Source organism: Choloepus didactylus, chromosome 23 (assembly GCF_015220235.1).
Source record: "Choloepus didactylus isolate mChoDid1 chromosome 23, mChoDid1.pri, whole genome shotgun sequence".
NCBI classification, from domain to species: Eukaryota; Metazoa; Chordata; class Mammalia; order Pilosa; family Megalonychidae; genus Choloepus; species Choloepus didactylus.
The window spans coordinates 26,746,684-26,884,275 of NC_051329.1; the positions used below are offsets into that span (position 1 = coordinate 26,746,684).

The window sequence follows — 137,592 nt, forward strand, 5'->3', positions numbered from 1 at the left end:
TAATTCTCCCAGTGGCCCCCCGGGGCCTAAAGAAGCAGCTCAGACTTGGCCCCCAAAGCCCGCCCCTGCCCACCTCTCAGCCTTGGGTCTCTCTGCTCCCTCATGGAGGACGCCAAGCTTTCTCTTGCCTTCAGGCCACCCTCAGGCTGTTCCCGCTGTACCTTCTGCCCGAGACTCTTTCCTCAAGCTTCACCTGGATGACTTTTGTTCATCCAGCCCAACAGGTCTCAGCTTAGACGCCTTCTACCAACTTCCCTCTGACATCTTAGACTAAGAGAGATCTCTCCTCTGAGCTCCCACAGCTCCCTGGGCTTTGGCCATTGCAGCTTTCACAGTGGGCTCTAATGCTGCCCACGGTAGGCCTGGCACAGTCAGCACCCCATGGTGTTTGTGGGGGGGTGTGAAGGGCAGATAACTGGACCTCACCTCCACCTCCCACCCCACTCACCCCCTCAGCCCATCTTCCTTCCACAGAGTCTCAGGGGAATACTTGTTTCTCACCTTTAAAGTCTTAAAGTCTGTTCGAATGTATGTGTGTGTGTGTGTGTTTGTGTGCCTTTTATGTAACAACTTTACTGAGCTGTAATTCACATACCATAAAATTCACCCGTGTAAAATGTACAATTCAGTGATTTTTACTCTATTTGCAGAGTTTTGCGACCATCGCCTCAATCGATTTTAGATCATTTTCATTACCCCAAAAAGAAACACCATACCCATGAGCAGTGACTTCCCACTTCTCCCTAGCCACCCACCACCCCCAGCCCCAGCAACCCTCCATCTGCTCTCTGTCCCTATAGATTTGCCTATTCTAGATATTTCACATAAATGGAATCATACAGCATGGGATCTTTTGTGACTGGCTTGTAAAGGTTAAGTTCATGGGTCTACTTGGCTGGGTTATGGTGTCTGCTTGTTTGGTCCAGCCAGCACTGGCCTGATTGTTACTGTGAGGGTATCTGGTGGATTTAAATCATTAGTTGATTGCATCTATGGCTGATCACATCCATAATAAACTAACAGAAGGCCTTCAGCCATGAGAGAAGTCTCATCCAATCAGTTGAAGGCCTTAAACAGAGAACTGATGATTTTAGCAGTCAGAAAGGAGAATTTCTATCTCTACTTCTGCCAGCCAGCTTCTCCTGGGGAATTCCACAGAAACCTTCATCAGGATTTCCAACTCATGGCCTGCTCTATGGAATTTGGACTTACCAATCCCCATGGTTACATGAGCTAATTTTTATTATAAACCTAATTATATATATAGGTTTATATATAAATATATCTATATTTATATATATACATATCTCCTGTCGGTTTTGTTTCCCTGGAGAACTCTGAGTAATACAGTCTTTGTTCACTTAGCACCATGTTTTGGGTTTATCCGTGCAGTGGCATATATCAGAACTTCATTCCTTTTTATTGCTGAAAACTATTCCATTGTATGGATATAGCATATTGTATTTATCCATTCATCAGTTGATAGACATTTGGGTTGTTTCCACATTTTGGCTATGATGAATAATGCCACTATGAACATTTGTGTACCAGTTTTTGTTTAAACAGGAGATGAGGTGTGAAGAGGGGGGTTTTCTATGCAAGTTTTTTGTTTGTTTTTTTAATTCAGTTTTATTGTGATACATTCATGTATCATAAAATCATCCATGGTGTATAAATCAGCTGCTCATAGTACCACCATATAGCTGTGCATTCATCACCCCAAACTATTTTTGAACATTTTCCTTATACCAGAAAAAGTAAAAAATAAGAGTAAAAAATAAAAGTAAAAAAGAACACCCAAATCATCCCCTGCTTCCCACTTTATTTTTCATTTAGTTTTTGTCCCCATTTTCCTACTCATCCATCCATACACTGGATAAAGGGAGTGCGATCCACAAGGCTTTCACAATCACACCGCCATCCCTTGTAAGCTATATTGCTATACAATCGTCTTCAAGAGTCAAGGCTACTGGGTTACAGTTTGATAGTTTCAGGTATTTACTTCTACCTATTCCAATACATTAAAACCTAAAAAGGGTTATCTATATAGTGCATAAGAATGTCCACCAGAGTGACCTCATGACTCCATTTGGAATCTTTCAGCCACTGAAACTTTATTTTGTTTCATTTCGCATTCCCCTTTTGGTCAAGAAGATGTTCTCAGTCCCATGATGTCGATTCTAGATTTATCCCCGGGAGTCATATCCTGTGTTGTCAGGGAGATTTACACCCCTGGGAGTCAGGTCCCACATAGTGGGGAGGGCAGCGAGATCACCCATAAAGGTGGCTTAGCTAGAGAGAGAGGGCCACATCTGAGCAACAAAGAGGAACTCAGGGGGAGACTCTTAGGCACAGTTATAAGCAGGTTTAGCCTCTCCTTTCCTATGCAAGTTTTTGTGTTTTAATTTCTCTTGAGTATACACCTAGGAGGGGTGAAAATGTTTTTTTAAATTAAAAAGAACATATTTTTAATTACAAAGTTAATACGTTAGAAATTACCAAAGTGACAAATTAGAAACAAGAAAATATAGCCACACCCATAATCCCCACAAACAAAGCTACCCACTGTCCAGCCCTGCGATCATTCTTTGAGCATGTTTACTTCTCATGTGGTTTTGAAAGGGTGGCATTTCACAGAAGCTGTGTTAACCCCAGCCCTTTGCAGGAGGCAGTTTGTATCCAGCACCCTCTGATCCCCCGTGTGCCTATCAGTAAAAAACCACTCTGCAGATTAGAAATAAAACCAGCTTTGACTTCAAAAGAGGAACAGCTCAGTAAAAGAAGAAGGAAGGTTTTTCATCTGCCTTGGGGGAGGGGCATAGATATTCAAGGGGCTGGGAATTAAAAAAATAAAAACGTTAAAAACAAAGGAGGTAAAAACCCCAAACGAAAACCTGGGGAATCATGTTAAGGGGGGTGGTTTACAGGTGATTTCTTTTCCTTTTAAAAATGTTTTTGAATGATATTATATTGTTATTATAATGTTTTATCACAGAAAATGTTCTAAGAAGACTTTGAGAGATTAGTTATGGAAAACAATGATTTTTTTCAAACCCAGAAATTCTTAAGAAAAGTGTGGCCACAAAGGCTTTCTTGCTTCTTTATAGTTTCTTCTAAGAACTGGCTCACTAAGAGAGGCAAAATGAGCAGACAGCTGTAGACCTGGAGAAGTTGTCCCTGTCTCATCTCCAAGAATTGCATTGCTGTGGGAACTTAAAGAAAAAATAGGTAAGAAAAGGCATTAAAGGTTTCTCTCTTCAAAACTATTGTGGAAAAAAAATTGAAATTCTTAACCATTAATAATTACTAAGAAAGATATCAGATTGTACCTAAGCATTCGCTTTCTTAAATATCTTGCTGTGTGCATATCCATTCACAAACTAAATATTCTTTATTACAAAAATAATTATTATAAGCATCCCTTCTTAAACAGTGGTTATAATTCTAATGTTTATGCTCAAGTGTTTCAAAAAGAGTTCCACTGATAACAAAAGGTGCAATTAAATAGAGAAACACAGTTGTCTACTCAGAAACAGTCTAGAGGTGGGCAGAATGCCTGGGACACAAGCTGCCACTTTTCACTCCTGCACCCAGGGCAGATACTGCTAATTGATCACTGCCCTCTTTTGCAGCAATCTGGAGAACGTCTCTCTAGGCCTTTCCATTCTTCAAAAAAGGCAGATTCTAAGAATGGATCAACACTGGCACACAGTGATGAAAAGTCTATTCATTTCCCTGCTGTGCAAAACAACAGCGGCACCTAGTGGCAGAGAGTCCTAATTACTGGCAAAGTACCTAGAAAGATGGCCAGCTCCCTGAGCCAGCTTTGCCAAACCAGACAAAATGACAGTACAGGAATGATTCAGTCTAATCTTGAGTAAATATGGTATCCCTCCTAGAGAAGCACTTTGAATTTAAACATGGATTTTCCTTGCTTTAACCCAAGAGATTGGCCAGTAGGAGCATTTCAGGCAGTGGTTGGTAGTAAAGGGCCTTTAGGAAATTCAAAAACTTCCCCAGTATTCTCTTTGCCGAAGACTGACCCTGCTGTTTGTCCCAGGCCTTGTCTGGATTTCTCACCCCTCCTGCAGACTACATGTAACATGCTTTTGCTTCTACATAGGTGCAATTTCCTGATATGTCAAGGAGCCTTACAGACCTCTTTAACTGCTCGTCCTCGCAGCCTACCCTGTGAGGTAGGTGCTGCTGCCCCCATTCTCCAGCTAAGAAAACTAAGGCTCAGAGAGGGTAAACATCGCCAGGGTCACCTAGTAAGGAAGGCACAGGTGGGATTCCAACCTCCTCCTGGCTAAGCTGCACCTACAGACCCCAGCACCATTAGCCCCATGCCAGGGCTCGTCCCCCAGACTGGCCACCCTTCTTGCCAGAGGATTCCAAGGCAGGACAGCTGTGCTCCTGGGAGCAAGCAGCCCAGAGGGGCCAATGGGCTCCCATCGGGAGGGAAATGGGCACAGTGCAGGATCCCGGAAACCAATTCTCGCTACCAGCTCAAGGGGTTCTGCAGCCAGGGTCTGAACCCCACTCTGCTACTTGCCAGCTGTGTGACTTAATACTCTCCCTGGCCTCCATTTCTGGGCCAAAATCCCTCCTCCTGGGCAGCTGTGATAATAAAGGGCAGTCACATAGATGGCGAACCCCAATGCAGGAGGGAGCCCATCCAGGCTGTCCTTTCTCCCTGCCCCGCTCCCTCCACCCTCCTGCCTGCCCTGTGGCCTCTCATTTGAGTGGCCTGTTCTTTCTGCCTCCCTGTAACTGTCCTCTGCCCACTCTCCCTCCATCTCAAGCTTGGGCTCCTTCTGTGCCATCTCTCCTCCTTTCCTCCATCTCACTCTGTTCCTGGCTCTGTCTTTATTGCTACCTCTGACATTCAACCTCTCTCTCCCTCCCTCCTGTAATACTGTCTGTCTGCCTGTCTCTCATCCTCTATCCCTGTCTCTGTCTTCCCCTTTTCCTCCCTTCCTGGGACCAAGGGAAGACACTGATTTCAGGTTCTTACAGCTCCAGCCTGCCCTGGATGTCTGCGGCTCAAGCCCTAGGGGAGGCACTTCCCTCCAGCCAGGGCCACAGTCTCCCCTACCCACCTCCCTGGGGGACACGGAAGCAGCCTTGGCTTAAGGTGGGTTACGGGCAAATGAGCACTCTGGGCCAGGCCTGCTGAGGACAGGGACTCGGGGTCCTGGGAGAGCACGGAGTGTTCCTGAAGCCACCTCCTTTAGAAAACCACCCCTTCAGCCTCCCAGGGGCTTGGAGCCTCTGGATCCTGGGCTTTCTGCCCACGCAGGGAGGTACAGCTCCTGAATCAGCCCTGCACTTGTGGCTCCACTGCCTGTCTCATCTTTCCTTCCCAGAGGCAGAAATCTACATAGAAACCTCACTTCAGCACACAGGAGCTCTCCTAGGCTGTGGTCAATAGCTGACGGAGCCTGAAATTGTAAAAGGTGACATTTTATACATACAAATACCTGTTATGTATTGAATCCTTAGGGCATAGGGTAATAAGCATAGTATGTGTAACTTTTTTTGGTTTTAATTTTTTTTTCAAATTATGCCAACCCATTCTGTCCAAAAAAAAAAAAATCCTTTCTATCAGTTGGATAAAACACTATCACACTGGGATTTCCATTTGCATTGGTTTTCTTTTGAGTGAGGTTCAATGCCTTTTCAATCTAAGCTGTCTATACATAACTGTTGTCCATTTCTCTTTTACGTCACTAGAGATCAATCTTATTTGATCTCCAATGATCTTTGTTATTGATTTGTAAGAGCTCTTTATATGTGGAAGAAATCAGCCTTTTATCTGACTTATGTGTTACAATTTTTTTTCAAAATCATATCACATTTCAAAAAAAAAGTTTTATGTACTCAAATATATCAAGCTTCTCTTTTATGGCTACTGAGATTTGTGTCTTTCCCAGAAATCTTAGAGAAATTACAAAAAGGACCCAACATCAATGCCTACAAATTATCCATTAGGGGACCAGAAAAATCCACAGATGACTCTGGCATAGAGTGTCGTGAGTGAGGAGGCTCACTGGGCATGTAACCCATCCTTGAAGATGTGAGACACCTTCCTGGAGAAGGGGGCAGGGTGTGATATCTGAACTGAGACTGAGGGGTTAGTGGGTATTGGCAAGCAACATGGACTGGGGGACTGAGAGATACTGGCTATCCCACAGGGTCTGGGGACCAAGCAAGGATGAGCAGGCCAGTGTGTCCAGGATGGGCTGCAGGAGGCTGCTGTGGGGAGAGAGATGCTTTTTCTCAGAGGGTTGCTTGGCTCCTCTTTGGGAAGGTTTTGCAGGACTGGAGGGATTCTAGAGGGGGTGAGAGGCCACTGAGAAGACACATGCACAACCCACAAGGGGGACAGGACAGAGCCAAGGTGCAAGCACATGGAGAGAGGTTCTGGACAACCCTGTAGGGGGGTTGTCCTGCAGTCCAGATACTCAAGAAGCACCCACACCCCACATGTCATGCATCCTCTTAAGATTCCCAGGTCCAAGCCCCAGGCCAGGAATCCACTTCTGCCAGGCCCAGCAGCCCCATCTGCCAAATGGGCCTGCCTGTGCACAATCCAAGGCAGGCATGGCTGGGTGGTGGAAGGGCCTGCCCCCACCTTTGGGGGACTTGGGGGGAGGGGGGGGAAGGCCTGAGTCCATAGGGTGCTGAGGCCCCCTTGAGAGGCCAGAGGAGGCTTGGGGGGTGGTACCAGGCTGGATCCCTGGTCATGTCCCCACAGGATCCTTTTCCCGAGGTGTCCCTCTGTGGCCACCTATCTATCTGTCTCATTCTCTTTTTCTTTTCCTCTGTATCTCTGTCTTTCCATCCATCTCTTTCTCTATCTCAGACTTATGGTCTCCTCTACCTCTGGCTTGTTGTCTCTCTCCCTTTGAGTGCCTCTCTCTCTGTCTGACTCTTTCTCTCTCCCTCCTCCTCTCGTTTTCCTCCCACACTCAGAACCACCTCCCCCCAAGAAGTGGAAACCATTCATCTTGGGGGTGTCAGGCAGGGAACTGGGAAGACTCGGGCTGGCCAGCAGCTCCAAGGTCTCTGCTCTGGCTGACTCCCCTCGCCTGCCCTCGCCTGCCTTTAATTCCTGCCCGATCCCTCACACTGCAGGAACTCATGGCTGCCGTTCCAGATGCGGCCAGCAGGGGGTGGGTTTCCCCTCCCTGGGGCTGGGAGGATGGGACACCTCTTACAGAAAAAGTTCCTCACACTCCGCAGACCTTGTTTGTTCCTAGGTCCCTGGTCACCATGCATCCCCCCACCCCCACCCCAGCCTATAAGTTCCGCTACCAGTGATTTAGGACTTAAAGGAGGAGAAAACCCTATTAACCAACCCCCCAGTGAACAACATTAAACGTATCAGTGCAGTCATTCACACCCTAGTATGAATGAGCTGACAACTTCTCCCTCCACCCTCCAGCTAGCTGGATGCCACCTAATGGGACTCCATTAGTTCTTTCTTACAGCAGGAGTGGTGTGGAAGGAGAAGCAGAGTAAGGAACCCCAGAGAAGGCAGATCAAGGAGAGGTGGGGTGGGTGGGGAAGGATTTGGGGGGAAGTGCCAGAGGAAGGGAAGCACAAATGTTATTAAGGAGAAAGTCTGTCATCTGTCCATCCCTTGGCAGTCATCAGAGCAGTCACAGGAAAGTTCCAAGTCTTTATATCACCCTATTTTCCAGATGGGGAAACTGAGGCCCAGAGTCTAGATCCCAGGGAACCCCAGGTGACCTAACTCCAGTGCAGGTGCCCTGTCCCGCCATGCTTGCTTGTGCCAGGCCACGTCACTGTGTTGTCCCCCACCCCCTCCCCAAAGGGGCAGGACCCCCCTCCTGAGAGGATTCCTGAAGAGGACAGAAAGGCCCACATGGAGCCCTAATTTATGGTTTTTCTGACAGCTTCCTTCCTCCCATCACTCCCTTATAGCTCCACAAGGAAGGAATGAGCTGGGTGAGAAGGGCAGCTCCTTGGAGCATAAATAACTCTGCTGGGCAGCTGCAGGCTCTCTGGGTTCCCCAGTGTCCCCGCCCTGGCCCAGCAGGGTGCCCCCTGCTCTGAAACCAAGGGACAGCAGGGCCAGGCCCCCAGATCAAAGGCGCAGAAAGCGGGCATTGTTCCCCAATCTGGAAGCGCAGGGAAGGCCTGGCCCTCACGCCCTGCCCTTTGTCCAGGCCGGGACTTTGAAGGCCACTGGCATTCACAGGGCCCTTTCCTGTCAGTGTCCAGGAGCTGCCCTGGCCTTCAGGGGCTCCCAAAGGCTTCCACCAGGGGCTCTGGGCACCCCTTGCCCCTCTCAGGCTGCTTCTGCACCTAGAGCCCGAGCTTGGTATCGACACCCGTCAGGCGGGGAGCGAGCTGGTGTATGAACAGGGCTGATATTATGAGGCTCCCCCAAGCCAGGGAGGCTGCCCCGTGGGACATTCAGCCTGGAGAAAGGAAGAGTCAGCTAGAGGAAAGAGGCCCTGGTGCAGCCCAGTGGGAGCTCACAGGGGGAAGAGGCCATGGCCCAGGTTTGTTTGCTATAAGGAGAAAAGCATTTCCTGTTTGGACTAGGCCTGGGTGAACGTGTCAGTGAATCCGCACAGAGAGGGCTGCATTTCTAGGACCCACATTCTGTCCCTGGAGGGGATGTGTGTGTCTGAGTCCACGTCCTTGTGTGGCCTGCACACATGTGGGGTCAACTCTGTGTGTCCACAAGTTTTCTCAGAAAACGGTAAGTTCTGCCTCGTCAGCTCCCAGACCAGACAGAGTCCAAATCTGAGCCAAGCTGTCTCCCACCCTAAAGAAGCCTCCCACCAATGGGCTTGGCCAGAGCGGGGCAGGGTGGCCTGGTGGGTAAGCCCACAGGCCAGCACCCATCACTCAGCAGCTGTGGGAACTGGGGGTACTTCACCCTTGTGCCCCACACCTGGGATAATAAGGCCTGCCTCCCGGGTGGCGAGAAGAGGGAAGGAGACAGGGCCTGGCACGGGGTCAGCGCTCTGGAAACAGAAGCTGCTGCTATTACTGGCAGTTGTGGTCTGGGCCAGGCCCCCAGGGAAGAGAAGTCCCCGTCCGTCCGCAGGGACAGGACCTTAGACCTCCAGCCAGCCAGCCCCTCTCCTTCCCTTACTCGGCAAACATTGAAACCTCAAATGACCAAAACCCAGGTCCCCAAGGGATTTCCTGCCCTCCGCTCTGATCGGGAAAGGGCCGAGGACCAGGACACAGGCTGACATCAATCAGGAAAGTGTGCCCTTAAAAGGGGACTTTGGGCTTTGCCCCTGGACCACCTCCCAGTGACCTGAAGCTTTTACACTTGCCCAGACGCAAGCACTTTTGAGCCAGAAGAGATCTTAAAAAGGTCTGATGGCTTCTCGTTTCTGGCCAAGGAAATGAGGCTCAGAGAGGGGAAGTGACTTGCCCTGGGTCACACAGCTCCTGGTGACTGCTTTGGAATTGACTCCCAGAGGCTGCCCAGGGTCTGGCTGTGATTATAAGCAAAAAAACAGCCCTGACCAAGGGATTCTAGCCTCAGCAGGGACTCTCCGATGTCAAAATGAAATGTTAGCAGCTTTTACTGAGAGGGTCTCTTGCTGGAGAAATTCTGCATTAGCCAAAAGCACCCCAGAGTTTGGTGGTGCTGGTAAAGGAGTCTGTGTGCTATTCATTGTGACAGAATGTCAGACATGTTGCAAACAGACCCCACATCCCTTCAGACACTCGATGCCCATCGGGGGTCACAGACACCCCACAGACTCTCTGAGGCACCCACCCCCCCAGTACAGTAGCCAGTGCCCAGCATTTCTACTTCCTAATCAGTTGTGTCTGCCAAAAAGTGGCTCCTTGGGAGAGCCTCAGGGGGCCCTGGACCCACCTAGGAAAGGCCCCCCAGCAGTGGTGAGTCAGTTAGGACTCTCGCTAGGCCCAAACCAGGGGTAACCAGACAGGCACAATGCTGCATTTCTTGGGGTGTCAAAAGAAGACACAGAGTAGCTCCCAAAAACCATGCCAGGAGGCAAAGTTGCACTGTGGCAATGTTGTTGGAGGAAGTGGGGAGCTCTTGGGGAGGCCAGGAGAGGTGGGGGACAGTGGGTGCCTGGGTATTACTGTGATCTTTCAATCCTATCTACACTTCTGTAAGGACTGTGCAACTGTCCTCCCTAAAGAAAAGAAACTGAGGCTCAGAGAGGGGTAGGACTTGCCCAAGCTCACTCACCTGAGAAATAGCTCAGGCAGGGTTTGAACCAGCTCTCACTCCCCACGCCTCAGGAGATGGGGTGCAGCCTCCTCTATATCACCCTGACCCAGGCCTGGGACCTGATGCTGCCCAAGTAAGCCCAGGAGAGATCAGTCCCCAGGGCCCAGCTGATCCCTCCAGCAGAGAGCCTGACTCAGGACAAAGCCCGGCAGGAGCCGGCCACAGAGCTGGGCAGGTGCACCCAAACCTGGATGAGGGGTCGGGGAGAGGTTAGAGACCATCTTGCCTTGGGGTCTCTGGGACCCCTCTGGTGGGTGGGTCTCATAAACCACACTTGCATCACAGACACAACTCACACATATGCACACAGGCGTCACACACACCCATCACACCTGCACACACACATCATAGGCACTCATCACACAAGCACACACATACGTCACATACACACGTGCATCACATGCACACGCACCCACGCACATCACACACATACTACACACATCACACACCTATCATGCACACACTACACATTTGCATACAGGCTTCTGGGGTTCATGGATCCCCAAGAAGCCTATCCATGTACCCCAGATGCAGAAGCTCCACTCTAAGCCAAACCTTACCATATTACAGATGGGGAAACTGAGGCCCAAACCCACTCACTGTCTGCACTCTTCCCTAACTGTGATTAAGAGCCTATACCCTCTGGAGTTGGGAGATCTGGGTTCAAATCCTGGCTATGCCAACAACTGACAGGGTGGCTTGAGGCAGATGATGTCACCTCTCTATGCCTCGGTTTCTCTATCTGTAAAATGGGGATGAGTAGATCCTGCACTTATTTGGTCAATCTAAGGCCCAGAGACTGGTGTTCTCCCAGAGGGACTGAGTGCAGGGGTCTCAGTTTTCTGCTCTGGAAAATGGGGATAACCGTGCCCACCTTGGGCAGAGTGGTTTGAGGATTAAACCGAGGGGGACCTGAAGCGGAGGCGAAGAGCCCCACACACAGCGCAGGAAGCGTCTGTTGGGTGGGTGGACCCCGCGAGCCTCAGGCGCCGGATCCCGCAGATGTGGCAAGGGGATGAGCCCCCCATGTCATTCCTGCAGGCGTGGCAGGTTCGGGTCCTCCTGCGCCCGGGACGTGGGAGGGCACCCTCGAGGTTACCCCCTGCGCCCCTAAAGGCCAGGCGGCGCAGCGCGTCGGGCGCAGGTGGGCACCTGGCGGGCCTCCTGGAGGGGGCGCCCCGGCCTCCCCCGGGGCTCCTTCCGGCTTGGCAGCGGCGGCGCTGGGGGCGGAGGGCCGCGCCGAGGGGCCGGCCAAGGCCAGAGCGCGCGGCCCCCGCCCCCCGCCAGCCCGGCGTCCGCCTCCTGCCGCCGCGCTGGGAACCGCGATCGGCGCGTCCCGGGCGGCTGGCGGCGCGGGCTGCGGGCCGGCGGGCGGGGACGGCAGGCTGGGGGCAGCGGCGGCGAGGGGGCCGCGGCGGAGGGCGTCGGGCGCAGCATGGGCGGCCCGCGGGCCTGGGCGCTGCTCTGCCTCGGGCTCCTGCTCCCCGGGGACAGCGCCGCGTGGAGCGTCGGGGGAGCTCCGTTCTCCGGACGCAGGTAAGGGCTGGGAGACCCCCCACCCCGCTGCCATGCCAGCTTGGGCTGGGGGGGCAGGGGCTCTGCCCTCCCCCAACCCCCCACCTTCACGATCTCGGTGCAAGCCCGGGATTGGGAAAGGGACCCCTGTCGCCCACCTCGCTGCCAGCCATCCGTGGGGGCAGGGACCCCGAGCGCGCCCTGCTATCTAGCTGAGGCTCCCGGGAGTGCGGGGGGGGGGGGTCCCTTCCACCTTGGGTCGGGAGTGGGCCGCCCCGAGAGCCTCCCCCTACCTCCCCACCCCCGCCGCTTCACCCCCAGAGCAACGAGTGAAGCGCCCCCTCGCCCCCGACTTCCAGTAGATCCGGCTCAACACCCCCTCCATCTGCACATGGGGAAAGCCCGGGACACCCCCAGCCGATCCTCCAGGAAACCGGCTCCCCTTTCCCCAGCTCCTGGCCTTTTTTTAGTACCCTGTTATTTATTCCCTCCGAGGGAAGCACTGGGGTGGAGTCTCACCGCCGGGGCTCAGGGCAGGCCCCCTGGGACCTGGCATTTGGGACAGAAACCTGCGTAAGTGCTCAGTCTTCCTGCCACTCTCCTGGGAGCTGGGAACATTCTCACCTGCTGGCTTGGAGGGGCGTCTCCCCGGACCAGGAGCGTCTTCATTAATCCTTCAAGCCCTGATGGAGTAGGGAGCCCTGTTCCCATTTAATAGATGAGCAAGCTGACACCAGGGCAGGGAATTAACCCAGATCTTCCAGGCTCATGGGCCATTCATAGAAGAGCTGGGATTCAAATCCATGTCTCTCTGGACTTGATGGTAGTGCCTGTCCCACAGCCCTGAGCCTGGCTGCAGCCCCCATCCTGCTGGGGTCCCCTCTCAAGGGTCAGCCGCCCTTGTCCGGGGCGGACAATGTAATGCCCGACTAGGCAGGCCTCTCTGAGCTTTTTCATTCAAAGGCCAGCCCGGCCCCCACCCCCTACAGCCTCAACTCTTTCAGTCTTTTCAGAAAATCCCCCTTCCCAGTGGTCAGAAGCCAGTATCCCCTGCCAGGTGAGCAGGGACAGGTGACATGGGCAGGGCTGGGTGGAAGTGGCCCAGGCAGCAGCAGCCAGAAAAGCAGTTGTTGGAGACAGCCTGTGGTTGGATGGTAAAATGTCGCAGCCACCACCTACAGTGTGCTGATCACAGCCAGTCTGGGCACTTACATTCCCCATCCTTCACCTCCAGAATCTTTCCAGCTGCCATGGGATGCATGTCTTTGTATGGTCCCCATTTCACAGAGAAGGAAGAAGAGGCTCAAAGAGGGGAGATGAACTGCCCAGGGCAGGGACATGAGCCCCAAGATCCCAGATGCTGAGATGATCATCCCTCAAGTCGGAATTCCCAGTGTTGCGGTCCTTGCCCCCCACCAGCATCCAGGGATAGGAGCGGGATGACAGGGCCATGGTGCTCATTGGAGACCATCATTGCCCCATTTGTTCACAGGTGGTTGTCACAGTGACCTGAGCTTCACAAAACCCCCGCGGGCAATAGTGCCCCCATTTTACAGACAAGAAGACTGAAGCCTAGGGAGCAAGAGTGGGACCTGAATCTAGGCCAGCCCGTTTACAGACCCAGTGTCCTTTCTAAAGCATCAGCACCCTTGAAGGACGGAGAGAGGTTGTCAGTTTGGGGGGCCTTGGCCGGGCTTTAGAGAAAGGGTTGCAGGTTGTGGTTAGGAGTTGGGGGCTATGGCCTCGGACAAAGCAGGGTTTCATTCCTGGTTCTGTCACCCACTTCATGTGTGACCCCAGGCAGGTCACTTCATGCCCTGGGCCTCAGTTTCCCTCTCCGTAATTGGAGATGATAATCACCCCATACACACACATTTGGGCCTGTTCTCATGATGGACAGGCTTCCCCGTGGGAAGAGCCAGTTCCGGGCCTGATGTACAGAAGGCCCTCGTCAGTGGTTCCTGCTGTCACCGACATTAAGTGGGGGCAGGGACCCTGAGTCAGAAGAGGCTGGGAGGGTCAGCTGCCGGGGGCCGCAGGAAGGGGTGCTGGCCTCCCTTCACGGCCCCCATTCCAGCATCCTTGGAGACAGCATGTGGATGTCGTGGCCCATCAGCCCTCCCTCCACCCCCAGCCCGGCACCCCAGGCACCCCTTGGCAGCTGAGGGACCAGACACAGAAAAGAAGCTTTGTGCCTGAGGAGGGGGAGTCCCGGGAAGGCATCCAAGGGACCGCCCCCAGCCCCAGGAATGTGGCAAGACCCCCGGAACCAAGGCGCCTGGGGGCCATGCCAGAGCCTTCTTGGCTCTGCCCCCTGCCCCTGCCAGCTCCCCCAGTCCCTGCTGAGGCTGCTGCCTGCCCCTCCGAGAACCCTCCCTGCCTGAATCCCAGTCTCCACACTGTGGCTCTGAAGTTGGAGTGCTCCCAGGGCGGTCTGTCCCAGGCCTCTTATCAGGGAGAACGGAGAACAATGGGATGGGTGGCATCCTCCCCAGCCTCTCTCCAGGGGGCTCAAAACCCAACTCTGTGCCCATCTGGATGACCTGGGCAGGTGGCTTCTCTCAGAGCCTCAGTTTCCCCTCTGTAAAATACAGAACCCAAAAATCGCTGTCTTGCAGTCTCAAGGTACCAGGTGGGTGTCCTCTAAGGGCTGGGTCTGGGCTACGGCCCAGCCGTCCAGGAACAAGAATGAACAATGGCTGTTAGCCCACTGGGCTGAACACTTGGGGTGACCCCTCCCCTGCCGAAGGAGATTCTGCAGCCCCCATCTGCAGATGGATCAGGTGAGGCCCAGAGAGGGTCAGGGCCCTGTCCAAGGTCCCCGAGTCAGAAGCGGCAGAGCCAAGACGGGCACTTCACCTCTGGTGTGGGGCCCTGGCTCTGCCTGCCCCGCCCCCACCCTGCACACCCCCTTTCTTTCCTCTCCTTTTCATAACGGCCCTTGGCCCCTGGCCCGCTTGGCTGCCTCCTGCAATTAGCTCCTATCACTGTTCCGGATCACAGCCCTGGGTCCTGTGGAGACAAAGTCCCCTGGGCCCCTTGTAGCTGGGAGTGGAGGGTGGGTGGGGGGACCCCAATGGGGGTGGCCGGTGCCAGACTGAGCTGGTCTGGCCTGTTTTTTTCCCCCTCCTGGAGGCCTCCAGGAGTCCAGGAGGTGCTGAGTGGGCAGAAGTTGAAGGCCCCCAGAGAAACCCAGCCTCCTCCCCACCCTTGCCCTCACCTGGCCTCACCTGGCTCTTGAGAAGCTCACCACAAACCACACCCTGGGAAAGGAAGACCCCAGAAACAACAGAGACTGAAGCAGGGGGTTCCAGGACTGCACCCAACTCTAGGAACCTCAGGCCCAGGCTTTTCTGCCCAGGGACAGTGGCTGTCTTCAGTCATTCATTCATTCAGCAAACATCCCTGAGCGTCCTCAGGCCAATCCCCACACTGGCTCCAGCCCTGCCTGCATCGTCCCCCCAGCGGCAGTGGGAGAAGGGAAAGCTCAGGGCTGCAGTCGGCAGTTGTGGGGGCCTCTAGAGTGCCCAACCCCGCTTGGACTTATCCTGTGAGAAGGGGGCTGTGGGGCTGGAGCTCCACGCCAGGGGGCAAGGGGCATTGGTGAACCCCAGGGGGAGAGGGAAATGGGTTGACCTTGAACCCAACACAGCCTGAGTGTTCTCTGCTGTCTAAAGGGTCCGACCAGCTGTCTACCAGCTCCATGTCTCCTAAGCTGGGGACTCAAGATTTCCAGGCAGGGACCCACGTGGGGGAGATTTTCATTAAGGAAGAAGGAAATAGTGTTCTCTAGCTCCCTATTGGTAATAAGAAGGGAAGTTTGCTTAATTGTGGAAGTTACAGGCCCATCTGTCCCTACCCAGTCTCCGTCTGCCTCGTCTGTGTGGTCCAGGACCTGGGTGTGTGTGTGTGTGTGTGTGTGTGTGTGAGGGTGTGTGCCTGCGTGGGCATGTGCAGCGAGGAAGGTTGTCTGAGATTATATGCTCTGCTGGATCTGCCTCTCTGACACGAGAGGTCTGTGAGCATGTGTGTGCTGGTGTGTGCATGTGTATACACATGTGAGGGTGCATAGCCCTGTCTGCAGGTGTGGACCCGTGAGTATGGAGGTCATTTCTGTGGCTATATGACCTGCTGCATTTGCCTTGGCCTGTTTGTGTGCATGAGTGTGTGTACACATGTATGTATGGATCCATGTGTGTACACATACATGTGCATGAGAGTGCATGCTCACTGTCATGATGGATGTGTGTGCATTTGCCCCTGCGTGCACAAGTGTTTGTGTGTAAACATGTGCACACTATGCATGCTCATGTGTGTGCACACGGTGCACATTTGTGTGTATGCGTTTACATGTGTGCACACTGTGTGCATGTTTGTGTGTGTTTGCATGTGTGCCTGTTGTATGTGCATGTTAATGTGTGTGCATGTGTGTGCATGCTCATGTGTGTGCATGCTAGGTGTGCATGTTTGGGTATGTCTGTGCACTAACATGCAGTAACCACTCCTTTCCCAGGGGCTCTGCCCAGCCCCATACCCAGAGTTTCCGGCTTTCTCCTCTGCCCAGGCCACGGCTCCTCCCTCCCTCCCTCTCCCCCTCCCTCCCTCCTTCCTTCGCTCACCATGGGTGACAAGGCCAGTCCAGGGAATGTCACACCAGCCCTCTGAACCTGTGCACCAAGTTTTATGCATTTTTCTGCAGAGGAGCCACAACTCACATCAATTTCCCAGAGAAGCTGTTGACTCCCCCTCAAACCAAACCCTGCCAGTTCGGGACCACAGCTCTAAAGACCCAGAAGTACCTAAGGAGTGGGGGCCTTTTTGAAATGTATCTTTATTTCTTTTTTAAAAAATGAAATTTATTTTAAAATTCCCCAAATTTACAAACACTTTGTACTCTCTAAGCAAGAAATGTACCCTCTCCTCCCTTCCCCTGGTAACCTCCAATCTACTTTGTCTCTAGAAATTTGCATTGAATCCTAACCTGCTCGTTATGAGAAAAGTTTCCAGCCCGGGGTTAAGAGCTCAAGCTCTGAGGTTGGGCAGAGCAGACCTGTGCAAGTCATCCTGGACCCCTGAGCCTCAGTTTTACCATCTGTAAAGTGGCCATTGTAAGAAGGTGCGAGAATTCAAACGAGCTAGTGCCTTGATGGCCCAGGGTGCAGCACTGCAAGCAGGACATACGGTGACTGCTGTTAGGGTAGCAGATGGAGCAGACAGAGGGCCACTCCCTACCCCCGGAGGTGACAATTTGGTGTGTGTGCATGATTTTTCCTAGTTTCAGGTGCACATGTGTATAAATAGTTTTTGAGCTTTCTCTCTCTTTTTTAAATAGAAATGCAATTGTTCTCTGTCTGTTGGGCTGTGCTTGCTTTTCTCCTCTTAACCAGGTTTGGTGGATGGTTCTAGAGTCTGCACACGGAGACCCTGGGCTGGGAAACAGCATCCGGTTTCCACGTCTAGCTGTCCTGCCGCTGTTTAGGTTGTTCTCAGTTTTGCACCATTAGTGACAGGGCTGCAGCCAGCAACTGTCACTTCTGCCATTGCATGGCCGGCCGAGGGCTCTGTCTAGCTCCTGCCCCCTCCTTGGGCCAAACCAAACCATCCTTTCTCTCCAACTTTCCCACCACCACGGCACCTCCCTGATGGCTGGGACATTCCGGCAGCTCCCAGTCTTGCATGGGGTCATGGGCCCTGCACTTTTTGCTGGGGCTAGGGAAGGAGGGGCAGTTTCAGGTGACCCTTCCCAGCCTGAGCCCCCCACCCCCACCCTACCAGACTTCATTTCATGGCCTTGAGCCCAGGGTCAGCAGGTTCCCAGGCTAGGGCCCTCCCAGAGGCACCGACCGTGGCTCGAGGAGATGGGGAGGAGATGCACCATCGAGCCAGGGCCCCTGGGTGGGGTCAAAGGTCAGGCTGAGCCATCCACATTCCTGGGTTCGAATCCCGGCTCCCCCACGCACCAGCCCTGTGACATGATCAGTTCTGTCTTCACCTCCCTGAGCCTCAATTTCTACCCCACCATGAAATGGGGGAGCATCTTCCTGCCTTGCTGTGGGAGGATGATATAAATACCCATTGTACACATTGTACACAGCACGTGCTCAATATATGCAGCTGTTGGCAGTGACAGTCAGTTCCCATTGCTTGGAACACTGATCGTGCACCCCATATCACGTTAAGAGGGCGCAAAGAAAAGTGAGGCAGGGCCTCTCTGCCCACCAGCCGGAGGTGGGGGGCAGACACAAATTTAATTCAGCGCGATGCATGTACTGTGCTGCAGGACCCGGGGCGGGGAACCCCCACTCAAACAGGAGTGGAGTTGAGAAAGGACGCAGGGGACAGGGGACAGTGCAGCCGGAGGTGCCAGGTGGAGAACTGGGAGTGGGCCCGGCACGAGCCAAGGCTTGGAGGTGTGAGGTCTTACGGCAGGTATGAAAACAGGAGATCCGGAGGGATGAGGGGGAAGGGGCAAGCAGAGGACCAGCATAGCAAGGCTTCTATCTTGTGACACTCCCTCTGGGAAGGGGCCGAGGGGGCAGGATGGAGAGACCACCGCTGCTGTGCAATGGTGACCGGGACGGATCAGGATGAGGAGAGAGAACCTGGCTGCAGAGATGCGCTGCCCCCATCTTGCCCCCTGCAGCTCATACCCCAAGACCTCTTGGAGCCGCCAGCACGGCTGCCCCAGCTAGGGCCATGGAAGTCACCCTTCAGGCATGCGTGACACCGGGACCCCCGCTGGGGCCCAAAGGACTCTGAGAACTCAGGGGTCTCTCTGCCTGGGGACTCGTGGACCTCCTCATCTGTCATCTGGGGGCCGTGGGCACGGAGCTAGGCATGAAACCTGAGCTTTCTTCTGTTTGGGTTCTGTTTCAGAAACTGGTGCTCGTACGTGGTGACCCGCACCGTCTCGTGCCACGTGCAAAATGGCACCTACCTCCAGCGGGTGCTGCAGAACTGCCCCTGGCCCATGAGCTGCCCAGGGAAGAGGTGAGCGAGGCCGTGGTGGGGAAGGCACCAGGGGACTTCCGGGCGGGCAGAGGCCTGATGTCAGGATTGCCCAGAGAGCGCAGGGCAAGGAGGCAGCGGATCCTGGAGGCCTTGGGTCTGTCCCTACGGGTGCCCAGGGCAGAAGGGGAGGTGAAGGGAGACCCTGCCTGAGCCAGGCCACCGGGCCACTCTTTCAGCTACAGAACTGTGGTGAGACCCACGTACAAGGTGATGTACAAGACGGTGACCGCCCGTGAGTGGAGGTGCTGCCCCGGGCACTCAGGGCTGACTTGCGAGGAAGGTATGACCCCACCCCAGGAACCCCAGTGGGAATTTTACACAGGCCGTGCAGCTCATGTGTGAAGTCCCAGCATCCTGAGCCTGTTCCCCAAAGTTGGAGTAACCCCGTGCTGACATTTTCAGGGCATGTGGCCACAGGCATGCCAAGGAAACGCCATTTGGTTCAGGTGGGTGGCTCAGCAAAGTAGGGGTGGTATACCCATCCCACAGGTGTGAAAACTGAGGCACACAGCTCCCAAGTGGCCGAGTCAGGATTTGAACCACCGACTGCCTCACTTGACTCCCCTGCCCCTTCTCCCCCACAGGTCACCCAGTGTACACAGTGTGTGTCCAGGCAGGGGGCAGCATGCCTTCTCTGCCCATTCACCTCTGCGTGCAGGTCGAGGTGGTGGGGGGCCGAGCACCCAGTGGGGTACAGAGGAGTCCCCCCACTGGGATCTGGCCCTGTGGTCATCCTGAAAGCCCCGGCCTCGTGGACACATGCTCATCTGCTGAGTGGTCCAGGCCGCTCCCAACCCCGCTGCCTGGCTGAGGGGCGGTTTTTCAGGCACCGAGGGCTGTAACCCCGAGCGTGGTCCTAAAGATGAGGTCCCAGCCAGAGGCACCCCAATAGAAGTAGACGTTCAGGGCCCCAGAGCTTCTCATTCATGGGAATTTCTGACACCGGGCACCACCTGATTCCAGAAACAGAAACGCCAAAGGTGACAATGTGGCCTCTGAATCAAGGGGACACGGCACTAAGCTTCTTGAGAGAGCTGTGCACTCCACCTGCCTGGACCCCACAACAGCCGCAGTTCTCAGATGGGGAGACAGAGGCCTGGAGAGTGGAGTCACGGGCCCAAAGCCACACAGCCGGGAGGGGCAGGACTCACCCCACAGCGGGGAGATGGGTCTGTGGCGGGTTCTGGATGTGGGGTGCAGGAGTCAGTCCCCAGTGGAGTGAGGTAGGAGTGGGGCACTGGAGGGCACGGGGGTCCCCTGGGGAAAAGGCAGCCACACAGGCTGGCGTGGGTGGATGTCAGGCATGGCCAGGAATAGCACCTTCTCCTCCCTGTTGGGGACGGAAGGAGAAGAGAAACCAAGGGAAGGGAGGGAAGGGGGGGAAACAGCCAGGAGGGGCAGGTGCCAAGGTGGCCACAGAGAAGCCGGTGGTGGGGAGGGGGCGAACCCCGGGGTGTGGGGGCCGGGTGGCGGGAGCACGGGCAGGGTCTGCAGAGACAAAGGCCACTCTGTCCCTGGCTCCCCTCCCAAGGGCAGCTCTTCAGGGCCTGTGGGGCCTTGGTGGAGGGGGCGAGGACAGGTAGGGGCAGCACCCGGAATCTTGAGTCCAGCCGCTCGAGGCCGTGTGCCCAGGAGCCAACCCTGACACCTGCCAGCTCCCTCCTGGGGGCTTTTGGGTCTTGGCCCTGGGACGTGGGCATCCTGGGCTGCACGGGCTGAGCTGCATGGCAGCTGTGTGGCCTGGGGCCGGGACTCCCCAGTGCGTTGTGCAAGTAAGTCATTGTCTGGGGAAGGCAGGTTGGGGGGGGGGCCTCGTCTTGTGCCCACTCGGAGGAGGGGCTCTATCGAAAGGGCACCCGGGAGCCTGGGTATCCCCCACCATGGAGCCTCAGTGTCCTCACCTATGAAATGGGCGTGTTGGTAGATTTGGCCTCACAGGGATAAAATGAAGCAGCAAAGCATCCACGTGGGGTGGCCTACAGTGGGAGGACAGGGAGGTGGGGGGGCCTCTTCCCACCAGCAAGAACAGGGGCAAGGGGATGCCCAGGCCTGACTATTCTGGAAAACTCCTCTGTGGGGGCCCAGGCAATGGGGGGCAGGAAGGAAGGGGGATGTTGCTGTCCCATGAGGGACCCCGCCCTTCCTCCTGACAGCTGGGTTCAACTGAGTTCCCCCCAGCTGTTTCCCTTGCCGATGACCACCTTATGGCCTGCCAGGGGTGTGACCTGACCCTGGGGCCGTAGAGCTGCGTCACCAGGGCCAACAGGGCCTGGGAGCCAGCCTGGGGTGAGCCGGAGGAGAAGAGGGAACTTCTGCCATTCCTGGATCTGCCATTCTCTGCTGTGTGACCTGAGCCAAGTCACTTCACCTCTCTGAGCCTCAGCTCTATCTGGAAGTTGCCTGGGATTGAGAAGTGGGGATCTCACCTGGCAAGTAGTAGACAGTCGATAAATGGCTTCCTTTCCGCACCCAGTGCTGGGGACTCTGTAGTGACCTGGCCGGCACCACCCCTTCCTCCTGTCCCCGAGACCCCATTTCTCAATCATTTGCTCCACAATCAGGAGTTGGGTCTCAGAACTTGATGCTCATGAGGCTGGTGGGCCCCAGGTGAAGAATTTCACTGCTCTCAGCCCTGGTTTTCTCATCTGCAGAATGGGCATGTCACTTCTTGGTCTTGTTTGATGTTCACAGCAACCCCACGAGGAGGCAGCTGGAATGGGCCCCATTTTACGGATTAGGAAACTGAGACTTGGAGAGATTAAGGGACAGGCCTGGGGTCATTCAGCACGGGGGGTGGGCCACCCACTCCTGCTAGAAACAATGGGGCAGGAAGGGCAAGGCCTGAATTGCACCCGGGGGCTGGGTGAAGGGGTGGGCAGGAACAGACATGGTGCCAGGGCCACATAAGGAGGTGAGCAGAGCCCAACATTCACCCTCCCGGGGCCTGGCCCTGACACCCGGAGTGCCCCGGGCTGGAGGGCTCTGCCAGCACAGGGCTGGTCTGGCCACGGTGTCACCCTGCCCTGGGGGCTCCCTGCAGATCTCCTGCCTAACAGCCCCATTGTGAGCAGATTGTCCAGATGGTGAAAGCGAGGCTCAGAGAGGGTGTGATTCTCACACAGCATCACACAGCAATACGCTTCATGGTCGGGATCCTCCCCAGGGCCTCTCTGACCTGAGGGCTGTGGCTTCCCCCTGTCCTAAACCCTCCACCGTTATAATGATGAGGGGGGTAAAAGCTGCCACCTTCTTCCACACCCAGCATGGTGGTCACCCATGTGTGTCATCATGCCATGTCATGGAAGGTCCAGAAGGGAAACTGAGGCTGGGATAGGGATGCCTTTCTCAGGGTCAAAGTCTGTGAGCAGAGTAGCTTGAATCCGGAGCTGGCTGAGGACATGGAGGGGGAGCATGTGGAGACATTTGGGGCGCTGTGAAGCTAGTGGAATCTTAGCCCTACCCAGGGAGAAAGGGGCTTTGAAGAGGCAACTGTGTCTGGAGCTCCCTTGCCCTCTTCTCCCGATTGCCTGTGAACTTGGCAGGCCTGGGTTCAAAGACCCCTCCGCCCCCTCTCCCCCTTGATGGAGAACCAGAGAGGAGAAGCAGCTTGTCCAAGGTCACACAGCAGATGAGACTCGAGGTTCCAGCCACGCCCTTCCCCGGCCCCCTGGGGAGATACTTTTCACACACATTTCTCGCCCTCTCGCTTACCGGGTGCCATGTTTTCTGGGGCCAAGTGCGTGCCCGACTTTGCCAATGCACATCCCACGGGGCGAAACGCCGTTTGAATCTGCCCATGCCTGCCACCGTGCCCACTCACACTCCTGTATGGGAGGCTCGGCAGCCCCCCCATGCCCCACTGCCCCGCTCCATCCTCCACCTCCAGCCAGGGCAGCCCCCAATCCACCCTTCCCAGCTGCCCCTGCTCACAGGATCAAGGCCCAGCGTTGTGCCCAAGCCTTACCCGTCCTCCATTTGGCCCTCTGCCCTCGCTGGCCTTCTCCTGGCCTTGAAAATAACTGTCCCCTCTTCCTGTCACCTTCTCGGTGTCCCCACCTGGCTAAGTTGGTCCCCACTCCACTGTCGTTACTCCCATCTCTCCAGTCCTGGCACGGGGCCTGGCATAAAGTGGGTGCTCAAGAAATGAATGAGAACTTCGCATTGCCCCACAGAGGGGGCCAGGTCGGACACAGATGAAGGTATCCCTGAGACCTCAGTCTCCAGAGCTCCCAGCCCCAGCCCTGACCCCAACCTCTGGCTCCAGCCACCACAGCAAATATTTATATTTGCAAAGTAAATTCCCAGCAGGAGTTAGGGTGTGTGTGTGATCGCTGAACTAAACAGACTGGGAAGGGGGGATGGCTTGTGAACAGGAAGTCTCTCCCTTGTCCCCCCTCGCCTGTGGGAGAAAGTCAGCAAGGTGGGACCCAGGGAGAACCCCCCAACTTCTTTCACCCTCATTCCCTGCTTAGGGATCTTGTCCTGGCTGCATGATCCTGGGTGGGCAGCTTCTCTCTGGGCCTCAGTGTCCTCCTCTGTTTCTCAGGGTGTCATGAAGATCAAATGAGGAGGGGCCCATAGGCCTCTTAGTTCAGGCCCAGCACCCAGCGCTGGGCAGAGGGAAGGGAGAGCTGCATATGGGGGCCCAGTGTTAGAAGCTGGAGACAGCTGCTGGCTTCGTGGAGCTCAGGACAGGAGGTCAAGGGGGACTTTAGCATAAGGCAGGAGCCCTGGCCTAGCAGGGAAGGCTTCCTGGAGGAGGTGGCATGGGAGCAGCAGCTGCGGAAATCTGGAGAGGGTGGACAGGGACCTCCCAGGGAGTGGGAAGTGGCCCACACTCAGGCTCCCAGAGCAGAGCTGGGGTTTGTGGTCTTGGGGCCAGCCCAGAGCTCTGGCCTTCAGAGCCCCGCCGGGAATGTGAAATTGGGGCAGGGCGGGGGGGGGTGCATCCCACCAGGCTGGGGCGAGGGGGGCTCTGAGCCCACTGTGGCCTGTTGCAGGGGCCCTTGCCGGTCACCGATGGGAGGGATGTGACAAACTCGTCCAACGTAAGACCTTCCCCCAACCCATGGCTTTTTCCTTACTGTGATTTTGTGGGGTGTGGGGTGTCTCTACAACCTCCTAGATCCTTAAAGTATTTCTGCCCATTTATTAGAACTTGGGGGAATGTTTTTTTGTTTGTTTGTTTGTTTAATTCAGTTTTATTGAGATATTCACATACCATACAATCATCCGTGGTGTACAATCAACTGTTCACATACCATCACATAGTTATGCATTCATCACCCCAATCTATTTTTGAACATTTTCCTTACACCAGAAAGAATCAGAATAAGAATAAAAAATAAAAGTAAAAAAGAACAGCCAAATCATCCCCCGCCTCCCACCCTACCTTCCATTTAATTTTTTTCCCCATTTTTCTACTCATCCATCCATACACTGGATAAAGGGAGTGTGATCCACAAGGTTTTCACAATCACACTGTCACCCCTTGTAAGCTACGTAGTTATACAGTCGTCTTCAAGAGTCAAGGCTACTGGATTGGAGTTTGATAGTTTCAGGTATTTACTTCTAGCTATTCCAGTGCATTAAAACCTAAGAGATGTTATCTATATAGTGCATAAGAGTGTCCACCAGAGTGACCCCTCGACTCCATTTGAAATCTCTCAGCCACTGAAGCTTTATTTTGTTTCATTTCACATCCCCCTTTTGGTCAAGAAGATGTTCTCAATCCCATGATGCCGGGTCCAGATTCATCTCTGGGAGTCATACCCTGTGCTGCCAGGGAGATTTACACCCCTGGGTAGGGGAATGTTTTTAACAGTTTTTGTGAAGCTTGATTCCACAGCCAACATTGTCTTGTCCTTTTGATCCGCTTTGTTATTTCTTTCAACTTTTTCTTTTTAAAATTTTAATTTGCCTTACTTCAAGCCTGGTCAGCAGGCCACGTTTTCATTCGTTTTTCTGGTTCTCTCTGGCTCCCAGTGAAGTGTCCAGAAGCAAATTGGTTAAAAAAGAATTTCCAATCACAAGTTCACAGAGCAATAACTTGGAGACAGCCTTCTCATGATAGTAGAACATTTTTTAGGATAGTCGTGTATGCTGTCTATACAATGCTATGCTTTCCTTTTGTTTGCTAGCTTTCAGTTCCCCAGCGGGGTCTTGTGGGGCTGATGTGAGATGTGGGGTGGCCCAGGAGAAAGGAGACCAGGCCCTACAGTCAGACCGACCTGGGTTCAGTTGCAGGCTCGTGATCTGCTGCATTTTCCTCCAAGGGGAAGTGTGGGGATGAGTGATACTTGCACATCCATTTATCTGAGCCTGGGGGATAGAAGAGAGGCCATACCAAACCACTGTGTGCCTCAGTTTCCCCATCTGTAAAGTGGGGGTGATACCAGCACCCACTCACAGAGCTTTGGGCTGATTAATGAGTTAAGACTCTGTTTGCAAAATGCTTGGAATGTTCCAGGCACAAACTGCTGAGCAAGTGTTAACCTCGTAAGACCATCTGGGCTACATGAGGCACTCAGCCTGGGACATGGCTTACAGTGGACATCCCCTGCCTGGGGACCCCCCCCAGCAATCCCTGTCCCCATCCCAGGCAGCAGCCACTGTCCTGGTGAGATTTACCCCCTGTGCCTGGGCAAGTCAGGGGCTCACGGTGGGGAGTGTGCTGGCGGTGCAGACCCAGCCCATGCAGAGGCCCCGCGGTGGGCCCTGGATCAGGGCTGGCAGCCTCCCCGCTGGGGGCTGGCCAGAGGGGCCCGTCTGGTTTGAGTTCCCAGCGCCTCTCGCTCCCCACACCAACCCACAGCCCTGCTCTGAGCTGCCAGGCCCATGCCTTATTTGGGTCTTGCCTCCCCCAAAACAATACTTCGCAGCCTTAAAAGGCAGGCCCGGGGTGGGTGGGGTGCAGAGGGGGGCAGTTGCCGCTGCTGGCTGCAGAGCCCCTCCAGCTGAGTCCCCCACCCCAGGCTTGGCCCATCCGTCCCTCCAGCTGTGCACCCCAAAGCCAGACTGGCCGGGGCAGCCAGTTCCTCATAGTGGTGGCAGGCAGGGGTGGGTAACCAGCCTCCCTCTGGTTTTCATTTAAAACCAAGGCTCTGGCTCCACTTCAGTCTCTTCTTCCCAAGTGGGGCAGGGAGAGGGTGGACAGTGACAATTGCAGCTGCCATTGATTGCACACCCAGCCGTGCCAGGCCCTGCGTGTGCACGGGGGGCCCTGGGCACACGTGGACACCATCCAGCCTCACCCAGGCCTGGGAGATGGAGGAGACTTCTAACCCCATTTTACAGGAGGGAAAATAGGTCCAGAGAGGACAAGTCACACAGGTCAGTGAGTGGCAGGGCTGGAACCCGACCCTATGCCTTTTAGCTCCGAGTTCTTCACCCAGGTTGTTGGCTGGGGTCGTTGGGGAAGCCCCCAGCCTCACTCAGGGCCCCCACTCCATTGCCAGCCCTCTCCCCAGCCCCATCCATGATCTGCCTTGGTGGTGTCCTGGATAAATTCCCCAACCCTGCTCGGCCTCTGTCTCCCTCTGCAGCGAGGGCAGAGGGACTCCCTTCTGGGGCTGATGAGGGCACGGCTGGCAGAGGCCAGCACGGCTCTTATCCCCCACCCCTGCCCCCCCAGTTGCAGGCTCCTCTGGCCTCATGGAGCCCAGGTGGCCTGGCAGTGCCATGAGGAGGATGGCATTCCAGCCCACGGCCTTCTCAGGTGAGTCCTCGGGGCAGCTGCTTGGGGTCCCCCTGGGCTGGAAGAGGCTTGGAGGGGACACAGCTGTGGGTCCAGCTGTGGTGGGTTAGGACAGTGCTCTGCTTTGCTGCTCCAGGCTGGAAAGAAAACCATGGGGGGTGGTGGTGGTAAAGAAGGGCCCAGAACAGAGTCTAACCTGAGCCCAGGCACCCCAAGAACTGTGACTGCTGGATTCTTGCACACGTGGGTCCAAGCCCCCAGTTTCCTTTTTTTTGTCTCAACCACCCTTTTCTGAGGGCCGCAATGCAGCAAGGCCATTTAAGCCTCCAGCTACCATCCCCCCAGGAGGCGTCATTGGCCCCATTTTTTTTTTTAATTCAATTTTATTGAGATAAATTCACATACCATGCTGTCATACAAAGCATACAATCAGTTGTTCACAGTACCATTATATAGTTGTGCATTCATCACCAAAATTAATTTTTGAACATTTTCATTACCACGCACACAAAAATAATACGAATAGGAAGTAAAGTGAAAAAGAACAATTAAAGTTAAAAAGAACACTGGGTACCTTTTTTTTTCCCCCATTTTTCTACCCATCCATACACTGGACAAAGGGGAGTGTGGTCCTTATGGCTTTCCCAATCACATTGTCACCCCTCATAAGCTACATTTTTGTATAATTGTCTTCAAGATTCAAGGGTTCTGGGTTGTAGTTTGATAGTTTCAGGTATTTACTGCTATCTATTCCAATTCATTAGAACCTGAAAAGGGTTATCTACATTGTGCGTAAGAGTGCCCACCAGAGTGACCTCTCGGCTCCTTTTGGAATCTCTCTGCCACTGAAGCTTATTTCATTTCCTTTCACTTCCCCCTTTTGGTCAAGAAGATGTTCTCCATCCCACGATGCCATGGGCTGGAATTCCACTTTGCCAGGGAATTTACTCCCCTGGGTGTCAGATCCCATGTAGGGGAGAGTGGCCCCATTATAAAAGAAGAGGAAGCTGAGGGTCAGAGAGTCCCCCAGCCAGAAAGGGGCCATGGGGGACTCTGTGCTCGTGAGTACTAGATCCACTTGCTCTGAGCCTCAGTTTCCTCAGGTGTGAAACGGGCTGGAGAGACGAGCCCATCGAGCCCTGGGCACAGTGCCTGGCAGCTAGAAGGCTCTGGAAAAGGCCGGCACTGCTGTTAATAACTCGAGGGTTTAACTGAGGTAGCCAGAGGGCAGATCCGAGGTGGCCCCTCTGAGGCCAGCCCAGCCCAGCCCTCGCCCGCCTGAAGGAAACAAGGCTGGGTCCCCTGCAGGGCAGGGTGCACCCTGAATGGCCCCCTTCCTTCCTCCCCCAAGGGGGCTGAGGGGTTCCAAAAGGGTACCAGGGGCCCCTGACTCAGCCCCGGCCTCCTCCCTCCCCACAGATTGTCTCAATTGCAGCAAAGTGTCAGAGCTGACGGAGCGGCTAAAGGTGCTGGAAGCCAAGGTGAGTGGGCAGCGTCCTCCCCCCAGCTTCCTGCTTCCAGGCCAGGCCGGGCAACAGCCTCCCCACCTCCTTCCTGCGCCCCCCACCCCCTGCCCGCTCAGTGAGCTCCGCACGGACCCTGCAGCAGGCAGCTGCCCCCGACACACAGGCACGGCCCTCTGCTGTTCCCATCCAGCCCTCTGGCCTCTCCCCCTGTGCCCCTCCCCGGGGAATTTGCTCACAGACGGCCCGGTGGTCTCCTCCACAAGGAAGTCAGGCACCTCGCCACCTCCACACCTTTATTCCTCCAGGAAGCCCCCTTGGATGTGCCCTCATTCCCACCCCAGCTAGATACGCATGGGCCCCCCCCTCCAGAACTCCTGGCAGGATCCCCTGGTCACCCCGTAAGCTTTTCCTTTAGCCCCCCTGTAATATTATCTTCCCAGGTTCAGAAGCAAAACAGCTACTTACATCTCAACTTATTTAAAAAAGCTTTTTTAAAAAGGTAAAACCTAAGACACTCTAAATATAGAAACATGAAAAGTTCAGAAACGTGAAAAACCTCCCAGAAAAACCCCTTGCAGCAATGAGCTGTGGGCCCAGGGAGTGGCTGGGAACATTTGAACATGTAAGCATCTTTTCTTCCAAGATGTTCTAAACGTGCACACGAGCATATCCGTTTTGTCTGCATGTCCTTGGCTCTATGAGTCCCTCCTCTGGAAATTTATCTGAAGGGGATTATCCGATGCAAAGATGTTTACCAAAGTGTTAACTCTCAATGGGGAAGTTTAAAAACCAGACTACAGAATGGATGACTGTATGAATTACAGCACATCCTCTCTGTGGAATATTAGGCAGTCCTTAAAAAAAACCATAAAACTCCTTTTTCTAACATGAAACAACATCCCTGGTGTATCAAGTGGAAAAAGCAAGCTTCCAATAGCATGTGCTAGCCCCTGAGTTTTGACACACCCACGTGGGACGTGACCCAGTCAGAGGATTTTCTCTGGACACTCCCCCCCCATCTCCCCCTACTATCCCCTCCACCCCCCACCCCCACCCCAGTCAGAGGCCATTCCAGCCTCTCCCTGATGCTCTGTCGGAAGCTCGGGGGACACCTCTGATCTTGCAGTCTCCCCACCCTGAGCCCACCAGTGAATTTTGGGTGCACTGCTGAGCCTCTATTTCATGTCAGACACCCCGCCGCCCCAAACTTCCCTCCAGATTTAGTGACAGCCCTTCTCGCCATAACCCAGTGTTGCTATCACACACCACCCAAGAGAAGCTTTATATTATCTGTGCAGATGGGCCTGGAAAAGAGCCCCTGTGGCATGGCAAGCACCCTGCGGCTCAGCATTCGACGTTGGGTGGCAGAGGGTTAGTGGGTGCCGGCAATTGTATTCCTTTTGTTGGTGACCACGTGCATGATTTTTCTTCAATGAATATTAGGAACTGTGCAGGTTCAAAAGCACAGTTGCTTCCGATAAAGTTCCGGGTCCCTTCGAGCCCAGGTCTCCACCCTGGGTGGCAGGGAGCTCTGCTGGCTCCATGGGGCCAGGCCAAGGCCTCTGGTGCCCCTGCCGCCGTCCCCACTGGCCTGTCCGTGGTGAGACCCTGGGACCCACCCCATCCCTGTCTCCCTCTTCCTCCACAGGTGGCCGTGCTGACTGTCACGGAGCAGGCAGTGCCCCCGAGCCCCGCTGCCTCCGAAGATCCCACCCCGCTCTGGGGCTCCCCAGCCACCCAGGGCAGCCCTGGAGATGGGGGCCTCCAAGGTAAGGGGTCAGGGCTGGAATGCACATTCCATTTAGGTCTCCACCCTGCCTCTGATTCCCCAGCTCGCCCCCCTAATGGGGCCTCAGTCTTCCCAGCTCTCAGACCCCTGAGGATGGACCCTACCCGGAGGGGTGGGGGCTCTGGGTGACTCTCCCCCACCCCAGGCCCAGGAGGACACTGACCCCTGCCAACCCCCCTCTCCCAGGGCTGCCAGGAGCCAGAGAGAGCGTGAGGGCCCCACTGCTCCCTCGAGGTGGTAGGTGCTGCCCGGAGCGGACCAGGAGGCCAGGGTCAGGGTGGGGGCGAGAGCAAAGGAGAGAGCTGCAACTTGATGTTCTTTCACCCCTAGACCGAGTTGGTGCTTGGGGGCTACTGGGGCCCACCGGCCCCAAAGGAGATGCCGGCAGCCAGGGCCCAACAGGGATGAGAGGCCCCCCAGGTAAGCTGTGCCCCCCCACCCCCCACAGCTCTTTTGGATTCACTCAACCTATACCCCCTGGATACCTACCCCCAGCCGGCTCTGAGGTGGGCACTGGGGTGGGTCACACCAGTCCCTGCCCTCCCGGAGCTCCCAGGCAGGGGGTGGGGGGTGGGGGGTGGTAGCCAGAGAGAAATAGCTGCACCCTCCCCCAGGTGATCAGAGCTCTGATGGGGAACAGCCAGGGTACGGGCACCCCAAGGAAGTAAGCCCAGACCCCCCTGGATCGGGGGTAGGGTGAGATGTGTGATGGACAAGGACAGCTTCCCAGACAAGGCTGACATTCTAAAGAGAGCTGAAGTTTGCACCAGGCAGAGTAGAGCGAAGACTGATTGAAGGAACAGCTTGTACAGAAGCCTGGAAGGGAAAGTGAGAGAAGGAGTCTGGAAATCGATATTCATTAAGCATCTACTATGTGCCAAAATGTCATTCTCATAAAGATCCCACGGAAGGGCTGTGTTTATCCCCTAAAAGGCATGGAAAACAGGGGTCCACCCAGCCCATGAGGGCACAGCCAGGACCTGCCCAGGGGCCCTCTCTTACCTGTGTGCCCAGGCTGCCACCTGGGGCCTGCCCCTGCCTTCTGCACGCCTGCCAACCCTGCGGTTCTGTTGCAGGTCCTCAGGGCCCCCCAGGGAGCCCTGGCCAGCCCGGAGCTGTGGGCATCCCTGGAGAGAGGGGACCTCCAGGCCCACCAGGGCCCCCCGGCCCACCTGGTCCCCCAGCCCCCATGGGGCCACCCCACGCCCGGATCTCTGAGCATGGTGAGTCCCTTGGTCATGGCAGGCCGAGGCGGGGTTGGGATGGGGAGGCAGGAGGAGGAGGCCAGGATAGCTACCCACAGGATTCACTTGGTAGACCATGGGTCAGCTGTTCACAGAGGAGGAAAACTGAAGGCCAGAGAGGGGAGGTCACTTGGCCGGGGTCACACAGCCTGGACATGGTGAGGGGCAGGCTTTAAACCCAGGTGGCCTCCAGAGCCTGTGGTTAGAACCAGTCGGCATCAGGCTGTCCCGCCAAGCCTTGGAACAGGCCGGGATCCAGTCCTGGGAGCACCGGAAAACTCAAGTCGTGGCAACAGGAAGTGAGCTCAGGCTCTCAAGGCCACAGCCTGGCTCTGTGCTCCGAGAGGCCGGGCACCGCCACCCAGCCTGGCCTCCTCCCCTTGGAGCTCTGTCTGCCCATGGGCCAGAGCATGTCCTCGTCACGTCTTCAGTGCACGAGTAGCATATCATGCTCCCTGTCCACACCTCGGTTTCCTCATCTGTACAATGGGGATAGTAGCAATGCTAGCTTCCCAGAGCCCCGTGACTCCTGTGCACAGAAGCCTGGCACACAGTAGGTGTCCAATAAATGAGCACTTCATTGACGTTCCCATTAGACACGTGCCAGGACAGGCTCAGCAAGGTGGCGAGTCTTGCTGGATGTCACCAGCTGGACTGTGGAGTGTCAGAACCCAGGTCTCCCTGCCTCCAGGCTCCGGCTGTCACACTCATTAGGTCTCCTGGTCTTGCTTGGCCAATGCACCCCCACCCCCCATCCTTGAGCAAGGGCCCAGTGTCCCTAGCCCCATAGCAGGTCACCCCCCAGGGCAAGTGAAGACTGACCACCCCACTCATCCAGCCCCACCCAGCCCTGCTCACTCACCATCTTTCCTCCCCCAGGGGACCCATTACTGTCCAACACCTTCACCGAGACCAGCAGCCACTGGCCCCAGGGACTCACTGGGCCCCCAGGCCCCCCAGGGCCCATGGGTAAGTTGATTCCAGGCTTGGAGTAATGGGGGGTTCTGGGAGATAGCAGAGGTACTATGTGGCTACAGGAGGAGGCTGGTGGATTTCCTGGCATTGTTCTCTGATCTCATCCTGAGGACATCCTTTCTTATTCTAGGTCCCCCTGGGCCTCCTGGCCCCATGGGCATCCCTGGGAGTCCTGGACACATGGTGAGTAATTCTCCAAGTGTTCCTACCCATCCTCTCGTTCACCCATCCCTTTATCCATCCATCCATCCCTTTATCCATCCATCTGTCCCTTGGTCCATTCATCCACTCACCCACGCATCCATCCATCCATCCCTTCATTCGTTCATTCAGTTAGCATTTATTAAGCATTTACATGCAATCTACTTTCCATAACTCTTCCCATTCAGTCCATGTACCAAAAGGCAAGTATTGTTCTCACCTGAGATCAAGAAAGGTGGAAGTTCTTGCCCTAGGGCTATGGCCAGCTCACGGCAGGGTCCAGATCAGTCTGGGGACCGTCCGATTCCAGGGCCAGAGCTCTTACCACTGAGCCAAATGAACTGCCTACTGTGTGCCAGAGTTCAGAAGCCCAAGCCAGCTCCCTTCTGGTCCCCCTCTACCCCCAACCCACTCCCACCCTGCCCCAGCAGTAGGCTGAGGCCCTGTCTTGTTGCTCAGGGACCTCCAGGCCCCACTGGCCCCGAAGGACTCTCCGGTCGCCCAGGAGAGAAGGGCGAGCGAGTGAGTACCCAGGCAGCCCCAGGTGGGGGGATCCTGGGGTCCCCAGGTAAGAACCCCCATAGCTGACTCCATTCCTCTGCTCCCTCCCACACAGGGACTGCGTGGGGAACCTGGCCCCCAAGGCTCTGCTGGGCAGCAGGTGAGTGATGCCACCTGCCTCGCAGCACGCCGTCCCCCTCCAGATCCCACAGGTCCAGACCCCTGCTCTGGCTCCATCCCCCAAGGCCTCTGACCCTCCCTACCTGGCCCGGGCCCTGGTGGGCCAGCTCTGGAGCCCCATGTTGAGAGCGTGCTCCGTCTCCCTCTCAGCCGTTCCCTGTCTCTGGGTCCTGTCGGTCTTGTAGGACCTTGCCCTGGGTCTCTGGGTCTCTGGGTCTGTTTCTCTTTTTCTCCCCTTCCCACCATGTCTCCATCTCTCTTACTCTGTTTCTCTTTTTCACTTTCCATCTCTCCACCTGTGATTGTAGATCTGTGTATTTCTTCCTTTAGTTTGGTTCATTTTTGCTTTATGTATTTTGAAGTTCCTAAATGGTACATACACATTTAGGATTTCAATGTCTTCTTGGTCCTTTTATCTTCATGAAATGAATATCTTTATCTTTAGTTATACTGCTTGTCCTCAATTCTACTTTGTCTGACATTAAAATAGCCACACCAGCTGTCTTATGCTTAGCATTTGCACAGTATATAATTTTCTATCCTTTTACTTTCAACCCAAGTCTGTATTTTGATATTTAAAATGCATATACTTGGGTCTTGATTTTTTAAAGTCTGTTTAGTTCATTTGCATTTAATATGTATAATTATTGATATGGTCCAATTTAAGTCAACCTTCTTGCTATTTGTGTTCTTTGTTCCTCTTTCTTTTCCTTCCATATTTTGGATTCATTGGGTGCTTTTTTGTGATTCCGTTTTAACTCCACTAAAGACCTTTAAGCCATACTTCCTTGGTTTAGTTTTTCATGGTTGCTCTGGGGATTATAATATGCTTCCTTAACTTATTTCTTGAATTTAGTTGATCTAATATTATACCACTTAATGTATAAATGGGACTGTTACAACTATATAATTTTATTTTCACCACCTTCTGTCCTTTGTGCTATTGCTCTCGTATTTCACTTCTACATTTGCTGTAAACTCCATAATACGTTGTTATTATTGTTTTGGATTTAAATAGTCAATTGACTTTTAAAGAAGTTAAGAAAACAAAGAAAAATAGTCATTTATATTTGCTGATATATTTGCCATTTCCAATATTCTTTATACTTTCCTGTAGATCCAGATTTCTACCTGATATCATTTCCTTTCAGCCTAAAAAAGTTCCTTTAGCATTTCTTGTAGTGTGGGTCTGTTGGTGATGAGATCTTTCAGCTTTTTGTTTATTTAAAATATCTTTATTTTACTTTAAATTTTGAAAGAGGTCTTTGCTGAATATAGAATTATAGAATTCTATTCTCTCCCTTTTGCACTTTAAAAATATCATTCCATGGTCTTCTGGCTTGCATAGTTTCTGGTGAAAAATTGGCTGTCATTCTTATAGTTGTTTTCCTATGTATTATGTGTCCTTTTTTTTTCTGCCTTTGTAAGATATTTTCTTTATCCTTAGTTTTTAACAGATTATGTGCTTGAGTGTGGTTTTCTTTATATTTATCCTGCTTTGGGTTTGTTGAGATGTCTGTATCTGTAAAGTTGGATTTTTGGTTTTCATTTCTGTTGTTCATTTTATTTTGTTTATAAATCAAATTTGGGAAAACATTTGTTCTTTTTTCTGTTTCTGCTCTCTCTTTTCTGCTTCTGGGACTCCAATTGCACTTGATACTCTCCCAGAAGTCATTGAAGCTCTGTTATTTTATTTTTTTAATCTTTTTCTCTCTGTGCTTCAGTTTGAGTTATTCTAATGACCTATCTTCAAGTTAATTGATTCTTTCTTCTGTTGTGTCTAATCTGTTAATCTCATTTATTGGATTTTTATTTAAGGTATAATAATTTTCACTGCCAGGATTTCCATTTGATCCTTTTTTTACAATTTCCACATCTCTGCTGAAATTTCCCATCTCATCACCAATTGATTTAACAATTCCAGTAGATTTTAAAATATATTTATCGTAGGTATTTTAAACTCCTTGTCTGCTAATTCCAGTATCTGGGTTAGTTGTGGATCTGTTTCTGTTAACTGGTTTTTCTCTTGATTATGGGTCACATTTTCCTGTTTCTTCACATGTCTAGTAATTTTTTATTGTGTACTAGACAATGTAGATAATATATCGAGAGACTCTGGATTCTGTTGTCTCCCTCTGAAGAGTGTTGACTTTTGTTCTATCAGTTAAATTACTGATGGATCATCTTTCATTTGGAGGCTTAGTTTTAGGTTTTATCAAGGAAAGTCCATATGAGTTTTGCTCTTAGTCCTGGGACATAGTCTTTATTCCTAAGGCATAGTTGTCCGGCGCTTTCTCGCCCCGCCTCGAGTCCTCGGTCGGCCGGCGATGGGGACCAGAGAGATAAGGGGAGAGAGGGTGCGGACAACGTCTTACCCGGAGCACTTGTGATCACTCAGGACTCGCGGTGGTAAAGCAGATAAACTTTTAATGGGACTAGGCAATCATCATCTTTACAGGTTCCACCCGGGGCGAGACACCTCGGGGGAGAACAACCTCGATGCGGCCGTCAGGTACGGCTCCTTGTGGGCTGTCTCCCCGAGCTTTGCCCGGGAACTTTCTTATAAACCTTGCGTGTATCCAATGGGCTAACGCCACGCACACAAGCATGATTGGTGAATACAGCGGGTGGTTACATACATCAGAAGCCGGAAGCAGGATGTGGGCGCCATCTTGGCACCACTCGATGGGCGGGGGGGACTTTGGAGCAGGTTTACAGCGCATGCGCTATGCCCGTCCCGGGAGACGGCTCTCCACATCTCCCCCTTTATTATTTATATCGACCCAGTGTCCCCAGTGATGAGTGTGCTCCCGTGAACCCAGATGGCTCACAATTTGTTCCGGTGCTTTGGGGAGTCTGGACTAGGTCTCAGCCATTTAGCGGCGGAGCCTCTAGCACCGACCAGAATGCTCACCTCATATGGAGACAGGAGAGTCCGTGAGCTGGAAACAACATGACTCTCCCTGCAGTGCTTTGCCTTGCAACTGGGGGACAAAGGCGGGGGCAGGGATAGCATTAACCAGAGTCGGAGGCGTCACTAGGCGTCCCTATGCATTGGCTAGAGTCAAGCCTGGCCACAACTATGACTCTGCCTTAGGGACCTACCTGAGACAAAAATTATGACTGCTGGCGTCGCCCGTTATACCCGGGACACAGCTGCGCGCTTAGCTACAAACCTCGCTCCCGAGTGCCCCGCCCGAGGCGGCCAGGATGGGGTATGGCCATCAGAATGGTCGCTGTTGGGGGTATCAAAGGTGGAGGACATAGCCATCATAGTGGTAACACGGTACTGCCGCGCTTGAAACAGGCGTTCTAGCAAAGATTTAACAATGACTAATCCCACCAATAGTCCCACCATCAAGAGAATCCAATTAGTCAAATTGGGCCAAGAGAACCAAGAGGTGACTTGGTCCCACAGATTTTTTACAGTCTCGCCCAGTGTGGAAAGGTCGAAACTAACAGGCTTCAATTCCCTAATGTTCTCAAGTCCCTGAAGGCCGGAGGCTTGGTCCAATGGCCCAGGCCGTATATTCGTTGGCGTTTCTGACAGCTGCTCCCCGGCCTCCCCAGGTGATGCCACGGTTCCCACCAGTCTTTCCGGAACCCACACTGGTTGACGTCCTGGTTCCTGGGGAAAAACACAAACAGAGCCTCCGGCCCAGCCGAGCACCGGGTCAGGGCCTTTCCACTGTGACGTGGAGGGAGCGATATGGCCCTTAACAGTCTCCCATATAAGGACTAGAATCGGGTCCAAACAGACACCCGTTTGGCGCGCTCGGTCTATATCACGACCAAGTTTCATCCAAGAGGGCAGGTTGAGGCTGCCAGAGCAGGGAAACCAGGGGGCAAAAGTGGCCACATCATCAAGGAATCGTTGGAGAGAACTTTTCTTAACTGAGATACCCCGCTGCTTCAAAAGGGTCTTTAAGGGGGTTAATAGGGGTGAGCTTTCAGACTGCCCCATGCTTGCAGTCGGCACTATCTCTTAATCACTCGGAGAGCTCTTCCGAGTCCCCGGGGCTACCTGAACGCCCACGGGCCCTAGTCCTCGTATGGAAAGGGGGTGCTTACCTTCTCGCGGTGATCAGTCGCGGAGGTCAAACCACGGATCCCGGGAACACGTCTCCGTCGGGTCGAGGGGAACGCGAATGAGTTCCCCGTACGGGCCACCACTTGTCCGGCGCTTTCTCGCCCCGCCTCGAGTCCTCGGTCGGCCGGCGATGGGGACCAGAGAGATAAGGGGAGAGAGGGTGCGGACAACGTCTTACCCGGAGCACTTGTGATCACTCAGGACTCGCGGTGGTAAAGCAGATAAACTTTTAATGGGACTAGGCAATCATCATCTTTACAGGTTCCACCCGGGGCGAGACACCTCGGGGGAGAACAACCTCGATGCGGCCGTCAGGTACGGCTCCTTGTGGGCTGTCTCCCCGAGCTTTGCCCGGGAACTTTCTTATAAACCTTGCGTGTATCCAATGGGCTAACGCCACGCACACAAGCATGATTGGTGAATACAGCGGGTGGTTACATACATCAGAAGCCGGAAGCAGGATGTGGGCGCCATCTTGGCACCACTCGATGGGCGGGGGGACTTTGGAGCAGGTTTACAGCGCATGCGCTATGCCCGTCCCGGGAGACGGCTCTCCACACATAGTCTTTCTGGAGTGAGTTTTATTGGGAAGGCTTAGTTGTTAACAAGCCCCTTTGACTTAACCCCAAACTCTGTCTTCCCTGTAAAGGGCAGCTGCTGAAATCTATGTTCAGTTCTACCAACCTTCCAGCTATTGTTTTTATTCTGCTTCCTTGGTGTCTTTCCCTGTATATGGGCAGCATTCAGGGATTCATCCAAAGATTAGAGGGAAGTATTTATGCAGATTTTGCTCCATGCCTTGTGGCTCCCTGGTTTTCAATATTTCCCTCTCAATCCCCTGCTTCTCTGGAAGCCTCAACTCTGACCTCTGACTCCTCAGTCCAGTTAGACTGAAGATTTCTGCTTGAGTTCTGTTTGCCAGGCTGAGTTGGCTGGGGTGTAGCTCTCTGGGGGAAAAGCCATAAAAATATATGAATTTTACTCAGTGCAGTTCCCTTCTTTCAAAGAGCAAATATACTTCAATTTCTCTGCTCTTTATTACTTTCTTTTGCCTTCAAGTAGTTGTTGTTTGCATTTTATTCATTTGGTCTAATATAGGCTACTCTCTGACTCTTTCTCTCTCCCCTGCCTCTCTCCCTCCCTCCCTCTCTTTCTCTCTCTCTCTCTGCCCCCTCCCTTTCTTCCTTTCTCCCTCTCTCACTGCTTCTATCTGTATCTCTCCTTGCAGGGAGAACCTGGCCCCAAAGGAGACCCTGGTGAGAAGAACCACTGGGTAAGCTCCAGTCCCACCCTGGCTTCTCCCTCCCCGTCTCCTGCCCTGGGTGCTCTAGATACTCTTCTCTCATCCATGGGCCCTGGGAGTGGGTGCCCCTCAACCCCAGCCCCATCATCACCTGGTCTGTCAGGGAGGAGCCTCGACAGATCGGAGTCCAGCCCCCTACCCCATCCTGCCCCTCCCAACTGAGAAAGGCCAGCCCCATCAGCAGACCCCACACTCTTTGTCTCTGTCTTTGTCCTTGTCTCTGCTTTCCCTCTGGGGCCTTTCCAGGCCATGGTGACTCTGCCTGTTTCTCCCAGATGGTTTGGGCTGACCCAGGCCAGACTGTACCCCCTGCCTCAAAGCTCCCTCCCAGCAAGGACTTGGGTTCTGCTCCCCTGTCTGCAGAAGGAAGGGAAGCATGGAAACACTGTCCACACAGAAGAATGGGACAGGGGCCTTAGGAAAACCATGAAGCATGAGAAGGGAGGCCTAGAAACTGTGAGGCACATAGGAACCCTGTGGTAAAAGGATAAAAGGGACAGGAGACTTAAATACCACCATACACAAAGGAAATCCGTGCATCATGGGAAGGGAGATCCAGAAACCACCACATACACAGGAGAACTATGGGAAATGTAATGCGGGGATCTAGACACCGCCATATGCAAAGGAAGCCCATGAAGAATGGGAAGGGAGGCCTAGAAACTGTCACATGTACCGGAGACTTAGTGTAAATGGGAAGGAGGACCTAGAAACCATATACCCAAAAGTGCCATAATTAATGTGGAACCCTAGAAACCATCACACTTATTGGAGATTTCAGGTCCTAGAAACCTCTAGCCACTCAAGAGATACAAGGGGGAAGGGACCAGAAGCCTAGAACCCACCATGCCCCAAAGCCCCGAGAGCCAGGGACCTGGAAACCGTTACTGACAGACATTTGGAAAGTGGATGGGGGCAGAGGACAGACACCCCTACAAAAGAGTCAAGTGGGAAGCTCTGTTGAAGGGTGGGATCTTGCTCCCCACTCGCCCCACCCCGCAGTGTGGCTGGGACACCCTACTTACTGACAGGCACTAGTTAGTGGGGACATGAGAGGCACCCAGCACCTGCCCTGCCCTCTCGGCTCCTGACTGTGGGGTCAGTGATGGATACAGCCGTGGGAACCCCCTTCCCCCTTGCATGAGCTCCCCCTCCCCCATGACTCTCTTTGACTCCTGGAGCTCTGCTACCTCTCCAGCAAGGCTCTCCCAGCCCCTCGCTGCTCCCCTTCTCTCTTAACCTCATCTCACCCCTGGGGTTCCAGAACGTCTTGAGATAAGACCACTACCCGTGCAGGCATGAGCTGGGCTGGGGGCCAGGCATACCCATGTGAGTCCAGCCCTCTGCTTTCCCTAAACCCCTTCACTGGCCTTTTCCCAGAGACCCTTGGACTGGGAACATGTTTTCTGTGCAGCCCAGTAGAGGTGGGGAAGGCAAGGTCAAGGCAGAATCAGGATGTCATTGCCATCTTTGCATGGGGATTCCCAGCTGGGCAGAAGGATGCTCAGACAACTCAACCCATTAGGGTCAGAACAGCCTCGAACCCGGGGCCACCTGCCAGGGAGGCCTCCTGAGAGGTAGCAAGGCCCCTGCCCATCCACCCACCTCCTGCTTGCCCACCTGCACTTCTGTCCCTGCCTGCTGCTTGCCTGGGAGGGGGGCTGCTGGACTGAGGGCTGCATGAGGCTTTTGTGGATTAGAGGGACTAGCTCTGAGGGGCTCAGGCAGGGATGGGGTGCAGCATGGGGATGGGGTTCCAGTGTGCAGCGTTCAGAGCCACTGGCCCGGCTGCAGCTCGGCAGTGACACCTGGTGGTCATGGTGGCACACTGCAGGCACTACCAGGGAGTGGCTGCGCTGAGTGGTTAGACTGCTTACACCCCTTGTTCAGGCAGGGAAACTGAGGCCCACGTCTGCAGAGCTAATCATTAGTGAACCTGGGACCGGAGCCCAGACCTTTCAGCTTCCAGGGATGGGTAATCAGATAACATTTTCCAAGCACCTCCCAGATGGGTATCAGACACCTCCTTGGGGCTGGGCAAGGGGGACAAGGATGCAACCGTGACAGTCCCTGTCCTTGGGGTGATCACAGTGGGGTGGGGGAAAATGGGCCTGCAGCCAGCAGCCACAGGACAGAGGGGTCTCAGCTGTGATGGGGGACACCCCAGCACCCTCCTGCAGGAGGAGACCAGGGCTGAGGCTTGAAAGTAAATTAATCAGGCGAAGAGTGCTCAGGCAGAGTGCAACCGCGTGTGCAAAGGCCCTGAGGCAAGAATGAGCCTGGGGTATTCAAGGAGCTGAAAGTACTGGGACTGGCAGAGTGGCAGGCAAGGGTGAGACAGAGGCCAAAGAGGCTTTCAGGACTTAGGAGGCCACTTTAAGGAATTTGAACTCAGTTCTATGGGCAATGGGGAGTCACTGAAATATCTATAAGCAGGGGAGTGATATAATCAGATTTCTGTTTGGGAAAGAGCCCTCTGATTGCCATGGGGAGGGGCAGAAGAAGAGAAGCCGAAAGGGGGAGATGAGGCAGGAGGCTGCCGTGTTCCTCCTGGCAAAATTGCTGGGACTTGACCTGGGGTGCAGTGAGGATGGACAGATGTTGATGGAGCTAGGAGACACTGGGTGCCGGTTTGGCTGTGAGAGGGAATGAGAAATCCAGGGAGACTCCTGGGTGTCTGGCACAATCGTTAAAGGAAAGCCGGGAAAAGCAAGTATGCTGAGTTTTGTTCACCTAAAATTGGAGGTGTCTGAGGTATGGCCCAGTGAGGGTGTCTCACAGGCCCTGGACGCTCAAATTTGGAGCCCAGAGGGCAGCCCAGGCTGGGTGGGGAAAGGGTGTCATCAGTACAAATAGCCAGCCACCCATCTGGGAGGGTGCCAGACAATGGAGTGTTCCCCCACATTTTTACCCCCGATTTTTATTTTGAAAAATTTCAGATTTACGGAAAAGTTGGTAAGATGAATACCCTTCTACCCATCTCCAGATGCACCAATTGTTAGTATGTTGCCACATGTGCTCTTTCTATTTACGTATTTATAGACCTTTTTTCCTAATCCCTTTGAAAGCAAGCTGTAGACCTCATGCCACTTCGCCCCTAACACTTGGGCATACATCTCAAAAGAATATGGACATTCTCCCATGTAGCTACAATACCACTGTCACACTTAAGGAAGCTAAAACTAACGCAATCAAATAGTGCCACCTAATACATAATTTACCCTTAAACTGCACCAGTTGTCCCTAAAATGCTTTTATATCTGTTTTGTTTTGTTTTCTAATCCAAGATCTAATCAAGGTTCACACATTGGATTTGGTTCTCAAGTCTCCAGTCTCTTTTAATCTAGAACTTGCTCTCTGCCCTTGTCTTCCTTTTCTTGACCGTTGTCCTCCTGTGCAGTCAATTCCTCGTGATGAGGTGCAGGTTAAATTCTCTTGGCCCTCTTATCACATCTTGGCAGGAGGTTCAGGGTGGTGGCTTATCCCATTGTCCGTAAGTGTATGACTCAGTGTAAATTTGAAGGTTGTCCACTTTTAGACCCGGCTCCTGTAATACTGGAAGGGGGATTACTTTGGTCTGCAGCCTATGGTGAGCCTGTTTGAACATCTTTAATTAGTTGTTTCAATTACTGTATCTCAGTTGACCCGTTAGTTTGTTCCTTTGGCTGGGCAATATTTTCGTGTTTCCTCATATGGCTCATTATCTTAAGCTGTCTAGGCATCTGACTTTCTTATTTAGTTTATTTTGGAGCTTGTTTTCACTCCCTTACCTGAGGTTTCCTTGTTGGTTGACTTTGTTCTCTGTCTGTTCTTTGGCATTCGGTTCAACTTATTCTAGACCTCTAACACAGTTTCTTGTTTAGCTGGTCAGAATTTTCATCTCTTGTTTTTCTGGTTCTTGCCCTGCCTCTATGTAACTTTTTAGTGAGAGGGTCTCCCCAGATATGGTCAACCCCAATCAGATATTCCCAGTCCAGACAGGCCCAGTTCTCAGGAGGAGGGTAAGGAGTTTCCCTGAGAATGAGACTCTGCAGATTGTCAGACCCTCCTGTGAAGCCTCTAGACTCTGTGCTTTTCCTGTCCTGTCCAGCAGGTGGCGCTTGTCACTCTGCAGCTTCCCACCTGTGTAAAGAGGTGTCTCAGGTGCCTTTAATTCTCCGCAGACCCCCCCCCCCCCCCCGTCCCTGCCGGGGGCGTGGCTGACTCAAGATGGTTTCTGTTTTCCAGTCCCTGGGGTCTGAGTTCTCCGAAGAAGGGCTGCCACTGGAGCTGTGCCACGCCCCCCCCCGCCCCCCCCACCCCCCCCACACACCTTTCTTGGGAAGTTAGGCCCTTTAGGGAATTGTCTCCCCCACTAGGTTCATTGCTTTGTCTCTCAGAGCTATCTTAGCTCCGCAGTTGCCTGGGTCCAGAGGCCAGTTACAAATATCTGAGGCTTTCTGTAATGAGCTACTTAGAATAGTTATTTAAAAAACAGAAGAAAAAGAAGAAAGAAAGAAAAAAGAAAAAGAAATCCCTTTTCAAGGCCTTTCCCCAGCCCCAACTTTCGTCAGTCCCTGTATAGATATTTAAAGATATGCCCTTTAGACTATTATCTCTTTCGCTTGAATAGTTATTCTGAGAAAACTTTAATTCTGCCCTTACCCGGGGCAGTGTTGAAGCAGGAACGCTTATGGGCTATTGAAAAGCAAAAAGATAAAGAGTTGGAGAGCGAGAAAAGAAGGAAAAAAAAAAAAAAAAAACCCTTTTCAGAGCCGGACCCCAGCTCCCTGGGTTTGTGGACAGGAGTTGATACTCATTTCTGTGTGCCCCTTTTCCTTGGAGCCCAGCACTTTTCCAGTATCCTGAACACCTCTAACTCCAAAAGTGTTTTTGTTTTGTTTTTGCTGCTGTTGTTAGCTCTGCCTCCTCTCTGCCAGACTGATTGCTCCCGGTTTCTTTGGTGCCTGCTCTTGGTTTATCTGTGCTTGGAACTTTTATTCAGCAGTCCGAGTTTGTTAATTAATTCAACAGTTGGAGCCGGGTTGAGCCCCGCTTCTTGCTCCCAGCACAGATTGTTTCTTTTTCCCTCCGGGAACCAGCTCCAAGACCATCTGCAGTGCCTGTGGGGGAAGGGCATCAGCCCCCTGGCTGGGAAAACTTACAGGTTTTGCTGCAATCTCAGCCATTCCACCCATTCCAGACTAGTGTACGATGAGTGACTGGTCATGGGAGACCCTGAAAAGGCTGTTCCATACAGTTCCTGGCTATTTACCAGCTGTCCTAAAGAAGTAACTAAATTCCACAGCTCACCACTCCGCCTTCTTGCCCCACCCCAGTCCTGTGTTGAGCCTGTGATCCCCTCATTACAGTGACCTCAGGGTAGCTCCATCCATGTGATGTGGACAGGACAGCTGGACCGTAACAGATGGTCGCAGCGAGGCCACGACGGGCTCACTCATAACGGGTGTCGGGAGTCCTCTCAGTGTTTCGATGTTTTTGTGGGAAACAGCTGCTTTAAAGAATTGGGTTGGGATTGTACATGTATGCTCCTGTTTATTCCCTTCTTACTCTATCCTAAGTAAAGGACACTAAGAGAAAACTCCCAGATGCTGTCAGGGAAGGGATAGTTCTATTTGCCATCCTGGTGCTCTGTGGGAATTAAGAGTTCCACGTTCTGGAAATATGTTTAGTTTGGACTAGGCAAGAGGAAGGAGTGAGCGGGCATCGAATGTTGGCAAGATCGTGGCTCCTATGCTGGGAAAGGAAAGGACAGATGGACAGGGAGGATGCAGGCTGCTGACAACTCTGGCATCGGCCCTGGGCGGCAGCTGGCACCACTTGGTGCCTGGGGAGCCTAGAGTGGGAAGGCCTCTTCCCTGGGCCTGGGCGCTAGATATGCAGAGCTCCTGACTGGTGCTGCATGGGAGAAGGGCTGGGCGCAGGACAGGGCCCCAGAATGTGCCGGAATGTGGACCTGGCATAGTCAGAGCCCAAAGTGGGAGGAGGTACCCAGGCCTGAGCGATTTAAGCACGGATTCCCCAAGAGTGACTCCACGCAAACCCTTTCTAATTTTACTCTGTGTATTCATTTGGCATGAAAGGAAATGATATCAGTAACTGGTTAATGAGGGCATGGCTAACGTAGCATTTAAAGCAAAAAAGTGACTCAATTTAAAGAATATTAAGTAAAAAAGAACACAGGTGGCCCCAGGGATGTGGCCAGAATGGTGCAGGTGATGTGGGAATAGCTGCTGTCGGGGAACCAAGATTAGAGGACAGGGCAGCCTCTGTGGTGGGTTCCGTGGCAGCCTCTGGCATCCCCTTACCCCCAAGCAGCAGGATGCAGAGCAGTGCAGGGAAAGAACAGCCAGCTGGGATCTCACATGACTGGCTGAGGGCTCCCGTGGGAACCACTTCTGCCTGTCTTATGCACCTCCTGTCCCCTCCTGGCCTTGTCCCAGCTGTCCGTGGTCCCTGAGCTGTGGCAGGTGGTGCGAGGCTGCAGGTGCATGTCCCGGGTGGGGCATGGGCCATCAACAGGCTTTGCAGGGTCCCCTCCCCACCCCCTTCACGGCTGCATCTGTCTCTTTCCTCCGCAGGGGGAGGGGTTGCACCAACTACGCGAGGCTTTGAAGATTTTAGCTGAGAGGGTTTTAATCTTGGAAACAATGATTGGGCTCTATGGTGAGTAGAGACAGACAGACGGACAGCCCAAACCCCGCCCGCCAGCCTTCCCCACGCCTTCCTGGGGTGGAGCTGGCCTGGGCACAGTCCTGAGGCTGGAGGAGGTGCTTGCTCCAGGCAAGAGTGAGGAGGACTCAGGAGGCCTGAGGGACAGCCGAGACACTCCCGTTCCTCCGTGACTGATCCCCTCCTCCACAGCTGAAGGGGGTGCCCTAGAAACCTGGGGCCCCCACCCCGGAGGGCTCAGACCTGGGCCTCCGAGCATCGTGGGTAATGTGGTTTCCAGGCCTGCGAGGGAACTAGAGGGTGACAGATTTTGAGTTTGGGAGAAATTAAGGGCTCTGGAGCCAAACTCCAACCCAGCAAGGGATTGTGGGTAATAGCCAGACTCCAGCAGTGCAGGGGCTTGTGGGTAATAAAGTCAGAGCCCAGGCCCTCAGGATTATGGGTAATGGAGCCAGACTCCAGACAGGCTTCAGATCTAGAGAAGTTGTGAGTTACAGAGGCAGTCTCCAGGCTTGCAGGACGATGGTCAATGAGCTAGACTTCAGAAGTGCAGGGGACTGTGGGTGACAGAGCCAGGCCCAGGCCTCAGGGGATTCTGGGTATTAGATCACCCACCTCCATGACCCCCCGAGGCTCCCACAAAGCAGATCCTCCTGGCACCAGGTCTCCCACTCGCAGTTACCCCTTTGATGCTCCTGACCTGCCCCAGTTTCCCTTTAGAGGCTGAGAGAGCCACGGGCAGTCACCCAGCAATTCCCCACCCATCTGGTTGCTTGAGGAGCCAGGCAAGCCCTGTCCCCACCGTAGGAGGGGAGCCCTGCCCCGCTCCCACTCTGGGGCTCCCCGGCCTCACCCTCGGAGGCCAGACTCGCACCGTCTGCTCTTCTCGATCTCCCATCAGGCTCCTAGCTTACAGAGCTTCCTGCAGCAGCAGGCTCAGCTGGAGCTCCTGGCCAGACGGGTCAGCCTGCTGGAAGCCATCATCTGGCCAGGTAACGGCAGGGCGGGCAGGCAGGGGCAGCCCCTTCCAGGAAGGGCCTGGGGACACAGAAGGACGCCCATCCTTCAGTCCTTCCAGCCAGCCAGCAGTCGGTGCCTGGCACAGAGGAGGTGCCAGTAACTAGTTCTAGAGTGAATGAATGAGCACCTGCTCCGTGCCAGGCCCCTTGCTGGCACAGGCGCCAGTAGATAAGACAGACATAGCCCTGCCCTCGTGGAACTGCAGTTAAGATCCAGGGTGAGAAACACTATAGTGGGGTCAGTACAGGCAGCTGCAGAAGCACAGAAACACTCCTGACCCTGGCCAAGGCAGGAATAGTGTGGACACAAAGGCAGCTCAGGGAGGACTTCCTGGAGGAGGTGTGAGGAGGTGTTCATCACAATTAGCAACAGGCAGAGAAACAGCATGGGCAAAGACCAAGAGGCAAGAGCATACCTAGCAGCTCCATGCGGTTGCCGAGAGGTGTGAGCCAAGGCTAGAGAATCTAGCAGGGCTCAGACTGGAAGGTTCTCGAAGGAAGGTTGCGGAGACATGGAAGGAGGTCTATGCCTAGTTCCTGGGCAGTGGGGAGCATCCTAAACCAGAGTCTGTGGCCCTCCTCAAGAGAGCCCCCTCCCCACGAGGGCTGCATTCAGGGCTGAGCTCCCTTCTTCATTTTACCTGCTAGGAGGCCCCTGCAGTGGCCTTCCTCCCGCACTCTCCAGCTGCCCCATATCACAGCCCAGGCCTAGGCATCAGTGCACAGCAGCCACAGACATGCCCGACCTCACACCCATTTCACAGATAGGGAAATTGAGGCCCCAAGCAGGAAGGAGGGCCGGGGCTAGAGCCAAGCCTCCTTCATCCAGCAAACTGTGGGGAGTATATACTGAGTGCCAGGCGCAGGTGGGTACTGGGGCACCACGGAGCAGGTGAGTCCCTGCCTTGGGGGGCTGCCCATCAAGTGGTGGGAATCCTTGGCATCTAGTGATGAGGGCTTTGGGGTACCTACCAGCCACCAAGCCTTCTTGGAAGAGTTGGAAGATCCCTAGATGTATGCCAGGTAGAGAAAGTGGGAAGGGCAACCCGGGCAGTGAGTCCAGAACAGACAAACTTCTGGAGGTTGGAAAGTGTGTGTGGTCTGCTTCCTGAGCTCTTCCTGCCATGTCACATGGCTTCTAGAAACATCAGCGACCATATCCCCAACCTCCTCCCCTAGTACAGAGGAGGAAGCAAGAACTGAAGCCCAGGCTCTCAACACCTCTTAGGTGTCCTCCCATCCTCAGGAAGATTGGGGCAGGAGCTAGGAGACACTCAGGCCCCTCTGGCCCTGGACCTGCCCCCTGCTTTCAGGTAGCTTTGTCTCCAGCAGCCCAAGCAGGGTGCATGGGGCACCCAGGAAGTCCTGCACCCACTCTTAGTGGTGATGAGCCTGGGAGAAGGGCCCCATAAACCAGCTTGGGCTGTGGGCCTGGGGTGCAGGGGACTAGAGAAGGAGATGAGACCCTCCCCATTAGCCCAGGGTACACAGCAGGTGCTAACTAAAGACCCAGAGGGGGCTCATGTTTAGGTTGCAATTGATAAGGATGACAATAGTCACAGCTGCCTGGGCTGGGATTTACAGTGATCCTCTCCAGTCCTTACAGCAAGCTTGCTAGGCAGGTGATGCAAAGCCCATTTTACAGATGAGGAAACAGAAGCTCAGAGGGTTTATGCGACTCCCTCGCGGTCACAGGGATCGTAGACCTGGGACTGCCCTGCAAAGTACTAGCTCCTTGGGCTCCATCAGTGAGGGTTCGCTGGATGTCTCCTCTAGGCCAGACCCCGAGTGATGCCCTGGGGAAACCAAAGGCCTGGAAATTGATGGTGTTGAAACAGTGCTCTTGACTGCCTCACACTCCCCAGAACTGCAGGAGACCTGGGTGGAAGCCACAGCCACCTATAACCCATAATAGTCTAGCATCTACTGTGTTCCCTTAAGGTTCCGCTCCTGGTCATGTTAAATACCTCACTGCAAGGGTGTGATCACGGGAGTATTAACTCCATGTTCCAGATGAGGAAACTGAGGCTCAGAGGATGTGGAGGGGCCAGGACTTAGCCCCAGCTGGCTTTGGGGCCTGTGCTCTGGGCCCCTCTCCTTCCATGCCCCCAGATTTAGGTCACAGGCTGTCCCTTGATGGTGACTGCATACCCCAGGGGTCCCAAGTCCCAGCCTGGAGGGGTCAGGAGGATGGAGCACAAGGGGCAGGGCACGGGGCAGTTACAGTTACGTGGACACAGCCTGGCAGTGCCCTTGATGGGAAGCTGGAACTCGCCAGAGCCTGAGAGTCTGTGCTGTCAACACAGCTTTGGAGGCATCCTGGGACTGTCCTCCCTGAGCCTCCCTTTCCCCCTAGAAAAATAGCCCATCCTTCTGGCCTGCCATTTTACTGAGGTGGTGGTTACAGAAGACTTCCTGGGGGAGGTAGCTCCGGCTCCGGGTTTTGAAGGATGAGTAGTTTTCCAGGTGGCAAGTATGCCAATTATGCGGGTTCACTCTTGGGGGGGTCAGCTTATTTCCAGGTTGGGGCCTGTCTCACCATAGCCCTGTTGGAACCGAAGTCAATGATTGTCAGTCTATCTGAGGCTGTCCCCCGGTTTTAGACAGCTGTGCTGCTGAGGATGGGACTGGCCCAAGGGCACACGGTAGGTCAGTGGCAGAGCCTGGCTCCAGGAGAGAGGGCGAGTGAGTCTGTTCCCCGGCCTCAGTGTACCCAGCTATTAAATGGGGATGGTTCAGGGCATACTTCTACCACAAAACAAGGAACAGAAAAATGGACTGTGCTTTTTATGCAATGCTTGCTATATGCTGAGCATTTCATAAACACATGGGTTCGGTTATTCCCACCCAATAGTAAGGAATCAAATACAGGCCCTGAGTGCCCTCATCGGGTTGGGGGTGCTGGTAACTCTCAGGGAGTGGCCCCCTTCATTCCCCCAGCTCTGCTTTCGGACCCAGGGGGTGGAGGGGAGCACACCTGGCAGAGGGTGCCTGGTCTCACTGCCCCCGAAGAGCCAAGACGAGGTGGGCACCCCCTGTGGACCCCACTAACGCAGACTCTCTCCTTCCCTCCGGCAGAACCAGAGCTGGGGTCCGGGGCAGGCCCTGCTGGCACGGGCACCCCCAGCCTCCTGCGGGGCAAGAGGGGAGGACACACAGCCAACTACCGGATCATGGTCCCCAGGAGCCAGAATGAGAAGGGCTGAGGGCAGCATGGCCCTGGGGCTGGGCTGGGGCTCCCTTCCCAGTCATGGCTGGCCAACCCCCTCCCAAGGACCCCCCATCCGTATTTATTGATGTCTTCAGGATCCCTTCTGCCATCTAGACCTTTGGGGTAGGCGAGTCTGTCCTGGCACCTGTATGTCTGCTGCACGTGAGACTGAGCAGCACCTGGGGCCTGAGGAAGAGTGAGCAGCTCATAGAGAGCTCTGCACCTCAGTTTCCCTCTGTAAAACGGGGTGCAGGGAGGAGGTACTGGGGACAAGGCTGTTTGGCTCCTTGTCAGCTGCCTGGGCATCCAGGCCTGGAGGGACTTAAGGAGGTGGTAGTTTGGGCTCTGCCTGGTCTCCAAAACATGCAGGGATGGTGGGGGGCAGCTTGTTTCACAATCCCCCCTGCCCCAATCAAACCTCGGGGAGCCCATTTGTACCCACTCCCCTTGTTTCTGGTGCTGGGTTCCTGACCCTGAGGTCAGACTGCCTGACTTCCGGCTGGTGGGTATGGGGCTCCTTGCCTCAGATCTGCTCCCTGAACCCCCAGCCCCTCCCCAGTGTGCCAGGCAGTGGATGGGGCATGGAGGGGGCGCGGCCACCCACCCTAACAGACGCTGTGACAGACGCTGGCAGGTAGATGTGTACTGGCCAATAAAGGCCCCTGCCTGATTCCCCACCCAGCCTGATCTTGGTGTGTGCTCACATGGGGGGCAACGAGGCAGGGGTTCCAGGCTGGCTTGCACAGGGCTGGGGCCTCACTCTAGGCAGCAGGGTATGGGGGGACGGAGATGAGCAGAAAGGAATCTCAGGCCACCCCCCCACCCTGAGGTCAGTTGTCCACCAGTGAGAGGCCCTTTCCTCAGGTAAAATAAGCTGGGGAGCAAGGAGCAGACCTCAGAAGCTTCTAGACTAGCTGAAAGGGGGCCTCCCCTAAAATGGGACACAACGGATTTCTCAGTCCGTTTGCAGCCTGTGGCAGGTGACTGGCCACAGGGTCTCACTCTCTGTTCCCAGGATAGCCCAGCCCTGGGCTGGGGTACAGCCCCCACCAATGACCAGGGCTAGCCCAGCTTCCCAGGCCCCACCCCGAGCCACCCTGCCCCCCAGCACACCAGCAAACTTCCACCCAGGCCCCATCCCCATCCCCTTTGGCTGTCTACACCTTCCCTCCCAGGTAGAGGCAAGGGCTGAGGGTGGCCAGGAGGAAGGAGCTGACTCTTCAAGGCTGAGGAAGCTTCCCCCGCTGCCTGCCCCACCCCTCCCTTCCTGCTCACAGGGCCCAGCAGTCACCCCCCAATTGCTCACCAGCCATCCAGCCCGCTCTGGGCCAGGCCCAGGAGACAGACTGACTCAGCCCCTGTCCGGTGATGGGGGAGCTGTGAACAGTCAAGGGAAGGCATTCCTGGGAAATCAGGGAGACTTCCTGGAAGAAGGACTCTGTCTACACTGATCTGAGACCTGAGAAATGGGCAGAAATTGGCAGGGGCAGAGGATGAGCAAGGAAGGGGAACGATGAAGAATGCCCCTTGGCCAAGGGTCCAGCCCAGCCAAGGCCAGGGGTGAGGATGCGGCTTCCTGGAGGATCCTCTCACTCCGGCCTCGGCTGCACACGGCAGGGCAGGAACCGTCATCAGTCATTCATTCACTTCATTCATTCATCCTCCTAACGCCAACACAGAAGACACAATCGCCACACCCAAAGGAGATCCGCGTTGAAAAACAAACTGGTTTTTATTTTAAACAAGTGACAGGGCAGGGTGCTGAGGGCCCTCTCCTGCCCCCAGAGGTGGCCTTGCGCCCCTTGTCAGGACCCTCAGTGGACAGCACAGGGGCTCAGGCTCCCTGCCCAGCAGACCAGGCCTCTTATCACCTCACGCCTACCTGTACCCCACTCTCTGCCTGGGTTAAGGGGGTCCGGGACCCTCAGGGTCGGCAGGCTGTCCCCTCCCCTCCGTCACCAGGGCCTCGGCCCCCACCTGTCCCCCAACCAGCAGTGATACGGCACCCTCCACGCGGCCGGTGGCTGCCAGCGCCACCACCGCCTGCTCCGTGGGGAAGCCCATGCGCTCAAGCTGCTGCAGCCTGGGGAGGGTGGAGGGGGACAGGGAGGGAGTGTCAGGGCTGCCCCCCACTCCTACAACAGGGGACCCCACCCCTGCCTGCCCCGCCTTACCGCAGTGAGGAGACGGAGGACTTCGGCAGCCACAGTGGGCTTGTGGGCTCCTGGGCTGGCCCCTCATGGAGCGAGGCCTGAATCCCTTCCTGCAGCATCTGCTCGTCTAGGGTTGCCCACAGCGGGGCCTCTGGGGGGAAGCCAGGCGCGGCCCACACCAGGCCCACCTCGGAGGAGCCATCCCGGGTCAGCTGCATGGACCCCAGGCCTGGCGGGCGAGGGGCTGCACCATCGCTGTGGACCCGGAGGCCAGGGGAGGCCACGTGAGCAGGGCCAGGGACCGCAGGCCTAGAGGAGCAGAAGCCGGGGAGGGGCCTGACTGTCAGCCACTGCTGCAGCTCCCGCCATCAGGGCCACAACCGAGGGGCCACCCTCCTCCTGCCAGGCAGCCTACCTGGCTCTGGGGGCATGGGTGAGAGGTAGCTCAGGAGGGCTGCCTGGGGCAGGAAGGAGCCTCAGGGGCCAGCACCCAGCCAGCACCCTGCACAGGCCGCCCTCCTGCAGCACCTGCAGCCGCCGCTCCGAGAGCTCCAGCCACCGGAAGGCCCCGGCCGCGTCTGTCTGCCCAGAGCAGGGCGGCGGGTCAAGGAAAACCAAATATTGGCTGGGGGGAGGCTGCTTTGTGCCAAGCATGTGACAACACTCCTCCCATCTCCTCACTCTGATCCTACCAGGTAGATGCTGTCACCCTCAGAGAAGGGGAGGGAGCTGCCCATACTTCCTCAGTTGGTGGGACTCATTCTTGCCTTTAGTCACCCCGACAAGTACTCTTTTTCCCAGAGCCCCACGTGCCTGCTAGGGTCGGTAACTCCAGACTCAACTTTCCAGGAAGAGATCCCACTGACAGACACAGCCAGGCCACCATGCTCTCCACTCCAGGATTCAGACAGGCCTGGCCACTGGTGTCCCCGATTCTTAACAGGCTCCACCCCTGACAGTGGGAACCACCCCAGGGGGCCAGCCTGTGCCCGCTGTTCTCGCGGGTTATGCAGTTTTCCCCAAAAGACATTAAGCATCCTTGGAGCAGCAGCCAGAGTTTAATGCACCACTCTCCCCCTTCCGATTCCCAGAGAGCCCCGTACTTGCTCACAACCCTAGTCTTTGCACACCCTCTGCCTGGCACACGCTGCTTCTTTCACTTTTCGTCACCTGAACCCCTCATCCTGCACGTCCTGCCTGAGACACCACCTCCTCTGGAGAGCCCTCCCCGAGCTTGGGTCCAGGTGAGGTGCCTCCTCAGGCCACCCCAACCCTCCCAGGCTCCCTACAGAGCCCTTTAAATCGTCCATGGCCCCTCCACCCAGCCACAGGCTCCCCAGCCCCCAGCCAGGCACAGAGGACTCAAAGACGTTCCTGGAATGTGTATGCACGGCATCCTGCATTGCTTGGACCTCGCACCCTGGCGGACCAGCTGCAAAACCCACACCTCCCCACACTGCCTGGGCCCCAAAGGATACAGGCTAGGCCGGCGAGGAGGCCGCAGAGGAGCTGCAGGAAGGGCGGCTCGGAGCTGAGCAGCGGCGTCAGGGTCAGCAGCAGCCATGGCAGCAGCCACGGCGGCAGCGCCCCGCGGGGCCGTCTGGAGCAGTGGCTCTGCCCAGCCAGCATGGCCAGGTGGACGGGCATATAGCCGCAGCCGCCGGTCGCGTGGGGCACCCCAAGGGCCGCCAGCAACACAACCAGCAGCCCAGCCACCAGGGCAAGCAGGGCAGAGGCGTGCAGGAACCGCAGGGTGCCCAGGTGGCACTCCTGCTGCCAGCCCAGCGCCGGCAGGAGCAGCAGGCTCAGGAGCAGGCCCGGCAGGGCCGTGTGGCCCAAGGCATGGGTCAGCAGCCGGTGTGCTGGGAGAGAGGGGTGCAGGTGCCAGTTGGGGGTTACCCTCCACCAGGGTTACCTGCTGAGCCAGCCTCCCCTCCCCAGGAGCCACTTAACCCTCGTGGAGGGGACCAAGGGATTCCAAACAGTGGGGCCACTCCCCTGCCATGTTAAAGCAAGCCAGACCCACTGGTCTTCTAGTAGCTTCTCGCCGGCAGCCACTACTGAGCGCTTGCTATGTTCCAGGAATGGGGGAAGGGCCTTGGATACACATCTGCTGGATCCTCACACCCTGAGAGCATGGGTGCTGAGGAGATTGCCTGCTTCAGTCCTGGCACCACCACCCCCAAACCCCCAGCTGTGTGACCTTGGACGAGCCACTTAACCTCTCGGCATCATTTGGTTTCCTCAAAGGTAAACTGGAGCTGTTGTTATTATTGGAAAACAGGTGTTCAGCTGGGGTCACTCCTGGAACCCCGAGCACCTCCTCCCCCTCCACTGAAGGCTGTCAGAAAAGAACTCCTGCCCACAGGCTCCCACCCCACTCTGCTGGCCCCCCACCTGAGTCCCCTGTCCCCCCTGGCTGTGGGTGAGCTAGGTGCGCTTCCATCCAAGGCTGACATCCCCCAGGGCCTTATGCTCCATGTCTGCTTGACCACCGCGGGGTGCACACCGCTCCTGCCAATATCCTCTCTCTCCTGTGTCACTCATTCCCCACTCTGTCCTGGGCTGTTCCTGTCACCTCCCAAGCACACTGCAAATCCCTTCTCTCCAGCCACTGCCCCATCTCTCTGCTCCTGTTTACAGCAAGACTCCTGAAAGTCGTCTCCCTGCCTCTACTGCCTCCCCTGTGCCTTGCTCGTCCCCTCCACTCTGGGGAAGCCACTCTTGCAATGAGCTACACATGGCCAGATGGGATGGGCAGCCCTCCATCTGTACTCACACAAGCTCATACACGGTTATCCTGTCCAATCTAGGCTTCAAGTGTCATCAATATGCTGATGACCCCCAAATTTCTATCTCCAACCCAGAATCTCCCAGCTCCAGAATCACACACCCAACAGCCAATTCACTTTCTCTCTTGAATGTCTAATTGGCCTCTCAGACTTCACGTGTTCAAAGCCAAACTCTCCCTTTCCCTCCCAAACCTGCTCCTCCCAGGGTTTCCTGTCGCAACAGGTGGCTAACTCCATCCTTCCAGTTGTTCAGGCCCCCAATGTCCTGCTCCCATCTTCCCTTGCCCCCAACCACCGCCCAATCCCGTCAGTTTTCTTCTCAGAATGTACCTGGGATGTCACCTCATCTCACAGCTTTCCCTACCTCCTGGGTCAGGCCATTGTCTGACACCAGGATCCTTGCCATCACTCCCTCAATGGCTCCAGCTTCCACCCCCTGCCCCCATTTCAGTCGGTTCCTCACAGCAGCCAGGGGATCCTTTCAGACTCCATGTCAGGTTCCATCATGGCTCTCCAGGCCCCCCAGCGGCTGCCATTGCACTTGAAGTCGGACCTGAAGTTCTGCCATGGCCCTCAAGGCCGCACATAAGCATCCTCCCCACCCCCATCACCCCATTCCCATTCCTTTTCCCTCCTGGCAGTCCCACAAACACACTGATGCGCCCCCACTTCTGGGCCTTTGCTTTTACTATTCCCCGCTGCCTGGAATGCTCTTCCCCAGGTATCTGCATGGCTGGCTGCTGCCCTCGCACCCTGCAGGGCTCTGGCAAACGCTATCCTGTCATAAAGGCCTTCACTCCCTACGCCCCACCTCCCCATTTCACTTTCTTCTAAGCACCTGCTATGTATTCACTTGCTCATTTCTGTTTCTCCCTTCCAGAATGTCAATGCCATGAACATGAGGACTTTGCTTTGTTCACTGTTGCATCCCCAGCACTGTGAGCACTGTGTGGTACATAGTAGGTGCTCAATGAATATTTGCTGACTGATTAAATGACTGAATGGATAGATAGATCCTTATCAAATTCTAATTCTGTGTTAAATAGTCACTCAGAGAACTGCTTGGGCATCTCCATCCAACTGTCCTTGATACAAGAGGAAATGCTAATGATTTCCCCAGTTTCCAGGTGAAGAAACCAAGGCCCAGAGAGGGCAAGTGACTGGTCTGGGCCTCACAGCAAGTCTCCTGCCTCCTTCAAGGCCATGTGGCCGGCCCTCACCCTGCCAGGGTTCCAGCAGCAGCTCTGGAGCCAGGGTGAGGCTGGGACCAGCCCCCACCAGCCACAGGCCACTCAGCAGCAGCATCAGAGCTGAGGAGGCGAGGGGCAGAGCCGGGAACGGCAGGGCAGAGGAGCCCCTGTCATACATGGCTTTGCTGAGGGTGCTCGAGGGTGGTCCTGGGGCTGGATGCTGGGAATAAAGGAAGATAATAACAGTGGTTATAATCACAGACTTTATCTCATTGACTCACTCTCAATGACCCTGCCAACAACTCCATTTTGGGGAAGTGGAAACAGCCTGGAGGGTCAGGCCACACAGCTGGGCCATGGCACAGCCCAGACCCTAACCCATGTGCTTTGCCATCTTGCCATTCTGCCTGCCCACGTGTGAGGCTGGGCAGTGGTCAGGAAAAAGGGCAACGAGCTCTGATGGGCGCTGAAGACAAGTCACAGGGCCAGGGAAGTTGAGCTGGGGCCTTGGGCTTCCAGAAAGAGGGGTGCAACTCCCCAGGGAAAATTCAGGGCCATCTCCAGTCCTCCTGTTTCCGGCTTCTCTTTGGGTGGGAGGCATTCCTTCCGGCCACCTCCACCCCTCCTCCCTCCACTGTGCCCAGCCTTGAGAGCTTGGGGGCCCTAGACCCAGGGGGCGGAGCCTACAAGAGGGTGTCTGCAAAGCTGGCCAGCCAATGAGCAAACAGATGGGAAGAGGGTAGGGTCAAAAGGGCTGGAGGCGGAGCAACAGGAGTCCCGCCCCCTACATGTGTACAAAGTAACACTAGACTTAGACGTCCCTTTCTTTCACACAGCCCCTCTAGCCCCTGCCCACGTTTTCCTAGGAAGGTTCCAATCTCTGAGTTTCCCCACTTCTGGGCCTCTCTCTTCATAGGGTGATGAGAAAAAGTAATGGGCAAGAGCAGGGCCAGGCCCAAGACTCCTGCTCGGTAAACAGCAGCTAATTTGGGGAGGCAGGTATAGCCCTCAGCCCTGGGAGGTGTAGAGGCGGTAGCTCCAGGCTGGCTAGTCCAAAGTCTGGCTGTCCAGTGTGCAAGGCAAGGCCGTTTCTCCCCTGTTCCCCTCACCCCCCCCACCCACAGCCTGTCCTCCAGGCCCTGATGGAATCCCCTCACCCCTGGCCGGGCCTCCCAGGAAGCAGGACCCCAGAGAGACAGAAAAGGCTTCCTCATCTACTCCCTTGCCAAGGGCATCCTTGGCAGCAAAACCTACCTGCCAGCTTCCAGCAGGAAAAAAGTGGAAAGCTCCTCTGCCTGCAATGTCCTTCTATCTGTCTCTCTAACACGCAAACTCCTATTCATCCTTTGAAGCCTAGCATAAATGTCCCCTTGCTCTCCTCTGGCCCCTCACACCAGGGATCTCATCCTAACTTATAAGCACATGTTGGCCTTTCTGTCCCCCCAGGCAGGCGGTCTGAGCTCACTCATCCTCAAGTGCCCCAGCACTTTATATGTGTTCACCGAAAGATGTAACATTGGCTTGGGGTCCCACTAAGGAATTTGGGGTGAGCCTGCCCTTCACTGGGGGGCTAGGCTGAGGCCTGAAAGGTGGGCAGGTGCAAGCCTGGCTCAAAGGCTGGGTCTGGGGCCAAGGTCCCTTCTGCAAGTCTCCTACTACACTCTCACAATCACTCCCTCCCAGGCCACCTTGCCTACAGACACGCAAGGCTGGGATGTGAACTTTCTGGCCTCAGACTCTTCATCTGTATAATGGCACTGGGTACCGTCAGGCCCTGCCTGAAAGGGAAAACAAGGACGGGGAAGATTCTTCCCGGGAATGGGGAGAGTAAGGGTTCCAGGGTCTGGGTCGGACTCGGATTTGTAACTTGGGGCAAAGTACCAAATTTCCTTGGGCCTCAGTTTCCCCTTCTGTAAAAACAAGGATATTGGAAGGGGATGACTAAGGGGCCTTCTTAACTTCGACCGTTATTGGGGGGCTCTCGGGGCCGGGCTTGGCGTTCGGACCTCCCACCCGGGCCCTACCCCGCTGCCGGGACCACGTGTCCGGGGTACTCACTGCGGAGCGCGCCCCCGACCCCGGGGAGGCCGGGCGGGGCCCCCGGCTAGGAGTCGGGATTCTAACCCCCCGCCGAGGCCCGGGCGTCCCGAGCCCATTCCGCACACACCGGGCGCGTGACCCCTGCCGGCCGGCACGGCGCCCCCTCCCCCGCCGCCCGCCGATTAGTCAGCAGTTGTCCTAGGCCCGGGTCCCTTCCCCCAGCCCTCCCGCCGGCCTCCGTTTCCCTCCAGGACATACTCTTCAGAGACGCTCCCTGGAGCCAGAGGACGTAACCATTCCGAACAACCTAGCCTCGTGCGGAGAATCACTTCGGTTTGAGATCGAGACGTGCTCACCGGCCGCTCCGGCCCCTTCGGTGCTATTTTGGCCCACGAGTCGCGTCGGGTGCTCTTTAGAGAGGACTGGGACAAGAGTTGAAGGCGGGAAGGTCGAGAAAGCGGTGGTTCATCCTCTCGTTCCCCACCCCCGTGGCCTGGTCCGATGGTAGCGCCCGAGGTTGCGGGCTTCGCGCCTGCGCAGTGCGGCGCCTAGAGGGAAGGCGAGAGGGAGACGGACGTTGAGAGAACCAGGAGGAAGGAGAGAAAATGGCGTCCACGGGTGAGTGTGGTGGAATCGCGGTCGCGCCGGCGTCGGCTGGGACGCCCAAACTTGGGGCCGCTTGTCCCTGGGGGTGGCCGGGGCGACTGAGTGGAGTTGCCAAGACGGGTTTCAGGTACCCGCCACGGCCGGACGGGCTAGAGGACCCTTGTTCTCCTCCCCTCCCCCACCAGGCGGGCCTGTTCTGGAACCTTCCGGCGTCCCCCGCGCGCGGGGGGCTCGCGGCGGCGCGCGGTGGCGGGGACGCGCGGGGCCTGCCGAGGTCTCCATTGTGTGGAGCCGTCGGCCCCGCGCTTCGGGCGGCCGGCCACGTGGGCGGGGCCTGCGGCCTCCCGGGCCCTGGCGTGGGGCGCGGGGGGAGGGGAACGCGGGTCCTCGAGCCGGTGTCTCCAGACCCGGGGGACGGCGGCTCCGGCTGCGAGTGGAAAAGCCTTGGGCCCGCTGCCCCACCGCCACCCCCGGTGTACCCCACTCCCCCACACTTCCAGGGAGGCGGCCCGAGCCCGAGGGCGACCTTCCGGGGGAAGCCTGGGGAAAAAAGCAACAAGCAAAAAAGGCCTCGCGGGTGTGTGAGCCGGGGGGCGTCGGCCTATGAGTGGGAGCCTCGTCATCCTTAAGGCCGGGTCGGCTGGGGGCATCCGGCGCCCGGAGCTGCCCCCTCCACGCGGTTTCAACCCCAGAGTCGATCCTATGCTAGACTTGGTGTTGGGCGGAATGTGCTCCCTTTTCCACAACCCCTAATCGGTTGCCCTCTAGGGTGTCTTGGTTTTTTTTTTTTTTTCTTCTCATTATTTGTAGACTCCACGTCCTCCCTTTCCCAATAAGCAATTAAGTGGCTTCTCAGAGCCCTTTTTCAGCAAACGCTGGCCGAGATTTGTTGTATAATAAGGCCAGCCTGGATCGCGAGGCCTGAATTTCTATGGAAAGAAATTTCTGGCTGCTTCGACCTATGAGGAACAAAAGGTCCGAGCCGGCATTTGAATTGTGCTTAAGCAATCGTTTCACGCGTTTAATCGCCTACGTCGGGCCAACAGGCTTGTTTATTTCGTGGGCTGGTAAGAGGAGAGGGAAAGGAGGAGCGTAGTGGACTTGCAAAAAAAACCCGAGGTGGGAACTCTAGAATGTGATGCTTAAGGTGGGCCTTGCTGCACGGAGAGTTGCTTTTGAAAAGTGTCGCTTAAACATCACCTGCAGTTTGCAGCCTCTCCATGCACTAGCCGGTGGTTATTGGCTAGATCCAGCAGTTTTGCTCCTGGGGATATTCTCAGGCCGCCTGATTTCAGGCCTTGAAACAGTGGGAGGAGATGAGATGGGAAGACAGGAAAACCCCTAGGTCGTTCAGAGTTTTAATCGGAAAAGGGTCTGGAATCCAGCATCTTAAAGATATCTTTCTGACTCTCCTCTACTGTGTTATCAGTAAACAGGTAAATGCTAGCTGTTAATGCCTGGTACAGAGGAGGGGCCTAGAAGAGAGGACTCAAAGTATCACAGTCCAACGCACATCTTGGTGAACAGTGGTTGGATACCACTCTCCCTGCCCTGCTGAATTGCAGGGATGGGTGCAAAATGTGTGCCTTCTGCGTGGCTGGAAATGTTTGTTTTTTTGTTGTTTTTTTTCTCCCCCAGTCAATTTTGCTCAACCTCTGTTGACTGTTAACCATGATGCATTTAACTAAAAGTGCAATTGTAATTTATGTAGACAATAGTAGTATTAGACCCCGGATGGGGTGGGGAGCCTTTTGGGAGTCATGCAACTTCTCTGGACCTTAATTTCCTTTCCTGTAAAATGAATGAATGAGGCTTGATATTTGAGGGACTTTTTGAGTCCTTAATTTCTGACCTTACGGCAAAGCATTTCAGCTTCCACAAAGTTACCCTATACTGACTCTTTAATGCATTATGTTGTTGAATAGTTCAGTCTTCATAATTTAGATAGTGACTGCCGTAAAGTATCCAAAAGCCACCGTCTTGGGTAATGTTACATGTTTTCCCTCTTCAGGAATATCATATATAGAAAAGTACCTAAAGCAAACTACAACGCAAACTCAAAAGTAACCACCCAGATTAAGAAATAGAACTAGAGGACCCCCTGAATCCCAGCCCCCTCCCTCTTCCCAGTCTGTCCTGAAGTCTTCAGCTGCACATTTGGGAATTTAAAACAACACAGTTGGTTGCTAAATAATCTAACCAGGGTGTAACTAGCAAATTTGAGGCCATATAATTTTTGTGCTCTATATAGTTCTCATGAAACAAACTTGTTACCTCCCTTAGGATTTGGTGAGCCCACCAGTGTGGGGTGAAATCCTCTGGTTTCATGCCAATCTGAGATCTTCAGTTGTTCCATATCAGCTTTGCCAGTTTTATGTTTCACATAACTGTTCCTGTTTAAAAGTCCTCTTGCAAACACTGAATTTACATGTCAACGATTCAGAATCATTTCTCATGCGGAAACCTCAGCAGAATGTAGGCAGAAATATTTGTTCTTAGATGCTTTATTGGTGTGTGTATTTTGTGACTGCCACATGGAAGAAATGGTTCGCATTTACTTTTGTCACTTAAGCAGCATGAATTGTGCTGTTGAAAGTGCCTTAAGGTTGTTGTAAATCAGTGTGTTCAATATAGACGGATAGCCTTTGGGCTATTTGTTTACGTTGATGGTTCAGGGTTCTCGGGTATAAGTAGGAAGGAAGGCAGTCAAGTGAAGTTTGTGACAGGTAGAAAGATAAGTGAATGAGATGGATTCAGCCATATACTCCCAGGCCAGGACAGGGGGCTGTGAGGCCAGCTTTGGGTGGAGTGGGGTAGAACAACCCCTTAAAGAGCTGAAATATAAACTGTTGCTTTTGAATTAGGGACTACTTCCTGGTTGGAAAAGAGAAGACCCTTTTCTTCCATCCTAATGGCAGGACCATCTTCAAACATGGAACAAACATGGAGAGGAAAGATGAGAGAATTGGGCAGTATTTTTTAAAATAAACTGCTTTTTTTTTAAACTGTTTTACATTTACTTCAGTAGTGCTGTGAAAACTTACTATTTTATTTTATTAACCATTTTATATTTTGTTTTCACTGCTTGTAGACCTGCCAGTGGATCAGAAGTTTTAGTTCCTCATCATGTATGTTGTAAATATCATACAAAAAGAAAGGAAAATTACCTAAAAGGAGAAGATAAGGGAAGAAATTTTGTGGCTTTTTTTTTTTCTTAGTTGAAATCACTTTTTTTTTTTAAATAAAATGGTGTTACCTCAAATCAGATTACTGCAAAAAGAGATTGAATGCATTCTGCCTTAACGCGCTTCACAGCCATTTATAATGTATCTAGTCTTGAGTTATTGTGCAGATTTGTCCAGACACATTTGAAAGCTTTTTAAAATACTGGATTCTGATAACTATCCCCTTGTTTTTTGCCATGCAATACCACAGTTGTTGTGCTAGAGAAGTATGGTTGCTCTAACTTGAAATGTGAGGGAGTGATAGAAAAAGTAGATTTTGAAGAGGTAGATTTAGCTACTAATGTAACCAGTGTGGTGTTAAACCTTGAAATAACCGTTGCATTGCCTTCTTTTTGTATGAAGATAAAACTTGTGATCCTGTCACTGGGTTTTTTTCTTTTAACCTTAGGATGATGGTCATGTATTTGAAATGACAGCCAGTGGTTGAGAGGACCTTTAGTGGTCATGGGAACATGGAAAGTATCTGCCAAATCAGCTGATCTTGACCTCATTAGCTGGCACCATACTCTCAACTTTCTGAGTGTAACTGGCTCAGACTTAATTTTTTGGTTTGGTGTCAAGACATGAGAAGTGTTCATTTGGCCCTGTGTTGGCCTGTAGGTCCCCACTAAACAGTTTAAAGAATTCTGCCACCTGAATTCTTCCTTCTTTTCCTTCTCTGACTTTCACACTATTCTCTCCTTGTTTCCTTTAGATTACAGTACCTACAGCCAAGCTGCAGCCCAGCAGGGGTAAGTCAGTCTTTTGCAACAGTATTTTTTTGTGGATGGTTAATGTTTTTGGAATACAAGATGTAAAGGTTATAGTAACGGTATGTGAATGTTCTGTTTTCAGTTCTTGTGTTTAATTTATTTTACAGCTACAGTGCGTATTCCGCCCAGCCCACTCAAGGATATGCACAGACCACCCAGGTAATCTTGAAGATAATTACATATAGCTGAATCTCCAAGTAAAACAATAGCTAGCATGGGTCTTTTTCAAAAATTAGGTAATAGAAAAATGAACTAGTAATGTGCATGTAATCATAAAATACCTAGATATTTAAACTTTCACAGTGGGAGTGCAAGGGACTTCGTTCTGCCATCATAAGTGAAACCATCCTAAAGCTGGGAATAGCTAGCTATCCGTAACTTCTAGTTTATCTACCGTTTCTCAAAGTATATGTCACATGCCCTGCTCCATGTGTGGTGCCTCTTCATTCTTTATTATGTTGAAGTTTATTAATCATCACAGCAATTCTCTGGAGGGATATGATGTTATGACCGTTTTGCATATGGAAAGATTGCAGTGCATAGAGATGATGTAATTCGTGGGTGGTCGCATAGTAAGTCTCGGGATCAGCCCTAAAGTTATGGCTGCCTGGCTGCAGAGCTCCTGAGCCCTTTCCAGGACATGAGTCTTGAGTCTGTGTTTAAAAGACTAGGCCAGCAAATTCTAGAATTAGCCTCCCAGTGTTCTCAAGATCACTTCGAGTTCTGAAATGGCCCATGGCATAAAATGGATACTAATAACTGTGCCATGGAAACCTATTCTAGGACAGCCAGAATGTGATATCTGGCAAATCTTACATAATTGTTCATTCAAACAAACCTGAAAGAACAGCTCATTCCTTGCTGGGTTTTACGTATTGTTGTCACGTTCATGCACAGTTCTGGTTCATTTTCTTTGAAGTGGTCTTTGTGTCATACTGAAAACCGGTTTTCAAAATTATCTGACCGATTTCAGCCCCATATCGGTTTTCTTTCTCTTTGCTCATTTTGTCTTCCTAACATTTGTTTCCAGTTACTGAAACTGTGCTACAATAAATGCTGGCAGTTGTACACCTGTGCCCTTAATGCTTTTTCCCTTGAGAGTGTCTTGTTAATCGTCATATAGTTAACTGAGATTTTGCCTAATGCTCTCAGGAGTTTTTTTGGAGTTAAGTTTACTAAAATATGAGTGGATTGGATGAGGGACAATAAGCATTCATAATCCTATGATCATGTGTCTGTTTTAAAAATGTGTTTACTAGAAAGCAGTATTTTTTGCTTTGGTTCTCCAATTTAGAAGCTTAGCAGCAAGTCAGTCATTTCAATGCTAAAGTACGTGGTTTGTATATAAAAGTTCTTGTGTCTGTTTTCTTTGGAGCAGGCATATGGGCAACAAAGTTATGGAACCTATGGACAGCCCGCAGATGTCAGCTATACCCAAGCTCAGACCACTGCAACCTATGGGCAGACGGCCTATGCATCTTCTTATGGACAGCCTCCTACTGGTAAGTCATGCCTGGGAGATACTCTTGGGTCACGTTGACTAGGGTATTTGCTAAGAGGCTTGTTACTTGTGTTCTTGTCCATAGGTTGGCATGTGGGGATCCTTTATTTTGAGGAGGAGGTATTTTTTTTCCCTTCCCTTATAATCTCTTTGAGGGATCTCTAATAGAATGTGGGTGGGGAAAATTCCAAAGGAGAAAAAATCTTCTTGACTGTTCTAGACATAGTATTGAATATTCTCACGTGACAAAATGGAGAATATGTAAAAGATTGTGCTAATGCGAATATTAAGAATGAGCCTTCTTAAACTGAGCTGCTTAAAAATCAAACTGGATTTCACATATGTTTGCTTCATCTGATAGTGTACCCTCTACTTTTTGTTTTGTGCTTTCCACAGTAGAAGGGACCAGTACAGGTTTGACTATCCTGCTCATTCTTGCATGGGAAATGCTTTCCATCTTGTCTAACCCTGTAATGTTAACCCTTTAGGTGTTTTCATTTGTTTAACCCCAAAATTTTCTAACATCACACACAAGGTGCTAATGGAAAACTGCTTCAGGTGCCATTTGCAGCTCCATGTCCTTTTCTTTACCTGGTTTGGGAAAGGGCTTATATTATTTTGTGTCAAGTCTTAATAATAGTTGTTCACCTTCCCAAAGGTATTTCAGATGACTATTATCCAGCCTCTTTCCCCCTGTTCCCAGAACGATAAATTGCATGATGAGATTTATTTAGAGGTGCAGACTCCCGCCCTGCATGCATCATGTCTGTCTGTTGGTTTCTAGTCCAGACACATTTGGTTTTCTTTTATAAGTGTTATGAATTATGTTGCTCCATAGTATGTCTTAAACATATATAACAGCACTCTAGGGAGCTAAAAATGTTCTAAGAATTAGAATAATTATCATCTTGATACTGGGATTGAGAATGGAATATGGGAAAATCTTTTATTTGTTTTGTCTTGTTGTTAAAGAAGTTTTAAAACAAAAAAGTGGACAGATGTAAAAATTCTGATTTTCAAAATGTGTTCAGTCCTCCAAGTTATATACAGTCTATCAGAGTCTTCAGTAGGGGAAGGAAAAAACACCTCTCTAATTTATATCATTAAAAATGTCATGCATTTGCAGGGAAATACTAACCTATCTGATGTGTATCTTGACTAGGGTGGGAACTGTTTATCTGAACTTTCCAGGGGTGTTGGTTGGAATTGTGGGAAGCGTTGGAACCAAAATCATTCACTTTTTTAGCACAGAATTTTGAAATTGTGGGATAAATTTTACATATTAAAGCAATTATGTTTTTAAAACGAATGATTTTTAAATCAATAATAACTGCATACATCTAGTCTTTGGAATCCCTAGCTCATTTTATAGGGATGTAATGAAGTTTTTTATAGGAGAAGCAGAGTGCTCTGTAGGTACTCTGGAATCATGTGTTCACATTGTTGTTGACTGATGGCTGTGGGTCCTGAAAATCAAAATGTAGGACATTCCAATACAGAAACCAGTTGCTTTGATGTGCAAGAGATTGCACTTAATAACAATAATAAGAAATGTTTGTAAAGACTTTATATGTTATGGTAGAACCTGCATATCTCCTATAATCCTCCCAGTGACCTTTGGAGCATAGGAACCAAACTTATACCTGTTAAGCAAATTGAGGCTGAACAAAACTTAATAGTAACCCTAACAGGTAGTAAGTGGGTACAAGCCCACACTTACCCCATGCTCAGCCTTTGCACATAAAAGTCACTGGATAATTATTGGAAGGAATGTACAAAAATACCCTATTCTTCCTCTAGAAGAAAGAGGGTATGTAAATCTCTATAAATTAATTGGAATAGAATTTATAAGCATTAACATTAACTGTTGAACAGAAATTTTGGTCAATTCGTGTAATGTTTTTTATTACTTTTTTCTTAAATGTCATCAGTGCATAGTTGTGTTGTCTTTTTTGCTGTTGGTGTTTTCCATTGTCATTAAATTATTTTGCTGTGTTGATTTTTGTTCATTTTGTTTGACTGCTTGTGTGGGGTACTATACATTAATTAAAAGATCATTAATTAACCCCTATAATCTTTTAGCACCATAAGGCTCTAACTCTTGCTGCATAGTTTTATGACATGAGTTATTGCCCTGGTCAGTGTGGGTGTTTTTGTGTTTAATTACTGTTGTAAATCTTATAGATGGCCTGTTACCATGTAGGGAGAAAAATCTGTGTAAGAGTTACAGGGTAGGTGGAATTTGATTCTAGTTAACGCTAAGTAAAGGATGTAGGGAGCCCTGTACTTCTTGCATGATTTTTCTGTAAACATCTAATTGCTCTAATTAAAAAAAAATTTTTTTAAGTTAATGAGTGCTTTATATGGTTGGCCTTAGGACTCTACAAAAAAACATTTAAATTAAATACACAATTCAAATAAACAACCATGCCAATTCAGAAGCATCCATTGCTTGGAGCTCCCTGTTTATACATTTCAACCCAACAGTTTTGAGAAGGAAATAACTGTCTTTGTATGTAATTAATTTCAGAATTTTCCTAAGATGTTTGGGATGGATAAGAAAGTAGTATACTCTGTACTCTAAAAGGTGACACTTTGGATTGTACAAAGGGAAATTATTGTTTATTTTTGGCTTTTAAGTTGTGTGTTTAATGAAAATGAGAACACTTCATTATTCTAACTAAACTAGTTTAAGGCTCAGAATCTTAACTAAAATGAGTAATCTTAATTCACGATCTGTTTTAAAATAGTATAACTAGTTTGTAACTTGAGTGAGATTTGACTTTTCCTTCGGTGGATAGAAGTGCTGGCATCTAGACCAGACTTTTTATTGTGGACTTACTTGTCTTGTGCCCATGACCCAGGAGAAAGAGTGGGAGGGAGAAGAATCCAACTACAGGAGAGGGGCTCAAGTTAAGGACTGCAGACCTTAGGGTTTTTTTGTCACATGCGAAGCCCAAGTCCCAGAGGGTTGAGGAAGGGGCATGGATCCTGCCTGGTCTGGCAGAGACTTAGGAACATCTATGGGGAGCGGGCAGGGCGGGAGGCAGAAGGTTGGGAGAGAGCCCATCTTGGGCTTTGGTATACCTGTGAGAGCAGTTCTTCATGACACCTGGTTAGGGAAACTGCTGAGTGAAGGGTTGGGAGTGGGACTCTAGTGTCTACCTCCAGTGTTGGTGAGCAGAAAAAAGCTCTTTTGTTTTGTGGTAGGTAAGAGGAATGGAGTTGGGTAACTTGATGACTAGCCTAGAATCACAGTTTTTTGTGAAAACATTTACCTTTTAGGATTTGTTTGGGGAAGTGTTAATTTAAATTTCAAACAATTTACCCAAAAAAGTTAAGCAGAAATAATTTATGGTATATCTTTTATTATCCCTGTCCATTTCAAACTTTAGTGCTACTAACAAGCGTTTTTTAGTTGTTACCTGAAACAGAATTAGCAGTTCTCAGGGTGTTCAATCAAGCGTTAACGTCTACCACTAAAAATTAAACATATGTTCTCTAGAATTTCCAGTTTCCTTAAGTTAAACATGAACTGTCCATGATGCAGTGCTTGGGACTGAGGACTGAAGGAAAATATTAAGTGAATCACTACTCAAAATGAGCAGTTTTAGTGCTAAAACTAGTACCTGGGTCATTGTGTTATTTTGTACCTGTTCTAATATGCTCTGTCATTTTCCTCTTACCTCCCCTTTCTGGGAGTATTCCTGCCTCTTTTTTGTTGTTGTTCTCAAGGAGGTTTGTTGAGGAATAGACTACAGTCTGCTGGTAAAAGCAGTACAGAATTAGCAGAAAATGTTGACTTGTCTCCTGTTGAATGTTTCTGGGGAGAGGAAGGGAGGCAGAAGGAAGCCTGTTTTCTGTAGCAATACCAACATATGAAGGAACCATGCTTGTTCCTCTCCTGTTAGGTGGCCTTTTAAAGCAAATCAGCCAATGCTTTGCTAAAAAGTGGGCACTTTCAAGGAACTTAGGCTTCAAATATTTGTTGTTAACTCTTGCTAATGGGGGAAATATCTAGGTTCTGTGATGTTGAAAGTAGGTGTCAATAAGTAATTGTTTAGGCAGATCTAGGGGGCGTGGAGGCAGGAATCTGACGCAGCTCTCCTTTGTTCTAGGTTATTCTACTCCGACTGCCCCCCAGGCTTACAGCCAGCCTGTCCAGGGGTACGGCACTGGTGCTTACGATACCACCACTGCTACGGTCACCACCACCCAGGCCTCCTACGCAGCTCAGTCCGCATATGGCACTCAGCCTGCTTACCCAACCTACGGGCAGCAGCCAGCAGCTTCTGCACCTGCAAGGTAATGCCCCACTCACCTCCTCCTAACTCCACAAAGCATCAGCGTCTAGTTTGAGGGAAGGAGCAACTGAGTACACTTAGAGAATGAATGACTTAGTTCCTCTTTAATGGCTACTTTCATGTATTCTTAGTCACAGTAACCACTGTGCTAGAACACACCACACAGGGATTCATTTTGTAGAGAAATGGTGCTGTCCAGGAGCCAAAATGAGGAATGCCACTGGATGGGGTTTTTGTTTATTAAATCTTTTGGAATAGTAGGAGAAGGCTCTTGGTTTTATTTTCCTAAACCCAGAAGAAAATCGGGTATGTGATTTTCGTCACAACTGGTAAAATTGTTTTGATAGAATTGATGCGTTTTTCTTTGGCTTTATTCACATGTAAAGGGGTAACCCCAGCTTTTTTCTTTGGAAAAACATGGTAGCTCACAATGCAGGAGGTAGGATAGAATTATGTGGTTCAGGGAATAGTTATGGAAAGGATGTGTCCATAACCAGAAAGCCAGCCATTGGTGCTTGGGTTTAGCAGTTGATATGATTTTCTCTGCTTTGGGATTTTGAAGTAGTGTAGGCAGCTCTGTTTGCCCTAACAGTCACTCCACAGCAGGGTAGGGCAAACAGAGCTCGTACCCCATAACTGGTTAGCAGTAGATAGACTGTTTTAATTGTTACCTAACAGAAGATTTTAGGTCTTTGCTTTAGGCAGTGTACTTAAGATACTGCTGCATAGAGTTTTAAAGGAACATTGAGTTCTGATTTCAAAGATGAACTTTTTAGGGAAGAAACAAGAAATCAACTTGTAACCTAGATTTTTGTCTACAGTAGAGGTAAGAAATTAGCTCTGGTAAACACTCTTGAAATTACTTCTAAAATGCCCAGACAGTAATCAGAGCCATTTGGTAGTTGATACCTGCTAGACAGCTGATGTGGTAGTTAAGTTGAATGACTGGCTGCTTTCTAAGTGGCCTCATTTGATTTGACCCTTGATCAGTACATTTCAGATTGTAGTCACATGTGCAAAATTGTTTGTTCCATTTGAACACTGTTCCAAGCTGCAGAGTTCTATATATGAATTGGTTTTTAATAAACCATCCTTCTCATCCTGTTTGCTTAATTTTCAATCCTTACCACTTTAAAGCCGCTGTCTGTCCTGATTAGTGACAGCTGCTCCTCTTCTACTGGTATAGGGGGCTCGTGACCTGTTAAAGCTCTGTGGTGAAACCAGTACTTCCACATGCTTTCTGGTCTGCCTGCTGATTCTTGGGGCTTTGCTTAAAATAGCTCAGGCTTACTCTTCCACAAGCCTCATGCAAACTGTTAGGGCTAAGAGGTACTAAAAAACCCTGGGTTTCTTCCTTGGGGGTGGGATTGGTTTTCATCACTTACAGAGATACTTCCAAATTCATCTGAGCAGGAGTGTGTATGTGTGTGTATCCCTGCCCTCACCTTACTCTGGTACAGGCATACCTTGGAGATATTGTGGGCTTGGTTCCAGACCACAGCAGTAAGCAAGTCACATGAATGTTTTGGTTTCCCAGTGCATGTTAAAGTTAGGTTTGTACTATACTGTAATTTAACTATTAAGTGTGCAATAGCATTGTGCCTAAAGAAAACAATGTACATACCTTAAAATGTGATGCAGAGACACAAAGTAAACACGTGAATTTGGAAAAATGGTGCCAATAGACTTGCTCAACACAGGGTTGCCACAAACCTTACATTCGTAAAAACACATATACCTGCAAAAGGCAGTTAAGCGAGGTATGCCTGTATTTCCCTTATGGAGACTTGGAGGTTGGATTTATTTGTGGCAGTCCAAGTTAAGAAATGTTTTTCTGAGCTGTATTTAATTCCAAACTTACATCATCATAGATGCCATGGAGTTAACAGTTGTCTTCAGAAGTCCCTTTTGAGGAAAGAAAACAAACAAAAAACATTTTATTCTTTAACAAACCACCTCCTCTCCCAGAGCCCTTAAATTGGTAACGCAAAAAATTTAACAGCCCTCTGTAGGTATTGATGTGGAACAAATGGAGCATATTGTTGTCTCTTTGGTGGATATGATTAATTCTTCCTCTTCCTTCAAGTTCTCTTCCTGCCTGTGCAGTTGGACAGACCACTGGGTTTGATGCAGTTTACTTTACAACTGTATTTAATTCCAAGTTCAATCCTGTCATTGTATATTGCTCATAGATTTGTAGAATCCTTAGCCAAGAATTTTGTGGTTGAGAAATGAAGTCTCACTTTTTTATTTCTCCCTTTAGACCGCAGGATGGTAGCAAGCCTGCTGAGACTAGTCAACCTCAGTCTAGCACAGGGGGTTACAACCAGCCCAGCCTAGGATATGGACAGAGTAACTACAGTTATCCTCAGGTACCTGGGAGCTACCCCATGCAGCCAGTCACCGCACCTCCATCCTATCCTCCTACCAGGTCAGTCTCTTCATTCTCATGGCCAAAGAGCTAGTAGAATAACAAAACAGGTGTTTTTTCTTTCAGGCTGTTGATCTGCTTGCCTTGGCTTTCTCAGGTAAGGTCTGTAAGACTCTTCCAGTGAATAAGTCTGACCATGTATCATTACATTAAAATATCAGTCCTGGGTTCCCATAGCAGTTGCCTGGCAGCCAGATAACTATTTCTAAATCTAAACAAAAACAATTTTGCTCTTTAATGAACCCAGAATGAGAGGCAGAAATTTATAGAAGTGGTTTAACGCAACGATGGAAGCTACCTTCTCCAGTGCAGTTAGGATGGGTAGTTTGTTAGTTAAATTGCAGGGCATTATTTAAAAAGAAGTTTTATATGTCACTTAACACAAATAAATGTCTTTTAATATTGGGCCAAGACCTTTATTTTTTTATTAATTTTTTTAATGACAAATTTGTTGATTTTCTGCCTTGCATTAATCAAATCAGCAGCCACAATATCCAGTTTTAATTTCTTGAAAGTGGAGGAAGAACTAACACAGGTTTTTAAATGAATTGTCTGAATTGTGTGTTAAAGGGTTAACTTAGTTTTGCTAGAAGTAACAGTTACTTTTTTGTTTGTTTGTTTGCACTCATTTATCAGTTTATACATTAAAGTTTAAAGTGCAGCAGACATGAAACAGGTTTAGGAGCATTTAACAGCCAACTGGGTAAGTGGTTGTGCACAACTTGAAGCAAATGTGGGGAGGGCTTACAGCTGTTCCTCCATAGAGCCACCCCCTATACCTGTTATCCCAAGAGCAGGTAATTTGGTGGGTTGAATAAGGTGCACACAGGTTAGGAGAGACTACTGAATAAATACCGTTGTGATGAAGGGTGTGCAATAGCAGCTTAGTTGAATTGAAGTTTTAAATATGTGGTCCTTTTCATTATCATGATTTGTCAAAAGTTTAATACCAGTTCTTTCAAGACTTATTTTGTGCAAAAAGTTGAAACTGCATAGGAAAACAATCTAAACAAACATTTAGACGATCTTCAAGGGAAAATTACCATTTTTGTGTGCCCCTCTACCAAGCATTTTCACCACTCAAGGGAATTATTGGAAGCAAGCTTGGAACTTATACTTAACTCTCCCTCCTTTTTCTTAGTGCCTTTTTCCCTAGGCCCGCCTTCCCCATGTGCACATGTGCATACTCTTCCCTGACTACAAGAAGGACCTAAACTCCTAAGTTTGCCTGAATATAGTTGAAAAGAACTGTTGTAAATGGAGATGGGTGATACCAGGATGGGGATTATGAGGGGGAGATTCTAAGAGTTCTATAGTTAGGTGGTTGTTATAATTACTCCCCCCCTCCCAGTTAAAGCTTTATTGTTTTGAATACAAAAATATTTGCTTATTTTAGATTCAAACTGGATATGTAGAAAGTAACTACACATTTAAGGGTGTACTGTCTCTTGTATTCAGGGGGGCTTGAAGAGACAGGCCACTTTCTCTTCTTCCTAAAAAGCTCATTTGTTTTTGTTTTGTTTTGTTTTTTCTTTCAGCTATTCCTCTACACAGCCGACTAGTTATGATCAGAGCAGTTACTCTCAACAGAACACCTATGGGCAGCCAAGCAGCTATGGACAGCAGAGTAGCTATGGTCAACAGAGCAGCTATGGGCAGCAGCCTCCCACTAGTTATCCCCCCCAAACTGGATCCTACAGCCAGGCTCCAAGTCAATATAGCCAACAGAGCAGCAGCTACGGGCAGCAGAGTGAGTTGCTAAGAGAGAAAATCAAATAAGAATGATTGTATTTGGAGTTGCTGAACGTGGGGAATGCCCTTTACCATTGTTTACTTTGGACTTCAAGGTGCACCTGTGTCCCAGTAAAGACTTCACTGTTTTCTCCTATTTAATTATTGTTAGTATGTCTTGAAAAAAAATTTTGTAACTGACCACAGAAAACGTTTCAGACCCACCAGCACTGCTCTCTCTGGGGAGGTTATATGCAGTGTGTGAAGTCAATATGTCTCATGACTTGCCCACTATAAGTTATTCACAACTTAGCAAGAGTATGGGCAGGCAGCTATTGAAGACTACAGCGATTTTGATAGAGTTATTATGTTTTTGTGAGGTTTTTTATTTCTATAAAGCAAAAAAAAAAAAAAATCCTTTTTTTTGTATTATTTTGTATGGAAAGTGACTGAAAACCCAGATTGTTTATCTTTTTAATTTCGTACTCCATCCATGGACATTTCTCAGATTCCAACTATAAAAGGAGTAGTGCTATTTTTTTAGCCCAACCCCTAGCAACATGCTAAAGGCCCTATGTAAGCTGGTTCTATTTTTGTTTCTCGAGTATCATTTAAAGAAACAGCTTTTGGAGACATCTTTAGGTTACAGAACCCTGGGAACTGTATGTTCACCATAGGCCTTCTATTGTTTGTTTGGGAATGGTTTATTCCTGGCTAACTATATGCAGTTATTTCAGCCTTGATGAACTAGAGGTTTTCATTGAACTACTGATTAGGGGTGTCTTATCATGATATAAAGAAGATGTGCCTTGGTTAGTGCCTTGCAATTGAGAATTCTGTGATTCCAGGACAAAGTGCATCAGGCATTGCTGTATGTGCTGGTTCATGGCTTACAGATGTGACTCTTTCCTCAGGTTCATTCCGACAGGACCACCCCAGTAGCATGGGTGTTTATGGGCAGGAGTCTGGAGGATTTTCCGGACCAGGAGAGAACCGGAGCATGAGTGGCCCTGATAACCGGGGCAGGGGAAGAGGGGGATTTGATCGTGGAGGCATGAGCAGAGGTGGGCGGGGAGGAGGACGCGGTGGAATGGGGTAAGAGCAAACCTTTTCTCCTTTTACCTAATTTTGTTTCATCCATAGGATTTTCAATGGAAAGAAGGGACTGAAAGACATAGAAATTTATTTTTACATTTCCATGGACATTCTGTTGAGCTCAAGCCATCTTCTAAAACATGGAAATGTCATCTTTGTGGCATGTATTAAGTGGCAGTTTGCTTTTTTCCCTGCCAATATACTTTGTTGGGTTGGGGAGAACAAAGAATGGTTTTTGAAACTCAAGCTTTCAGTTCCCTTCGTGGTTTCCAGAGGTAAAAGAAAAACAAACAAAAAAAAAAACACAAAACCTCTGTGGGTGATAGACTTGGGATGGAACACACACAAACCTTCTAATAACCCTGGGTTTTTAATTATCTCTGAACGGTTGTCTTGAAATACTGGTCTATACTGCAGAAAAGGAATGCAGCTGTTTTCCACAGTGTTTTCCCCCAGCTTCTGTTTGTAGTCAGAATAACTGAACATAATGATAAAGATCTTGGTCCCATAGCCCTTAAACTATGATCTGAGGTGCACCTGGTGCATAGAGTTTGGTTGGAGCACAGAGAAATCCAAGCGCTTTTTGCAGAGTAATGTACGAAATTATAGAATCACTCCCCATTGGAGATTTTGAGAAGTCTAAATCGGTTTGACCATTTTGATTGATGGCACAATCTGGTTTAGAGAATTTTGTTCAAATCAATAGTATAACCCTCCTATCTCTGCCTGACCCTTCCCTTCCTCCTCCCATACCCTCTCCCCTTTCTGGTGTCCGAGCTATTAAAGGTGAGGTATAATGTTGGTGGTTAACATAATCCAGAAGGCTTAATTCTGTGTGTGTTCTGTCCCTATATAAACTAGTTAAAAGTTATGCAGAATGTTATATTAAGTATAAGTTGGGTATGGTACCACTGTTGGTTCAAGGAAAAATTGAGTAGAATTCTTTTTTCCTAAGGAAATGGATTTCAAAATTAGCCAGAATAAATAAATTAATAAATTAATCTTTAACTTCCGTGTCAGCAAATCTCTGTACTATTGAAAGATGGTTAATATTGTTACACCTATTCTGCATAACTTTAAAAATAAACTAAAGTTTTCTGTGAAATCTTTATTGGAGCCAACAGTCATTTTACAACATGCAAAAAATTATGAATAATTTGGTATAAAAAAATCAGTCTTCTGATTTGGAGAATATCATTCCATTATAAAGGTTTCACTTGTTTATGGATGTTTTAAAATAGACTTAGACACCTGGAATTACTATCATCACGTCTCTAGTCACTAGAATTCTTATATTTTTCAATTGCAAAAATAATTTCAAACTTACTCATTTTAATATTCCCAGAAGTAATGATTCTAATTTTGCTAGATTTTGATAGTAGAGGGGGCCCCTCTTTCTGGATGAGAAGTCTCTCGGAGCCACAGGAAAGATGGTGACTTTCCCCATAGGTTTTCAACAGACTGTGAAGCAGTTGGTTGGTTCCTATGGGGACAGGACCAGGGGCGTTTTCCCCTCCCCCCTTTTTTATTGTGGTGTGGTGATGGTTTTCAGTGTCTTCGGCAGGTAAGGCACTCAATGTTGTTAACATGCCCTTTTTCATTGCCTCAGTATTTTGATATTTTCATTGGCTGTTAAACGTGGAAACTTTTTAACATGCTTTGTCGCATTTATATGCTACAGGTTACAAAGTGAGAGCCTTGTATACACTTCAATACTTAAAAAGTACCCGTACTCAGTACTCAGCCGGCAGCATAATGAAAAGTGGGACTAGACACGGTGTCCATATGGAGAGGAAAAATATACATAGAATATTTTTAACAAAATGTATTCATTGTATAAATGGAATCCTTCTGTAACTTTGGTAACTGCATACTTGTTGTTTGGTAATGAAACAGAGGAGGTATAATACTCTAGAATTGTGTAACATTAAAGTGTAAACTTTTGTGTTTAAAGAGAGAGAACATTTTATGGTGTGTACTTTTAAAAAGGAAACGAAGCTGCATGCAACAGCTTGAAATTGTATATTCAGGTATTAAAGGTGCAATACTGGTTAGAAAAACCACGGGCCCTCCCACTGAGGAGCCGCCTTTATTTAATTTTGAAGAAAACAAAACCTAGCCAAAAAAGCCTAATATATATCCGCTCCCTTTAAAAAATGTTCAAGGCAGTGATTTTATACTGCCATTGTCGTTATTCTTAACTCATGTGTCTGTAAAGTTGCACCCCCAGCCTGTTGAGCCTTGGTATTTGTTGTAAATTCTCTTTTCACAGCATTTGTTAAAACCTTTAGAGCCCTGAAGTGTATGGCTTTATGCTGAAGATTGGGTGGGTGTGTCCTCTGATGTGTGTGGTAGGCATTTAATGTGGTTGTCTTCTCCTTTATTATACTGTGACTTGTTAGGAAGCCCAGGGCTCCTTTGGCTGTCCCCTGGGAGAGGTTGAGGGTGCACCTTTATGAACATGGAAAGGTTCGTTATAGCAGTTACCCAGATTGCTAATCCTCTCTCCACCAAGCTCTCCCTGTTTTTCAGCTGATGGGGTGGGTGTTTGGAATCTTTTCTCCCTAATTTGCCAAGTATTGCACTATTAATACCAGCCCCGGAAATGAAAGGAATCAACCACACTGGTGTGTATAATCAGACAAGCAAGGTTGTATATAAAGGAGATATGAGCAAGCTGCCCTGAAGAAAGGCATAGTGACAAGATGAGAGAGATGCATTGTTTGGAGATGTGTTTAGCCAGTGCCCTTCTTCCCCACGAGCCCACCCAAGGCTCAGAGCGGTACTGGCTTTTAAAGGGAAAGGCCTTCATTTCTTCGTTTATCCCCCCAGCAGCGCTGGAGAGCGAGGTGGCTTCAATAAGCCTGGTGGTAAGTTTTTGAGTATTACCATGGATAGTGTTTAAAAAAAAATACAGTCAGTTTTTAGAAAAATATAATTTTTTATTAGTTTCATAAGTGGTTTAAAAATGATCTATACAAAAGAAACTAATGGGTACTGCCGGCATTGTCTTAGGGGTAATAAGGTTAACCTATGGTTATGAAACAAAGGGTAACTTGAAGTATTGAGCAACTGCTTCTGTAATGTGGGGGAGATTACATTTTTAAACTTTGGTTTATTTGGAGGAAAATTTTGACTTAAATTTAACACTAATTTGGCACATAAGCATTGCAAGTGTATTTGGTTTAAAAGTAAACCAACAAACAAAAAAGCAAACCCTAGCAAACCTGTCACAGATGTTAAAGGGGCACTGCTCCATTTTAGCAGTGCGGGTCATTTTGAATTTAACAAAGCCCCATCAAATGGTGGTATAGTAGATAGCTGTGTGTGTTTGTAAGGTTTGTAGCTTGCAAGACGTGCACTAATAATATTTTATGATCTTTCCTGATTGGCAGGACCCATGGATGAAGGACCAGATCTTGATCTAGGTAATTTTGAATTCCTGAACTCTATATTGTGCTTTCAAATGAGTTGCTCAGAAGTAAATGCATGCCTAGAGTTCAGCAGCCTGATAGATCAATGTTATATTCTTGCTGTTAAGGGAAATTGGGGCTTCCTTGATCATGAATGTTTATCATAATAGCCTTAAACCAAAAGTGGATTTTCCATGCTATTCTTCTCTATGTTGTGGGTGGTTTTGTGATGAATGCCAGTGGGGAGTAGTGACTGGTTGGTTAATGAGCCCCTGTAGATACATGACTTGTTTTTCCTTGAAGGCCTGCCTGTAGATCCAGATGAAGATTCTGACAACACTGCAGTTTATGTGCAAGGATTAAATGATAATGTGACTCTAGATGACTTGGCGGACTTCTTTAAGCAGTGTGGGGTTGTGAAGGTGAGTAAAAGAACAACCAGGTGATCTAGCAGCACTTTGGACCACAGAGCATTTTAAAGAGACCAAGTTAATATTGTCATAAAGTTGCCTGACTTTCTCAGCACTAGTGTTTTGCTCCTTAAAGTACCAATACACTTTGTTTTAAGCACTTTTATTGAGATAAATTCACATACTATACAATCCGTTTAAAGTATACAATCACTGTCTTCTAGTGTATTCAGAGTTGTGCATTCATCACCACAATTAATTCTATAACATTTTAACCCTGAAGAGGGTTCATTGTATTATACAGTCCTATGTTTCATCCTCTGGCTTTCCTTCTAGTGACATACAAGAATCTGACCTTTTCCTTTCAACCACAATTGTACCACAATTCCATTGCTGTTAGGTAAGATCACTATAATGTGTACCTGTCACCTCCATCCATTTCCAGACATCTACAGTCAACCTCACTGCAGTGTATTTGACACAAATTAAGCATCAGCTCCCCAGGTGTCATGACTTCATTTCTAATTACAGCTGCATAATATTCCATGGTTATGCATCTACCACATTGTTGATCCATTCATTGGTTGATGGACACTTCAGTAGTTTCCATCTTTTGGCCATTGTGGAAAATGCTGTTAGGAACATCAGTGTGCAAATGTCTGTTCATGTCCCTGCTTTCGGGTCTTCTGAGTATATGCCTAGTAGTGCAATCATCAGGACATATGGCAGTTCTAGACTTTGCTGCCTGAAGAACCGCCACACTGTATTCCACAGCAGCTGCACCATTCTACATTCCCACCAACAGTGAATAAGTGTTCCTAGTTCTCCTCATTCTCTCTAACACTTGCAGTGTTCTGTTTTTTTGTTTTGTTTTAATAGTGGCATTCTGGTACGTGTGAAATGATATCTCATGGTTTTGACTGGCATTTCCCTAATAGCTAGTAATGTTAAACATTTTTTCATGTGCCTTTTAGCCATTTGTATTTCCTCTTTGGAAAAATGTCTATTCTTGTCTTTTGCCCATTTTTTAATTGGGTTGTTTATCTTTTTATCATTGAATTGTAGCAGCTCTTTCTGTATCTTGGATATTAAACCCATATCAGATTTCCAAATATTTTCTCCTATTGAGTAGGCTGCCTTTTTGCCATCTTGACAGTTCTTAGAAGCACACAAGTTTTCAATTTCGAGGAGTTCCCATGTCTCATTTGATCTGTTTTGAGTTACTTTCTGTATACAGTGTGACACAGAGGTCCTCTTTGTTTCTGTTGGATGTGTATATCCAGTTCTCCCAGCACCATTTGTTGAAGAGACGGTTCTGTCCCAGTTGGATGGAAAATCAATTGACCATAGATGTGAGGGTCTATTTCTTAACTCGCAATTCAACTCCATTGTTCAGTATGTCTGTCTTTATGCCAGTGCCGTGCTGTTTTTATCACTGTAGCTTTGTAATATGCTTTAAAGTCAGAAAGTGAGAGTCCTCCAACTTCATTTTCCTTTTTCAAGATGTTTTGGGCTATTCAGGGTCCCTTACTTACCCTTCCAAATAAATTTGGTAATTATCTTTTCCAGTTCTACAAAGTAGGCTTTTGGAATTTTGATTGGGATTGCATTGAATCTGTAAATCAATTTGGGTAGAATTGATATCTTAACAATATTTAGTCTTCCAATCCATGAACACAGAATGTTCTTCCGTTTATTTAGGTCTTCTTTGATTTCTTTTAGCAATGCTTTATAGTTTTCTGAGTACAGGTCCTTTACATCCTTAGTTGAGTTTGTTCCTAGATACTTGATTCTTCAGTTGCTATTGTAAATGGAGTTTTTTTCCTGATTTTCCTCTTCAGATTGCTCATCACTAGTGTATAGAAACACTGCTGATTTTTGCATGTTAATCTTGTATCCTACCACTTTGCTGAACTCATTTATTAGGTCTTACTAGCTTTGTTGTAGATTTTTCAGGACTTTGTAGGTATAGGATCATATCAACTGCAAATAGTGAAACTTTTACTTCTTCCTTTCCAATCTGGATGCCTTTTTATTTCTTTGTCTTGCCTGACTGCTCTAGCTAGAATTTATAGTACAGTGTTGAATAACAGTGGTGACAGTGGCCATTGTTGTCTTATTCCTGGTCTTAACAGGAAAGTATGTGACATTGAGTATGATGTTAGCTATCGGTTTTTTATATATGCCCTTTATCATGTTGAGAAAGTTTCCTTCTATTCCTGTATTTCAGAGTGTTTTTAATCAAGAAGGGATGGTGGATTTTCTTAAATGCCTTTTCTGCCCAATCAAGATGGCTATGTGGTTTTTCCCCTTCGATTGGTTAATGTGGTGTATTACGTTGATTTTCTTATGCTGAATCACCCTTGCATACCTGGGATTAAACCCACTTGATCATGGTTTCTTGTAGTATTTTTATCTGGTTTTGGTATTAGGGTGATGTTGGCTTCATTGAACAAGTTAGGTAGCCTTCATTTCTTCCTTTTCAGTTTTCTGGACGTTTTGAGCAAGATTGATATTAAATCTTGGAATGATGTGTAGAATTCACTTGGGAAGCATTCTGGTCCTGGGCTTTTCTTTGGGGGATTTTTGATGACTGTTTAATGTTGAGATGACCTATTTCTTCTGGAGTCAGTGTGGGTTGTTCATGTGTTTCTTGAAAATTGTTCATTTCATCTAAGTTGCGTAGTTCGTTTCTCTATTTCCTTATTGATCCCCTGTCTAGATGCTCTGTCTGTTGATATGAGTGGTGTATTGACGTCTCCAGCTATTATTTTAGATATGTCTGTTTTTTCCTTCAGTTTTGCTTTAGTTTGCCTGTGTATTTTGGGGCACCCTGGCAGGGGCATAGATATTTATGATTATTATTTCTTCTTGATGGGTTGTCCCTTTTATTATTATATGTATATAATGTCTGTCTTTGTTTCCTTTAATAGCTTTGCATTTAAAGTTTATTTTGTTGATGTATAGTTACTCTATTTTTGGTGTTCATTGTTGCTGTTGTTTTGGTTACTGTTTGCATGGAATATCTTTTTCCAGGCTATCACTTCCTTGAAGAACAGTTTAGCCAGATAGAGAGTTCTTGGCTGGCAATTTTTCTCTTTCAGTATCTTGACTATACCATACCACTGCCTTTTCACTTCCATGGTTTCTGATGAGAAATTGGTGCTTACAGTTATCGGCCATCCCTTGTATGTTATGAATCACTTTTCTCTTGCTGCTTGCAAAATTTTATTTTTGGTATTTGACATTCTGAGTAGTATGAGTCTTGGAATAGGTCTATTCAGATGTGTTTGGTTTGGGGTATGTTGTACTTCTTGGACTTGGATATCAGTCCCTTCCCTAAGAGTTGGGAAGTTCTCAGCCATTATTTCCTCAAATATTTCTTTTGCTGCCTTTCCCTTCTCTTCTCCTTCTGGGACCCTCAGGAAGCAAACGTTTGTGCATTTCATGTTGTCCATCAGTTCCCAGAGACCCTGCTCAATTTTTCCCATTCTTTTCTCTGTCTGTTAGAATTCAGATGCTCCATCATCTAGCTCACTGATCCTTTTTTCTGCCTGTTCAAATCTGCTGTTGTCTGCTTCTAATGTATTTTTATTTCATCTGTTGTGCTTTTCATTTCCATGTTACTTTGCATGCTTTCAGATTCACCTTTATGCTCACCTAGTGTCGTCTTGATATCCTATATCTCTTTAGCCATCATGTTGAATTTTTAGGAGATTTGTATGAATGTCTTTGATTAGTTGTTCCAGATTCTGTGTCTCCTTTGACTTTTTGGTTTGCTCCTTTGACTTGGCCATATCTTCCTGTTTCTTAGTATGGCTTATTTTTTGCTGATGTTTGAGTATTGCATTATCTTGATGAGTTTACTCTGAAGGTCAGATTCTCTCTGGTCAAAGCTTTTGTTGTTGATTGGATTTGTGTTAATCCTATTCTTTGACATTTCATTGGTCAGTATTATCCAGTCAGGGCTGGGCCAGGGACCCACAAAGGGGGCACACACCAGCTCCACTGAGCCCCAGGGAGAAAGTCAGGTAATGTTGCCTTTAATTCCGCTCCCCAATGGTGCACTTTGCTGGCCTGTCCACCATATGGCCCTTTTTGTCCAAAAGTCTTTTAGATGTCCTCCTGGAGGTGTGCTTTCCTCGCTTGCCAGCAGGTGGTGCTCTTTGCTAACTTCTTTCCCTCAGCCTTCAAAAGGCAGGCTCATCTCATCTTCCTGCCAACTCCAGACAATGATGTATCCATGTCTGGCAGGACAGATTTAAAGCACTGGTGGGCCCAGCATTCCAAATTTGTCAGACAAAAGCTGTCACAGTGATAAATCATGTCGCACCCTATTCTTAGGCGAGTGGACCTTTTGTTTAAAAGAATCCCAGTAGATAGATAGTTTTCACATACCACTGGATATAAGCAAACATGTAGATTAAACTTTGAACCTGTGCACATTTATTGCAAGAAATACGCATGAAACTATTCTCGTACAGTGTGGCTTCTGAATTGAAGCCCACCTACATTTGGTGTTCAGCTGCACTCACTGGGTACCTGTTTGTCTCAACATAGAAAATGTCAGGGCAGGTGCAAGCACATTTGGAGAAGGTGGCTGGGGGTGATATGGGGCCTATGCTGTTAACAATTACGTGCTTTTGCCCTTTGGGTCTATATTGGTTTTTATGATGAAACATGTTGAGGGGAATCACTTAATCAAGTTTGTTATAGAAATTTAGGAAAAATAAGTCATGCATAATTCTGCCACCCAGAGATAAATTAGCATCCTAGAAAACATGTCTGCATGTGAAAACTTACTACTTTTGACAGTTTGAGGGACCTTTTGGCTTTCATCTGGGCTTCTTCTTCCCATACTAGTATATTCTAGTCACAGCCTAACTATGCTATTTTATGTCTAGATGAACAAGAGAACTGGGCAACCCATGATCCATATCTACCTGGACAAGGAAACAGGAAAGCCCAAAGGTGATGCCACAGTGTCATATGAGGACCCGCCGACTGCCAAGGCTGCTGTGGAGTGGTTTGATGGTAGGAGCCCCCGGGGTCGACAAGGGTGAACTTGCTGGCGTTATTAACTCTAGTTGGCTCTTGGGCACCCTTAAGAGTCTTGTAGCAAATGTTGCGTGTGTCAGATTGCTAAAATTTGGCTGTTAGAATACCTGTTCTCTGAAGTGCTTTTAGAGACAAGGGACATAACGGTTGCTCTCTGCATGACTAGGGCATGGCAGGAGCCATGGGAGCGAGGAGACCTGTCTGCCTCCTGAGGGAACACTAGATGGCAGTTGGGAACTGTGCATGAGCCTGACCTAGGCCCACTGTTTCCCTAGCTTGGGACATTCCTTCGTTTTCAGGCATCATTATTACAACTCCACCGTGCTTAAAAGCTGCGAATGATTTTTCCAACCACAGATATTATCAGAAGGTACAGAAAAACTCTCAGAAGAAACATCTTAGCCTGTGTACACTTGAGTTCATATATATTTAAATAAGGCCTTGACATTAATCCTGGATTTTCACATTAGGTAAAACCAACTTAAAAGCGTCAAAAGATGAACCAGAGCAGTTCTGGCTCTCCTCCTGCTCTTCTCTTCTCTCCTCATCCTGGACTGGGCAAGGGTGAGGGTATACACTCAGCTTCCCACCAGCTTACTTTTTCTCCTTAATGAAAGGAGGTTTTAAAAGTACCTTTTAAAGCCTTTTACTGGCTTTGCCAGTAAAAATCTTAGGTGTAAAGAGAAAATGTATAGAGGAGCAGACTTGATGCAGCTGGAGATGGTTGAGTTTGATAATGGTGGTAGAGTTGATGAAAAGAGAGCCTAGCTTGTTCTGGTCCCTCAAGGTGGTCAGAGTTGGAGGTTGGGAATAACTGATGTTCTCTTATCTTGTTCCAGGGAAAGATTTTCAAGGGAGCAAACTTAAAGTCTCTCTTGCACGGAAGAAGCCTCCAATGAATAGCATGAGAGGTGGTATGCCACCCCGTGAGGGCAGAGGAATGCCACCCCCACTTCGTGGAGGTATTTACTGGTCCTGTCTCTGAGCTCCTTCTGTGCTGCTTCTTGAATACACTTATACTTGAGAAACTTGACTTCTCAACCTTGTTACAGACATTAAACAAGTGTGTAGAGTAGATTGTTGAATGCTGACAGTGGTAGTTAAAGGGAAGAGAAGGGCGTGGGTTGTGACCGGTTAGGGAGGCTGGAAACCCTGTGGAGCCACTCTGCCTGGGTGTCAGCCCTAAGGTTGCCATTTACTCTGTGCCTTGGTTTTTCCATTGGTCTGAAAATAAAAAAAAAAAACACCTGCCTGATAGAACTGTGGGAGTTAAGTGAAATGATGTGAATAGAAAATGATCTGTCCCAAACCTGGTTGTTAGGATGGATCTGGTGCCTGAGCTGGGCAGATGTTGGGGAAATGGGACTATGGTCTGTGTCAGTTCACACAGGGAGCTTTCTGTTTTCCTTTCATCAAAGCTGGTACTAAAAGAAGTGAACTCCTGTTTCTTACTGCAGGTCCAGGGGGCCCAGGAGGTCCTGGAGGACCAATGGGTCGCATGGGAGGCCGTGGAGGAGACAGGGGAGGCTTCCCCCCAAGAGGGCCCCGGGGATCACGAGGCAACCCATCTGGAGGAGGAAACGTCCAGCACCGAGCTGGAGACTGGCAGTGCCCCAATCCGTATGTACTTCTTTTGGCAAACTAAGGTCCTCCTAGTGAATGAAATCTGGCTCTGCCATCTCACCCCATTCCCACTGTGGAGAAAAGCACTGCTGGACTCTCTAGATGCACTGGTCTAGAGTGTACTGACAACCCTGCTGACTCTCTGCAGGGAGGTGGGTATAATCCATATGCACCAGCTGCTTCAGTAGTCTCAAGAAACTCACATTCATCCCACTGGGGTCCTAGGGAGCAAGTGTACATGACTGTACATACATTTTCCTGGCTCCAACCCTAGTCCTGTGGGTACTTTGCTGCCTGAGGTTGGGATCTGAAGTCATCTTCTGTGGACAGCTCCTGGTATTGGAGATAACTGGCCTTGATCTGGGACTCAGCGTTCCTGGTGGCAGAAGGCAGTTTGTACCTGTTCAGATGGCTCCTTTGCTTGTTCAGTTTTAGCACTTTAGTTCAATTAGTGATTTCTGCTCTGATATAATTTTTTCCAGGGGATGTGGAAACCAGAACTTCGCCTGGAGGACAGAATGTAACCAGTGTAAGGCCCCAAAGCCTGAAGGCTTCCTCCCGCCACCCTTTCCACCTCCAGGTAGGTACAGGTTCTGTGAGCATCCACTTGGCAGACATGGTGCATGGCAGCTGCCCACTGCTAAGAACAGGGTTAACAATTGCAATTAGTGCCTCCCTCGCTCTGGGGTTTAGTTGCACCATCATGTCTAAATTGTGACCCAGGTGTTCACATTGAGTAAACATGAAACCCAATCCTGTTTGTGCTCTAGCTAAGGGAAGCAGATTCTGAGCAGTCTCAAGACATGTCCACAGAGCCTCTGCATGTACCCACGTCTCTCTCTCACCATTTATCTGTTGTCTTCTGCTCTTTCCCATACCTTAGGTGGTGACCGTGGCAGAGGTGGCCCTGGTGGCATGAGGGGAGGAAGAGGTGGTCTCATGGACCGTGGCGGTCCTGGTGGAATGTTCAGAGGTGGCCGTGGTGGAGACAGAGGTGGCTTCCGTGGTGGCCGGGGCATGGACCGAGGTGGCTTTGGTGGAGGAAGACGAGGCGGCCCTGGGGGGCCTCCTGGACCTTTGATGGAACAGATGGGAGGAAGAAGAGGTGGCCGTGGAGGACCTGGAAAAATGGATAAGTATGTGATGGTGATGAATACCACCCGTGGGGCCCTGGGTGGGTTAGGGGGGCATCCCCCTCCCAAGTCCAGAGCATTTTGAAAGGCAGCAAGAGGCTCAGGGGGGGGGGACTATCTCTCCTCCCCCCATTCTAACCAAGTGGCCCACACCTACTCTCCCTGCAGAGGCGAGCACCGTCAGGAACGCAGAGACCGGCCCTACTAGACACAGAGACCCCGCAGAGCTGCATTGACTACCAGATTTATTTTTTAAACCAGAAAATGTTTTAAATTTATAATTCCATATTTATAATGTTGGCCAACAACATTATGATTATTCCTTGTCTGTACTTTAGTATTTTTCACCATTTGTGAAGAAACATTAAAACAAGTTAAATGGTAGTGTGCTGAGTTTTTTTTTGTTTTGTTTTTTCTTCTTCTTTTAAAGATGGTTGTTTAAGACTAAACCAATGGGAACCCCTTGTGAGCATGCTCAGTATCGTTGTGAAAAACCAGGAGGGCCTCTAACTGTAACAATGTTCATGGTTGTGATTTTTTTTTTTTTAAATAAAATTCCAAATGTTTATAAACAGTCATCCTTCTCAGCCTCTGTTCCAGTCACTGCATGTTTATTTGGAGTTTGCCCCTGCCCCACCAAGGCAGTGGAGTGCAGTCCAGTCCAGATAAACACCTCATTCTACAGCTTGTGAGGGAAAGTCTGAAATGGTTGTGACATCAAAGTAAAACAAAACACCATTGCATGGGTCATTTTGCTGCCAGCAAGGAGAAAGGCAGTCAAGAGTGGCAGTTTAATCCAGAACTACCTCCAATCTATTTGACCTTTAGAAAAGAGTGCTGTGCTGGAGTTCCTGCCACCGTGACTTGGAAGCCTCTAGTTCGAATAGTCCTCTGAGTGCCACCTGCAGGTGGCAGTGGAGCTCAGACTCCCACGTGCCCCTTCATTCTTGAGACTGAATGTCTGCCAACTGTAACGACAGCTGAGAGAGGAACCATTTTGTTTTTACTTCCTACTCAATGAAATGTGTGGTGAAGCTTTCTTCCTGATGTTACAGTGTGTTTAAAAATTTGCTGAACAGCTTAATACTGAAATAGAGGGCCACTGTTTGAGCTCCCTGGCTGCCTTGTATAGGGTCAGAGGTCAGTGCCTTGTTCCTCTTGGGCATATCTCTGAAATACTCTTTTTTTAAAAAGAGAAAATGAGCACTTGCCAGCCTTGTTGATTACTCTTGTTTCTTCTTGGACTTGCATAAAAATGATAAATCCACTGACCTGAACCTTAGTATTTTAGGTCTCGCCTTTATGTGCATGAATGGTATCAGTCAAAGATTGAGGCCCTGGCCCCTTACCTGGGAAAAGAGGTTTTGCAGGTAAGCAGCTATAACCTAGTCTGTGAATAAGTCAGTTTACCACCAGACAATGTTCCAGAAACACAAACTCTGACTCTGACGTGCCTTCTGTCAAAAAGACCAGCTGTTATCCAAAGGTTTGAGCAAAGATTGTCACCTTTAGTTGGTGGGGGGAAGCAGAAGAATTTGGTTAATGGGGGAGCCGGTTCATCCCTCACTGCTCAGGATGGCCCAACTGGCCTCAGGGTTTGAACCTGGGATGCAGTAAGAGCTCACCTGTGCTCCACAGGCAGACAGGTGGGTGCTGTGCACCAAGTCCTTGGCTCTGCTGGACAAGCCATGTGATGTTTAACACACATCTTTACTGTTTTATTTCCCGTATGAGATGAGCTGCTCTCCCACCTTTCAGAAAACCCACACAACTCCTCATTGTCTCTCTCCAGAGACCAACCATTTTTCTGCTCCCTTGTACAGGAAAGTGCCCCACCCTCTGCCTTTCTAGAACCCACTTTCAGTCTTTTGCCTCCACTGAGACAATAGCTCTCAAAGTCACCAGGGTCTTCCATGTTGTCAAGTCAGTGGTCATCCCTTCTCAGCACTCAGCCACAAGAGACAGCTGGTTGCTCCTGCCTTGAAGCCTGCTCTTGTTCTACTTTGGACACCCAGCTCCCCCAGTTTTCCTCTCCTATTTCCTTTGCTGCCCTACTCATCTTCCTGACCTGAAAGCAGAACCCTAAGCTCAGTGTGAGGACCCCCTCACTCCCCATGGCTTTAGCTCTCCATGTACTACTGACATTGCACCCTTCTCCCAGCTATGGTGTCTGACAAGCTTAAAGCAGGGCTCCCTCTTGCCAGCAAATAGCATTTGCCCCAGTTGCCATGAACCTTGGTGCATCCTTGATGACGCCCTCTCTCCTATCCCCACCCCGCACCCAAACCACCAGGTTCTCTCCAAACCAGGGTATAGCACGAAGACACGCTCGCTTGCCACTTCCATGGTCTACGCTGTCATGCCCCTCTTCTGGCGCTGGCACTGGGCTCTGCTTCACCCCTCCCCACTTCTAGGCTCTCTTCACACAGCCCAGAGGGAAGTGAATTCTTGCTACTGGAAGTCATTGCTCTTCTCAAAACCCCCTGATGTGGAAAACTGGATGTCCGTCAGCCAAAGGATGAAGGTGGACTACGTCCCACTGTATACAAAAGGGATCAAAGACCTAAGAACCAAAATTATAAAACTAGAAGAAAAAAGAGAAGCATCTTCAGGACCTTGTGTTAGGCAATGTTATCTTAAATTTTATTAAAAAAAAAAAAAAACGAACAAAAGAAAGATAAATGGAGCTTTAAAATTAAAATTTGTGCATAAAAGGACTGAATCAAGAAAGTAAACAACCTATAGGATGGGAGAAAATTTGGAAAGCATACCTAATAAGCATTTTATATCCAGAATATACAGGCATATCTCAGAAATATTGTGACTTTGGTTCCAGACCACCACAATAAAGGAAGTCACATGGATTTTTGGGTTTCTAGTGTATATAGAAGTTATCTTTATACTGTAGTCTATTAACTGTGTAACAGCATTATGTCTAAGTACCAAATACTTTATTGCTAAAAATGCCTACCATCATCTGAGCCTTCAGCAAGTCATAATCGTCTTGCTGGTGGAGGGTCTTGCCTTGATGATGGCTGCTGACCAGGGCGGTGGTTGCTAAAGGCTGGGATGGCTGTGGCAATTTCTTAAACTAAGAAGACAATGAAGTTTGCCACATCGATCGACTCTTTCACAAGATTCCTCTGTAGCATGTGATGCTGTTTGATAGCATTTTACCCACAGAACTTCTTTCAAAATTGAAGTCAGTCCTCCCAAACCCTGCCACTGCTTTATCAACTGTTTGTTTATGTAATACTCGAAATTCTTTGTCGTATTTTCAACAATGTTCCATCTTCAACAGGAGTAGATTCCACCTCAAGAGACCACTTTCTTTGCTCACCTATGAGAAGCAACTGCTCATCCGTTGAAGTTTAATTATGAGATTGCAGCAATTCAGTCACAACTTCAGGCTCCCCTTCTACTTCTAGTTCTCTTGCTATTTCCACTACATCTGCAGTTCCTTCACTGAATCTTGAAACCCTCAAAGTCATCCATGAGGGTGGCATCAACTTTTTCCAAACTTCTGTTAATGTTGATATTTTGACCTACCATGAATAATGAATCTTTTCCAGAAGGTTTTCAATTGACTTTTGCCCAGATCCATCAGAGGAATCACTATCTATGACAGCTATCACCTTCCAAAATGTATCTCTTCAAAAATAACACCTGAAAGTCAAAATTACTCCTTGATCCATGGGCTGCAGAATTTATATTGTGTTAGCATGCATGAAAACAACATCTCATTGTACTTCTCCATCAGAGCACTAGGATGACCGGGTGCACTGCCAACGAGCAGTAATATTTTGAAAGCAATCTCTTTTTCTGAGCAGGTCACAACAGTGGACTTAAATTAGTAAACCATGTTGCAAGAAGATGTGCTGTCATCCAGGCTTTCTTGGATTTTATCGAGCACAGACAGAGTAGATTTAGCATAATTAAGAGTTCTGGAATTTTCAGAATGGTAATTGAGCACTGGCTTCAACAATAGTCACCAGTCAGCTCCCAATCCTTTGAAGCTTTGAAGCCAGGCCTTGAATTTTCCTCTCTAGCTATGAAAGTCCTGGATGGCATCTTCTTCCAGTAGAAGGCTGTCTTGCCTACACTGATAATCTGTTGTTTAGCATAGCCACCTTCATCAGTGATCTTAGGTCTTCTGGATAACTTGCTGCACCTTCTGCATCAGCACTTGCTGCTTCACCTTGTACTTTTATGTTACAGAGATGGCTTCTTTTCTTAAGTCTCATAAACCAACCTCTGCTAACTTCAAACTTTTCTTCTGCAGCTTCCTCACCTCTCTCAGCCTTCCTAGAATTGAGTTAGGACCTTGTTCTGGATTCGGTTTTGGCTTAAGGGAATAAGGGAATGTTGTAACTGGTTTGATCTAACCAGACCATTCAAACTCTCCATATTAGCAGTAAGGCTGTTTTGCTTTCTTAGCATTCGTGTGTTCACTGGAGCAGCACTTTTAATTTCCTTCAGGAACTTTTCCTTTGCATTCACAACTTGGCCAACTGATGCAGGAGGCCCAGCTTTCAGCCCATCTCTGCTTTCATCATGCCTTCCTCACAAAGCTTAATTATTTCTAGCTTAATCATTTCTAGCTTTTGATTTATCATGAAAGACATGCAACTTTTCCTCCTACTTGAATACTTAAGAGCTCAGTGTAGGGTTATTAATTGGCCTAATTTCAATATTGTATCTCAGGGAATAGGGAGGCCCAAAGAGAGGGAGAGAGATGGGGGAACAGCCAGTCGGTGGAGCAGTCAGAACACACACATTTATCAATTAAGTTTGCTGTTAAATGGGCGTAGTTAGTGGTACCCCAAAACAATTACAGTAGCCACCTCAAAGATCACAGATCACCATAATAGATACAATAATAATGAAAACGATTGAAATACTGTGAGAATCACCAAAACGTGACACTGAGACAAGAACTGAGCACATGCTGTTGGAAAAATGAGACCAACAGACTTGCCTGGTTGCCACAAAACTTCAGTTTATAAAAAATTCAGTATCTGCAAAGCACAATAAAGCGACGCACAATAAAACAAGGTATGCCTGAATAGAGAACACCTGCAACTTAAAAAGGTAAATAACCCAATTTAAAAATGGGCAAAAAAAACCTTCGATAGTTCTCCAAAGTAGTTATACAAATGGCCAATAAGCACATGAAAAGATGCTTGTGCTGGATTGTATATATTATGTCCCCTAGAAAAAGCAGTATTCTTTAATGCCATCTTGGGGGGCAGATACATTAGTGTTGGTTAGGTTGGAATCCTTTGACTGAGTGCTTCCATGGAGATGTGAATCAACCGTGGGTGAGAACTTCAAGTGGATAATTTCCATGGAGGTGTTACCCCACCCAGTTAGGGTGGGTCTTAATTGAATCACTGGAGTCCTATAAAAGAGTTCACAGACAGAAGGAGGTGCTGCAGCCAAGAAAGAAACTGAAGAATGCACAGGAGCTGAGAGTGGAGCTGGAACACAACTTGGGATCAGCAGACGCCAGCCACGTGCCTTCCCAGCTAACAGAGGTTTTCCGGATGCCATTGGCCTTCCTTTGGTGAAGGTATACTTGTGTTGATGCCTTCGTTTGGACATTTTAATGGCCTTCAGACTGTAACTTTGTCACCAAATAAACCCCCTTTATAAAAGCCAATCCATTTCCGGTGTTTTGCAAAACGGCAGCATTAGCAAACTGGAACAATGCCATTAGGAAATCATTAGCCATTAGGAAAATCGTTAGCCATTAGGAAAATGCAATTCAAAACCACAAGGTGCCATTTCATACCCATTAGAATGGCTACTGTTTATTTAAAAAAAAAAAATAACAAGTGTTAGGATATGGAAAAATAGAAACCCTGGTATATCGTTAGTGGGAATGTAAAATGGCACAGCTGCTGTGGGAAACAGTTTGGCAGTTCCTCAGAAAGCTAAGCATGGAACTACCATAGGACTTGGCAATCCCACTTGTAGATATATACCCCAAAGAGATGAAATCAGGGACTCCAGGTATTTGCTCACCGATGTTCATAGCCTCATTACTCACAATAACCAAAAGGTGGAAGCAATCTTTGATGAATGGATAAACAAAATGTAGTATATACATACAACGGAATATCATTCAGCCATAAAAAGGAATGAATTTCTGATGCATGTGATGACATGGATGAACTCTGAAGACATGTTGAGTGAAATTAGCCAGACATAAAAGGACAAATAGTACATGATCTCGCTGATATGAAATAAATAGACTACGCAAAAGCCACCATACTTGCCATGACCCACAAGGCCCTACAGGTTCTAGCCCTCTCCCTCAGCCTTGTCACTGCTGACCCAAGTTATTCCTCCAAGAGGTAAAGGAATCCCCCAACTCGTGTCCGAGCCAAGTGCACACTCACGAGGCCCAAACTTGAGCACAACACCACTGGGCCCCTGCATCACAGGAGCGTTTCCTGCCAACTCTTTGAGGTAGGTCTGTTACTAGCCCATTTCTCTGAGGAGATGGGAATAGTGAAGGAGGAGCCAAGATGAGAGTTGAGGGCAACTCAACCACCTTCCTCCCTCCCCATCCATTGGCACCTGGTTTCTGAAAGGCTGGGTGGTCTGCATGGGATCAGCCCACCACCCCTGCCTGCAGCCAGCACCGAGGGCCCACCCTGAGGGTTGGCTATGGCCCCTGACAGCAACCCTTGCTGGAAGGTGCTGCTCAGACAACCATTGGATGCCACAGCCATAGCCTATTCCCTTCTTGCAGCTGGCACAACCTTCTGTCCCTGCCTAGAGAGGGTTCGACAGCTGGTGCAAAATAGTCCCAGTGGAGGTGTTGACATCAGGCCCTGGAAGACTTGGGCCTGGTTTTCCTACCCAAAGAAACGTCTCGACTGCACTGGGCTCAGATGACTCAGGCAGCATGGATTCTGAGTCCTGCCACAAAAGGGCTGCTTCAAAGATGCGCACAGGGGGCCATGCAAAGGAGAAGAGGGATGGGAGGGAGTGGAGCAGGAGGGTGGGAAGTGGTGTGAGAGGAAAAGTCTTGCATAGGTTTGGCCCCTGCTCCAAACTCCCCATGAGCTTCCGGTCACACTTGGAGTAAAATTTTCCAACCCAGCGCCATGGTCCCAGGAGGCCACACCCCATGGGCCTGGGCAAAGGTTGTGTAGTCACTGGGGAGACTGATCTCTGCCCCACACATTGTCAGCTGCTCCACAGGAAGGAGCGTGGGGCTGCAGGGCTGTAGCGGATGTGGGGCCACGGGCCATGAGCTGACCAGGGCCGGCTGCAGATGCGCCTGGAAACCAGCCCCGGACCCCAGGACACTGCACCAGCAGCTGCTGTCACACCGCCCTGTCCTGCCCACTCCCAACAGCAGCCAGGCACGGGGCAGGCAGGTGAGCAGCGTGATGGGGCAGGGCAGGAGGCAGGCCCTCGCAGACACTCTGGGTTTTTGTTTGTTTGTTTTTAAATTCAGTTTTATTGAGATATATTCACATACCATACAGTCATCCATGGTGTACAATCAACTGTTCACAGTACCATCATATAGTTGTGCATTCATCACCCCAATCTATTTTTGAACATTTTCCTTACACCAGAAAGAATAAGAAAAAAAAATAAAAATAAAAAAGAACACCCAAATCATCCCCCCATCCCACCCTATTTTTCATTTGTTTTTTTGTCCCCATTTTCTACTCATCCATCCATACACTGGATAAAGGGAGTACGATCCACAAGGTTTTCACAATCACACTGTCACCCCATGTAAGCTACATTGTTATACAATCGTCTTCAAGAGTCAAGGCTCCTGGGTTGGAGTTTGGTAGTTTCAGGTATTTACTTCTAGCTATTCCAATATTTTAAAACTTAAAAAGTGTTATCCGTACAGTGTATAAGAATGTCCACCAGAGCAACCTCCCGACTCCATTTGAAATCTCTCAGCCACTGAAGTTTTATTTCATTTCATTGTGCATCCCCTTTTTGGTCAAGAAGATGTTCTCAATCCCACGATGCTGGGTCCAGATTCATCCCCGGGAGTCATATCCTGTGTCGCCAGGGAGATTTACACCCCTGGGAGTCAGGTCCCACGTAGTGGGGAGGGCAGTGAGTTCACCTGACAGGTGGCTTCACACACTCTGGTTTTGCTTCACTTCGTGGAAGGCATGAGGTGGAGGCTCGGGGAAGCTCAGGGCCACCAGTCCCACAGCTGGGGAAGGAGCAGGCTGGAAGGAGGCCTCGTGGCTGTGACCACATCTGGACAGAACAGCCCGAACCCCCCCCACCCCCCACCACACCACACGTGTCACTCATTTATTCAGGGCTCTGCTCCAGGCTCAGCCCAGACTGGGGGGCCTTCAGGTAAACCCAAACCCACCCTGGGGTCCCTGGAACTGCCCAGTCCCAGGGCTGCAGCCTGCCAGCAAGGGCTTTGACTGAGGACTCCACGGCCACCGGACTTCTAGCCGTAACCAAGGCCAAGCCGCCCACTCGCTGGCACCCGGCGGTGGGTGTCAGAGCCCTGGCCCTGTGCCCTCCAGCCAAGGGCCAAGCCCAGCCTGCATGGAGGCTACGACACTCCGTACACAGAGGTGGCCTCCACGGGCTTAGGGCACCCAGCACGCAAAACTCCCTGCAGCTGTTTCTGCGGCTTCCCTTGGTCCTAGAAGGAACAGAGGAAACAACACAGAGGCCGAGGCTGTCACGCAGAAGGGGTTAAAGCTAGGTCCTCCTTGGCCAGAGCCAGGGACTGGCCATGCCAGTGAGGCTGGTGCTGCTGCTGCAACGTGTCCTGGCATCAAAATGTTGGAACTTGTGGTCAGAAATTGGCCTCTGTGATCACAGGCCAGGCACAGGCTGCAGCGCATGGGGCTGGAAAACAGGGAGGACCGAGTCCCTGGTTCTCTCTGCCTCCGTCGCCGCCCTAGCCTGCATTGAGCCGAGTAATGGATTATTTCTCAGCCTCTCTGATGTGACCCTTCTATTGTCCCATTTTACAGATGGTGCAGCTGAGGCTCAGGGAGCTTAACCCTCTCGCCCAATGACCAACAGCAGGGCCTGGGTTCCATTTGGCCTCTCCTGTGTCTAGAGCCCAGTGATGCAGGGAGGTAGGTACAAGCAGGGATTAGATCCTGGTGTGACTATGACTGCACATCTCCTGTACCTCTCTGGGCCTCAGTTTCCCCAAACTGTCAAATGAGAACACAAAAAACAACACAGCCCATCGGGTTATTCTGAGGATTAAATTATTTGGTATGTATACCCTGGCCTCCTTCCCTCACCCCTGAAGTCCTCCCCTCTTTGGGTAGGGGCTGCTCTGTCCACCCAGGGGTTCAGACCCCAAACCTAGGAGTTGCCCATGACTCTGTCTCTCACACCCAACTCACCAGCACCTCCCACGGGCTGTCCCCTCAAAATACAGCCAGTACAGGAAGACTTCTCACTTCCACATCACCCCTGGCTTCCTCCCAGTCTCCAGCCCCAGCCCTGCCCACACATCAGGGAATCTATTAGGACCCAAGTCAGGTCCCACCGCTCCCTCGTTCTGCAACCCACTATGGCTCCCATGTCCCTCAGAGGAGGCATGGCCACCAAGGCTCCACACACTGTAACCGCATCTCTCTACCCTCAGCACCCCACCATCTCCTCTGTTCTCAGTTTTTCAAACAGCCAGGCACACTCCAGCCTCAATGCACTGCCCTTTGCCAGGAACACGCCTCCCTCAGCTATCCACAGGTCTCCCCACTTCACCTTCCCTATCACTCATCTTAAACAGCAGCCCCCACCTCTCTCTTCTCCCCGGCACTTTTCTCTCTTTCTCAGCCCATGGGCTGCCTCCCCCACAGCCTGTGAGCCCCAAGCGCTGGGTCAGTTTTGTCCACTGCTGTTTTGCTGTTGGTTTCTGGCACCTAGAAAAGACTCAGCACACAGTAGGTGCCACGTAAGTGTCCACCGTCACCGGAAGTAGTTTCCCACTTCCCTCCATCTGTGGTGGGGGTGGGGTGGAGGCTGGGGGAGGGGGAGGGTAAGCCAACATCCAGGGCATCGGGATGAGAATGGCTCCACCTTCTGAAAGGTCCCGAGGACTCTGTGAGGTGACGCCTGCAAACAACTTGGCACCGTGACATCTGGCCCATAGCAGGTGCTCAAGAAATGCCCCTCATCCTTGAAAGGAGCTATTCCTGTCCTAGATTCAAATCCTGCTCTGCCAGCTGCACTCCTGACTGCACCCTAGAGTTTCCCTCCTAGAGCCCCGGGTCTGGCACACAGTAGGAGATTTAAGCTGGGAGCGTTGGCAATTGGTGGTGGTGCTTCCCCTCGGGCTGCCCCACCCTGGCAGCGTGGCCGCCGCCCAGTCAGGCCTGGCGTCCCGGCCCAGCTGGCAGCAGCAGGGGGCAGGATTTCCCGCTGGTCCCGCCAGGACCCTCCTCTGCAGTTTGAAAAGAAACCAGCCACGGTTAACCCTCCCGGCCAGCAGACCCAGACGGCCTCCTCCGTTAGTCCGTGCGGGGCCTCAGGCGGCCTGAGGTGGTGGGACTGGCCTCTCCCAACCCTGCCTGGCAGGGGCCTCAGCATCAGACACCCTGTCCTGCCACCCGCCTACCTCTCTGAGCTTCAGTGTCCTCATCCCTCAAATGGGTGCCCCAACCCTCAGGGTTGAAAAGGAGCATTTGGTGAGAACAAGGTGCTGGACACTGAGTGGGCATGTCATGGGGGGCCATCCCCCACACCGGATGATGGGCACCGGGGGAAGGAAGCACGCAGCCCATGGCGGGATGGCCTTGGTTATCAGGCCTGGGGAGGTATGTCCCTGCCGGAGGTGACTTTGCAGCCCCCGGCTACTATCACTTCCTGAGTCCATTTTGGGAACAGGCCGTGCTGCCCGCCCTGGAAACCGCTGGGAGGGAGGGTGGTGTGTGTGCGTGTGTGGTGTTTGTGTTTGTGTGTGTGTGTGTGTGTGTGTGTGTGTGTGTGTGTGTGTGATTAGAAGGGTCCTTCTGCCCAGCAGACCAAGGAGGGTGGAGGGGACCTGGGCTAGCCGACTGGGTCACCTGGGGGCCTTAGTGCGTTCCAGAACCACCGGGGCCCTGCCGCGCAAAAGGCGCGCGCAGACCGCGGCTTCCCAGGCTGTGCACCGTGGGGAGACTCCAGCTCCTCCCCCATCCAGCGCTGCGGGCCCGGGAACTGCGCGGCCCCTTTAAGAGCGCGCAGGGCCCCGCCCGCCCCCTCCAGGCCCGGATCCAAATTCCAGGGAGGCGGGGCGGAGACGGCGGGCGCGGAGGCCGCAGCAGCGGCGGCGGCGGCGCTGGCGGCCGGATCGGGATCCGCTGTGGCTCGGGCGGCGCCTCCCTGCGGCGGCCCCGGCCCGACTCCGGCCCCCGCCGGGGCAATGCTCCCGGGGGCTGCGCGATGAGCCAGGTGAGCGCGGGGATCCCCAAACGCCCATTCCCGGCGCGCACTGATGGGTGCCGGGCGGCCGCGGCCTCTGATCTCCCCGGGCTGTGTGACCTTGGGCAGCCCCGCACCCTCTCTGGGCCAAGGCCCGGAGGGCAGGCGAGGCCGGGAGGACCCCTTCCGAGTCCAGCCGGACTAGTGCGGGGCTGGGACGCTGGGGAGGCTTCTCGGAGGAGGCGGGGCCTGTCCCGGATGGACCGGCTGGGGATTGCGCTCTGATATCCGCAACGCGGCCCGCCCCGGGAGCTCGGCTCTGCCACTTACTGTCCTGAGACCTTGAGCCGGCTCTTACCTTCTCTGCGCCTCAGTTTCCTCATCTGCAAAATGGAGATAATCCCACCAGACCCTTCCCGCCAGGAAGATTCGGGGTTTGAGAAAGCCCGGTGTGTGCGCTCAGCCCTGGCCACGGTCGTTGCTATTACTTATTATTGCTGTTACGTGGGTATCATAATGGCACAGCCCTTGGGGAAGGGGGACTGAAGGAGGAGCAGGAGCCTTCCCTGGGGAGGTGGGATGAGTCCCGGCCCCTGAGCAATCACAACAAGCCTGGTTCCTCTCCTATCAGACAGGACAGGGTTGCCAGGCCTTGGGCTTCATCTCTCTGGGGCTCAGTTCTTCACTTACAAAATGAGGCAACAATGGTGGGTGGGAGGGAGGCCTCAGCTAACTCCCCACCCACCCCCCCTAAAAAGACAGCCAAACAGTAGCACGTGTTCAGTTTACTTTGCAGACACTAAAGTCCTTTATGAAAATTATCCCACTGAGTCCTACAAGGCAGGTAATATTACTGTCCCATCTTGCAGAAAAGGAAACTGAGGCACAGAGAGGTTTCCCACAGAGGGACTCAGCCCAGGGAGCTGGTGGGTGCTGGTCTGTAATGAGCACTTGCTGGGTGCTGCCAGCAACCCTGACCTGTGTCCCCACCTGCCCACAGTAACTCAGCCAGCCCGGGCATGGCAGACCTAGTGGCGGGCATCGCGGGCTCAGCGGCCAAGAGCGTGCGGCCATTCCGCTCAAGCGAGGCCTACGTGGAGGCCATGAAGGAGGACCTGGCCGAGTGGTTCAACGCCCTGTATGGCCTGGGCCTGCCCGGTGGCGGCGATGGCTTCCTGGCGGGGCTGGCCACGGGCACTACCCTGTGCCAACATGCCAACGCTGTCACCGCGGCTGCCCGTGCTCTGGCTGCCACCCACCCGGCCCACGGCGTGGCCTTCCAGATGCACAGCGTGGCTCCCGGCTCCTTCGTGGCCCGGGACAATGTGGCCACATTCATCGGCTGGTGCCGCGTGGAGCTGGGCGTGCCTGAGGTGCTCATGTTCGAGACGGAGGACTTGGTGCTGCGTAAGAATGAGAAGAGTGTGGTGTTGTGCCTGCTGGAGGTGGCACGCCGGGGGGCCCGCCTCGGCCTGCTCGCCCCCCGCCTTGTGCAGTTCGAACAGGAGATCGAGTGTGAGCTGCGCGCGGGGCCACCGGCTCCCAATGCCCCTGCCTCGGGGGAGGACTCCGCAGAGGCTGCTGCTGCCCCAGGGGCCCCCACCCGTGGGCCCCGCATGACGCCCAGCGACCTGCGCAATCTAGACGAGCTGGTGAGTTCCCCAACCGCGACGATGCTCACAGCACCTGCTCACTAACTGAGCACCGACTGTGTACCAGGGACCAGAAGGCAGAGCTGGTGCCTGCGGCTGGTTCCCGAACCTCTCGGGGCCCACCCTGGTATCCACAGGTCAAGCTATCCTATGGAAAGGGCAGTGTGGATGTATATATTGAGCACCAAGGGTCTACTTGGCTCCAAGGAGATAAATAGACCTAGAGAGGGGGAGGTGCCAGGGGAGGGCAGCCCCATGCCCTAATCTCCTCCTTCCCTTATGTGCATGTACCAATTAAGAGCTGTGCATTCATTCACCCTGGGTCTGTGGGATCTGAGCACCTCCTGTGTACCCTCCCTGCATTGGGGTGCCAGTCAGATGCATCCACACCCTCAAAGAACTTGAGGTTGAGCTGCCATGCAGCTTGGCTGAGATGAGGCTTGGAAAGGCCCAGGCAAGGTATCTAGCACACAGTAGGTGCTCAGTGAGTGCCTGAGGGACCCCCAGGCCCTACTCCCCAGGGCCCTGCACATACCTGGGACAGCCACGAGGTCCTGCTTGAAGCTGCAGGATTAGCCCCACTCTGAGCGTAGGAGGCACCAGCCCACAGCCCCAGCTCCTGGACCAAGGCGTCCTCACCACCCCCGGGGCCAGGCCAAGAGTTTCCTCCTTATCGGGAGGTCAGGGCTATGATGTGCCCACCCAGGAGGGGGGTAGCTGGATGACTGTGGACAGAGGCTGCCACCCCACGCCCTGTCTTAGGCCAAGGTCACCCAAGGTTCCACCTGCTCATTTCCTTGGTGTCGCTGTGGGTTGGGGAGTGGGTGGGGCCACCCAGAAAGCCAGCCTGGCAGCCCTGGGCCTCGGGCATGCGTGCAGATGTGTGTTCACTGGCAGGTGGCACCCCAATGCCCTGCCAGGGGTACTCACGTCCCATGACCTGCCTCTTGTCCCACTGGGTGAAGGGGGAACAGGGATGGGCTTCAGGGCTCCCTGAGATGGTCCAGGGTTGGGCGGGATGTTCGTCAAGGGGGTCCCAGCCCCTCATCTTCCTGATCTGCTCCGTGAAGGTTGCTGGTGAAGGGTCCAGCATGGCTGCTGCACCCAGATCTTGGAGCAACACTGTCTCCAACCCTGCTCCCAGAAGAACCTCCAGCTTTCTGACCCAGGAGCTGCTGATATTAAGTCCCAGGAGGAGGGATCTGAGGCCTGACCTCTAGCCTGTTCTCTCTGGCCTCAGGTGAGGGAGATCCTGGGCCGCTGCACCTGCCCAGACCAGTTCCCCATGATCAAGGTCTCGGAGGGGAAGTACCGTGTGGGAGACTCCAGCCTGCTCATCTTTGTGCGGGTGAGAGTCTGGGGCTGCCCAGCAGGTGGGCACAGGGGGCTGGGCTGCCAGGCCCTGGGGAGGTGCCCGCGACCTGCCCACGCTGTTCTCCCAGGTACTGAGGAGCCACGTGATGGTACGTGTGGGCGGCGGCTGGGACACGCTGGAGCACTACCTGGACAAGCATGACCCCTGTCGTTGCTCCTCCACCGGTCAGTGCCCAGGTGGGAGGGCAGACGGGAGGTAGGGGGCTTGGGCAAGGGCTCACACCGCATTGCTCCATCCCTCACAGCTGCCTTCCGTGTCTCCCTGCAGCCCACCGCCCGCCCCAGCCGCGGGCCCGCACCTTCTCCCCCCAGAGGGGGTCGCCCACCCCCAGCCCCCGCGCGGGCAGCCCGTCTCCCGGGGGTGAGCGCCGGGGCTCTCGGCCCGAGGTGACTCCCATTAGCCTCCGCAGTTCCAAGGAGGGAGGCGAGACCCCACTCAGGTGAGATGCCAGAGGGTGTGGAGGTGAGGGGGGCCGGGGGGTGGGGGTGGCGGAGCATTGATGCCGGCCCTGATGGTGGAGGAGCCTGCTGCTCTGGAGTGACTCACACCCTGGGAAAAGTTCCCGTGGGTGGGGGCGGGGACCTGGCTTCCCATCTCCATGGTAACCGAACCAAACGAACAACAAAGCTGGGCGGGCCCGGGCAGGCGGGCGGCCAGTAGGGCCCCGGCTTCCTCCTGGCCCGCCCCGGGGAGACAGGAGGCCATGCTTCCTCTGCAGGGCGCCGCCGCTGAGTCTCACCTCTCCCTGGGAGTCCCCAGGGCAGCCAGATGCCCCTGACAGCCCTCCCCCGACACCCCCGGACCACAGATCCCACCTGGCAACCACACATCTGCTCCTTTCCTCTCCCTGCCTCTCTCACCCCTGTCCTCCCTGCCCCATCTCTCTCTCTCTCTCTCTTGTTCCCCTGCCCAGGCCCCGCGATCAGCTGCCCCCTCATCCCCGCTCCCGCCGCTACTCCGGGGACAGTGACTCCTCAGCCTCCTCCGCCCAGAGTGGCCCCCTCAGTGGTACCCGCAGTGACGACACGGGCACTGGGCCTCGGAGGGAGCGGCCCAGCCGGCGGCTGACCACAGGCACCCCTGCCTCCCCGAGACGGCCCCCAGCCCCTCGCAGCCAGTCCCGGGACCAGCTGGAGCGGGGGCGGCCCCGTGGGTCCCTGGGGGGCCGGGAAGCCCGGCTCTCAGCCCCCAGCCCTGCCCGGCGGGCCCGGAGCCAGAGCCGGGAGGAGCAGGGCATGCTGCTGGTGCGCAGGGACCGAGACGGGCAGCACTCATGCCTGCCGCGGGGTAGAGGCAGCGGGGGCTCGGGCAGGAGCAGCCCCCAGACTCCCCGTACCCGCAGCCCTGTGGCACCCCGGCCTCCCCGCGTCTCCAGCCCCAGTCCAAAGCTGGGCACGCCAGCCAGTGTCTTCCGCACGCCCTTGCAGCTTGACCCCCAGCAGGAGCAGCAGCTCTTCCGGCGCCTGGAAGAGGAGTTCCTGGCCAATGCCCGTGCCCTTGAGGCTGCCACTGCTGGCGGGACCCCCACTGGACCGGCCCCTGATCCAGCTCGGGCTCCGGATCCTCCAGCCCCCGACTCAGCCTACTGTTCCTCCAGCTCCTCCTCCTCATCCCTCAGCTTCCTGGGTGGCAAAGGTGGCCCCCCTGGGGACCCTGCCAGGACAGCCAATGGGCTGCCTAGGCCCCGTGGCCCAGCCCTGTCCAGCTCTTCTGATGAGGGCAGCTCCTGTCCTGGTGTGGGGGGGCCACCAGATGCACTAGGGAGCCCCTTGGCCAGCCTGGAGCCCTCACAGACCTGGGCACGGGGCCGGATGGACACACAGCCAGACCGGAAGCCCTCACGCATCCCCACTCCACGGGGCCCCCGCCGCCCGTCGGGACCCATGGAGCCCGGGGCCTGGCATGCCCTGCACTCGGTCAACCCACGGGCTGAGCCGGATTCCTGGATGTGATGGAGCAGCCGAGCTGCCCCAGCCCCTCCTTCCCTCCTTCTGCTTTTCCTCTGTGGCCTTAACCCCTCTGCATCAGGGAGCCCCCTCTGCCTCCCGGGACCAGACCTTATGGGACCAGACCCCCTCGGGACCACATGGCACAATGGGACCGGCTGTTGTACATTCCGGTTGGGGGATGAGCATTGCTATTTAATTACTAATATTTTTGAATGCCTTAGAGGAGGCCTCTGTGGGCCCGCAGAACCTCCGACAGTAAAGTTTTGCTCCAGTCACTTCTGTCTGCTTCTTGAGGGCTCAGCTTTCGGGCCATCAAGCCCTCTTGGGGGCCCTCATCACAGGTAGGAATTCTGCCAAGTCTGGCAGCTCTGACCTGCAGAGCTAAGACCAGACCCCCACCCCACCCCCCCATCCTGCCCACCCTACAAAGACCAGGTGCTCTTAAATTGTTTTCCCCTTTATTGCATTCTGGGGAGTGTGACTTTGTCTAATGAAGCCAGGAGTTGCCTGGGAGCTTCCAATCAGATTCATAGCCAAGCCCTTCCCATCCAATAGGATCCTGGCGGTTGGGCCAAATGAGGTCCCAGAAAGAGCTGCTCTTGTCCAATAGGGTTTTGAGCCTGCCTAGGTCCAATGAAGTTCAAAAAAGAGTGTCGCCCAGGAGACTGGGAGGGAGCTTTTCTCATCCAATCAGGAAGGAGAGTCTGTCCTGTCCAATCCGAGAGAAGTTGGGCAATCTCGTCCAATCCGGGCCCCCGGGTGTTTCAGTCTAAAGAGGGTCGCACCGGAGGGCCTGGGATAACTCGGTCGGTCACATGAGGCTGCAGCGCGCCGGGTGCAGCGCCCCCTGCAGGCGCAAGGCTGGGTGCGCGGGGCGCGCTCGCACCAGAGCGCAGCGCAGTAGCTCTCGGAAGAGACGCAGCACGTGCCAGTTGTACTTGGCCGAGCACTCGAGGTAGCCGCAACGCCAGCCCCTGCGCACCAGGGTGGCCAGCGCGCGCCGCGGACCGAAGCGCAGCCGCTGCCGGTCTCGCTTGTTGCCCACCACCAGGATGGGTGCTTCGGGGGCGCCCGCGGGCCTAGAGGCGGGTGGGGGTGGGGGTGGGGGTGGAGGTCAGAGACGAGGTGCCGGGGACTCCACGGCGTGAGAACACCACCCCCCTCCAACGAGTATACACACAGCAGAAGCAACCCCAACTGCAGCCAGAGATCCCCAGCAAACATCAGGTGCTCCTGGGCCAAAGACCGCACACGGTTCGAGACTTACCATGGACAAAGACCTAGCCCGGACGGCCCACGATAGCGACAGCGGGAGAACCCACCGCTCCCCTCGGGCAAAGGCTAGGCCAGACTAGCAAAAGCTCCCCCCACATCGCCTTGCCCCTCGGGCCGCGTCCCTACCTGGTCTCGGCGATGCGCTGCCGCAGCGCCTTCACATAGTCGAAGCTGTCGGGGCTGCAGATATCGTAGACCAGCACAAAGGCGTCCGTTTCCTGCAAGCTCCAGTCCTTAGGATCCGGCCACTCCTGGGGACGGGAGGCCAGGGTTCGCTGGAGCCCACTCCTCCCCTTCTGGCCCCCTGACCCTCTGCAAGACCCAACACCCACAGCTCATCCTTAGGCCGCCCCCGCCCATTTGTGTGCCCCTCCTCCCCCAGCTCCCTGAGCCCTTCTGTTCTTGTGGCAGCCAGGGTAAAAATTTTCGAACTCTGCCTGGAGCCAGTAGGCCACCAGCCCTGGCCTTCCCCTGGGTCTCCTCTCTGCCCCTTACCTGATGGCTGTGCTATCCGCCCACCCACCGTCATCTGCCCCCTTCTCCTGCCTTTCCACTCCATGGCTCAACTCGGGCCCATCTCCTCCCCAGACGCCCTCCCTCACGCCTCCACACGCCACGGATTTTCCCGCAGGTGTCCGTGTTTAGGCCGCTGCTATTCTTTCCACCTGGAATGCTTTTGTCTCCTTTTGAAATCAAAACTTTACTCATCCCTCCAGGCTAAGCCCAAATGCCTCCGACTCCACGAAGTCCTGCCTAATCCTGCCTGCACTTTCCTCCTCACCTCTTGGAGGCATCCAGCTCCAAGGATTTGAGGTGTGTCGTGGACTTTGCACCAAAGTTCCTAAACGAGTCTTTGCTCCAGGTCACAGAATGAGGGAGCAAGGTGAGAATGACCCCCCCCCCCACCTCCACCCCAGAACGTACACCCCTGTGTCTGGCCTCAATCCCTCCCACTGCCGCTCTGTTTAAGGCCTCAAACACACAACTTGCACCCTTGGGGTGGCGCGGCTACACTCTGCCACCACTGATCCATTCCCACCAGCGACGCAGGCAGGCAGAAGCAATCACGGAGAAAGAAAAAGACACTTTGCAAAATCGTCCAGCTCGGGCCTGGGGATTGGGGCTCCTCCAGGCCTGCGGGGAGGAGTGACCGAACATACCAGGAAAGAACCCACTGCACACATTCATCCTTCAATCCCTGAACACGGTCGGGTGCCTCAGGGCAGTCCACAAGGACACACACATCCTATCACACGCCCCTGCCCGCCCCTTGAGCCTACCTCGAGACTTCCAGGACTAGGACCTGGGCCAGTGCCGTCTCCGTCGCGGATGCTCAGGTCGTAGACTGCGCCGTCGAGCAGCACCGCGGGCCGGTAGAGGCGCGGCCCGTCCGTGGGCCGGTGGCGCTCGGGGTAGTCGCCGAACAGAAACTGGCGGATGATGGCCGTCTTGCCCACGCCCGGGGCGCCCAACACGGCCACCCGCAGGCTGCCCCCCATAGCCGGCCCGCGCTACCGCGCCCGGCGCCCGGGACCCTCATGGGCCGGCGCCGCACCGTGCGCCACCCGGGCCGCGCGCCCCAGTCCCTCTGCGCTCCTCGGAGCTCCCGGAGCCCAGAGAGGCCAGGTCCGAGGACCGAGCGGGCGGCAGACAAGGCAGACAGCCAGCCGAGCGGGCCGACGGCGGAACCACGAGCAGCTCCTGCGAGTGCAGAAGCTCGGGAGGGAGCAGACCGGGCGCGCCGCGCGCAGACACCGCCTCCGCCCCGCAGCGCGACCAGAGGCGCCGCCGGCAGCGCGGAGCACCGAGGTCCGACCTCCTCCCCGGCGCGGGTCCCGCAGCGGAGCGGGAGGCGGCGCTGCCTCTCGGCGCCTCGGTCCTTCCGTCCTTCCTCCGTTCCAGCGCGGGGAGTCGCCGCTTCAACCGGCGGCGCGGGCGAGCGGAGCCTCCAGGAGGCGACGATGAGGTAACAGCCCTCCCGCTCCTCCCACCAGCACCCTGGGACGCCCCTCCCGGGCAGAGTCGCGGGAAGGTGACAAGGGGGCAGGGAGACCGAGGAGGGCCCCACTCCCCTCCGTGTACCCTGTTCCGATCACCTGCTCCAAAATAGAAGTCCCTTCCCGCCCACGTCCGCTCCTCCAAACACCGCTTTCCCAGCCCTCCACCCCACCCCATCCCACCCCCGTCCCCAAGTCCCCGAAGCTTCTAACCAACCCCAGCCCGCTGGGGCCAGGCCGCCCGGGGTCGGAGCCGGCCTCAGCTGTGTGACCTTGGGCGGGTCTCCGCACTGCGCCAGGTCTTGGTTGCCCATCCATCAAAGGCAGGGGCCTCCACTCTTACTTGAGAACCTACTGCGTGCCAGGCCCTTTATTCAGCTATTACCTGTGTGAAACGACAGACTCAGCCTGGTGTCTGCGTTAGAAGGAGGAAACTGAGTCCAGGGAGGGGAATCTCCAAGGCGGCTCCTGACCCACAGCCCTGGGGCCTCCTCTGAGGCCCAACCACCTTCCTTCACCTACAGGGGTAAAGGCACTAAACAATATTCCAAATGGTCCTTATTGAGGGGACAGGGGCTGAGGGAGCTGAGCCCAACACACACCCGGCACCTGGAGCTCAGCCCCAAATTCCTGTCCCAACAAGACTGGGGTTGAACAATTCTAGAAAGATCCAGAAATCAGTCAATGCCATGTCACTGCTAAGGCCAAGTTTTCTCCCTCAGTTTGCACCTGTAGCTTCCCTCAAAGCTGTGCATCCCCCAACCAGACTCCCAGGGCCCCAATCCCCTTCCCTGGGGCTAGAGGAGAAGCCCTGTCCCCATCACAGTGTGGAAAGTCTGGGCCTGCCCAGCCCCCCTCTAAGCTGGGGGGTTCTCACACCTCTAACCTCACTCACCTTGGCACTGCACAGGCACTGGGTGAAATGCACAGACATCTCTACATTTCTGCATTAAGGCTTTCATTTATTCATTTCCAACAAATATTCCAAGTCTTGCTGCTTGCCAGGAAGCTGAGATGGGTTAAATATATATATTTATATTACCCTTAGGAGGGAAGCTTCTAGAACACTGGGGATCCAGGAACTGTGAGAGCACAGACAACACGCCCACCCCTTCCTGGGGGCAGAGGAGGAGGAGGCCTGGGAGGAAGAACTAAGGCATGAGTTGGGGGGAGGAGCGCATGCTGGTTGTTTCTCCTGAGCAGGGGGTGTGTTTTCATTCTCTGAACCCTGAGTTGGGTCCTGATCGGCTTTCCCTCTTCTCAGGCCACTAGGAAGCTCAGCATGAGACCTCGGCCTCCTCTGGCAGGTGCTACAGATGTTCAGGCTGAGTGTGGGGAGCCCTTGCTTCATCTTCCTTTCCTGCCCTGCTTCCCCTTCACAAGATTTTCCCTCTCACTTTTTGGCTTTTCAGGCTTCTGGGGTTTGTGAGTTACCTCAATTCCTTTGGGGAATGAGGCAGGGAATAAATAAACTAAGCCCCTCTTCCCTCTTGGCTTTCAGCAAAGTGCAGGACTAACGTAAGGTGAGGAGGGTCTTCCTTAGGGCCCCTCTGGTGGGCCCATTGTCCTGCTTTAGGAGCTAGCTCTTCCCTAGAAAACCTTTCTGGCTCTTCTCTCAGACAGGCTCCCCTCCTTTTCCCTCTCCTTGGGCAAGTGCTTCAGGAACCTCAAACTGAGCTGTGTGGGAGCCCTCTCTGGATCCCAGTGGTGGCTGTCGGGATGTATGTGTGTGGAATGATGGAGAACGTGGTGGACAAGTATGTCTGAAGGCTCCCATGAAGCCACACAGACTCCACAGGACAGGGATGACACATTCCCCAGGCCCTGTCGTACCAGTGTTACTAGAAGCAGCTCCCATTCCCCTGTGCTCACAAGCCTCCCAGCCCACTATAGGGTATAGGTGCTGTAACCGGGTCCTTTAATGGATGAGGCCATCAAGGCTCAGAGGGCTGCAAGGATTTGCCCAAGGTTGTCCAGCCTGGGTGAGTGGCAGCCCAGGGACTGGAACCCAGGACCTTGGGCTCCCCAGCCTGGCCCTTTCCAAGAAGCCCAGCTTCACCTGGACCCAGGGCACCAGGAGGGGCTTCAAGAGCTGGTCAGTGGCAGCCTGAGGCCCTGTAGAGAGGGGCTTTGGGAGAGGAGCATCCCTGATCCCCAGGGCTGAGCTGAGCTGGGACAGCAGGGGGCCATCCCTGGTGCCAGATGTCCCAAAGGCCAGCAAGCCAGAGGGCTTGAGCTGCCTGTCTGCCTGGGGTGTGAATTTTGAAGGGTTTCTATTATCATTCCCCTCACTCCTTCCCCAAGGTGAGGCTGCTGCGGTGCTGTCTGTTGCATTCTGGGCAGGGGCAGGCACCCAGTGAATTCTGCTTGTCCTAGTTCATTGCCTACAGTGTCCCAAGGCCAGTCAGTGGGGCAGCCTCCCCACTGACCTTTGCCCTCACGGCTTCTATCCAGCAGGTCCCAAGTCCAGTCCCTCTCTGGGGCCCCCTGGACTGCATCAAGCTTCCAGGGGCCATGTCCCTGGGCTCCTCCAGCCCAGCCTTCCTGGCCACAGAGCTGACCGTTAACAATGGCCTGTCCGGACCATTGTTCATGGCTCACCCTACTTGTCCCAGCAGTAACTCACCTCCCTGAGCCTGAACTGGGGATCCCCCTGCCTCTCAGCTGCCTGGTGCCAGCTGGGCCCTTAGGAAAAACAATGATGCCTCCCATCCAGTGTAGCCTCCCAAGGGTTTGGCCAGGTCTTACCATCATCAAGACACAAGGAGGCAGCACAGGGCAGGGCTTCCTGGAGCGGCTTGCATTTGGCGTCTTGAGTTGGAGACCTCTTCCCAGGGATGTGTCATGTGGGCAAGTTACTTAAACTCTCTGAGCCTCAGTTTCCTTCTCTGTAAAAAGGGCTAATACTGGTTGGACCTCCTAGAGTTGCTGTGGAATGAAATGAGATGATACAAAGAGAAAAATAAGATAATTTAGTAAAGTTGAAGGGGGGGATTTGTGTATATGAAACAATTCCTCCTAAAAACCCGTAAATCCAGTCTAACCGTGAGAAAAACAGCAGACAAACCCAAGTTGAGGGGCATCCTCAGAGCTGTCAAGGTCATGAAAAAGAAAGTCTGAGAAAGTGTCACAGACTGTGGGAGACTAAGCAGACAGGGTGACACGTGGGAGGTGGTACCCTGGATGGGAACAGAACAGGGACATAAGCAGGAAAGCAGGTGAAATCTGAATAAAGTCTGGAGTTCAGTTTTTTAAAATTAAGTATATATTATGTATGATGTATATACACGCACACACAGAAAAGAATGGAAAGAAGCCCATTTACAAAAGGAATCAAAAAGTGGAAAATATCCACAAATGCAGGTTTGGAATAAATGTGCATTAAAGAATATTGTGTGTGTGTGTGTGTGTACGATTTTGTTTAATGATTAAAAGGAAAAAGCAGCTCTGCAGTCTTGTCATTATCCAACAAATAAATTCCAGGCACTGGGGGTAAAAAGCAAAAAGAGACATGCTCCTGCCCTCTTCTACTCATAGTTTACTGGGGAAAATATACAATAATCACAGAAACAAATGCCAAATCATACTGTGGCAAGAACCACAAAGAAGTTGGGGGTGGGGAGGTGACATGGCTCTTTTAAGTCAGGCAGCTCTGGAGAGGCTTCCTTAAGGAAGTGGTGTTTGAATTAATGTTGGAAGGATAAATAGGGTTTACTGGGTGAAAAGAGGAAGGGAATTCAATGCAGAAGGGAGGGAATGTGCAAATGGTCTCTAACCAGAACAAGCAAGAAAAGTAAAAGAAAGACAAGTGAGAATGGGAGGTGGGAGCACCTTTGAAACAGGCCAGGCAGGCCTTGGCAAGGAGTCAGCCCTCAGGCTAAGGAGAAGTCCTTGGCCACACAGACTTAGGTTGGAAGAGATCACTCTGGATGCAACTGGAGAAGGGATGGGTGGTAGGGAGCAGAAAGGATACGGGCAGACTAGTTATTGTATTTTCAGTTCAACAATCAGGAGTGTCAGCCCATCCATCCATTTTTAAAGACTTCATTGGCTTGGCCTTAGGAGACCCTCAAGTCCTGTTCCCAAGCTGGGCAGGATCTCTCTGTCTTGTTGTTCTGGGGTCCTCATGACTGGCTTGGTTGCAGCGGATCCCCTTTTAAACTGTAATTATTGCCTAGCCCCATCATTTTCTCTGAGTGTAAGGACCTCATCTCCCTCATCCTTGGATCTTTTCCAACTGTATTTCAATACTTGACACATGGTAGTCTATGCAGATGTGAAAGGGTCAAAAGTCAGCATTTCTGACCTCCCTTTCTCAGTGTGGGAAGCAAGGTCTAGGCCATCCTGGTTCTCAGAGTGAGGGTCAGGGTTGGCACAAGCACCCCCTCCCAAAGAACTTTTAAATAAAGAAACTTTAAAATATCACCATGAAGCAAAAAAGAAGTCCCAAATCAACAGAAACATTGACTCCTGCAGTTGGATATAAAAATCATTATTTATAAGGATGTCAATTCTCCATAGGTTAATATAAACATTTGAAATGATCCAAATAAAAATAAAACTGACAAACTAATTGTAAAGTTCAAATGGGAAAAAGAGGGGGATTCGTACAATGAATTATCAAGGTACAATAATGTTTTTAAAAAGCTAGTGACCAATGAATAGACAAATCCTTTTGTATGGAACAGAGTCCAGAAGTACACCCAAATATATGTGGGAATTTAGTGTATGATAAAAATGGCATTTCCTTTCTATGGGGAAAAGATGAATTATTCAATAAATGGTGTTGAGACAGTAACCATCTGGGGAAAAGAGGAAGTTGGATCCATACCTCATTCCTGACACCAAAAAAATAAAGCCCAGATGGATCAGCGTTGCAAGGCAAAAAATATCAGACAAGTACTAGAAAGAAAAAAATAATAATAAAAAGAAACTACATAAAATACAATTTCTGCATGGAAAAGTAAAAAGCAATAACAAAATGGGAGAAAATAATGACAGATCAGTAAGGAAAAGACCAATAACCCAATAGGAAAATGGGTAAAGAACATGAAGACAGAAAATGCCATCCAGGGGCATATATGGGAGCTCTGTACTTTCTGCACGATTTTTCTATAAACCTACAACTGCTCTAGAAAATAAATGGTTTTTAAAAGGCCATACAAATGGGCTCAAAAAAACAAATGAAAAGACGCCTATTTAAACAGAAAAAGATAACTGGGGGACTGAAGGATGGGGTGGGAGGAAGAACGTTATCCTTCCTGTGATTGATTTCAGCATGGCAAAAATAAAAAAGTTTGATAATATACTGAGTTCACGAGGGTACGGGGAAAATGAACATACCATACAAGGATCTCATTCCTTGCCGGTGGAAGTGTAAACTGGAGGACATTTTATCAACAGCTTTCAAAATTATAAATGCACCTACCTTTGACTCAGCAATTCCCAGTTGCAGAAATTTATCTACTTGTGAAAGTGATGAAGGATACTCCGCAGTATCATGTGTGTAAGACGGTGGAAGCAACTAAACGTGTGTCACTTGGGACTGGTTAATAATGTTACCTCCAAAAAGTGGGACACCACAACAGCTGTTTAAAAAAGGTGGGAGCTCTCTATAAGGGACCGCTGAAGGAAAACTCACCAAGCTGTTAAGTATGAAGCAGAACGGTGTGCATTCCATGCTACTGTTTGTGTAGAAGGGAAAAAACTCTATTAGATATAACTGAGTCTCTTTGGAAGGTAACATCAGTTCCCTTTAGGGAGTGGAACGAGGGGAAGGGGTTAAAGGATTTTCCCTTCTATCCTTTTTTTGCCTTTTGCATTTTGAACCAAAACAAGAAATAGAATTTAAAATGTAGGAAGCTTATACCCTCACATAGCAATTTTGGGGCCCAATCCTACAGCTACATTTGTGCCATGAGCAAGCTTGTATGTAGGAGGATGTTAGCTACACTCACAGAACAGGCAAACAGCCTGAAGGGCCAACAGCAGGGACCGGCTAACGGGGCCCATCCATACAAGGAACATTGAAGTGGGTCTGTATGTACGGAGATGGGAAGGTCCAGAAATTACTGTTAGGTAAGGAATGCAAAAGGCTGAAGGGGCTATTGCCTGCTACATTTGTTTAGCATATACTGACATGGATTTTCTTGTATGCATGCACAGAATATCCCTGGAAGAAAAAAACTAGCAATGATGTTTGCCTGTAGGAAAGAAAACTGGGGGACTGAAGGATGGGGTGGGAGGAAGAACTTTACCCTCCCTGTGATTGATTTTACCATGGTTCTAGGGCACTCTCTCAAAAGAAACACCCCACTAGGTGAAGGTAAACAAATATAAAATGAGGTAGCCCACACAGGCTTTAGCACAGTGGCTGTCACGTGGCAGGACCCAGCAGTTACCTAGGAGTAACTGGACATTCCAGAAATAACTGCTGTTGTTGAAGTTTCCGGGCTGTCTGGGAAGCACAGGGCCCTCGGGAGCCTTCTCCATAGGGCAGCACCCCAAGCCGCAGAGCACCAGGGTATCTGTGCTGGGAGGGCTTAGTCCTGAGCACAGGAGAGGGTGGGAAGAGAGGGCCCTGGACAGGTCCTCAGGGACACGGAGGTGAGGCAGGGACAGGAAATTTGAAGGGCACGGAGCAGGTGGCACAGATGTCCCCGAAGGCAGTTCTCCTAGAGGCCGTTGGCCCTGGGTGCTGTTTCCCTGATGCCGTGGTGTGGCCCAGGCTGGTGGAGCTGGAGCCTGAGGGCCCTCCCTGCCTCAGTTTCTTCCTCTGCAGTGCAGGCTGGGTCCCACCAGGCCAGGTGCTGCATGGATGGGAGAGGGGCCTGAGCACAACTGGAACGAGGACAGGCTCAAGGAGGGACCTTGGTAGTCCAAGCCAAACAGGCCAGGCCACCTTTCTTCTAGCTCCCCCTCATTCCTGGACCTCAATTTCCCCATCATCACTCAAACAAGGGCAGCTATCCTATAGTCTCCTGCCCTTGGTAGTGCCAGGGTGGGGACAGGAAGTTCTGGGAGGACCCTCGGAGGATGGAGCCAGTGGGCCATGGGGAGCAGCAACCCCTGCTCCCCAGAAGCAGTGACAAAGCAGGCCAGGGTGAGAAAGTCCCTCATCAAGGGCTCAGAACCCTGTGCCGCAAATTCCCCAGCAGGGCGAGGACTCCAGCTGCCTTGTGTGGGGACTTCTGAGCCCGGAGACTTTCAGGTGAGGTGAGAACCAGGGTCTTCGTTGGTCTCTAGATTCTGTGGTCCCCAGGGCCTATGACACCCCAGAAATGGGGGATCGGGTAGCGGGGGGCCAGGTGTCCTGCATTTCCCCAGCAAGGTGGGCAGGCCCTCCTCCTCCAGCTTCTGGGCGGCTGGGAGGGCAGCAGTGTCTGGAGCTGGGCAGGGCACAGGGCACTGAGTGCAGACAGCACGAGGGCATGGCTGGGGCTGGGGAGGGGTTATGGGGGGTAGCCAGGCTGTTGCTTCCTCAAAGACAGGCTGACAGCCAGGGGCCTCTAGAAAGGAAGAAGGGGATATGGAGAACCCAGAGCCCTGCCCAGGACTGGCTGTCTTCCCCAGGAGCTAGGCCAACCCAGGACTGGGAGCACACAGAGCATCCTTGATGGCGGCTGGAGACTGCCAGCCCACCCACCCTCCTTTCCTCTCCTGGCTCCAAGGATGAACCACGGCTGCCCCATGATCAGAACATCCCCTTGCTCTCCCACAAGCCCCCACCTGGCAGGGAGCTGGGGAAAACCAACACAGGAACTTCAGTCCCCTGGGCTGGATCAAAGATGGAGTTGGCTGGGAGTGGAGTTGGGATCAATGGGGAGAGACCTACCAAGGAGACCATCAGGCCTCAGAAGCCAGTTTCCTGGGAACAGGATGAAGGGAAAGGTATTTTCCTCCAGGCTCAAGCCCTTGACCCTGGGGTCCCTGCAGCCCGGGACCCCCACCCAGAGGAGACTTGGGACCTGACACACTGGCCAGGGACACACTTGATGTCATAGTTTTTATTCACTTTCTCTTTTTGAAAATAAGAGTAAACATACAATATATATTCTGTATTTATATATATTAGATATAGTTACTTGCAGGGGTCAGAAAACCATCCCCAACCCCTCAGAGGCAGCTTTTCAATTCTGACATTTGGTGGAAGGGAAAAAAGTGTCCGTGATTGCCAAAAGCAGAATCTCTCTTTATTATTAAACAGGAGTAACAGGAAAACCTAAAGTTCTGTCAGACACAACTGAAACCTGGGAGACCAGGAAGAGGGCAGCAGAGACTGGAGACGAAGCCCAAAGCCCAAACAGGAGGCACACCCTCTTGCCCACACACCCCAGGCCCTCTGGCCCCGTCTCTGCTCCAGGGACCCTGGACTTGGTGGGGGGGGCAGCCAAGGAACACACAGGCAGTGACAGTCCTCAGGGGCAGGAGGATGGGGACAGGATGGTGCAGCTGCCAGGGGAGCAGGAGCAGGAGCAGGATCCGGGCTGGGGGCTCCAGGGGCTTCTGCCTAGTGCTGACTGGGTTGGGTGCAGGAGGCTGTGGCCAGACTGACCTGACCACAGGGCACCAGCCTGGGGGCCCACATGACATGAGGGGCTGGGAACGGATTAGGCGGATGCCGTGAGGGGCAGTGGGATGCAGCTGTGCCCCTGTCGGCACCCAGAGCTCCTGGAGCCCCACCCCTGACAGTGCAGCCCTCCTGGTACCACGAGGACCCTCCATGACACTCAGGACAGGCTGGGGGGCCTGTCCGCACCAATCGACGAGGGCCTGAGAGGCAGAGGGGCTCCAGGGTTGGGAACCTGAGGGGAGGATCCTGTGCTCCCATCCAGGCACCGGGAAGGGGAACACAAGTATCCTGGGATGTCCCCGGGAGGCCCTTCCTCACCTGACCCTGAATGTCACAGCAACGTAAGAGGGGAGTCCTGGAGCAGAAATGCACTGTGAGGTTTCACTCCAGCAGGAAGGGGGGGGTGCCGCTTGGTCCCCAGGGACAGCAGGTGGCACCACAGCCAGGACCAGAGAATCCATGGTGGCCAGGAGCCCCTCCTGGTGGAGAAGATTCTGCCGCCCCCCCAGGGGCTCCTTGACAGGACTGCAGAGGGCCGGGGCCGGCACTGGACAGGGCCTCAGTTCTTGAGGATGGTCTCGTAGGCCTGGAACACGTGCTGAGACACCTCTGGTGCTCGACACTTCAGGGACAGCTGCAGAGGAAGAGGAGTCAGGGGACAGAGAACACTTGTCCCAGGGGATCCTTCCTGGGGCAATCATTTACCAGGCCAGGAAGGCACATGCAGGGAGAGCAAGAGGAGGTGAGGCTGGAGGCAGTGTGGTGCACACATGGCTCATTGGCAGCCTGGCTGGAGCTGATATGCAGTGAAGCCGAGGGGGTGTTTGCTGCAGCCAGCGGGCGTGGACTAATCTTGCAGCCCACACACCTGCTGTCAGCTTAGCCACCAGATCCCAACTTGCAAGAAGCATGAGTCACGCAGGAGCCAGGGCTGAGAGCAAGTGCCTGCCCCACCCTGCACCCGCGGAGCTCCTGGGGCGGGTGGGTGGCTGGGAAGGGGTGGGTCCCTGCTCTGGGGTGACAGTGAGTGACTGGTGTTACTCCTGGGTCTCCTGCATAGAAAGCAGGTATGTTACTAACTCTGAATCAGTTCTAATGTCGACATAAGCCAAGATTACAGCAGAGGAGAGGGAAGTGCCACCCACCCCTTCTACTCAAAACTACCAGTTTTGAAGGGTGCAACTCTGGGAAAGGGAGGGGAAGGGGTAAATAAATCCCTGGAAGTCAGCAGTGGTGGCCCATAGGGGTCCCCCTAAATCTCCTTGAAAGGACTCTGTGCACACGGTGTGTGTGTTGGGAAGTGGGGGTGCCAGCTCCTCCCACAGGGGCCACCTGCTTGGGAAGCATCTGGGATCTCGGCAGAGGCGGCCGCCTTGCAGCCCACGTCTTTTTGCCAGCTTTGGGGGCGGCAGGGTGAGGTTAGGCCAAGAGACTAGGTGAGGAAGGAGAGCACCAGAGCCAAGCCATGAGATGGGGTGGCAAGATACGGCTGGGGCGGAGGCAGGGGGAGGGAAGAGAAAAGCACCTGCTGACCTCCGAGTCCTGCACCACAGGCACCCAGCAGGGAGGTGGGCACGCAGCAACCAAACACAGGGAGACGGGAATTACCACCACCAAAGCCACCACCGTGGCCCCCCCAACCACAGTGCCAGCCCTGACGGGGGGGTCCTCGGGCAGTATTGGGGGGTATGCCTGCCAGAAGGGGGGACGCTGAGCCTGGGGGGCTCTCCGAGAGCCTGGGATGCGGCATGCACCTCCATGGCAGCCATGCGCTGACTAGGAGCTGACTCCGAGGCTGAAGGATGGGCCCACTTGGAACCAAGTTCCTTCCAGCTGGGCACTGAGGCAGGGAGGAAGGGGAGCAGCCCAGGGCCTGGGCCCACCAACACCACTTCCCAGCCAGGGGGGCTTGGCCAACCCCACCTCCACACAAGAACCAAGTTTACCAAATCTTCTAATTTAACGAACTGTTCTGAGACCTAATTGGGTGATACCTTGGTAACCTGACAGGACAGAATTCTGATTCTCATTCCCACCAGGCTCAAAGGGACCCTTGGCACGTTGTCTCCCCGCAGAGCTGGCCTGGGGTGAGAGCCAACCCCTGGCCCAGTACGTGGGGGAGGCAGGAAAGGGTGACCAGGATGGGAGGGTGGATGGCTCCAGGGCTGGCAGCAAAGGAGCAGGAGCTCACCATGAAGGTGGGGTTGCCTGGCTGGATCCGCAGCTCTGCCAGCACCCAGATGCCGTTGGTCAGTTTCAGGGACTGGTAGAGCATGTCCTGGCCCTCCACGTTCCTCTTGGCGATGGTAAAGATGTTGCTGCCCTGCAGCTTGCTGCTCACGGCCTCTGTGGGGTCAGACGGCCAGAGGAAGGCTCCAGTCAGTGATGGGGAAGGGGCCTGGGGTACAGGGAAGAGGCAGTGGGCAGGTGGTGGGGAGGGGACTCGGGGGTCCTCACCTGCATTGAGGGGGCAGTCTCTGATCTGGAACTGGGCTTCATTCTCATTAGGAATGTCCTTCCACGTGGCCAGGAACATCTGCCGGTCTGGAGGGAGAGTGGGGTGGGGTGGAGGAGATGGGACCCTGATAAACTTGTGACCCCCCCTTAATGACAAGCTGCCTCCTTGAAGCTGTGGATGGGCAGGCTCAGCCTGACTGTAGCTGACACCAGCTCCGCCACAGTGCCCCCGCTTCGAGCAAACCCTCAGTTCTGTGAAGGAAGCTGCTAGTGCTGTTCTCCAAATCCTACAGGCTTCCAGCCTCAGGGTCTTTGATTTCTCCCCTCAACCCCAACCACACGGCCCTTTCCTCTGCCTTGGGCCTGTGAGCAGTATGCTTGGTGTCACAGCCCCGCTGAGCTGAAGGGCCCCCAGAACCCGGCAGGGCCCCCAGGCTGCCCCGAGAGGGTGCGGCTCTTTGGACAGTGGGTCTGGATCTCACCCCTTCCTCACCCACTGGACTAGAAGACCCTTACGGGCCAGGCTTGGGCTTCATGTTCCCAGGGTTGAGGGTCTGAGCTCTGAACCAGACGTGGCTGCTTCAAGGCCCCACTCTTACTTGCCACATGACCGTGGCCAGTCCCCTAACCTCTCTCGGTGTGACTGCTCCTTTGTGGAACAAGACGACACCACCTGTATCACAGGGCTTTCATAGCAGTGAGGGAGATGCATGGGCTAAGTGCTCCACACAGCCCTGGGCAGGGCGTGAGCTCTCACTCTGGCTGGGGCCCTGCAGAGATGGGCAGGTGTGTGGCCTGACCTGGGCTCTCTGCCCGGGAGCCAGTGGACAGACAGCCTGTGGGGGATGGCTGGCTAGAGGCTGCCGGCAAGGCTAAAGGGCAGGCACATGTAAGATGGCTCCTGCACAGCCCAGCTCGCCCATTGGGCCAGAGACAGCCAGCCAGACCCGGAGGAGTCCCAGAGGATCTGCAGAGGAGCTGGCAACTCATTGCCTTCAGTAAAGGCCTTACCTTGGACAGGCCAAGCCATAGTCCCAAGGATCCTGGGGGCTCCTTCATGACTTACCCATCTTCCCATCCTCAACAAAGAGGATGTGCAGTGGGTACAGGGTGCTGAAGTAGAAGACGTCAATGTTGTTCTTCACAGCCACCTGGGAATAAGGGGGTTTTGCAGTTGGTCCCAGGGGCCTGACACCCTGTTCTTCTGCTGACACTAGAAGCTCTGAGGCCCCAGGAAGAGCCTGCTCTGAGTGCCCCCAATCTGAGCAGCTCCCCTCGCATGGCCCTCCCTGGTAGCACCCCTGCCCCCCACCCCTTGTCCCCTCTGGCCTGCACACCCCCTGCCAGTTCTGTGGCCCAGAGCACAACTCCACAGATGCAGCCCAGCTGGGCCACAGGCCACCTTCCCCTGGACAAGTGATAAGGGAGGGGGCAAGGGTTGGCTACTGCACAGACATACCTGGAGGTTGTTCAGAGGGTCCATCTTCATGACTGAGCCCACCGTGTTGAGAGGCAGGGAGAGCTCCACAGTCTGGTTGGGGCTGAGTGGCGTGTGGACCTGGAGGGGGGCGGCGGGGGCCAGGCCGAAGCTGGGGAAAAGAGAAGCCCCCGCAAGATGGTGGGGAGAGCGGGTGCTGACACGGGGACAAGTGGGGCTCCTCGGGCTCCTGAGCTGGGGCAGCAGGTGGCAGGGAGCCTCTCCACCAAGCCGGCCTCGCCCGAGTGCCTGATCCCCTCCCCAAGGCTGTGTGGACAGAGGAAAGAGCTCTGGGTCAGCTGCTCAGCCCCACCTGGCTGCAGGCTGGAAGCTGGTCAATTTCTGCCCCTCTCTCCCCTCTGGGCTAGGCCTGTACAGGCCCAGGTAGGAGGCAGCTTGCCCTGCCCTCTGGGAACTCTAACAGAGCCCCAGGCTTTACCTGGGCCTGGGCTATGTGCTGCTCCTACCTTCAAAATTCTGTGCCTGCCCAAGTCTCTGTGGCCGACCCTCCTCTCCCGGGAGGGATCTGACCACTCCCATGTGAGATGCTGGGTTTCACGGTCTGGGCTGGAATTGGCCGGGCCACACAATGGCTGTGGAGAATTCTGGAGAGGCCTGCCTCCCTGTGACACAGCACACTGCCAAATCAAGGTGAGAGAAACCCTGGCACAGGTTCTTAGAAGGTTAATCACACGAGGATTCCCTGGGATCATTAATGAGCCCTCACTAGGCCTGGCGGGGGGGGGGGGGCGGGCAGCTGATGTCACACAGATTCCTAGCCTCAAAAGACAGCAACAGGTGACAAGAAGATCTCCCAGATGAGGACATAAGACTCAGGGAAGGACATGCCAGCGCCCAGACCCCAGGGAATGTATGGCACAGCTAAGACTTGGAGCTTGAGCGGGCTGACCCCGGCTGGTGCAGGCCTGCCTGGGATGTGGCACTGAGAACCCCAGGCCTCTTGGAGGCTCAGCCCCTCAAGCCTTCCTGGGAGCTCCACCACTGCCCACTGTGTGACCTCAGGCAAAGCATTTGCTCTCTCTGAGCCCAGGAGTCCTTACCTACTAAAAGGGACAATGGCATTGACTGAACTGTTGGGGGCCCAGGTGAGACAATGCTTGTAAAGGCCTTGGTCTGGGGCCTGGAACTTGGGGAGCATCCCACACACAGTAAGCTTGTTCTGAGTGATCATCAGGGGCAGCCCTGGAGTACTTCTGCAGTTTAGGGTCACCTGAAGTAACTGTCAGAGCACCCCACCCACCCTCCCTGTCTGACAGAAAATATGGACCCATGGGCCCATAGGCTCACTGGGGAAGCAGCCCCTTCAGTCAACTTCTTAGAGGCTCAGTTTGCTCATCACTGGAGCCACTCAGGAAGAAGAATCATCAGGAGAGGCTGCCTGGTTCCCTGAGAGCCCTGGCCTTGGGCCCTTGCTCAGACTGCCTGGCCCAGGAAGACCCTGATGGTGCCGGACAGGTGACCTTCCCCACTGACACGCAGCGTAGGAACTCGGTGGGGGTGAGCCTGGCATGGCCACCACTCCCAGAGGCCCTGGCAGACTGTTTCATCCTCTGCCTCACAGGGAGGCTGGCAGGCAGCCCACTCCCACCAGCCTTCTTTGAGCTGCTCCCTGAGACGGGGAATGAGTGACTCAGGCCTGGGAGAACAGGCTCTGAGCTCCCTTCTCTCCCTATGTGGGTATTTGCCAGGGCAGGCTCCTGGGTTGGAGCTGAGGATTTGTGTTTAAAACACTGCTTTGGGCACCGGAGGAAGGCAAAATTAAGGGAGACCTCCTGTCCCAGCTAGTACTTTGGAATCCACATAAACAGGCCACGGGGGGGAAACTGACGGCTTTGGAGAGTTGTGACCTGTGGGAGGGGGAAAGTAAGGACCATCCACCTTCACCAGTGCAGAGCAGCAGCCCCTGGGCAGCCCTTGGTCCCTGCCTGCACAGCCACGCTCGCTGGGGAGGCCCTGCCACTGTACACTCATGGGCTGCTGGGAACTCACCTGTTGCGGTTGAACTGGATGGCAAAGTCGGTCATGACCTGCAGGGCCTTGTTGGTCAGCTGGAGGTCCATGGAGATGGCGCCCGCCTGGCGGGTGAAGGTGCCTGAGATCTCCAACCCCTTGGCCTTCATGGCTGGGAGCCAAACCTGCAGGGAAGAGAGTGGAAGGGAGCTGCTGTTTACCTCTTCCCCAGCCAAACTCAACAGCCTGCCTGAGGGTTCTTTGTCTTTCTTGCTCCCCTGAAAGGGACTCTCAGATCTGCCACACCTCCCTCTACCGTCAGGGGATGGACCAGGTATATCTCAGGATGGCTCACCCAGGGCCACTGCCATGGTGTGGCTGTGAGGCAGCTCAGGGTGGGAAGGTGCTGGGTGAGCACAGGTACTGGTCCAAGCCTTCAAAGGTCAAAGGAAACACTCAGGAAAGCAGGGCTGAGGATGGTGACCAGATAGATGGGACCCTACCAGCCTCCTGCCAGCCAAGGACAGAACTGAGTGTCTAGCAATATTCTGGGCCTTGGCTAGAGCCTGAGAACTCCATGGCTGTCATAACTTGTTCCCTTCATAGAAGGCAGGTCCAGCTTTTAATTGTAGAAGCTGGTCTGACCAAGAACAGTACCTAAGAAGACCTCTGGCCTGGCAGGACCTCAGCTGTGTGGCTGCCCTGGTCATTCAAGTCTCAGCTCAAGGGCTGCCTGCTTTGTGGTACTCACGGCTCCTTCCCCACAGTGATGCCGCAGTAACATTACGACTGACAGATGTGAGTGTGCGTGTCTCTCTCCCGCCCACCACCCAGTGAGCCTCCTGAGGGAAGGGCTTGGCTTTCCCATCTCTACATCTGTGGCTTGGAGCCTGGTGTGAAGCAGGCATTCAGAGAATGTTTCTTGGGCAAACAATGCGAGTGAAAATGCTGCCCGTGATGAGCCCCACTGCCATCACTCTGTGGATGTGCAAATGCCTCTCAAACCATTCCTCTCACATGGGTGGCCACAGGCCGGGGAGGGCAAAAGGCTCACATCCTGCTTCCCCCAGTGCACCCTGGGTCAGAGAAAGCCCCTTCATCTCCCAAGTCACCACAGCCGGGAACCTTATGCCACCCAGGAACACCAGCTCACAGTCATGCAGTCCAAGCCCCATCTACTCTACCTCCTCATCTTCCTCATGGCCCTCCACCTCTCTCCGTCTCCACCAGCACTGCCTACCTCTGAGCTGCCTTTGGAGTTCACCAGCCTTCCAGGCAGCTGCCCTGATCCCTCTGCCCCACCTCCTAGCAGCTAAAGTCCTCTTTTCGAACACAAATCTGATCATGGCACACTTAAAACCCTTCAGCACAGGTGCTGATGGCAGCACAAAACTGTCCGAGTCAATAGGCACTTAAAAATGGTTAAAATGGCAACATTTATGTTATATATATATTACAACAAAACAAAACAATCCTTTAATGGCTTGCACTTCCCGCCCATCCACCCCCTCCCCAGTGTCAGTTTGCACTTGCTCCTCTGGACCTCACACACACTGTCCCCTCTGTGAGAGTTCTTACTCAGCCCTGCCCAGCTCCATCCTAGCTGGCTAGCTCCTCGTCACCCTTTGCAGCCCCCGGACCCATCTGTGAGGGCAGAAATCACATGGCCTGTGTTCCCCGTGAAGGCTGGGCATACAGAAAGTACCCGCCTTTCACATGCCCCCTCCCGTATGGCGCCCCTGAGCCCACCCCCATTGGCCCCTCCTTTTGTACCCCGGCACAGCTAGCCCGCAGCACCGTTGGACCCCGGGCTCCAGGGCGCATCAGCATCGTTGTTTCTGTCACTGGTGCCGACTGCCCTTCGAGGTGGGCAGGGATCTCATCTTTCTTGGTCACTGGGGTATCACAGGGCCTAGCTCAGAACTAACTTGCAGGATTTAATGCACGAATCAACAAGGGACCACCACCCACGGGCCCAAAGCGCTGGAGGAACTGTTTTTCTACATAGAGGGCCTCACCCCACCATGAGCAGGAGGGAAGGCGAATCTTTTTAGCCCCACAAGAGGGACAGGGAAGGGCACACAGGACAAATGCTTCTCAGTAGTCAGGGTGCCAACAGGAAAATGGAGACTGCCTACCTAGAGCTTCTGAACTGGATACGGTGTGTGTCCATGAGGGTCAGGAGGCAGAGTGACCCATATCCTGGGCCCTCCTGTGGCCAAGGTAGTGGGGAAAATCCACCCAGGCTGCAAGGACTCCTCCTCCAGGCAGCCTGCTCTGCCTACTCCTGACTTGGCAATCCCCTCCCCACCTCTCATTTACAGCACTTGCTGGTGGTATCCTCAAACAGGACAAAGCAGTGCTAGCACCTGTTAAAACAAACACACAAGTGGAGGGCAGGCTCGCCAAAGGCAAGCATCAGGTTTTATATTCCTGGTAGCTCTGCAGTATCTAGCAGGGCTGGCACCAACAGGGTTCCAGGCATCTACGCTGCTCTCTTGTCACTTAGTCTTGCCTCATGCCTGGAATACTGGGTTTTTACCTGTCTGGGCAGTCTCACACATTGGTGAAGCCAAATCCACGTAGTAATTGGCAACTAAACATATTTACATCATACCACATATATCCTTATGTTCTCTCTTCAGGCCTGCTCATCCTGACAACCACGACATTAAGGCAGGCACCCAAGAGGTTCTCAAAGCCTTTGGGGCATGATGATGTAGGGGTCAGGAGCAGGGGCTTGGGTGCCACCACCCTACATTCAGTTCCAGACTCTCATCACTTACCGGCCATGTAACCTTGGGCAAAAGCACTCTGAGTTCTAAACCATAAAACAGGAATAAGGGCAGCTGGAAGTTGCTGGGAGGATTCAGTAGCTGATGTCATCGAAGGTTTGGGCAGTTGCTGACACATTAGCGGTCAGCTGCTAGCACTGCAGTTGCTACTCTCTGTGGTTCAGGCCTCCCGGGGCCCAGGTCCTGCCCAGGGGCTGCCTTGGTGTCACTGGTGCATGGTGGGGGAGGCCAGGTCAGGGAAGGGCAGGTGCTGGGCTCATGGCTCCCCAGCCACAAGGCAGACATCAGCGTGCCCTGCAGCCCAGCCATGTCCTGCTCTCAGAAGACAGCGGCTCTGGCTGGGAACCACGCAGCAGGCACAGCTTCTGACCTGAGTGTTGGGAGGGGGGATCAGGCCAGATCCCTCCCCAAGGACATGTTCCCTCTGGCAGCTTCTTTGAGGCTGGGGATGCAGCCCATGCTGTGCTCTCTTCATTGCCAAGCCCGTGCATTCTTGCATCTCAAACTCAGTTCTCTGTCCCTCCCCATTCTTGTATTCCCATCTCAGCAAATGGTACCTCCCCTCGTCCCTTCCCCGCTTTGGCCCCGTGTCTGGCCATTTCTATTGCTGAGGGAGTCCCAAATCCTGCCTTCCTCACCAGGCCACCACCATCACTCATCAGCTTCTGGACAGACTCCTCCCCAGGCTCTGTGCTTCTGTTCTTATACCTTCCAATCCATCCCCCAAGCTGCAGATGAGAGACCTTTCCAAAGTGCAAATCTGATCAGTTCATCACTCTGCTTAAAACCTTCCAATGGCTCCCACCGCACCAGGATCAAGAGCAAATACTCACAGGTGGGCCCTGCTGACCTCGCCAGCTTCTTCCCTCTAACCTCTAATGAGCCAGCATCTCAGAGGGCAGCACTGCCTGGGGGAACACATGGGCACTGGTGGGGCATATCGGGTGGACTCTACTGGCCTTTAGTGGGTGGGATCAGGGATACTGGACCTACTGCCCTGGTGACAAAAGTCCCCACAATGAGCAACTACTCTGCCTCCCTCAAGTGTTTTCTGTTTGGTTTCAAATATTCCCTGAAATTCCTAAGAACGTAACTACTGTGAAAATCAAGGGAAGACGACTCTTGGTTTTGTTCAGAACTTTACTGAGAATTAGTTGCCACTCAGAAACTTACACCCCTCATGGTGCCTGAGCTGCAAACAGTGCTTGTTTGTATGTCAACGTACTGCTGCAAACACCTGGCATCTTCACCACATCTTCTAGGCAGGTGTGCCCAAATGTTCATGACATTGGATACATGGGTGAGTGGAGAAGAAAGGTTGAGCCCCCTGCCCCATGCCCTGCAAGGCTTGAGCCTTAGAGAGTCCTCTGGGGAAAGGCTGGGGACACTCCTCAACTAACCAAGCCCATGAATAAAAGGGCACCCTTTTGTTCTTTTATCCTTTCATGTCTTCTTTATATAGTTACAGCATCTTACTGGTTCCTTCTGTGAGTCTATGTGAAGGCAGATTATACAGCCCGCAAATATCATTTAAGGATTGGAAAAGGGCATTCTAAACTATGTATTATAAAGAAAGGGTACTAAGCACAACTGCTGTAGCCAGACAGGGTCTCTACCAGCTTCCTGGAGGGAATAGGCTCGCCCTCAGCTCCGGATCTTTCCACAGGCTGCTCCCTCTGCCTGGCACCCTCTCCCCACGTTAGCTTGGGTAATTCTGACTTGTTCTGCAGCCCTGAGCTCCAGCACCCCTACTCCAGGAAGCTCTGCTGGTTTGGATGTATTATGTCCCCCAAAACGCCATGTTCTTTAATGCAATATTGTGGGGGCAGATTGATTAATCTTTTTGATTAGGGCAGGACCTCTTGATTGGATATTTTGATGGAGATGTGACTCACTCAACTGTGGGTAATATCTTTGATTAGATTATTTCCATGGAGGTGTGGCCTTGCCCATTAGGTGTGGGTCTTGATTTAATCATTGGAGTCCTATATAACAGCTCACACAGAAGGAGCTCACTGCTGCAACTTAGAGAAACATTCTGGAGACAGCTGTTGAAAGCAGACTTTTGCTGATGCTTTGGAGGTACTAGTCCAGAGTTTGCCCCGGGATGCTAAGCCTAGAGACATTTTGGAGAACACCATTTTGAAATGCAACCTAGGAGCAAGCAGACATGAGTCACGAGCCTTCCCAGCTAACAGAGGTTTTCTGGATGCCACTGGCCATTCTACAGTCAAGGTACCCTGTGGTTGATGCCTTAGTTTGGACACTTTCATGGCCTTTGTACTGTGAATCTGTAACCAAATAAACCCCTTTATAAAAGCCAATCCATTTCTGGTATTTTGCCTAATGGCAGCATTAGCAAACCAGAACAGAAGCCTTCCCTAGGCCCCCCACAAAGCTGACTGAGTTTTTCCCTCTGTGCTCCTGCAAGCCCTGACTTCTCTTATCACTGCCCTAGCCAACCGCCATGCTGGCCTGAGCTGCGTTCCACGGGGCTGTGGGCTTGAGCCTGCACATCAGTCTCTGTGACGGCTCTCTGCCATGAGAGAAGGCGTTACTTACTGCTTTGGGGGCCACATATGATCCGGACAGTGTGCCCACACCACTGGTCAGGTCAAAGAGGTCACTCAGGCCACCACCAATGGGTGCTCCAAGGTTGGCTGGTACAGCTGCTGCTGGGGGTGCTGTGAAATTAGTGCCTCCAATCTGGAAAGGAAGAGAATGGGCTCAGAGGCAGGCATTAGAGGTCGTGACATCAGGGGCCCAGGGTGAGAAGTGGAGCTGCCTGGTTCTTCAGAATACAGGTTGTGGGGCAGAAGGGTGCTGCAGGGCTACTGTTCACCTCACCTCTAAGTAGTAGGAACAGAGGGGGTGAGTGGAGAAGAAAGATTGAGCCCCCCGCCCCATGCCCTGCCAGCCTTGAGCCTTAGAGAGTGTCCTCTGGGGAAAGGCTGGGGACACTCCTCAACTAACTCAGCCCACGAATAAAAGGGGCACCCAAGACAAACTACTGTGATGGGACTGTGCCAAGCAGACAGAAGCTCTCCCTCCAGAGAGAGCAGTGGGGACAGAAAAGGCTGGTGAGTCTCAGGATAACAAGGCAACTTGTCATGAGGTGGTGAGGACAGGGCAAAGACTTCAGGGATATGCAGCCAGTGGCTGCTGGATGCCAGGCAGTAAAAGCAAGGGCTGCCAGGACACAGTGGACGGGAGGTCCAGGGCACAGAAGGAAGGGGCTGCTTTGACATCATTGTCTCTCGGGATGCTGGGCCAGCACCCCAAGAAGCAGGGTTGAAGTCTTGGAGACACGAAAGGATTGAACCATACCCCTTCAGACTCATCCCCCATCTCCAAGCAGAAGCAGGCAGGGTGAAGAGAATAGGCAGCCACATGCAGAAAGGAAAGCCAGGAAAGAAGACACACAGACAAGAGAGAGAAAGGGAAAGGGGAAACAATTAGTCAACTGTTGCTCCATCAAGCAGAGCTTGGTAGGAGGTGGTGCTGGGGCCTGGGCAAGGCCCAGCCCCGTCTCCACTACCCCCATGCCCACCCCCCACATTTAGTTACAGAGCCATTCCTTCCCCTTCTCTGGTAGTGCTGGCTGCCAGACTTCTGCCCTAATGCTGTAGCCTTGGGGACCTGAGCCAGGCATGGCTGAGGAATAGGGGCTCAGCTGCCTCCCACCCGGCCTTCCCGACTGCCTGAAGAACCCTAGAGAAATACCCAGGTCAGTTTCCCCCACTTCCCTTTCTACAGGGGAAGAAGGAAGCTCTGTTCCTGAGTTCTCATGGGCCTTTCTCAACAGACTGGTGCAAACAGGCTGCCTCCGGCTGGTGCAGGGTAAAGGTAAGTGGCCACAGCCTGGCTCTTTGAAGCCAGGAAAGTCCAAGACGTTAGAGGGCAAAGGTGACTTTGGAGTCCAGAATCAAGGAAAAGGGCCAGGATTAGCCCTATCCTGACCCAGGTCTCTTGGGACTCAACAATCCAACAATGGGTTTGAATCCTGTCTTTGCCACTTACAGATCTTACGTGCTATCTCGGGGGGAAGGTTGCCTCTCCTCTCTAAAGCTGTTTTCTTATCTCTCACTAGGGAACCACACAATCATCTCTGCAGGTCAGGACTAACTACAGAGTACTTGGGGCACTTGGCTGGTGCCTGGCACAGAGAGGGTGCTCACTGACTGCTCCTTTGAAGACCGTCATTATCAACATCACCTAGAGGGGCCCCAGGACGTACCAGGCTGTCAAGGCCACCGCCAAGAAGGTCCACTGCTCCCACCTGCACCGTGGAGGCTGGGGGCGGGCCGCTGACCGGGGGGCCGAGGTCCAGGTTGAGGAGGTCGCCTAGCAGGTCGCCCTGGGTGGGGATGACATCTGGCTGCTCACCAGAGGGGGCTCCAGTAGGGGCCGCCTCGGGGCTCTCTGTGCTCTCGCTCCTGCCAGGACACAGCAGGGAGAGGGTCATCAGAGGTGGGGCTGTCGGGTTGTTTTGGGAGATCAAAGGGAACCAGGTCTCCAGGATCCTCCACCATGCACCTAATCTCAGTGACCCAAGAGACAGCCATCTACATAACCCCTCTTTCTCCCGTTCCTACTTTCCATATCTGATCCATCTTTTGGGCACTCCAAGAGACCCAGCTTCATGGGGGAAATGAATGAAAGGAGAGGCTGGCTGGGTTTCCACCACATGGCCCATCCTAAAGAGAAAACTGGAGGCTCGTACCCAGAGAACCATGCAACCGGGCCAAACCAACTGCTTGAGAGTGACAGAGGAGGAAGTGAGAAGAAGGTGGGCTGTGGAATGGGACAGAATTGGGTCTGAGTGCCAGCCCTGCTGCTCTCTAACTACGGGATTTTGGACCAGCCACTCCAGTTCTCTATGCTTACCATCCTCATCTGCTAAGTGGGGACATTTTTTCTCTCAGTGTGCTTGTACAGATCAAACAAGGCCCCCAAGAAAACACCTAGTGTGTAGTAAGCACTCAATAAAAGCTAGAAGCATGGTTTCCCTCCAATTCATGCCTCCCCAGGAGGCCACTGCATCAGGCCTGATTGCCGGCACCACTGAGCTGAGGGACCCGACCACAGGCCCAGTGCTGAAACCCAGCCTGATGGGCCCATCTCACTCACGAGGCAGTGCGGGGCGGCAGGCTCTTGTGGACCACGCCCCGGCCACCCTCCACAAAGGTGCTGGGTGGCTTGTGGTAGACAGAGGCCAGCGTGCCAATATAGCAGATGAGCTCGTCCAGGAGTGTGGGCTCGATGAGGTCCGTCTCTTCAGAGATGAGCGGCTTCTCAGCCAGCACCACTTCCTTGGCAGCCACCGGGTCCGTGGAGAGAAGGCGCCAATAAATGTAGCCGCGATCCCGCAGGTCCGGGTTGTCTGAGTCCTTGGAGGGAGAGGAAGCCCAGGGAACTCAGAGCTGAACAACCAGGTGAGGGGCAGACAGGGATCCTCCTCCCACAGCCCCGTGATCCAGACGGGACCACAGGGCTGCCAATGACGGCAACCCCCTTGTGCTCCCCGGGCCGGTGTAGAGCAGCGTAAACAGACAAACTCCAGAACCGTGGGCTTGTGCTACCAGTTTCCACTGCAGCTGCTGCCTCGAGCAGGCCATGCCCACTCCTGTGTCCCCTCACCTCCCTCCTGGGCTGCCCTCCCTGCATCCCACTCAAAGCCTCCACACTCTATGAAGGCCCCCGGAAGCCTTCCCCGACTAGCTGGTTCTCATGGACTTTGTGCTCCTCTTGTTTATGCTGTCACAACCTCACCACTTGACCCTACTCCATTTTGATTGGTTCACGACTTCCCAGTTGGACCCTGAGCTCTCTGAAGGCAGGGATCTTGGATTACTTTGGGACCAAACACCCTCAAGGTACCAGTCCTGAGGGCAGGATCACCCAGGTCTGACTCCGTGGACAGCTTCCTTGCTGGAGCGGGGACTGTGCTGGGCGGTGGGAGGCTGGGGCCCACCTGCGTGGCCAAGCTGAGGACTTGCTGCACCAGCTCCTGGGTCTCTGTGGGCTTCTTCAGGAAGAGCTTCACGATGGCTGTCAGCAGCTGGAGCTGGACCTGCAGAGGGTGAGGAGGAAGCATGAGATTCAAATGAGGCTTAAGGGCAAGGGGATACACAAAATGCGTGCAGGCAAAGAGTAACTTCCCTGGGTTTGGGGCTTGGCCAGGGAACACAGGTTCAAATCAGCAGGGGCTGAGAGTGCTGCTAAGCAGCACAGACTTGGTACTACTTGCTCAGGGAGTTGCTGAGTCCTGTACTGTTTGGCAAACCCAGGCAGGCCTGGGGACTGCTGACCAGCCCTGGCATCCCAGAAACTGCCTGGGGGCTCCTCAGAGCCTTGAGCCCTACAGTGCCTTGAGAGGCTCACAGATTGCAAAGGCAATGCGGAAGGCTGGTACACTCCTTAAAGGAGCCATCCTCATCAAGAGGGCAACGGCACCAGTGAAGGCCCCAGGGCCCAGAGAGCCAGCCCACTGTAGAGGAGCTGTGCTTCCACGAGAGAACTGGAACCATTCCTGCCTGGCCCTCTCAGCCCCCACCTGTCACCCAGGCTGCGACTTTCACCTCAACACTCCTCCCCCGGCCTGGCCAACAGCTCCTCACCCTGAGGATCTCTTCCTGACCCCTTTCCGTCGGCTCACACTTCTGCAGTCTCCTTTGCTCTCTCTATTGGAGCCGGCCCTGTGGCACTGGAAATGCTTTCTAGCCACTGGACTTCCTGTGGCAGTGCCTGTCTTCCTCACTGCTGTTTCACTATTTATCACTCAATCTAGTGCCTGGTGCAGAGCAGGCACTCAATGAATACTTGCTGACTGAAAAACACTGATGGAAAAACAATTCTTGGCACACAGTCCCTCCCCAGACACAATCTCATTTCTCCTTGAGCCCCTGAGGCTCCTGAGCCAGGGACAGGTGGGTCTGAGGCAGGAGGCAGCAGCCTTGGCGGCAGCTCCTGGGGCCTGGCCGGCAGGAAGACACTTACAGAAATAAATGACTTAATTATGCGGGTGCGCAGGGAAGGATGACAGCGGGAGGCAGAGTGGAGGGGATCAGGTCTGCTTCTGGGATTCGGTGATCCATAACCCTAGCGATCTGGTTACCAATGGGCCAGCAGCAGAGGGCTGTGGGATGGCTGTTTCAAAGCAAGAGGCAGTCCAGGAGTTGGCTTCCAGACCTGGCTCTAGCCCCTGGTGGGGTGGTCTATGAGAAGCCATTTACGCTGTCTGGGAAGGAGAGGTGTGGCCTACTTCAGGGGGCTCTTGTGAGTTTTGAAAATGGCAATTTATGGCACTGAGTTGGAGTGAGAGAAGTCATATTATACCTCATTTTAACTCTGGTTCTATCACTTCCTAGCTGGGTGACCTTGGACAAGTCATTTAACTTCTCTGAGCCTTGGCTTCCTCGTGTGTAAAATCGGTACAGTAACAGTACCTCAGGGTTAACGGGAGAGCTGCTGAGACAAGAACCTGTTGCATACGCTGCTCATCATTATCACCACCACACAGGGACTCTTTATCAAGCTCCCCCCAGCACAGGCCTGCTGGCTGCCTGGAAACATTCAAACTGTCAGGTCTGCTGTGCCACCCAGCTGGCTGGACTGCTGCTAGAGGGTGCTCTGGTCATCAACCCAGGGCCCCGGCTCAGCTTCCCCAGCTGACAGGCCAACTCCTTGCTAGCCAGCATATTCAGGGCAGCCCTCCTGCCTTGATGCCAGACAGGACAGGATGAGGAACAGGTTGGACTAATGCCCCTCCCTGGCCAAGACTTTCCAAGGCTAAAGAGGCTGAGGAACCTAGGATGAGCAGGTTCAAAGAAACAGTCCAAAGAAAAAGTTCCAACTGGGGAAAAATGCGGAAATATTAAACTTCCCCACCTGGGGTATAACTGATATTCTCACAAGCATTGGTTACTATCAATTTAGTAGTCTGACCCCTTGATCTTGGGGTTTGCCCTTATGAAGCTTGTTATTACAAAGGAGAAGCTAAGCCTACTTATAATTATGCCTAAGAGTCATCCCCAGAGAACATCTTTGTTGCTCAGATGTGGCCTCTCTCTCTAAGCCAACTGAGCAGGTAAACTCACTGCCCACCCTCTACATGGGACATGACTCCCAGGGGTGTAAATCTCCCTGGCAACGTGGGATATGACTTGGGAATGAGCTTGGCTCTGGCATCATGGGATTGAGAAAACCTTGAACCAAAAGGGGGAAGAGAATTGAAATAAAATAGTTTCAGTGGCTGACAGATTTCAAATGGAGTTAAGAGGTCATTCTGGAGGGTATTCTTATGTGCTGTATAGATATAGATATCCCTTTGTAGTTTTTAGTGTATTGGAATAGCTAGATGGAAATACCTGAAACTGATGAACTGCACTCCAGTAACCTTGATTCTTGAAGACAACTGTATAACTATGTGGCTTACACAGTGTGACCGTGTGACTGTGGAAACCTTGTGGCTCACACTCCCTTTTTCCAGTGTATGGATGGATGAGTAGAAAAATGGGGACAAAAACTAATTGAAAAATGGGGGTGGGAGGGAGGGGGGGGATGTTTTAGGTATTCTTTTTTACTTTTATTTTTATTCTTATTTTTATTTTTATTTTTTTTGGAGTAATGAAAATGTTCAAAAATTGACTGTGGTGATGAAGCACAACTATACGATGGTACTGTGAACAATTGATTATACCCTGTGGATGACTCTCTGTATGGTATGTGAATATATGTATAGCAATAAAATGGAATTTAAAAAATTTCCCTTATGAAGATAGAAGGAAAAATCCTCATTAAAATATTAGCAAATCTGAAAAAAAAAAAAAAAAGTTTCCTAAACTGTAAGGCACCAAATTAAGTATTTTTAAAAGAGCTCTGGATTGTGTTGTGAATACAGGACGCAAACGAAACAGGCCAAATAATAAAAACACCACCACCCAGCTATTGTTTACTGAGTGCTGGAGGTGGCACCTTGACACGTATCACCCCATAATCTCTGCAACAACCCTGCACTTCAGACAAGGAAACAGGCTTGGTGGGTTTAAGTAAAGTGCAAAAGGCCACACACGGGAGGAGCTGGGATTCAAAACTTCAGAGCCCCATTTCTCCCCACTACACCTGGCTTCCTTCTCACCTTTCCCTTGTCTGACTTCTCTAATCCTGGCTCCTCAGCAGGCGTAGCTGAGAGGGGAAAAGCTGCAGAAGATGTACTCTGATATGTGAGCCCAACAGGACATCTTCTGGAGCATTCTCAAGCAGAACCCAATTGCAGGGGCAGAAGCCATCAGGGCCAGTCTTGGCTCTTCAGAGACAAGGGAGGAGGCTTGTGCAGAAAGTGAAGCGGGCACTGAGGAAGGCTGGCAGCTGGCATCGGCAGGTACAGAGGAAGGGAAGGGATGGTGGGGACGCTTACTGTTATTTGTGATGGACTTCTGTGGCTTTTGCTCACCCCAGCATCTATTCCGTCTTCTGGTGACAGAAACCCTGGCTTTCTTTCAGATAATCCCTCCGCTTAGCCCCTCAGTCCACAGAGACTGGGATGGGCGCCTGACAGACCTGGCTAATCGGTAACGGCGAGTGGCCCAGGGATAAGGCACATAGGCCCTGGGACTTCTGCTGGAACTGGGGAAGTCGTTATGCTGTAAGGACCTAGCCTGGAAGTGCTGACCCTCATAGCCCCATTCATGGAAGCCTGCCCAAGGCAGAAGTCACCCCAGGGACACAGAGGCACCTGGATGTCCCTGTCCTCATCCAGGAATGCTGGGAGGGAGCTCATCCCTGACATGCCAGTTACAGAAACCAGCCAGTTACCCTTTTTGCCTGGACCAGTTTGCTTTTGAAATTAATTCTTACCAACACCAGTACCACCATTAGTGAGTTCTTACCATGGGCTGAACATGTGTTAAGGGCATCACACACAGCATGCCCATTTAACATTCACAGCAATGGGAAGAGGGGATTATGATCCTCATTTTACAAAGGAGGCACAGAGAGGAAGGCAATGAGTAAAGCCACACTGCCAAGAAGTGGCAGAAGAGGGGATGAACTCTGGGATCTCAGATCCCAAAGCCCATGCTCTGACCCACTAGGTCACACTGCCTCCACTTGGCAGCTAAGATGTCTGTATTTACAAACTGACAGTTTTTAAAGGCCCATGTTCATGTTCATGAACAGACAGTTCCAAGTTCACAGAAAAGGAAATACAAATGAGAAGCTGCTCAACCTCACTCATTAGAGAAATGAATCAAAATGACCCTGAGGTAACTTGTCATCTAATTGACTAGCAAAAATAAAAAGCTGATAATGCACTAGGCTGGCAAAGAGGTAAGGAAACAGGCACTCTCACACATTCGGGATGGGAGTGTAAACCAGTACGTCTACACAAGTGAAACCTGGCAAAGCTTTCAAAATTTCAAAAGCGCATGCCCTTTTATCCAAGCATTCTACTTCTAAGAATCTATCCTGCAGATATGCCTGCATATGTGCACAGCAGAACTGCTTGAAAGAGCAGAAAACAGGACACTCCATCAACAGGAGCTGGTTAAACAAAGCATGTATGTGGTTATAAAAGAGCAAGAACGGTTCTCACATATTAAGAATGGTATGGCCTTCAGATATATTTTTAAGTGAAAAATGCAAAAATGCAATTTGAATTTATTGCACATATAAAAAAATGCAATTTGAATTCGTATATTAGCAGTAGTGGTGATGAACACATAACTATGTTATCATACTGTGGACAGTGGATTGTATACCATGGATGATTGTATGGTGTGTGAATGTATTTCAATAAAACTGAATTTCATAAAAAAAAATAAAATAAAATAAATGGGAGAGAAATGTGTGTGTGCACGTGCGTGTGTGTATCTGCTGGTATACTCCTTCCTAAATTATCACTGAAACCAATAACATTTGTGATCTCAGGGGAGGGGAACTGGGCAGCTGGCGACAGCAGGGAGAGGAAGACCTGTCACTATCTAACCTTTTGTATCTTAAATTTTGAACCAAGTCAATATACTGGCTATTCAAAGATAAATTCAAAATTAAAACAAAACCAAAAACTTCTTCCTGCTTTAAATACACACCAGCACAGACCATCCTCCCAGATGTCCATTAGATACTGCAGTGACGGAGGAAAAGGGGCCATAGTTGCCCCCACATGTCACTCACCAGTCTGTCCACACTGCTAGTGCCGTGTCAGGAGGGCGGGCCTGAGGCCCGTGGCCGAGTGTGCCTAGCTGCCGGCTCACCTGGGTGCTCTCATCGTGGAAGCCCTCGAGGAAGCTCTCCAGCAGCTCGTCGGCATTGTCAATCCGCTCGGCATACTCGCCCACGATCCAGATCATGGCAGCCCGGGCCTCGGGCTCATCCAGAGAGTCCAGGTTCTCACATAGGGTGGCGATCACACTCTCGTACCTGGAAGACCAGTGCACCGGTGGCCCGTGAGCACCCAGTGTGCAACGCCAGGGAAGGCCCAGCAGGAGCAAAGAGAGGCAGGCTGCTACCCCTCAAAACCCCAGAGTGAGGTTGGGTTAAAGGGATCTGAATTTTATTGGTTACATGTTAGTTCTTGTTTAGACTGAAGAGCACAGTGAGGGCAGCTCAGGGAAAATAAGAAAAAGCAAAGGGTTTATTTTGAGAATGTTCTTTGTGGCAGTGAAGTCGGAAGAGGGAAGAGGTTCCTCTGTCTTTTCCTCCCCACCTGTCCCTGTCCCCAAGCAGAGCCAGAATATCCTTATATGGGAGGGGCAGGCACATACTTGTTGGGGTACTTGCGGAAGATGTCCTTGATGACCACGATGGCTTCCTGGACCACATAGTTGACCTTGGTCTGGATGAGATCAAGCAGCGTGCTCACACAGCGCTCCGCAGATTGCTGGGAGGCAAGAGGAGAGGGAAGAGTATCGGCAAGGCCCCTGCACCAATTGCCAACAGAACCTATGATGACCATGCCTTGGCCAACGGCTCACAGTCACTCTTTGCCACAGTGGAAGAACAGAGAACATTCTCCTCAAACAACAGGTGGGAAAATGAGGACAAAATGATGGCCCTAGAATCCAGGGACACAGGAAGAGAGAATAAGACTGAAGAGGAGGCCAGAGGCAGAGCTTCGAAGAGCAGGGAGCGTCCCTAGAGCTTCTCTAGGCCAAGCCTTTTCAGCCTTCCTCTGGGAGTCCTGCGAGCCGAGGGACTGTGCTCCAGCCTGGCCTACTCCTCACTTTTACCTGCTTCATAAAATAGGCTCCTGTGGCCAAAACCACATAGAAAGTCTCTGCTCAGGGCCAGTACTTCTCTCCTTCATTTTAACACACTATGCTAATGCCCTGGTAGAGAAATTTCTCAGGACTGTCATCACAGGTGCCAAGCGGAAAACATCTCAGGGGTCTGGGCTGTGGGTGACCAGCTATCCCAGGGCCCTCTAGCCACCAGTGGCCCTGTTTAAGGAGAGCCCAGCTCAGTGGTCAAGGAACCTCCCCATAGACAGAGAATGGGAGAGGATGAAACGCCAGGACATGGGTCTGGAGTAGCTCTAGGGCACACATATAGCCAACTCAAGGCACAGGCCAACATGGCAAACAGGCTGAGCTCTTTGCCCCAAAGCTCCACGGACAGAAAGCCAAGTCCCCCAGGCCAAAGCTAACTTGTGGCTGCCCCATCATCTTGGCTAATACTGCAGGAGATTCCACCATTACGATGGGTTAACTGAATCCACAGCAACTGGAAGGCCTAAAGGAGATTACAGAGTGGGAGACACAGATCTGTGAAAAGGAGTCCAACCAAATCTGGACAATGGGTACCTTGGGAGTTCTGGGGGTTACCCTTAGGACTTCATGGACCATAAGCGGGTGGCAGATTCTGCTAGGATCAGACTGGTTTACTGGTTTCAGTACTCTTCCCCTCTCTCCACCCTTGGCCAAGGGGATTGTCCGAGAGCCTCACCTCCACTTTGATGGCACAGCGGCCAATGGCCCGCACAGCTTTCCGAACAAAGTCCACATCCACCTCTGTCGCGTACTCTTTCAGCTCTGCCAACACCTGTGGCCCAAACAGAGCAGATGGGGATGGGTTATGTGTGTTTGTGTATGTGTGTTCTGGTGGGGTAACCCCATGGGACACCCCCGGGCAGTGGGCATGCACAGACCCCTAGAAGGATGGGATCCTGCTGATTAAGGTGGAAGGCTCAAGGGGAGGGAGAGAGGTGTCAGGGCCTCATTTGGGAAGCAGGGAGGAATCTGCTAGCAGGAATCTGCTAGCAGGGCTGGAACAATCTTTGTTTTAGGTTGATCTAGCTAACACATCAACCTAACTACCACTTTTCAAATGGACAAATGATAGGTAATAATAGCAAGAATAAGTTCTTTAGTAACACAATATCAGTTAACATTTGTTGAGTGCTTACAAAGCCCCAGGCCCTGGGCTAAGCACTCTTGAAGTGGAACTATTAACGGAGAGAACAGGCAGCCAGCCTAGAGACCACAGACACCAAAGCCCATGCCCTACCCACCACCCTCTGCTGACCTGAGCGATGTTGGCCTGGGAGGCCAGGCGAATCATGATGTCCAGCTTCTCCAGCTTCACATAGATGGGGTCATTGTACTTCACAAAGAAGACCTTCATTTCGTGTTTCAGGATCTCGGGCCTGAGGGACGGGCAGGTCACCCAGAGAGTAAGAAGAAAGGCATAAGCTCCATGGGAAAACTTCCACGTCTGCTGGGACCTTCTCCTCGGTCTGGGGTGGAGCCCAACACCTGGACAGGCAGAGACACTGCTGCAGCTGCTCGCTCCTGGGCGGAGGGCCCACTCATACGCCTGAGCAAGGTTCTGACCAGCCACTTATTTGACCGCATCACAGGAAGGAAAGAGGGAGTACAAATGAGAGATGTTCACAGTCAAGGGGAAGAGTTAATGTAGCAGGGCCGAGACTGTTCTCCTTAGAAAGGCCTGGTGTTTCTGGGAGCTTGGATTTCGGAGGGCCCCCACTGATCCAGGACTGAGGAGGGTGCTTAACCGTGCCTAGACTGTTTGCACGTGGTTTATGCTGAACACCTGCTTTCCTTCAGGGAGTCTGGAATCTTGGCACATGCCAGGCAGAGGATGCTTATGTGATCAGCCCCCAATTAAAATCCCTGGCACTGAGTCTCAAATGTGCTTTCCTGAGCAGACAACACACACACGTTGCTGCATTTTCTGTTGCTGAGGGAAGAGTGCGCTCTGAGTGGCCCCTCATGGGAGGGAGGGAACATAAGGACCCTCCACATGGATTCCTCCAGACTCTGCTTGCGCCTTTTCCCCTTGGGAAATGATGTGTATTCCTTTCGTATCACTATAAATCTTAGCTGTGAGTACAACTCCTGGCTGCCTTGGGAGTCCGTCTAGCAAATCTCCAAACATGGGGTAGTCTTGGGGACCCCTGACATAGGCACTTACATAATAGGACTATTGTGAGAGTTAATCAAGAAGCATCTAGCATGAGGCCTGCCTCAGAGAAAGTGCTCGTCACACAGGAGCTGTCATCAGCAGTTTCACACACGTCACCATTCTTGTCTTCAAAGGCAACTCTCTTCCAAAGGCACAGCTGGCACCACCTGTCTTGTTTTTCTTACAAGAGGAAACCTCAGAGTGTGAGAGCTTTGTGTAAGGTCACACAAGGTTAATAAGGTCACAAAGTCACAAGGTTAGTTAGGGTGGGAGCAAAATGAGAATTACCATCTTCTGAGTCCCATGCCCTTTCAGAAAAGGGAGGAGTATAGAAAAGGAATGAGGACAGACCATGGAGAAGGGAGAGGACACAGCAGAGAGAAAGGAGACGCCCAGGGTACTCGGTGCTACTGTGCAAGCTGTGGGGTGGTCCTGGCAGAGCAAGGAGACTTTGTTGTGCCTGGTGGGAGGCAAGATCCCGGGCTGTGCAATAGGAGGATTTCTGCAATCATGACCCAGCAAAAACTACACAACCTCATGTTAGGACCAGGCCAGGCCTCAGCGACATGCAACAACTTTTTATGAGATTTACCATGTTAAATATGGCACAGGGAGCCACTTTGTCCTGGTCTGGGCCTACAAGTCACTATATCACTACACCTTATTTAATCCAGCAACCCAAAGGCACTGGTATGTAAAGACCCACACTGCAACTTGAATCCCTAGTCTCATCCCGTTGTTCAGGCATTCAGAAAGCTTTCCCATATTTACCTCCCAAGGCTTCGCACACATCCCGGTTCACCTGGTATCTCTGGGACCCCAAGAGTGTACTAAGAACCAGACTGATGTCACAGTGGCAATGAGCATGTGCTATTCCCAAGTGAAAATGACTAGCAGAGGCTTTTGCTCTCTGTGTATCCCCGACCCTCAGGAACAGGGCCTTTCGTGACATATGATGCTCAAGTCCTCTGATTAAAACAGCGGGGAGGAGAACTCAGGAGTCCAAGCCCACTCCACAGAGCTGCAGGGCTCCCTCACAGGAAAGGAGGTGATTATCCCAGAGCATCCTTCTTGCCACAGGCATTAGGAACCAGAGCTGGATAGTTGGGTTTTGGCCCACTCCAGCCCAGGTCCCGACCCCTTCCTTTAGTAACAGTGCCTTACTGTTGACCACAGCATTGGAAAATGAGCCCACAGCATACTGAGTGACTTCGATATATCCCTCCCCCAGGCCCTAAGGCTGATGCAAAGTCCAGTTGTTCTCCACCATCTTGGAGTCCTCCAACCTCAGGAAATTTGACTAGAGCTGTGGAGTATGTCCCCGGAAAACATTTTTTACACCCTTTTAGAAAAGGGGGGCACTGTGGACTCCAAAGCCATTCACTGTCCACGGTTAAGAACTTTACCTGGCCTGCTCCCTGGTTAGGCTAAGCCGGAGTTTCTCATCCTCACCACTACTGACATTTTGGGCTGGATAATTCTTTGTTGTGGGGGGTTGTCTTGTGCTTTAGGATCATGAGCAGCATCCCTGGCTTCCTCCCATTAGATGCCAATAGCCCCTTCCCACCAGTTGTGACAACCAAAGTATCTCCGGACATTGCCAAATGTCCCCTGGGGGGTCAAGTAGATCCAGCTGGGAACCACTG

General features: G+C 52.0%; 6 protein-coding genes, 1 long non-coding RNA gene and 1 other non-coding gene across 31 annotated transcripts in view; 3 read left to right on the plus strand and 5 right to left on the minus strand.

The window, feature by feature from the left end:
- Nucleotides 1-11,606: 11,606 nt before the first annotated feature.
- EMID1 (EMI domain containing 1) lies at nt 11,607-49,817 on the plus strand. 10 transcript variants are annotated; one of them, XR_005213955.1, is made up of 17 exons: nt 11,607-11,803; nt 18,659-18,772; nt 18,970-19,073; nt 26,427-26,510; nt 27,909-27,970; nt 29,604-29,724; nt 29,931-29,981; nt 30,075-30,164; nt 30,821-30,967; nt 31,868-31,957; nt 32,094-32,146; nt 32,624-32,686; nt 32,781-32,825; nt 38,164-38,208; nt 44,820-44,904; nt 45,812-45,902; nt 49,008-49,058. XR_005213955.1 is itself a non-coding variant. In XM_037816558.1 (16 exons), the coding sequence occupies exons 1-16, from the start codon at nt 11,703-11,705 to the stop codon at nt 49,133-49,135; spliced, it is 1,389 nt and encodes a 462-aa protein (XP_037672486.1). In that variant the 5' UTR covers nt 11,609-11,702; the 3' UTR covers nt 49,136-49,817. The 10 variants fall into 10 exon arrangements, 9 of the variants coding, with proteins under 9 accessions (XP_037672486.1, XP_037672492.1, XP_037672487.1 ...); XM_037816558.1 differs by lacking the exon at nt 44,820-44,904 and having other exon boundaries at nt 11,609-11,803; nt 49,008-49,817; XM_037816560.1 differs by lacking the exon at nt 45,812-45,902 and having other exon boundaries at nt 11,611-11,803; nt 49,008-49,817.
- A 1,036-nt stretch (nt 49,818-50,853) lies between these two features.
- RHBDD3 (rhomboid domain containing 3) lies at nt 50,854-58,150 on the minus strand. Of its 5 annotated transcripts, none has more exons than XM_037816572.1 (6): nt 57,574-58,150; nt 55,306-55,495; nt 52,772-53,155; nt 51,709-51,871; nt 51,315-51,602; nt 50,854-51,223 (listed from the first exon to the last, which is right to left on the minus strand). In XM_037816572.1, exons 2-6 carry the CDS (start codon nt 55,451-55,453, stop codon nt 51,046-51,048), a joined length of 1,161 nt encoding a protein of 386 aa, XP_037672500.1. In that variant the 5' UTR covers nt 55,454-55,495; nt 57,574-58,150; the 3' UTR covers nt 50,854-51,045. The 5 variants fall into 5 exon arrangements, with proteins under 5 accessions (XP_037672500.1, XP_037672503.1, XP_037672502.1 ...); XM_037816575.1 differs by lacking the exon at nt 57,574-58,150 and adding an exon at nt 57,334-57,489 and having other exon boundaries at nt 55,452-55,495; XM_037816574.1 differs by lacking the exon at nt 57,574-58,150 and adding an exon at nt 57,334-57,430.
- On the plus strand, nt 57,626-85,001 carry EWSR1 (EWS RNA binding protein 1). 5 transcript variants are annotated; one of them, XM_037816567.1, is made up of 17 exons: nt 57,848-57,933; nt 61,861-61,897; nt 62,026-62,077; nt 63,294-63,420; nt 67,538-67,724; nt 69,987-70,154; nt 71,693-71,904; nt 72,800-72,980; nt 75,813-75,850; nt 76,376-76,408; nt 76,697-76,815; nt 81,708-81,837; nt 82,701-82,823; nt 83,319-83,481; nt 83,967-84,064; nt 84,368-84,620; nt 84,786-85,001. In XM_037816567.1, exons 1-17 carry the CDS (start codon nt 57,921-57,923, stop codon nt 84,823-84,825), a joined length of 1,974 nt encoding a protein of 657 aa, XP_037672495.1. In that variant the 5' UTR covers nt 57,848-57,920; the 3' UTR covers nt 84,826-85,001. The 5 variants fall into 5 exon arrangements, with proteins under 5 accessions (XP_037672499.1, XP_037672495.1, XP_037672497.1 ...); XM_037816569.1 differs by having other exon boundaries at nt 75,816-75,850; XM_037816568.1 differs by having other exon boundaries at nt 57,849-57,933; nt 63,297-63,420.
- A 10,854-nt stretch (nt 85,002-95,855) lies between these two features.
- On the plus strand, nt 95,856-101,253 carry GAS2L1 (growth arrest specific 2 like 1). Its single transcript, XM_037816939.1, has 6 exons — nt 95,856-96,032; nt 97,003-97,654; nt 98,895-99,002; nt 99,097-99,193; nt 99,297-99,468; nt 99,943-101,253. Exons 2-6 carry the CDS (start codon nt 97,022-97,024, stop codon nt 100,979-100,981), a joined length of 2,049 nt encoding a protein of 682 aa, XP_037672867.1. The 5' UTR covers nt 95,856-96,032; nt 97,003-97,021; the 3' UTR covers nt 100,982-101,253.
- Nucleotides 101,254-101,419: 166 nt separating this feature from the next.
- On the minus strand, nt 101,420-104,349 carry RASL10A (RAS like family 10 member A). Its single transcript, XM_037817048.1, has 3 exons — nt 103,534-104,349; nt 102,380-102,504; nt 101,420-102,057 (listed from the first exon to the last, which is right to left on the minus strand). The coding sequence occupies exons 1-3, from the start codon at nt 103,750-103,752 to the stop codon at nt 101,790-101,792; spliced, it is 612 nt and encodes a 203-aa protein (XP_037672976.1). The 5' UTR covers nt 103,753-104,349; the 3' UTR covers nt 101,420-101,789.
- Nucleotides 104,350-104,454: 105 nt separating this feature from the next.
- Nucleotides 104,455-107,283, minus strand: LOC119519490. The gene is made up of 3 exons (XR_005214029.1): nt 106,999-107,283; nt 105,146-105,259; nt 104,455-104,768 (listed from the first exon to the last, which is right to left on the minus strand). It is a non-coding gene; the product is annotated as an uncharacterized LOC119519490 (long non-coding RNA).
- Nucleotides 107,284-112,417: 5,134 nt separating this feature from the next.
- AP1B1 (adaptor related protein complex 1 subunit beta 1) overlaps nt 112,418-137,592 on the minus strand; it is a 54,576-nt gene continuing 29,401 nt past the window's right edge. For 4 of the 7 annotated variants that reach the window (XM_037816704.1, XM_037816705.1, XM_037816709.1 and 1 more), the window contains 16 exons: nt 135,047-135,167; nt 134,468-134,563; nt 133,288-133,403; nt 132,778-132,943; nt 127,497-127,595; nt 126,653-126,912; nt 125,760-125,958; nt 124,850-124,870; nt 124,085-124,228; nt 118,767-118,912; nt 116,739-116,868; nt 116,346-116,430; nt 115,280-115,366; nt 115,014-115,168; nt 114,356-114,364; nt 112,418-113,456 (listed from right to left, as the gene is read on the minus strand). In XM_037816704.1, the coding sequence (XP_037672632.1) occupies nt 113,382-113,456; nt 114,356-114,364; nt 115,014-115,168; nt 115,280-115,366; nt 116,346-116,430; nt 116,739-116,868; nt 118,767-118,912; nt 124,085-124,228; nt 124,850-124,870; nt 125,760-125,958; nt 126,653-126,912; nt 127,497-127,595; nt 132,778-132,943; nt 133,288-133,403; nt 134,468-134,563; nt 135,047-135,167 (1,909 nt within the window). In that variant the 3' untranslated portion in view covers nt 112,418-113,381. The remainder of the gene's footprint in view (nt 113,457-114,355; nt 114,365-115,013; nt 115,169-115,279; nt 115,367-116,345; nt 116,431-116,738; nt 116,869-118,766; nt 118,913-124,084; nt 124,229-124,849; nt 124,871-125,759; nt 125,959-126,652; nt 126,913-127,496; nt 127,596-132,777; nt 132,944-133,287; nt 133,404-134,467; nt 134,564-135,046; nt 135,168-137,592) is intronic. The other 3 variants (XM_037816707.1, XM_037816706.1, XM_037816708.1) reach the window with 3 other exon arrangements.
- On the minus strand, nt 118,066-118,162 carry LOC119519678. Its single transcript, XR_005214078.1, has one exon. It is a non-coding gene; the product is annotated as a small nucleolar RNA SNORD125 (small nucleolar RNA).

What these genes read in the sequence shown, in the direction of transcription:
- RASL10A (XM_037817048.1), bottom strand. Translation starts at nt 103,752, where the DNA reads ATGGGGGGCAGCCTGCGGGTGGCCGTGTTGGGCGCCCCGGGCGTGGGC. An exon ending in CTAGTCCTGGAAGTCTCGAG is followed by an intron (nt 102,505 to 103,533) that starts GTAGGCTCAAGG and finishes TCCCGTCCCCAG; the next exon opens with GAGTGGCCGGATCCTAAGGA. An exon ending in CAGCGCATCGCCGAGACCAG is followed by an intron (nt 102,058 to 102,379) that starts GTAGGGACGCGG and finishes ACCCGCCTCTAG; the next exon opens with GCCCGCGGGCGCCCCCGAAG.
- GAS2L1 (XM_037816939.1), top strand. Translation starts at nt 97,022, where the DNA reads ATGGCAGACCTAGTGGCGGGCATCGCGGGCTCAGCGGCCAAGAGCGTG. An exon ending in TGCGCAATCTAGACGAGCTG is followed by an intron (nt 97,655 to 98,894) that starts GTGAGTTCCCCA and finishes CTCTGGCCTCAG; the next exon opens with GTGAGGGAGATCCTGGGCCG. An exon ending in GGAGGCGAGACCCCACTCAG is followed by an intron (nt 99,469 to 99,942) that starts GTGAGATGCCAG and finishes TCCCCTGCCCAG; the next exon opens with GCCCCGCGATCAGCTGCCCC.
- EWSR1 (XM_037816567.1), top strand. An exon ending in GATATGCACAGACCACCCAG is followed by an intron (nt 62,078 to 63,293) that starts GTAATCTTGAAG and finishes TTTTCTTTGGAG; the next exon opens with CAGGCATATGGGCAACAAAG. An exon ending in CAGCAGCTACGGGCAGCAGA is followed by an intron (nt 71,905 to 72,799) that starts GTGAGTTGCTAA and finishes CTCTTTCCTCAG; the next exon opens with GTTCATTCCGACAGGACCAC.
- RHBDD3 (XM_037816572.1), bottom strand. Translation starts at nt 55,453, where the DNA reads ATGTATGACAGGGGCTCCTCTGCCCTGCCGTTCCCGGCTCTGCCCCTC. An exon ending in CCTCCTCGCCGGCCTAGCCT is followed by an intron (nt 51,872 to 52,771) that starts GTATCCTTTGGG and finishes CTGGGCAGACAG; the next exon opens with ACGCGGCCGGGGCCTTCCGG. An exon ending in ACCCATGCCCCCAGAGCCAG is followed by an intron (nt 51,603 to 51,708) that starts GTAGGCTGCCTG and finishes CTGCTCCTCTAG; the next exon opens with GCCTGCGGTCCCTGGCCCTG.
- EMID1 (XM_037816558.1), top strand. Translation starts at nt 11,703, where the DNA reads ATGGGCGGCCCGCGGGCCTGGGCGCTGCTCTGCCTCGGGCTCCTGCTC. An exon ending in TGGAGATGGGGGCCTCCAAG is followed by an intron (nt 29,725 to 29,930) that starts GTAAGGGGTCAG and finishes CCCCTCTCCCAG; the next exon opens with GGCTGCCAGGAGCCAGAGAG. An exon ending in AGGGATGAGAGGCCCCCCAG is followed by an intron (nt 30,165 to 30,820) that starts GTAAGCTGTGCC and finishes GTTCTGTTGCAG; the next exon opens with GTCCTCAGGGCCCCCCAGGG.